This window comes from Talpa occidentalis, unplaced genomic scaffold, assembly GCF_014898055.3.
Source record: "Talpa occidentalis isolate TD23 unplaced genomic scaffold, MPIMG_talOcc4v2.1 talOcc4.12, whole genome shotgun sequence".
Taxonomy (NCBI): Eukaryota; Metazoa; Chordata; class Mammalia; order Eulipotyphla; family Talpidae; genus Talpa; species Talpa occidentalis.
In genome coordinates, this window is record NW_023601212.1 from 7,514,140 (window position 1) to 7,651,172 (window position 137,033).

Consider the following 137,033-nt stretch of genomic DNA (forward strand, 5'->3'; position numbering starts at 1 on the left):
GGTCTCAGCCACGGGCTTCCATCTGCTGAGCACCTAGGCCAGGGTGCCAACCCTGTTTACCACAGGAAACTGAGGTCAGAGGAAGGTCCAGCACCCCACAGCAGATGGGACCTGAACGAAGCTCCCATCTTGGGGTGAAGCCTCTGCCATCCAGGATCTTCCGCCTGGGGTGCTCGTGCCCATTTGTAGTGCCAAATGTCTTAAGTGTTATTAGAAAACAGGCCCGGTCCCGCAGAGGCCGCTGGCAGTCTATACTGCGTCACCGCCTGTTTCACTGATTTAGATTTTAGGGTTTCCACTTTGCTGCTTCTAGTTTGCACAGCACAGGAAGGTGTTAAGTAGAGAACACTGTACTTGGCGAAGAGCAGATGGGAAATATCTGTACTACCTGTGCAACTTACCTGTAAATCTTCCATTCTACAAGGAAAGATACACAATAAAGGTGAAAAAGCAAGTCTACCCTGGAGGTGACATGTCTGGAGTCCTCCCCCGGTGAGCACAGGACCCTGCACCACTCCCCACTCAGCTCCTCCTCTCAGAGCTCCCCGGAAGCAGCGCCATCCTCCCGCGAGGCCACACGAAACTATTAGCTTTTCCTCTAAACGCAGCCACGTAACAAGGTTGCAGCCAACGAGGGCTGCACAGCCAACAGGGCCCCGGCGCGCTCTAGCTTGGTGGCCATCTGCTCTCGGTGTCTGCACAAAGACAAGATCACCCAACTTTACATTCTGGGAACGTGCCCATGCGGTGACGCGGGACTACAGGCAGACACGGCTCCTCACCACCGTGACAACGTTGCGTGAGCACACGCAGGACGCGTTACCCAGATGTAGCAGCTTTCTCGCCATGCCGATCTGGATGTGCCCAAAGCCACGTGCTGTGACACCGTGCAGGCAGCGGAACCCCTGCTGGGGAGCAGCTGCAGACCTACAGCACGGAGGCCCCCACCCTGCGGGGCGTGTGCCGCCAGCCCAGCCTGCTGCCCAGCGCCCACCTGGTACCTGTTGCAGAAGTAGACGGCGTTGGCTGGGTTCAGCTCAATGGCTTTCCCGTAGAAGTGGACGGCGGCTTCAAAGTTCTCTACTTTCATCTGCTCGTTTCCTGCAGAGAAAGGAAAAGGAGTTCATGGCTCTTCACAGGGGACCCGAGGGCCTGAGACGTCACGCTCAGCTCTCCGGGGCTTCTCGGAAGGGAAAGCAGCTTCCAGGGGTCACGACAGGCAGCTGCAGGGGGGACAGGAGTGTGAGCAGGGGGTAGTCTGTGTGCAGTGCCTCTCAGGCCCAGCCTGAGCCAGCACCTGGGGGGCAGCCACTGCTGCTCTGGCTGTGCTGCATGGGGACAGAAGTCTCAAATGCTGTCACTTGTGCCTCCTCACAAGAGTCTAAGAACACTTGTGACATATCTTCTAATTTTGTAGGCAATGTGGTTTTTCTCCAAGGCAAGGGCTCACAACTGACAGGAGGGTGCGGACTGGCTACAGTCTCAGGATCGAATAAGGGTTTTGAGATCAAGACCTGGGGCTTACCACCTCCACCCAAGATTTATTCAGTGGGTGGTGGTGGTGGTGGTGGTGGTGGTTAGGTACCTGTGTGTGTGTTTCAAATAATATGAAAGAATTATAATTCACATACTATTAAAATGCACCCTTTCAAAGTGTACATAAATCAGTGGTTTTTAGTGTATTCAAAGTTGATTCACCACAACCTAATTCCAGAACATCCCCTATGTGCCCAAAAGAAGTCCCATTTCCATTACTGCCACCAGGGTACCCCAGCCCCTGGTACCACGAACCCACTTTCTTTCTGAGAATTGCCTATCCAGGTATGTCACATCAGTGCTTACTGGACTTCATGTGTTCAAGATCTACCAACATGGTAAAGCATGTCAGAATTTCCCTCCGTCTCATGGCCCCCGTTCTGTGCACGGGGGGACAAGATGTGCGTGTATCGGTCCACCCACTGACAGACACTTGGGTTGTATCCACTGTGGCGTGTGGGCTGGGCACCATGAGCATGTACAGACGAGGATCTGAGGGCGTGGACCTTTAGTTCTTGGCACTCACAGTGTGTGGTTACTCTGCATTTAGCCATCTAGGAAGACTCACACACGGCGGCTGCACCCTTAACATTCCCACCCGCTCGAGCAAGGGTACAAATTCTCCACGACCCTACACCTGGGGTCTTAAAAGCCCCCAGTCCCATCTCCAAAGCACATCTGCTGTCTGCTACTCAGGGGTACCCTTTCCCTGGGCCCCAGAACCCACGCTCCCTGAAGCCACCAGGGGCCAGGGGGCCACGGGCCCAGCGGTGACCACGAAAGTCTTCTCCTACCTTCGGTCTTGAGGCGTTCTGCCTCGGCGGAGTCCTCCTCTGAAGGTGGGGTTTGCTCGGGGCTCCTCAGGTCCTGCGGCATCTCCTGACCCCAAAGCAGACATGAGCACTTCAAGGAGCAGCCCCGCCGTCCCCCTCTTCCAATCCTGTCACCTTTAGCCTCCCTCTCCCTCGGGGACGGCTAAGCGAGGGCAGTTAAGCTCTGAGGGAAGGTGACATGGCCTGGAGATGAGACCAGAGTCTGGTGAGCCCCGCACCTAGGAGTGGAAGAGGCGCGTATAAGGGCTCTGGAGTGCCGGCTGTCCCGCTGCTCCTGTTATACCAACTGGTGGCTGGGGGAAATCCAGAGGCTCACCTTGCCCGTGGCGGCTGCTTCAAATATTTCTGGAAGAGTCTGGGGAAGCGCAAGGTCACGGTCTTCCACTGTCACCCCAAAAGCAGTCTCCAGGCACTGGATGGCAACTGCAAAGCAGAACAAAGGGTGTTTCCTTCTGAACACAACCCCAAGTTCACAGTTTGGGGATCCGGGGGCAGAGTTTAGGTTTATTTCTCTTTGGGTGTGGCGGCAAAGACTCTAGAAAGCATGACATGCCTCTTATGCGCCACAGACCCCTGCCTTTGAGGCCTCCTGTCCTGTCAGCTAAGTCTCAGAAAGCTCAGGATGCCCACATGGACAATGCTCCCCAAACCCCAGGAGCAGGGATGGAAGAATGAGCACCCTATGACCGCCCCCCGGCCCACTGGTGGGGTTGAGATGTAAAGTCAGGGCTCTCTGCCAGGGCTGGGGCCCCTGGCTGAGTTTAGTCTGGTCTGGAGTTGTGTAGGGGGGCAGTGCTAGGGGTTAGGTACCCAGCGCTATTCTGTCAGGCCACTGTGAGAAGACAGCCAGAGCCTGGAGCCTGGGGTCAGACTCTGCCCTAAGTTTATATGAATGGGTTCATTTCAGGGGTGCAGAAACAGTCCAGAGCTTTGAGGCCACCTGACTGGATTACCAGCTGACTCTGTAGCCCACAGACACCATGGGGGGGCTCCCTGTGCAGAGGCTGCCCTGCCAGGGCATAGTGCCTGCCTCCGACGTGGTTTCTGACCCCAAGGTCAGAAACAATTGCTACCCAACTTTAAGCCAAGCCCCAACCTGTATCTGCGTTCTTGTCCACAGATTGTCCATGCCGAGGACATGTAGGTGAGCAGGGCAGGAGCCTCCCCTCTGGCAGGGACAGCTTATAGAGTCCCAGGATGAGGGCGTGGAGGACCTGGGCTCCCAGGGCCTTCCTGTTCCTCCCTAGATAAACCCAAGTCCAGCTCTGATGCATGGTAAGTGCTGAATCTCGACCTTCCGCTGCGGAGCTGTGGACCATGAGCTGGGAGCAGGGTCTAGTGGGGTGGCTACCAATCAAGTGCTGGGTCTGCCCCTGGTTCACAATCCCCGGCCTCGGAAGGCTGCTGGGCGCACAGCCACCCCCTCCTCACTGATGAGAGCCTTTCCATCCATCTCCATTGGCATGGAGCATAGACCAGCACAAGACCCTGGTCCTGATCCTTGTCTGACAGGTAAGGAAGTGGAGCTCCATGCAGGTGCAGGCTCCAAGCTCCCACCTCCTAGCACTAAGCAGCCCCCAACCACAGGGCTGCCCCTTGGAAAGGCATGACCAGCTGCCTTGAGCCGGGGACTTGTGCTACTGGGAGAGTCCACGGGTACCTTCCAGACTCTCCTGGGCGTCGGAGGAGAGCCCCCCATGCCGCAGCTGGTCGTGCAGGAAGCGGATAATGGCATACGCCAGGCGTTTTTTATTATCCATGTTGAGAAGGGAAGACACCTCGCCCCGGGGGTTTTCCAGATCTGGAAAGCAGAGTCACAGTGTGAGCAAGACAGGCACCTTCCCTGCACATGCCCCAGCCCCAAGCCAGTCCTGCATGCCAGACCCAGGCCCTGCCGCCAGCGCTGGTGAAGTCGCCTTAAGCTGTCAATTGTCTGCAGTGAGGCAGAAATGCTAATCACCCCCACTTCACAAATAAGACATGGGGCTATTGGTCCAGAAGCCCTGCTTGCCAGCAAGCAGAGACCCATGGGGGCTGGAGCTCATCAAGGCAAGAGCAGGGCTGGCACCAGGGACCTCTGAGGACTTGGAGAGCTGCCCTGCATGGCTGGGGCCCTGCCTTTCTAGGGATCCTGCTTTTAGCAAAGCGTGAGGCCAATCACAGCCTGCCCGCTGCTTTTTTGCTCAGGATGAGGAAATGATCCAGTAGCTCCATGGCTCCGAGTCTGAGCAACACAGGGGATCAGGTGAGTGACACTGAGCAGCTGAGTTGTCTGGAAGCCCGAGGGCACCAATTCCTACAGGATGGCCAGGGTCTTCCCTGGTTACTCTACAGTGAGCTGAACTCCTAAGGCAGGGGTTATCCTGCCCCCAGGGGACACTACACAATGTTAAGGGACATCTATGGTTATCACGATTGGGGTGAGGTGAGGGATGCTGTCCAGGACCCCCTTCCCGACCCCAAGATCCAGCCTTGAACTCAGCGGAACTGAGGGGGCAGAGCCCTGGAGTAAAGTAACCAGTGCGCCAAGGGCCTCTGACACGCTGGGCGCTTCACACAATCCCATTCCCATTCCTTGGTAGGATGTCGTCCCATAGAGAAGGAACAGGTTTGGGATAGGGGCTTGACCAGCTTGCCCAAGGCCTGGCATCTGCCTGTGAAGTGTCTGTGTGCCCATAAAACTCCTCAAGTGGGGTGACCAGCCGGTGTGCTCCACCTTAGCTGAGGGTGTAAAAAATGAATTAACAAAAAACAGAGAATACCTTAAAAGAGATGTCTGCATAGCTGGGCAGGGAGTTAGAGCTCTTTGAGGGTGGTGGAACATGAAGCATTGCTGGACACTTAACATGCAAGTGCCTTTGGCCTGTGCGTCTCCCTGGAATGGGCAGTCTGGGATCAGGACAGGTTGAGGCCGGCAGACAAGCGCCAGAACCAAAGGTCTTTGGGGTGACACAGAAGGGCCCAGGGAGATCAGCTACCATGACCGGTTTATTTTGGGGAAAATGAAACCCCAAAAGGTAAAGCATTCTCCCCAATAAGTGGTTCAGAGAGAAAACCAGTCAGTCTGCTGCTCCAAACCCAAGGAACACAGTGGCCAAAATGTCAAAATGTTTTTGTTTTACAGGTATTTGTTCTGACAGACAGCAGCCAGAAGTGAAAGTAACCCAGGTGTCATCCACGCTCTGGAGGAGTAATCAGCCTTAAAAAGAAGGACGGGGGAGGGGCTCCCTGGTGGCGCAGCGGTTGAGCGCTGGGTTGCGAAGCTGCCCGCGGCCTCTGCGGCGCCGGTTCATCCCCGGCTGCTCCCCGGCCACCGGAGGAGGGTCCCACATGGCGCGCAGACCTCTCCTGCCGCCTGCTGCTCCCCTCAGCAGTGTACTTCGGTCCTTCTGCCTGCTCTGCTCCCCGCTCTGGCTCTGGTGAATTCTCTGGGCCTCCCCGGTGGCGCAGTGGTTGAGCGCTGGGTTGCGAAGCTGCCTGCAGCCTTTGCAGCACCAGATCAATCCCTGGCCACTGGGTGAGGGTCCCACATGGCGCGCAGACCTCTCCTGCTGCCCGCTGCTCCCCTCAGCAGTGTACTTCGGTCCTTCTGCCTGCTCTGCTCCCTGCTCTGGCTCTGGTGGGTTCTCTCGCCCTCCCGCGCTTCTGACTGTACCCAGTGCATGTATAAACAAAACAAATAAATAAATAAATAAAACAATAAAGGCAATCATTCAATCTACATTTAAAAAAAAAAAAAAAAAAAAAAAGAAGGACGGGGGCCTCCCTGGTGGTGCAAGGGGTTAAGTCTCAGCACTAGGAAGCTGTCCACAGCCACTGCAGCATGAGTTTGGTCCCTGGCCAGGGAGCTGACCCACAAGCACAGCAGACCTCTCCTGTCTCGCCCGCTGCCCCACCTCAGCAGTGTATTTCAGTCGATCCGCCTGTTCTGCTCCCCACTCTGTCTCTGGTGAATCCTTTCAAGCCCCCCCGCCCCGCCCACCCCACACCTCTGGCCTGTACCTCAGCTCTTGTATGCATAAATAAATAGATCTTTAAAAAAAAAAAAAAAAGGACATTCCGGCACACCCCACAATGTAGATGGACCTTGAGAATATGGTGCTCAGTGAAATAAGCAAGAGACAGAAAGACACATACTATGTAATTTCACTCATCGGCTCCCTAAAGGAGCCAGATTTAGAGAGAGAAAGCAGAAGGTGGGCGGCACGGAGCTGGGAAGGGGATGGGGAGCTAGTGTTTAATGGGGACAGAGTTCCAGTTTGGGAAGATGAGAAAGTTCTGGAGAGGGAGGGTGAGGACAGCTGCACCATGTGATTTAAAAGGCATAGCCACTGAGCCATGCATTTAAAAAGTGGCTAACATGGCAACATTTATGCATGTCTTACTGTAATTTAAAATTTTTTTTTTTGTTTTTTTGTCTTCAACCTCTACGGTCCTATCATTAGGAAGCGACCTTTGGGAATGCAGGCCTCTTCTGTTCAAATCAGGTCAAGGGGCACATTTGGTCTGCCACCTGTCTCTCTGAGAATGGCTTTTGCCTTCTTAACTAAGTGATTGCATAACACCCCTGATTTGGCCGTGGGCCCCCAGAGCCCACAGCATTGACCACCTAGGCCTTTGCAAGTGCCCCCTTTCCCCGACCTTCTAAATCACTGTGATAGGAACTGGGGCCACAGGGTCAGAGGCAGCAAGGTTACCTGTGAGCACTTGGGACGCCACTTGAGTGTCCGGGCACCATTTCTAGGCCAGAGTCCTTTGTGGGATTCATGGGAGTCAGGTGACATACGTGTGTGTGTGTGTGTGTGTGTGTGTAGGGGGGGGTGGTATATGCTTTCCCTCCCAGGGCACACAGGTCCTGGTAGTGACAGGTGTTTGTCTAGGGGTAAACTGGGCAATCTGACCTTTACTGCTTCCTTCCCTGCTGGGTGACCTGCAGGGCTAGAGAGAATGGCTACCAAAGGGTCACAGAAGGTTTAAGATCAAAAGATGAAGTCACACTCATTTCTGGGCAAGTTTTTCAGTTCTTCCAACATCTCATGCCCTTCAAACCCAAGGTCCTTTGCACATGCTGCTCCAGCTATTGAAATCCCGACTCTCACTGAACTTATTTTGCAGGAATCCCACCTGTCTCTTCTGGCATAAACTCTCACTGCCTGCTTCCTGGGCGTGTCCCGGCTGCCGGATGTCGTCTTCTCCCAATGCGTCACCCCCAGGGGCACAGTGAGCGTAAGAGATGAGGGTCCTTCCTGTCTGGCTAACACCTACACTACCGCCTGGCACATATCACGTCCTCACTGAGAATGGCATCCCGCAATGCAAACAGGACACTCCGTGACAGCAAAAGATTCTGCTCTAGAGTAACAGACCTGAAACCTCAAGTTCCAGAGGAAGAACAAAAGGACTGGGGGACCCCTACCCCCACTCCACCTTTTCCCCTGGCGGAGGGGACAAATTACTCCCTGCAGCCTGGCTTTGCAACCAGTTTTATCGGCACACACACCGCATCTCTGGCTGCTTCCCTGCTGCAAGAGCAGAGGTGAGCTGTGAGGACAGAGACCAAGATTGTTAAGTCTGAGATACACAGTCCTCACTTAATGTCGTGGCTAGGTTCCTGCCTAGGTTCCCGCAACTTTAAGTGGAACATTTAACAAAACCAACCCATCCATAGGTTCATTGATATAAAGAAGAGTTGAGGGGCCTCCCCGGTGGCGCAACGGTTGAGCGCTGGGTTACGAAGCTGCCCGCAGCCTCTGCAGCACCAGTTCGATCCCCGGCTGCTCCCCGGCCACCGGAGGAGGGTCCCACATGGCGCGCAGACCTCTCCTGCCGCCCGCTGCTCCCCTCAGCAGTGTACTTCGGTCCTTCTGCCTGCTCTGCTCCCTGCTCTGGCTCTGGTGAATTCTCTCACCCTCCCACTGCTTCTGACTATACCCAGTGCTTGTATAAATAAATAAATAAATCTTTAAAAAAATAATAATAAAATAAAAAAAAAAAGCCATATGAGAAATAACATGTTTTAAAAAAAATAAATAAATAAAGAAGAGTTGAGTTCCCACTAGAGATTTCTGGTCACAAAAGCATCATCAAAGTTTTAAGTAAAAACCTAAAACACTTCTAATATTCAACAATCATTTGGATCATTCATTCATTCATTTTCCAATTGGCTGGCTCCAGTTCAAAATCAGGGGCTGTGGGAGGTGGAGCCTCTCCCAGCAGCTCAGGGTCAAGGTCCTCACCTGGGACGGAACACTCGTCCACCACAGGGCACAAGCTCCACAACCCCACAATAACTCAAGGGGAAAGTGGACACACACCAGTGAACTTAAAGTGCACATCTTTGGGATTTGCAACCAAACGAGTCCCTGGAGAAGACCCATGTCCTCTGGGGAGACTGTGCAAAAGCCACATAGTTAGGGCCCTGGGCACTCATCAACAACAGAACAAACGTTATCTGACAGTCTGCCATATTTACTACTCGGCCCTTTACAGACAATGTTTGCTGACCCAATTCTAGAAAAATGCTTTCCCAAGTCCAGACGGCCCAGTTGGTACAGCGCTCACTCCCAACATGGTGGCCAGTCACCATGGTTGACTGGAGGACCTTGTGCCCTGGTGCAGTTAGTTCAACAAATGGGCCCATGATCCAAGCAAAGCTATCTGGAGCCTGGCATATGGATGGCAGGCCAGGGAGATCCAACTTCTCTGGGCAGGACTAGTGTCCAGAGGTCTAAAACCTTAGGTCTGGCTGTTCTGCCCAAGGCCAGCTCCATGTTTTCTTCCCAGCCCTGAGCTAGGGAATGTTTTTTTTTTTTTTTTTTTTTAATAGAGGCATGCTTTATTTATTTATTTATTTGTTTGTTTATGCATACACTGGGTACAGTCAGAAGCGCGGGAGGGTGAGAGAATTCACCAGAGCCAGAGCGGGGAGCAGAACAGGCAGAGGACCAAGGTACACTGCTGAGGGGAGCAGCGGGCGGCAGGAGAGGTCTGCACGCCATGTGGGACCCTCCTCCAGTGGCCGGGGAGCAGCCAGGGATCGAACCGGCGCCGCAGAGGCTGCGGGCAGCTTCGCAACCCAGCGCTCAACCGCTGAGCCACTGGGGAGGCCCCAAGCTAGGGAATGTTTTGTGTCATACCTGACAATCCCAGCTGGAGCCCTCTCTTTTCCTTTTCTGTAAACTGGGGTGGCAGGTGCATCCTAGCAGGCTGCAGTCATAATTCGTGACCTATGGAGTGTTTCTCCACCTTGGCACTATGGACATTCAGGGCTGGGTCATTTGTGTGGGGGGCCCTGTCTGGTGCATTGTAGGGTGTTCAGCAGCATTCCTGGTCTCTGTCCAATGTCTCCTGGATTACGGGGTGTTCCAGCATCATCTAACCTCCTGGGATGCACAATTTAAATACATACATTGGGGAGGGGGGAGAAAAGGAGGTGACTCAAAGACATTGCGGGGTTACCCTGGTTTATATTATCTGACCCACTGACATTCTATTTTGCTGTCTAGTGTGAGCAGGGATCAACTCATATTCTTTCTAAATAATTAATCATCCCCCTTGGTCCTGTTGACATTAGGCCAGGTCATTCTCTGTGGGGAGCTGTCCTGGGTACTGCAGGGGATTGAGTTAGTATTCCCCAGCCCCACCCACTGGATACCAGAAGTACCCCATTGTGTGACAGTCAAAATGTCCCTAGATATCACCAAACTACTCCCAGTTGAAAATCACGGATAGACATTGGGGGAGGGAGCGGGGATAAAGTGTTTAGGTACAAGTCTGATTTTTCTGGCTCAATGACCTTGCTGCAAATTTTCTGAAAATCTTCTATTTGCAGACAATTTTGATTTCAGATCTGGGGAAAGAGGATTGTGGGTCTGGGCTGAGGTCCACTTCTAAGTGGAGAACCTGTGCATGATGGGACACAGGTGGTCTGTGAAAACCAGGGCTTTGAGAAGCAGTTTTGTGACTCTCACTTCAACACATAGCTTTTGAGATGAACCAACTTTCTGCTCTCCAGAAAGCTAGGCCCAGTTAACCCGGGGACAGAGCTTCTCCCAGGTCACTGCTAGGCACTGGTGTCTTCAGAACAATCACAACTTGTTGGGCTTTGGCTGCTAGACAAAATTCTCAAAGAAGGCCCACCCTCCCTAAACAGAGAGGGCTTTATGCGCGCGGGGAAGCACCCGAGGCACTGCTCTAACTGCACAGGGTGCAGACATGAGCTACCAAGCGTGCATAAATGGCAGCCCCAAGGGTGGCAGAATCCCCTGCCAGTTCCTCTTTGATGGTCTTCAGAATCGCTTCCAGCTCTGTCACCTTTGCATTTTATCATTAAAAGGAAAAACTATTCCCTTTATTTTCCCACTGAGGATTACTCAAAGGGAAGAAATGGCTAGAATGCGGGACCTGGTCCCCATGTCTCAGGAGAGGTAAGCACCCCATTTTGCCCAGCCCCCCTGGATTGCTCTGCCTGCCTCCCTCCTGAACCCAAAGTCTTCTCTAATACCAGTGTGCCAGCTGGTGCTCTGCCCTGCCTCCCCAAAGCCAGGACAGCTCAGGTACCCAAGAAAGGACTGTCCCCTGAGCTACAAATCATCAAGTTACAGCTGGGTCCCCAGCACATAACCCACACAGCAGCCCTGTTTTCTTCTAAACGTGGTCAGGAGTGTGCCCCAGACCAGACCCAATCACACACAGTGTACACTCCAACCAACTGCCTGCCTCCACCCTGACCCTGTCAGGGGCACTGTTGTTCTCCCTTCAACACCAAGTGGCAAGGTTAATTATTCAGACAGCCGGACACCTTGTGTCCCAACTGAACCTCTGGCCCAGCATTTCCTACAAGGCTTAACAATTTTCAACTTTTTCCTGGCCTGTCTCCCGCACTGGGCTGTGACCTGCAGGATAGATCAGCCACCCTCGGCAGTGCACGCCCAGCAGCACTTGATCTGTACAGACTCAGGAAACCTTACAGCCTTGACAAGTTGAAAGCCATGTGACCACGTCCTGGGGAAGGTGATTTCCAGCCCCTATGATTTCCCCATGACCCGCGGACCATGACACAGGGGACCCATGAGTTGGGTCTTGGCAAATAAAAAATATGTAGGACTGCATCAGACTACAGCACTCAAGGCTCCCCCAATCTGGGGCAGAGCTGAACCTCATATGGAGGCCCTTCCAAGAAGACTGGATGCTTTTGTGGGGGGGGGGGTGTTTCAGACCACAAGTTAAGTGCTATATGTGCAGTGGCTTATTTCAGGGGTTAGCAAATATTTTCTGAAATGGGATAGAATAGGTACCTTCCGCTTTGAGACAATGGGTCTCTGCACAACCACTCAACTGCTGCCGTAGGGCAAAAACAGCCATAGTTATGAGTCTGCGCTCAGGTATAGTAGCAGTGTTCCCACAAAACAAGCTATGGCTCGACTTGGCCCCCCAGTCTCCTAAGACCTTGAGCTGTCTCACCTAATCCCCTTTCAACAGAAGAAAAAACTGAGGTTTAGAAAGAGAGTGGGTCACCAGATTAAGAACAAGCATATCAACCATTCTGAACCAGGCAGCCTGACTCTATAGTCTAAACAATAAAGTACCCTTCTCTCTCCACACAAAACTTCACACATGATTCCTCATGTTCACATACCTCCCCCTGCTGACCTTGTGCAGGTGAAGAATCATTGCTCTATAGTAGGGTTTAAAGCTGTGTGGACATCTAGGGCTGGAAGGCTTTCCGGGAGATGTGGGGGTTTCCTGAAGCCTGTGGGGTGCTAAAGAGCATCCCAGGCCCTGCCCACTTGATACCAGGAGCACTCTCAAGGGAAAGCAAAAACAGAATATTCAAACAGGAAAAAAAAAAAAAAAAAGAGTGAAATGTCCAGCCGAAGGGATACAGAGTGCTTGCATACTTTCTGGCACCTAATAACAAAGCCAGCGATTAGTAAACTTACTTCTTAAGTAAGTTAGTAAGCAGAAGAGCCAGATCCAAGAACGTTCTATGTAAACTGAACTTCACAATGACCTAACAGACAATCACTTCGCCCCTCCTTGTTTTAGAAGAAAAGGATGCTCAGAGAGGAGAAGCGACTTTCCCAAGCTCACACAGGAGAGGTGGTGGCGCTAGTCCGACCCCGAATTTCTCCACCCCCAGCACAACATGCAGAAGACCCCAAGTGAGAAATAAGGATAACGACTGCTCATCTCCGTGAGTAATCACTTTCAGGTGTGGACGTCTGCAGCTTTAATCCACCGAAGGAACCCCTTCCCCCCGAGACAGGGACATAACGATGCCTGTTTTGTAGACGGGGAAACTGAAGGTCCGTGAAGCCAAAGGCCACCGAGGTCACCCAGGTGGACACCGGCGGCGCTGCGCCGGCAGCCCCGAGGACCCGAGCCCCACTAACGGGGTTCTCCGTTAAAGAGACAGTGTTTCGGGGCATCGCGGTCCCCCAACGAGCACTCACTCCACACCGGGCTCTTGAACCTCCCTCTTCCCTTCCGAGGGCCTGCGAATCCGCAGTTCCCCGAGCCTGGGGGCCGGGGAGGCCCGGGGCCCCGGAGGATGTGTCCGACGCCACTTGCCTCAATTTCCCCTCCGCGCCGCCCACTCGCCGGACCCTGCGGGTCGTCGTGACCCCGGCCTGGACCGATTTTCTCTTACGTGCCCGGGAGCCCCGGGAGCTCTGCGCGGGGACTCCCCGCCCGCCCCGCTCAGCGCCAAGCCCACCACTCACCTCTCAGGCGACCGAACCCCGACCCACCGACGGCTGCGCCTGCGCACGGCGGCGCCGCACGGCCCGCCCCCCGGCCGCGGCGCCTGCGCGGAGGGAGCCGGTGCCCGTTTACTTTCCTTCTGCGCAGGCGCATCAATCACCGAGGGGGGCGTAGGGGGAAGTGATGCAATTTAGAGGCCGGGACGACCTGGTCGTTAGGGCAACTGACCTCTGCGACCGAATAGGGGCCGGAAATCAGGACTTACGCGACCTCTAGAGCGGGAATGGAGCGGTGCATCGTGGGACAGTGGAGGACTCCTGCTGATCCGGGCTGCCGGCCACGTGGTTAAGCGGCATTTGGGTCTCTGGCTCCCAGAACGTCCCTGGCGCTCTTGTGACTAGAAGTGATTGTTACCCACGCTCCATTTTTATTCATTTACTCACCCACTAATGCATTCAGCCCACAAGGTGTGAAGGAATATAGGGTTAATTGCTTACAGCAGATACCTAATGTTCTTATAACAACTATTGCAAACCAGCTATAAAGACCAGCAAATTATTCGCTCTCATAATCTTGTTTTGGGGCGCACGGATGATAAACTAGTAAATTAGTACATAAGTTAACAAATTTCATTTAGTGCTATGAAGGAAAGTGGTGTATTGTGATTGGCTAGGTAAAGTGCCTGGACCAGATAGGGAAAGCCCCGCTTTTATCAATGGATTTGGAAGCTGGGAAGAAAGCGCTCCGGGAACAGGTAACACTGAAAACGAAGACTAACGTGACGTTTAAGCTAAGTGTGCTTAAAAGAGGGTCGCGTGATGAGAAGTTCCCTAGGATGACTCAGAACTGATCATCATTTGTGTTAAATTTGTCATGTGTTCTCCCAGGTAAATTTTATCTTATATTTAAACTGCATGCACGCTTAACGCGCTGCATTATTTTAATCTTTTGCAGAAATAAAGAAGGTGGAGGGCCTCCCCAGTGGCGCAGCTGGTTGAGCGCAGCGCTGTGCAGCTGTCCGCAGCCTCTGCAGTGCCTGTTCAATTCCTAGCCGGCCAGGGAGATACCCACACGGTGCGGCAGACCTCTCCTGTCTCTCCCCCCCCCCCCGCTGCTTCCCTCAGCAGTGTATTTCACTCAATCTGCCTGTTCTGTTCCTCGCTCTGTCTTTGGTGAAGCCTCTCACCCTCCTGCGCCTCTGGCCTGTACCCCAGTTCTTGTATAAAAAAAAAATAGGGGCTCCCCTGGTGGCGCAGCTGTTGAGCTCTGGGCTGCATAGCTGCCCGCGGCCTCTGCAGCACCGGTTAGATCCCTGGCTCCTGGCGAGGGTCCCACATGGCGCACAGACCTCTCCTGCCGCCCGCTGCTCCCCTCAGCAGTGTATTTCGTCAGTCTGCCTGTTCTGTTCCCCGCTCTGGCTCTGGTGAATTCTCTCACCCTCCCGCGCTTCTGACTGTACCCAGGGCTTGTATAAATAAATAAATAAATTTTTAAAAAATCTTAAAAAAATAATAAAGAAGACGGAGTCTTTTGCCCGTTCAATTCTAGTAAAATTTTCTGTGTGCCTTAGATGGTTGGAGATGTGAGTGTTTTAACCTACATCATTGGATATAGGTCAGGTAGTGTTCCAAAAACACATTGGTTTAAGTTTGTCACTCATTTACTGAAACTTTTTGGATTACACTTAATTGCTTACTTTTTTTTTTTTTAAGAGGCACGTATTTTTATTTATTTATTTGTTTGTTTGTTTGTTTTGTTTTGTTTATACATGCACTGGGTACAGTCAGAAGGGTGAGAGAATTCACCAGAGCCAGAGCGGGGAGCAGAGCAGGCAGAAGGACCGAAGTACACTGCTGAGGGGAGCAGTGGGTGGCAGGAGAGGTCTGCGCGCCATGCGGGACCCTCCTCCGGTGGCCGGGGAGCAGCCGGGGATCGAACCGGCACCGCAGAGGCCGTGGGGAGCTTCGCAACCCAGCGCTCAACCGCTGCGCCACCGGGGAGGCCCTAATTGCTTACTTTTTTAAAAAAAAAAATGACACTTGGGAATAGTGTATTATTCAACCTTTCATTCATCACATTATAAAAGAGTACCTTTGCAAGCAGTGTTAACCCTCTCAAAAAAAAAAAACGACCTTTTTTTTTTTTCAAAGTGTGTTTAATTGAATTGACTAATAGGATTCAGCTCACTGTGGAGCATCATTAGACGCTGGAAGTTGGGACAGGACATTGGGAATGGGATAATCAACAAAGCGACCACTAACATGAAGCCTTTAAGAAGAAGAAAACTTACAAAACTAGGCAAATACACAATAGGTAGAAAAGAGGCAACTAATATGGGGACCCGAACTCTGGCAGAAAGACTGGAGGTGAGTCGCGAGTGCAGAGGCTCGCGGGCGCCAGCTGTGCGTGTGAGTTTCCATGGAAACATCCCCAAGGCTCCGCCCCCTCTCCCCTGAAAGCCAATGAAGAGCAGGGAGGGTTGCGGCGCGTGCGCAGAGTGCGTGTGCTCGCCGGCCCGCGGCTGGGGGTGTGGGCGGGGCGCGGACGCGCATGCGTTCTGCTCCCCGGCACACGCGCCTCCCAGCATGCTTTATGCGCGCTCGCGGGCGGGTTCCTCAGTCGCTCAAGCCGAGGCCAGTGAGTGGACAGAGCTGCAGCCTGCGGCGAGTCGGGCAGCGCGAAGAGGACCAGGTGGAGAGAGGGCCCGCCAGTGCACCGCGCTCGCCATGAAGCCCCCCGCAGGTACCGGCCGCCCCTGTTGCGGTCGCATTCGCGAACCCGGGCGCCTTTTGCGCCTTCGTGCCTCCCGGGGTCGCCACTTGGGCCTAAGAGTGGACACTCGAGTCCCTGGACCCGGGTTGGGGGCGGGGCTGCTCGGGCGAGCCCGGGACCTGCTCCCTCTGTAGCCGAATGAATGAACCAGCTTTCCCAGCGCTTCACTCATTCAGCAAACTCCAAGTCGCTTCTGCTATAGATGGGTTGGGCCCTAGAGTGGACTTTGGGGGACCCCGAGAGGGCTAGATGAACTTCAAGAGTCGGACACTCGGCAGAGAAGTAACCCAGGGTTTTAAGAGGGGGCGGCATCAGGGCTGATAGTGCCTCTTTGGAAAGGGCTGTCCTGAGGGCTGCTCTGTGGAGCTGGCATTTGCACCAGGATGGAGAGAAGTCACTGTCCTGTCACAACCTGGGAAAGGAGCGTCCCAGGTGGCAGGAGCCGCGCGGCAAGGCAGGGAGACAGGTCCTCTGTAGTAGGTTTGGAGAGTAACAAGTCCTTTTGGCCAGAACACAACTGGGAGTCCCTTGGACTTTTTTTGTTTGTTTGCTTATTTTTAAGGGGAGCCATTATCACCTGTTCACTGTGTTTTAGAAAGTAAAACAGGTGGTTGGGTCCTGGAATTTTTTCTTGCTCTCCCAGCCTCCTCCAGTTCTTTCTTCAGCTCATTGCTGTAATGATAATGATAATTGTGTTAGTTATAATAGGCATAGTTGAGGTGATTTAGGCCTCAGGTAGGAAGGAATGTTGTCTACTTTGTTTGCTGTGGGGTCCTTAGCTCCAGGACTCTCCTGTGGAATCAATAAAGAATTACATAATGAATGTGTCTGCTCAGATCCCCCCCCCACCCCCCGCCCCAATTCCAGCTCAGCAGGAGGTTATTGTGAGAATTCCAGCTCACACTGATTTATCTTTCCTGAGCTTCTGAAGCCCTTCTTTTCCCCAAGGCTTAAATCAGACCCACAGCCCCTTTTTCTAGAGGCCTGAAAACCAAATTCCCTGCAAGTAGATTTTTCCTTTAGTTCAAAGTGAAGTCTTTCTGCTAGAAAATCTGACATCTTACTTAAGAGCCTTTCTTTTCCTCATTCTGTTTCTGTCGGTGGGCCTCAGTGGGGTTCTCATGCTGTGGGACTGTGGGTGATATGGGGGAAGGGACATTTGTGGTTGTCAAGACTGGAAATACTCCTTGGTATCAAGTGGGTGGGGGTCAGGAATGCTGCTCAGCACCCCTCAGTGCCCAGGTTGATTTCCCATGGGGGATGATCTCACCCTCTTGTCCAGTGACATTTGGTCTATATTTGCATTTCACTGAGGGTTGTTTGACTATAGGGTGCTCCCCTTGGCCTCCTTGTATGTTATGTAATATGTAACATTTGTTCTTTATTGTCTTAAAACCGGGATTCATGAGACTTAAAGACTTATAATCATCGAAACCCTATAGTCATCAAAACCTGTAGCCTGTTTTGTGAAACCTGATGAGCAAGGTTTTGATAAGAGGTTGTGGACTGCAAAACCAGTTGTCACTTGAAAACCTCATGTGGTGTTCAGGGTGCCCAGTGTTTAGCTCTCATTCCCTCATTGAATTCTCGGCCAGTGTGTACTCTGCATTCTGTAGTCACCATTTTCCACATGGGAATCCTGAGACTTAGAGCATTAGTCTTGCTGGTGATCCCACAGCCAGCAGCTGCCAGAGATGGGCCTTCAGACGTCCAAGAATCTGACTTCAGCACCTGCATACGCCTTGGGCTGGTGGTTGTGATCACCCTACCTTTGTAAAGTACACATCTGCTTGTCAGGCCTACCTGTCCCCTTTGCAGGCCTCCACTCTGCACTCAGAATTAATCAGTGTGTGCATCAGGGATTGTAAAACTTGACCTTGTTTTTTACATCCCACAAACCACAAGATTTGCTCATGGGGCTGGACAGTGTGTGGCCTGCCAAACTTGCCCTATACAAACAAGTTTGCTGACCCCTGTTCCATATTCAGACTGCTGGGTCTGTGCTGGGGCTATACAGCTTGGTTTTGCTGACTTCTGTGTCCAAACACACCAGCTTTCTTCCAGAAATCTCCCTTCTGGCTCCCCCCACCACGCATCCTTGTCCTTTACACAGCCCTTTCTCAGAGAGCCCTGGGGTAGGGGAGCTGAGGCTCCAGTGCGGTCCCCAGGGCACTTGTCCATCTTGAACAGTGGAAATCATCTGTGTTAGGAACAGAGGCTCTTCCCCGGTGGGTGGGGGGGGGGTCAGGGGGGATGTGAACAAGTAGAAGAGTCTGCTCCAGCAATCACCTGTGCCTCGTTTTCACCCTGACATGGCTGGGGTTGGATAGTCACTGTTGGCCTGGACGTCCCTCTTCGTGGACACCTGGAGGCTTTGAGGGCGCTGCTGGCTCAGACTTGTGTTTGGTACCTTTAGGGAAGGTTTTTTTTTTTTAATTGTTTATTGAGGTGACATTGATTTACAACATTGATCATATTTTAGGTTCACAACTCTACAAATGTATGCTGTCACGCCAGCGCCCACCATCTGAGCACCAGCAACCCTCTACCATAACCTGGTAGAGGATTGATGAACCTCCTCCCCTTCTGATGCTCCCACCCTCCCCTTCCAATAGTCCTTTTCCAAATGGCAAGAGTCATCTTTTTTTTTTAATCGCTGAATAATATATACACCACATCTTCCTTATCCACGACCTGTTGTTGGCCACTTAGGTTGTTCCCATAACTTTGCCTGTTGTAAATCACGTTGCAATGATTTGCATATATCCCTTTGAGTTAGTGTCTTTGTATTCTGGTTGATAACCTAGGAGAGGGATTACTGGATCATATGGTAGATCTATTTTTAATGTTTTCCAGAGAGGCAAGACTCATCTCTGTCCCCCCCCATTGGGAATGGGAATTCCTTTTACTCTACACCTCCCCAACATTTGTTGCTTCTGATCTTTTTGATTTGGGCCATCCTCCCAGGGGTGAGGTGAGGTATTTTTTCATGGCTTTGTTTTGCATTTCCCTGATTAGTGATAATGAGCATTTTTTCAAGTGCCTTTGGCCATCCATGTGTTTTCTTTCAAGAAGTGTCCATTCCTCTGTAGGGCAGGGGGTTTTGGTTTGTTTGTTTTTACAGTATTATCAACATTTTTGGGGGGGCTGTCCTGCGTACTGTGGGGGTGCTAGGTACACTGACCCCCTCACACTCAACGCCAGGACCACCTCTCCTGATAATCATTGATGTTGTCAGACATTATCTGGGGTCCCCAAGGTCCGAACTTGGGGCAGGATTACCTTCTGCTCTGGAGGGCTAATCTGTGTGTCCTCACAAAGCCCTTGGCCTTGCTTATGTGCATGGGGAAACGGGTTCTCTTCTTCTGCCCTCCCCCTGACCCCAGTTCCGGACTTGAGGTAGACACCGTGGGGTTTTGTCTTTGTCCAGTGTGTGCAGGAGACAACCCTGATGTGGCGACCCCGTGCTCTGTGGTGAACCACCTGAGATGGGACCTGAACGCGCAGCAGATAGGGGAGCTTACCACTCAGCTCATCGAGCAAACCAAGCGTGTGTACGACCAGGTGGGCACCCAGAAGTTTGAGGACGTGTCCTATGAGAGTACACTGAAGGCGCTGGCTGATGTGGAGGTGTCCTACACAGGTAAATCCGGGTCAGGCCCCTGGCAGAGAGGTCCTGGACAGTGACCAAGGGTAGGTGATGCCACCTACCCTCCAGATGGCTCTGAAGGAGCCAAAGGCATCAGGCAGGTTGCGGTCAGCAAGATGCATCCCAGGAGCCCCAGATTGCCCATGTGCTCTGCTCCACATCTCACCTGGCAGGTTACAGCACCTGGGAACCCAGATGGGCCAGTGTGTCAGTAGCACAGCTTGGAGAGCTGGCTGTGGTGCTGGCCTGGAAACTGCAGACCTTCTCAGCTCTGCCCTGCCCCAGGGATATTTTCTTATCTTGGCCCCTTTGCCTTCTCAGCTCCCTCCCCCATACTTGGGTAACCTCATACCCTCAGGGCCTCCTCCCCAAGCTGGGTCCTCTCCTTGGGGTTTGACTGCTCCCTTGAGAGGAGTGAGATGCTGGTGGAGTCGATAAAAGGCCTCCTGGAACCCCTTTTATAGAGAGTGGGGATGAGCAACTGAGAGGTCTTGCCCATGATGACTCTGAGCCAAGGAGACTTAAATGAGGATGCCCCCTGCCCCCAAATCTCTGGAAGAGTCATTTTTCTGGGAATCATGGAGTCATTGTTGAGGGGTGGATGCACAGTGAGGACTGTCACTTGGGAAGAGGCTTTGCACCCCGTCTCTGCCTCCCACCTATCTTGCTTCAGAGTATGGGCCCAGTTCCCAGTCTCTTGTCTCAGGAGGCTCAAGGGTAGAATAATTCTACTTCCTGCTCACTGGGTATAATCAGCCAGACGTTATTTGGTCCCCATCCTCACTTCCACCCCCACGACTTCAGATTTCCTTCTCCATTAAGTCTCCTGAGTCATTTCAAAGGAAACTGAAATCGAATTCTGGCCCTCCCTATTCAGCCCCTTCAGGCAGAAGGCCAGGATCCTCCCCAGGCTGTTGTCCTGTGTTCTGCCTTCAGCCAGCACTACACTGGCCCAGATCCCTGCTGTGTTTGATACAAGTCAGCCCATTGGGCCACTCCTTGTCACCTTCCTCACAGAGAGCGCTCTTGCAGCTGTCAATAAACGACCCAGACCTGGGGTTCCAACTGCAATTTGAATTCAGGTCTCCCTGATGCAAAGTATGTGCTTGTTTTTTAACAACTGCATACCATGTAATCCACCCATTTAAAAGATATAATATTTCAGTGCTTTTTTTCATAAATTCGCAGTATTGTCCCAACTATCATCACAATCTAATTTTAGAACATTTCCATCACCTCAAAAAGAGACCCTGTCCCCATTAGCAGTCACCCCCAGTCCCTCCTCCACCCTCTGGCACCACAACCTCTGTGGCTTTGTCTGTTTGGAAGTTTCTTATCAGGGGACTCACACCCTGTGCGGCCTTGTGTATCTGGCTTCTCTCCCTGAGTGTGGTGTTCAAGGTCCCTCCCTGTGGGTGTTAGTGTCAGAGCTGCCCCCCATTTCGTGGCCCAGTGATGTTCCTGTGTGTGGATGGAGACTGTGTGTGTCTGTTTATCAGTTGATGGATGTGCCAGGTTCCCACAATATGGCTGTTACAGTTTGTGCTGCTGTGTACGTGTGTGTACAGGGTTCTGTGTGGCTGTGTGTTTTCATGTCTTCTGGGTGTGCACCCAGGAATTGCCAGGTCATGTGGTGACAGTTAAACTTGCACTCTTCCAGTCTCACAGTCTCTCACACACCCTCTGTTTAGCAAAGTGAATATGCTTTGTAGATTATGAGGTCATTTGGGAATTTAAAATAGAGCAGCAGTGACTCTCTTTCTAGAATTGAGTCCCTTTTACCTCCCTTGGTTTTGTTGTGCTTCTCTGTCCTTCTTGACCTGGCGGATTGTGAGTTAGATCTGTTCCCTTTTGGTCTGTGAGATCCCCAAGGTCCTGATGGCCTCATTTCTGCGCCCCTGTGCCCAGGGCATGGCCTGGCACGGACAGTGTTCTCTGGGTGAGTCATGGCCTGTGGTGTGGCCAGTTTCCACCTGTTGCCCATTTTCACACCTGACCCGTTGTCTCCGGTTTCAGTCCAGAGGAACATCCTTGACTTCCCCCAGCACATTTCTCCATCCAAGGACATCCGGACGGCCAGCACAGAGGCAGACAAGAAGCTGTCTGAGTTTGACGTGGAGATGAGCATGCGCCAGGACGTGTACCAGAGGATCGTCTGGCTGCAGGTAAGGAGCGGCGCGAGTGCCCGGCCTGAGGGCTCCTCTGGGCATGGTACTGGGCACCCTGGAATAGATCTGGGGGCACAACAGCCTGTGTGGCACCAATGGGTGGCGCCTCCCCACATAGTCATCCTGCTGCTGGACTTGGGAGGGAAGAAGGTGCAGAGTTCTGAGGCAGGTGGTGGGAGACCGCCTCTCAGAGGGACGGGCATGCACCGCCGAGCCGTGCACTTCCAAAAGATTAAAGTGGCTGATTTCATGTTGTGCCTGTTTCATCACAATTTAAAATGACAGTGACAAAGAACAACAACAAAAGCATAAAGTGCCCAGGACTTGTTAGGCTGCCCATGTGCACCATGCCATTTCACTCCCGGCCTCGCCTCATCCTCCTCACCTTATAGGTGAGCCCTGTCCTCGTGCGAGCGGCCGAGGGTCATGCGAGACCACCGCGGCCTGTCCATCCAGGGTGCAGATGCTTCCCATGCTGTTAGTTCGCTCTCTCAGCTGGGGTCGAGAACCTGTGGCCATGTCTCCTCCGGTGCCCGGAGGGCCCTGCCCAGCGCTCACCTGCTGAAGGCCTGTGGGCTGGTTTTGGTTTGGGGCTCTCCCCTGTGAAGTGGCATTGGGGTACAGGTTTGGAGGGGGGGTCGCATCTTCATTTCTCTGGGATAAGTCCCAGGAGTGTCGCTGCTGACTCGTGGTCGTTGTTGGTTTTGCCTTATAGGGAACTGCCCAGCCGCTTCTGGGAGCTCTGTACCCTTTCTGGCTCCCTAAAGCGACGTCTGCGAGGCCTAGTTCTTATGCTCTTCCAGCATCTGTTATAGTCACAGCTTTTCATGTAAACAGAACTTGGGTTTTTCACGTTCTAGGAAAAAGTTCCAAAGGATTCCCTGAGGCCAGAGGCGACGCGGTACTTGGAGCGACTGATCAAGCTTGGCCGGCGGAATGGACTCCACCTGCCTGAGGAAACCCAAGAGGTGAGTGCCCAGCTTTTGGGGGTAGGAGTAGGAGAGCCCTCAACTATTTTGTTATAAAGATTTATTTCATTTACTTATGTATACATGAGCTGGGGTGTAGGCCAGAGGTGTGAGGTGAGAGGATTCACCAGAGACAGAGTGGGGAGCAGAACAGGCAGATCTACTGAAATACACTACTGAGGGGAGCAGCGGGGAGACAGGAGTGGTCTGCTGCACCATGTGGGCAGCTCCCTGGCCGGGGATGGAACTTGTGCTGCAGTGGCTGCTAATAGCTTGATAGCACTGAGACTTAACCCCTGTGCCACCAAGGAGGGACCCCCCAATTTCTTGTGCCCTGTCTGAGGGCCCCCACCTCTGCCTGATTCCATCTCTGACATCTGGACTCCAGAAGTGAGTTCTGTCCAAGTGGCTCTCTCTGCACCTTTTCTGTCCTTGATTCTTCAGAATCGTGAGCATGACTCTTGTGGGCTCCTGAGAGCACAGGGATGTTGGTTCCTCCCATGTTCTGTCCCGTCCCACCTCTGAGCCTTGGCACTCAGACACCAGATGCGGGGTTTCCAGCAGCTCTGCCACGCCAGCAGGGTGGAAGCCCAGGCCTGCTGCTGGCCGGCCTCGTGCCCACAGTGCTCATGGCCCCTTCGCACAGGGCCAGCCGCCTGGGACTGGGGCAGGGCCGGGAGCTGTTCCTTCTGCTCAGCCCCCACATCACCCCCTCACCGTGACAGGGGTGCATTTTTAACTGTTTCTAAAAACCATATTCACCTTGAAAGGATGAAAATTTAGCCATTAACATGTCTAAAAGCTTAGCCTATAGACTGAAGGTAATTCTTGAAGAGGAGGAGTGGGGAGCTCCATGCTGGGGACACCTAGCCAGACCCCTGGCCACACTGAGGCTGACTGGGAGGCGGTGCCGGCATTGCATTCGCGCTGAGCGGCCTGTCTGGGACTCCTGTCCAGTCTCGCGTCCGCTTCCTTGTCTTTCAACTCCCTCTGCTCTTCAGCCACATCTGCCTCTCCTGCCGACTGGGGGGGAACACTCTTATTTTCATGGTGCTCCCCTCTTCCGTGACCCTCCTTCCCCTCCATCCGTTATGTCTTTTTCCTTAGAAAATCAAGAGCATCAAGAAGAAGCTGAGTCTCCTGTGCATCGACTTCAACAAGAACCTGAACGAGGACACTACTTTCCTGCCCTTCACTCGGGAGGAGCTGGGTACGGGCGGGTGGGCACCCCTTCCTCCTCCCATGACGTGGGCAGGCGCACTTTTACGCATCCTCCCAGGGCAAGAGAGAACCTCACTGGGAGCGCTCAGCCATCTCCAGCCTGAGACCCTGCAGCCTTCTGGGGAGTGACTTTCTGCCCAGGAGTCTGCCCCTGACAGGAATACAGCACTGGGCTCGGGTGTGGGCATCATGGGCACCGCTCTCGGCCCAGATTTTCCCTCCAAGCCCTCTTTATTATATTTATTAACATGATCTTAAAAACGAGGAGATAGACTGAATCAGCTTTACCCAAGCCTGGCTGCCCTGGGAATTTCGAAGGGCTGGGCCTAGGCGTCCTTTCTCACCAATCCCCCTTTCCTGACCTCCTGCTCAGTTCCTTCCTGGCATAGGCATCGAGTCCCACTGCATGGTCCTTGACAGTGAAGGCAGAGGCTGTGTTTCCCAGACATGCATGCCCACCCATGCTGCCCCCTGAAATGACCTTCCCTGCCTATTTGCCCAGCCAAGGGGCCTCGCTGCTCAGCCTGGCCTCCAGGTGGGCAGGTGGATCACCAGCATGGAACTGACGGGGGTGAGCCCGCGGGGCCTGCATTTGCAGTGGGCACAGGGGCAGAGGCAGGTCGTGTGGTGCCAGATGAGGTTTGGTTATTTCCTCCTGCTTGTGAGGGGGATGCTTGGGGTCCTTCTGCAACAATGTGGAGAGCGTCAGGAAGTGTGGATAAGCAGGGGTATGACTCGCACCCTCCATCTCGGAGGCCATCTCGTTAAAGTTTAAGCACACTTTCTGACAGTGTTTTTTTCATGTTTGAAGCATCCCACACCTGTGATCGGGGGCCCATTTCTCCTTTGGTATTATTGAGTAACCGCTACTCTTAGCGAAGCTCTTCCTAGATGGTCTTCCGGGTTGGGGAACATCTTAGTTAGCAACACGCACACCAGGGCTTGACCTCGTCTTCTGTTATAGGCCGTTTGGGTGGTTTTCAGGGTTTTAACTTTCAAAAGTAACTTCAGTGAACAAAACATCTTAATTAAGGATAAATTGTCCCAATTTTTCAACTGTTTCCTTTTGTCCAACTTAATTTTAAAAAGTCTTATATTGACCAAATTCTTGTTTCAGGATTACCCTGAATGTGATGGAGAGGGGCTTCCATCCACCAAGACAGATGATATATTTAAGTTTTTTATTTTAACATAAACTTAAGGAAAGATGGCAAGAGTAGCACAGAGAACTAATATGCCTTTACCTTTCACCAGGTAGTTTGCATTTTGCCCTATTTTATTTCTGTCTTGTGCCTTAGTGTGCTTGTGCACATGCGTGGTCTCTGTCTTGCTCTGTGTGTGTATGTGTGTATGTTTGTGTGTCTCCTTGTGTTTTTTCAGTATAATTTTATTTTTGTATAGAAGAACTGGGGTGTAGCCCAGAGGTGTGGGGTGTGAGAGCACTCACCAGAGACAGAGTGGGGAGCAGAACAGGTGGATCCACTGAAATACACCACTGAGGGGAGCAGAGGGGAGACAGGAGAGGTCTGCTGCGCCATCTGGGTCAGCTCCCTGACCGGGGATCGAACCCAGGCCTCAGTGGTGATAGCACTGAGACTTAACCCTTAGGCCACCAGGGAAGCCCTGATACCTCCATTTGCTTTCCTGAATCTCAAGACTTGGTTACGGGGACGCCTTGTCGGGCTGCTCCTGTGGCCTGGCCATATCCCCTCTGTGAGTGAGGATTTCTTGAGAGAAGTCCTGAGACCGAGGTTTATCACATCTGACTTGCTGCCTCCGAGGATGTCTTGGCAATGCTGTCAAATGCGATGTATTTCTTAGTTGGTTTTCTCTCGTGGCTAGGGATTTTCTCTTTTTCCTGAGTTTTTTTTCTTTTTCTTTTTTTCTTTTAAAGATTTATTTATTTATGCGTACAAGAACTGGGGTGCAGGCCGGAGATGCGGGGTGGGGGTGAGAGGACCCACCAGAGACAGTGGGGTGCAGAACAGGCGGATCTACTGAAATACACTGCTGAGGGGAGCAGCAGGGAGACAGGAGAGGTCTGCTGTGCCATGTGGGTAGCTCCCTGGCCGGGGATGGAACACGTGCTGCAGAGGCTGCGGACAGCTTCACAGGTTGCGTCTTAACCCCTTGCGCCACCAGGGAGGCCCATTCCCTGGGTTTGTTTTTTTTTTTTTTCCCTTGATTTATTTAAGAAAAAGCCATTTTCATTCAGTGGCTTTAGCCCATCTCGTTGTTTCCTTTGAAGTGCAGGTTGTCCCCATCCGACCATGAGGAGCCCCGCTGCCCACCTGTCCCTATCATGACCTGGGTGTCTCTCTGCCCGGGATGCTGCTGCGGCTTCTCTTGGTGTTGCCTGCCCAGCTCTGGCTTGATATTTAGAAATAAGATCTGGGCTCTGGCTGTGCTGATTGCATTGGGAGCTGTTGTTTCTGGGCCCTTTCAGCAAACAGAATTAGAAAGTAGGTGTTCGGGTGCACATCCCTGAGTGCACACCTGCCCCAGTCAGCCAGTGTCGGCCTCCCCTTGCCTTCCTGCCTTCTGGACCAGGGGAAACCTGCTGTCTGACAACACGTTCGGGCTAGTTTCGGCATCTGCCGTTTAGGAGGGAGGGTGTCCTGCGTGCCCAGGGTGAGGGTGGGTCTCTTCATGGACTGTTGGATGCTGCCTGGGCCCACAGGCATGAGCCCAGATGCAGTGACTGAGCTCTGCTTGACTGACCATGGAGCACACGCTTGTCAGGGCTGGAACATGGACTTGAGGGACAGAATTTGCTCCTTACGTGGCCCAAGCCTTGCAGAAATCCTACCCCCCCCCTTCATCTCCCACATCTGAGAGTTGAACCCGAATGCTGGGACCTCCCAAATTGTGCCCCATCTGCCACTCCTCACCCTAGTCTAGCTCCCCTCTTCCCTCCATGCAGTGGTGAGTGTCCCAGGCGATTGGCCTCTGCAGGAGCCGTATACCTGGGAACTTGAGGTACAGTGGTCTTTGCCTCGTCTGAGCTGTGAGGCAGAAGCCTCTGGAGATTTTCTGTGGAAGGGCGAAGCCATAGGTAGGCAGCTCAAGAGCAGGGAGACAGTGGGTTGGGCTGCCAGGGTAGGGCAGGGCACACTGCCTGACAGGGGAGCAAGTAGGGCCCAGTGCTGGTGCCATCAACTGAAATAAGATGCAGGGTTTAGGAGGAGACTATCGTTCCTTGGAAGCTCATGCTGGCGAAGGGCCAGGCAGAATTGAGCGTTCCCTTCCTGAGGGTGTCCTGATGATAATGATGCAGATAATGATGATCCCTCCCTCAGAACATGGCTAAGATTTCCAAGATGGAGAGTCTGCTGGGGGTATGGGAGGCCATCCTTGCTGTCTCCTTTCTTAGGGCTGAGAGGCAGGGAGTGGGCAGAGGTCACACCGAGGTGGGGGCAGGGCTGGTGCTATTGCTCCTCGCTGCCTGCTGCATCCCAGTCCCCCTGACCGATCTCAGTTGCGCTCTGGCCCCTGGGCTTACTGTTCCTTTAAAGTCTGATTTCATTCCCACAGGGGGCCTCCCTGAGGACTTTCTGAACTCACTAGAAAAGACCGAGGATGAGAAGCTGAAGGTCACCCTCAAGTACCCTCATTACTTTCCCCTCCTGAAGAAATGCCACGTGCCCGAGACCAGAAGGAAGGTGGAGGAGGCCTTCAACTGTCGTTGCAAGGAGGTGAGATGGCGCTGGGGTCTGTCCCCAGGAATCGTCTTGTCCAGCACTTAGTGGTTGTTGGCTGGCCCGGCAGGCCCTGTGATTGTACGATTGGTCCTACAGTGTGGGGTTCTCTTCTGAATGGGCTTCCGTTTCTCCTTATCGAGGAGTTGGATGGTCTCATTATGTCACTCCTGTGAGCGTGGGTGGCTGGGGTGATCCCTCACAGGTGCCAAGAGCCAGTGCCCTGGAGCCTGGGCTGGGCCCTCCTGAGAGCCCTGGCCTACACTGCTTCCCGCTTGTGGCCTTGGGAACTTCATAGTTTCTTGACCCCAAAAGAAACTCAAGTTTCTAGAGAAGCACCTGTCATGACAGGATAAAATAGGTAGAAATCGGAGCCAGGAGGAGGGAAGAAAGCCAGAGGTGAGAACGTTGCCAACCTGAAGGCCCAGCAGCCTCTGAAACCGCCTGGTGCGGTGGCGGGGCAGGGGCAGCAGCACATGGCTGTTTGTGTTTCCAGGAGAACTGTGCGATCCTCAGGGAGCTTGTGACCCTGCGGGCCCAGAAGTCTAGCCTGCTGGGATTCCACACGCACGCCGACTACGTCTTGGAGATGAACATGGCTAAGACCAGCCAGGTGGTGGCCACTTTCCTAGGTAACCCCTTGCCTTTGGCAGCGTCCCACTCTCGGGGTCCAGGAGTGGGTCTTGGGGTGGCCCCAGGGGTGTCAGACATGGGACTCCTTTCATCTTGGCAGGATGTTGCCTGTGAGAGCCCTGCTCTGTCCACTCTTTTTTTTTTTTAATTTTTTTTTAAATATTTATTTATTTATTTATGCAAGCACTGGGTACAGTCAGAAGTGCGGGAGGGTGAGAGAATTCACCAGAGCCAGAGCGGGGAGCAGAGCAGGCAGAAGGACCGAAGTACACTGCTGAGGGGAGCAGCGGGCGGGGAGCAGCGGGCGGCAGGAGAGGTCTGCGCGCCATGTGGGACCCTCCTCTGGTGGCCGGGGAGCAGCCAGGGATCGAACCGGTGCTGCAGAGGCTGCGGGCAGCTTTGCAACCCAGCGCTCAACCGCTGCGCCACCGGGGAGGCCCTCTGTCTACTCTTGAGGTGCACTGTTGACGTCCCCTATTGCTTGATTCAGCCTTGAGGTCCCTAATAGAATGATTCGGTGTTGGGCTCAGGAGGAGGCCTGGCTCTGCCCACTCCTGGTGTGTGACTCTGGACAAGCGTCTCCTCATCCAGTCATCCTTTTCTCCTTGGGAAAAGTGACACCTGGGGCTGTCCCAGGCCATGTGGCCCTGCCCCATGCTGTTAACTTCTCCCTTCCTTCCCCAGCAAGGCACCAGACCAGGGAAGCCAAGGGCAGCTCATCGGGGCTTAGCCAGAGTGGGGAGGCCATGGGGGCCCAGAGGAGGCTGCTATGGGGAGGTAGCCTTACCTGTCCCCATCCCTCCCTAGATGAGCTGGCCAGGAAACTGAAGCCCCTGGGGGAGCAGGAGCGGGCAGTGATGCTGGAACTGAAGAAGGCCGAGTGTGAGCAGCGGGGCCTGGCATTCGATGGGCAGATCAACGCCTGGGACATGCGTTATTACATGAACCAAGTGGAGGAGACACACTACAATGTGGACCAGAACCTGCTCAAGGAGTACTTCCCCATGGAGGTGGTCACCCGCGGGCTGCTTGGCATCTACCAGGAGCTGCTGGGGCTGACCTTTGACCTGGAGCAGGACGCCACTGTGTGGCATGAAGATGTGCGGCTGTACTCGGTGCGAGATGCAGCCTCAGGGAAGGTCATTGGCAAGTTCTACCTAGACCTCTACCCGAGGTGCGTGAGAACTGCTGCTCTCTGCATGGTATGCATGTCGGCCACTGTGCAGGACCAGGGAGGGTCCGGAGTATGCATGGTGCCTGGGGGGCTGAGACCCTGCTGGGCCCCTACCTCGAATCTGCTCCCCTCCCAGAAAGAAAGTACTTCTTGGGCCTCCCCTGGTGGCTCAGCGGTTGAGCGCTGGGCTGCGAGGCTGCCTGCAGCCTCTGCAGGGCCGATTCGTTCCCTGGCCACCGGCGAGGGTCCCACAAAAAAAAAAAAAAAAAAAAAGAAAGAAAGAAAGGAAGTACTTCTTGAGTGCATGCACCCAGTCACCTCATGGCAGCCAGCTGACCGATTGAAAGAGTCATGGGTGGCAGAACTGGGGATTGTCCTGGGTCATCAGCCCTCCAGGCCAGTCAGTGAGCAGAGCAGAGCAGACCCGAGCCCTGGCCAGCCTGGCCTGACCTGTCTGCCTCCCCAGGGAGGGGAAGTATGGACATGCTGCCTGCTTCGGCTTGCAGCCTGGCTGCCTACGGCAGGACGGGAGCCGCCAGATCGCTGTCGCCGCCATGGTGGCCAACTTCACCAAGCCCACCCCGGACGCCCCCTCCCTGCTGCAGCATGATGAGGTGGAGACCTATTTCCACGAGTTTGGGCATGTGATGCACCAGCTCTGCTCTCAGGTGGGCATGGAGGTGGGGTGGGGTAGGGTGGGGCAGGGCAGGGGAGGGTACTGGTGGGTGTGGAGGAAGTTCCTCCCTGCTTGGTTGTTCATCAGAACTTACACCAACACGGTAACGCCCTGTCAGTTCCCATCACAAAATCCCACGACAGGCCTAAACTACAGAAACCTTTCTTTTGGGGGCCAGAGGTCCCCATCCAGGTGTTGGCTGGGCCACTTCCTCCTGAGGCCTCTTCTCGGCTTGTAGATACCGACATCTCCCCGAGTCCTCGACGGTCTCCTGTGCCTGCCTGTGTCCTACTCTCCATCTCTATGAAGACACTGGCTAGGCTGGCCTGGCACCACCCCAGTGACCTTATTTTATTGCCTCTTGAAATACCCCATTTCCAAATACAGTCACTTGAGTTCCTGGGGGGCTAGGTCCTCACAGGAACTTGAGGGAATCCAGTTCAACCCGTAATAGCCTCTCAGAGAGCCGTTGAGAGCATTAAATGAAAATAATACATGTAACTTGCTCAGCACAGCTTGGTGTGTACAGGCTGCTAACGGACAGTAACACCGCTCCCGTGACCCATTGAGAGCCAGAGATGTAGCCAGAGCCGGGGCCCTGGATCAGCGTGCACAGCAGTCAATGAGGCCCCTGTGCGTGCTCTGGCTCCCCACACAGGCATGCTGTCCTGAGAGCAAGAATGTTCTCAGAGGCTACACATGAACATGGTGACTGGTGCTCAGTGGTGTTAGTCTGTTCACTAAGTGTGCAGCCATCACTAATTCCAGAACATTCCATCAACCCAAAAAGATCCTTCATTCCCATTAGCATTCACTGTTCTGCGCCCCGTATCCCTCAACCCTCAGCACCAGGCACCATGAACCCACTTCCAGTCCTGGACGTTTCTCATCAGTGGACTCATACTGCGTGACCTCGTGTGTCTGCTTCTCTGCCTGAGCATCGTGTGTCCAGGGTCCCTCCCATGGTCACGAGTGTCAGAGATGCCCCCTTTTCATGACTGCTGTGTGGGTAAACCACTTAGAAATATATTCTGATGATGTTTTGTCTGTTAACTTCTTTCCCTCATGACTTGCACTTTCTGTGCCCTGTCCAGGAAATCGTTTACCAGATCAAGGCACTAAGATTTTCTCCTATTTTTTTTCCTTGAGATTTTATCCTTTGTCTGTTGTCCATTGTGAGTTAAATGTTGTCTGTAGTGTGAGTAAGGATTGCCACTCCCTTCCAGTAGCTCCTCAGGCCAAGCCAGCGTCTACACCGTGCCTGGGCCCACAGGCCCTCGCTGCCTCTGAGCACTTGGTGTGTCCTGATCACATCACTTCTCACCACTCACCACCTCTCTGCACAGGCCACCGAGATTATTTCTTGTATCTGGAACATTGTTCTGCCAGCAGCCCTGAAGCTCTCTCATCCCTTCTTTAATATACACTGTTGCTACTCTTCATAGTCTAGGGGAATGGAGACCCACACCAGCATTGTTGTCCACCCACCCAGCGTGCCTAGGAGGGCACCTTGTACCTGTATGCCCAGGTAAGGCCCGGCGGGGCTGGCCCAGCGGGGTCTGAGCATCCCTGCGGCACTCTGCCCTCCCCTGCAGGCAGAGTTTGCCATGTTCAGTGGGACTCACGTGGAGCGGGATTTTGTGGAGGCCCCATCGCAGATGCTGGAGAACTGGGTGTGGGAGAAGGAGCCGCTGCTGCGCATGTCCCAGCACTACAGGACGGGCAGTGCCATCCCCCAGGAGCTGCTGGACAAGCTCATCAAATCCCGGCAGGCCAACACAGGTGCCCGCCAGGCGACCTCCTGCCCATCTTCAGACTGGGGGAGGAGGGGCTTCCTGCTGCTCCCAGCCCCTGGTGCCCACGCCATACCAGGCAGAGGCTTCCTTGTGCCCTTGGCGGTGTGTGGTTCCTGCACCACAGGCTGGAGAGGGCTCAGGTGAGAACAGAGCCAATCTCCTGCTTCCCTCCTCCCTCCAGGTCTCTTTAACCTGCGCCAGATTGTCCTGGCCAAGGTGGACCAGGCCCTGCACACACAGACAGCTGCAGACCCGGCTGAGGAGTATGCCAGCCTCTGCCAGGAGATCCTAGGGGTCCCAGCCACACCAGGTACCTGCTTTTTGCTGGGCCCATCTTTGAAGTCAGGGTCTTGACCAACCCAGGGGCAAAAAAGACCAAATGAGTCATGAAGGAGTCAGACCAGTTACAGGCCTGAGGCCCCAGAGAAACAGGCATCCTCTGGTCTTATTTCTGCCCTGCATGCCTGGGCCTGTCACTCAGCAATAGAGGGGCAGTTTGTCAGTGGGTAAGGGTGGTTCCATGCTTCTTGCCTGCGGCAAACCTCAAAGCCTTGCTTGTGTGTAAGCAGCTTCCAGCCCAGCCCAGCACCTGTACTCCTGCCCTCAGCATTCCCTTTGGCTGAGTGGCCTTCTAGATGTTTTGGGCCTGCTGCCCCTCTTCCAGGTTGGGGGGTGTCTGATGGTGCTGCTCTGAGAGCCCCACTCCTGGGAAGGAGCACTGAGCGGGGCAGCAGCCAGGCCGGGCTGCAGCAGGAGCCTAACCATGTCTGTCACAGGGACCAACATGCCCGCGACCTTTGGCCACCTGGCGGGTGGCTATGATGCCCAGTACTACGGCTACCTGTGGAGCGAGGTATACTCCATGGACATGTTCCATACGCGCTTCAAGCAGGAGGGTGTCCTGAACGGCAAGGTGAGGGCAAGGGAGGGGTGCCCTACCTGGGGGCAAGTGTTTGACTTGGAATTATGCTCAGGACCAGGAATGGCTGGCCTTGACCTTGGACCTAAATGTCCTATAGCTGGCCCAGGTGGTCTATGGAGCCAAAGCCCTTGGTGGTGTCTTTTGGTGTCTTTTGTGGGTGCTAGAACCCCGAGGGGACTGCACTCTAGACCCTCGTGCAGCAGGGTCTTGGCTGGCTTCCTGGCTCTTTGTTCAGTCATAGTAGGGCCTCAGCCACCCCTGTTTCAGGGCTCAGCTGCAGCTTCCACCATGTGTGTATGTGAAGGCCCCCCCAGGAGTTTCTGAAGGAGGCAGGTCTTGTGCGCATGTGCACACACATGCTCACACATGCTCCTTCATGATGCTGACAGGACAGTCCTCTGGGAGCAGGCTGAGGGGGCCCATCTGGGAGGCCACAATTCCTTACCCAGCCCTGTTCCTTTACCCTGGCAGGTTGGCATGGATTACAGAAGCTGCATCCTGAGACCTGGTGGTTCCGAGGATGCCAGTGTCATGTTGAAGCTCTTCCTGGGTCGAGACCCCAAGCAGGATGCCTTTCTCCTCAGCAAAGGGCTGCAGGTGGAGGGCAGCGAGCCCCAGGCCTGTTGACCGCGCTTGGCCAGGTGTCCTTGTTGGAACAGGCTCAGCCCTGCCGCCCTGGTGCCTTACCCCCTGGCCAGGACTGGGCAGCCTCCAGCAGTGAGGAATGGGTGGGGGGAGGGAAGGGAGAGACTGTTCGTTCTCCCTTTTCATTTCTCATCCAGTCTCTGAACCCCCCCGCTTGGTGGCCAACCTGGGTGGAAATGGTCTTATTTGAGGTATCTGGAGAGTTCTGTTATCCCTTCAGGACCTCGTATTTGTTGCACTAACACAGCCCTTCCTGGAAAGTTTTCCTAGTTAAAAGAAAGTTCTTTGAAATGCAGCCATTAAAAATCAAAAAAGACAGACTGCTGGCCTGGCTCCCTAACCCTTCTGCACAAATTAGTTGAACTTGAGTTGTCACGCTTGGAATGAGCCCTGCTGTTTCCTCTGAACCCTTGACTTACCTGATTGGGATCAGTCCTCAGGCGTGGGGACACCTGGCAGGTGAATGGTGCTCACTGTGCTGGAATGTTCCAGATCATGACTTGTTGGGTCACTGGAAAATGGTTGAGCTGTCAGAGTGAGTGCGGCCAGGGTGTTGGGGGCTCCATCTGACCGTGTCAGGCCCCAGCGGGGATCAGTCACTAATTGGTATCTGTTTCCTGACACCGTCGTGTCTGGAAAAACCCTCCCCACCCCTGTGCAGTCCTGACCGGCTGTGAAACCAGCCACCGTCTTGGGGGAATGAAGTAGCCAAGGCCACTACCTGAGCACACCCAGCCAGGAGCCCTCGCCCACAGGGCCGGCTGCCAGCTCTGGCTTCACTCCTCCTGTGGCCAGTGTTTGGAAATTTGATAAAGGGGAGCTGGTTTATGATTAGCAGCCACAGCTGCTGTATCCTGTCATTGCCTTCCTTGTTCCCTGACCTTGAGGACCTAAGGCAGATGCGCCCAGAGACAGGTCCGGTGCCCATTCTCCAGCTCTGACTCAGTCCTGGATGTGAGAAGTGTGGTGAAGCCTGGACTGCCAGGAGGCAGCCTTCTAGGTCCTCTGGCAGCTTTTCACAAAGGGCATGGTGATGTCTTTTGGTTGCAGTAAAATTAGGAAAAGTCCTTTACCACTTAGGCAGGATGGGTGGTTGTCCGGGGCCTCATATTTTCCCTGTATGAACCCTGCTTCCTGCCCCCGAACCACCCCTTCCACCCTCTGCCCCACCTGCAGGCTGCCAGCCGTGCCCATCTCAGTTCTCACTTCTGGGGCCAGGCTGCCCCCTGTGCCCAGCTGCCTGAAGGCTGGGAGGTCGTGGACTAGGCTGTATATTCTGGTGCAGACCTGGCTTGGGGCTTCCTTGGCTCCTCTCTCAGGCTCTGGGGCAAGGGAGGAGTTTTCGTGACAGCTTGCCCTGCAGAGCCAATGGGCGTGCTCACTGGCCAGAGGGCTGTGCCAAAAGGCAGAGGTGGATGTGGGGTTTAGGCAGCTCTAGGTTCTTAAACTGCCTGGGCCTCAAATGCAGGAAAAGATTGCCCTTCCCCCACCCCCACTCATCCCCAACACAGGTCATACCTGACTCTTGGCAAGTCTTGGGCTATCTCCCTGCACGTAGTGCCTACCTGGCCTTCTCTTGGCTCCTGAGTCCAACCAGGTGTGTCACCAGCACCCATGCAGCAGCTGTGCATGGGCACGGCCTGCAGGTGGGACTGTCTTGAGGGACCTGCCTGGCTCGCTCGCTGACCTTGCCCCAGGCCTGAGGCAAGACCCAGTGGCTCCTTGACCTTGCTGAGTCCCTGCCCTCATGTCTGTTCCTCCCTGTGGCTCCCCTCTCCTGCATTTCTAGTTGCCAGAGGACTTGGTGGGGGTGGGGGGGGCACAGATTCTGGTTGTGAGGGCCCCTTACCACATGGAGACCATCATTTGAGCCCCAGGAGGTGGGGCACTGCAGCCTGAAGAGAGCCCCCCTTCACACACCATGCAGCTTTCTCCAGCCACTTGCTTTTCCTTCCTAGCATATAGATTCCTGATTCACTCCCTCACTTTCTTCATGCCCTTATTTTAAGATGTCTTCTTGGACATCCCTAGCTAAATTCCAACTCTCTCTGTATATCCCATGACTGTCTTTTCAGCACATATCACTACTGAACTTATGGCCTATTTACTTGGATACTTATCTGTTTTCCATGTACACTCTGCCACACCCCATATATGTTCTTACTCTGTTCTGAGTTCCATCTCCTGGTGCTGAGCCCAGTCAGTCTGTCAGAATCAGTATTTGCAAAATGACTGAACCAGGGAGGCAGACTGCAGTACTGGAAATGGCCAGTGGGTGGCAGGACCTCCACATGTTCAAGGCTCCTCTCTAAGAACCAGGGGGCCCTGGGTGGAAGCCATCCTCAGATGTGTGACAGTCTTGATCTCCTAGACTTCCTGTTCAAAAGAAGTACAGTATGGGCCACATGTAATTTTATTATTTTTTTTCAAAGATTTATTTTTTTATTTATACAAGAGCCAGGGTACAGGCCAGATGCACAAGGGGGTGAGAAGATTCACCAGAGACAGCAGGGAACAGAACAGGCAGCTGAGGGGAGCAGCGGGTGAGACAGGAGAGGTTTGCTCTCCATATGGGTTGCTCCGAGGCTGGCGGGGATCGAACTGGCACTGCAGAGGCTGCGGACAGCTTCCCAGCGCTGCACTCCACCTACGCCACCAGGGAGGCCCCACATGTAATTTTAAATCATTTAGTGACCAAGTAAAAATAATATGTCAAATTTAACCCAGCATAACCGAAATATTTTAATGTGTAATCAATATAGAAAGTTATTAATGATCTTTTTTTCTAACAGAGTCTTTGGAATCTGATAGCTGTTTAACGGTATGACATAGCTCAGTTAAAATGGCACATTTCAAGACTCAGCAGGTGCAGCACTGGACCAAAAGATAGCAAATGAAATCTAGGGCTTGAAGGCCATCTCTGCTGAAGCTGGGCCATCTCAGGCCCAGGACTGCCCCATGGCTTGTGTTGAGGTCTCTGCCCTGGTTCCGCCTTCTAATATGGATCTGGTAACACCCATGTCCAACCAAGCGCTGAGGGGGTGCTTTGTAATACAATTTGCATCTGGTGAGCTCCCCATGCTTGACAACCTCTCCCCAAGAAGGGAGATTGACAAAATGAACTTGTCTCATCGGTGACGTCGATGAATGCATGACACAGCCCTCCCTGGGACCACATCTTCACGAGGTTTTGCTAGTGAACTTTCTCCTCCATAGGGATGGTTTGAGTTGGGCATTTTCTTGTCCTTTCAGGCTACATACAATATTTTATTGATCACCTAAAGCAGGTGCCCCAGAATAATGCATCCACAGAGGGTTAGAAGAAAGCAGGCTCCCCAGTTTGATGAAAGTTACCCAGAATCCCATTTATCTGATCAATGAAAGGGAAGTGATGAAAGACAGTTGGTATTTGTTTCCTAGGTGTGGAACATTAAACCTAAGGAATCTGAGCACATCAAAATGGATTAAAATTCAATGTGTCCAGTTAATTTTTTACATTTACCCAAATTTGGAACCATGGGTTTGTTTATCCAGGAGACAATGAGTAAGACAAGTAGAAAGATGAGACATTATATGGCAATCTCCAGTGTCTGAAGATTTGTTCTCTAAGGAGTCAGTTATCTACTTAGCCCTTAACCCAAATAATTAACAATATTTTATAATATGGTCCAAAAATAGTGAGACCACACTTACATAACTTACTACAGTATATTCTTTTTTTTTTTTTGTGGGACCCTAGCCGGCAGCCGGGGAATGAATTGGCACTGCCCGCAGCCTCGCAGCCCAGCACTCAACCGCTGCGCCACCAGGGGAGGCCTGATTACAGTATATTCTTAGAATTGTTCTTTTTTTTTTTTTTTTAAAGATTTATTTATTTATTTATACAAGCACTGGGTACAGTCAGAAGTGCGGGAGGGTGAGAGAAATCACCAGAGCCAGAGTGGGGAACAGAACAGGCAGACTGACAAAGTACACTGCTGAGGAGAGCAGAGGGCACTGCAGGAGAGGTCTGCGCGCTATGTGGGACCCTCGCCAGTGGCCAGGGATCAAACCGGCACAGCAGAGGTCGCAGGCAGCTTCGCAGCCCAGCACTCAACATCTGCGCCAGCAGGGGAGGCCCAGAATTTTTCTTTTTTTTTTTAAAGATTTATTTTTATTTATACAAGAGCTGGGGTACAGGCCAGAGTCATGGGAGGGTGAGAGACAGAGCAGGGAGCAGGACAGGCAGACTGACTGAAGACTGACTGAAATACACTGCTGAGGGGAGCAGCAGGCAAGGCGGGGGAAGTCTGCCTCGCCATGTGGAATTCTCCCTGGCTGGCCAGGAATCGAACCAGCGCTGCAGAGGCTGCGGACAGCTTCACTGTACTGTGCTCAACCCCCTGCACCACCAGGGAGGCCTCAATTCTTAGAATTGTTCTGTTGTTAATCTTGTATTGTGCCCAATTTATAAACTCAACTTTCTCATAGATGTGTACATGTAGGGGAAGACTTAGCACATAGAGGGTCCAGGATTATCCCTGTGGCTTCAGGCCTTCACTGGGTGGTCTGAGGAGTAGTGTATTCATTAGACCCTTATGAGTTAAAACTGTAGAATTGTAAAGGCTCTGTTCTCCTAAGTAGTATGAATCTGCTGTGATCTGAATATTCATGCCCCCCATTTGTGTATTGTAACTCTAGTGCCCAATGTGATGATATAGGAGGTTTCTTTGGGAGGCGATTAGGTAGACGGCTCCCTCTGCTGTGGTGGACACCTGACAGTGTGGCACCATGAGCACAGACTTTCAGCCTCCAGAACTGTGAGAAATTTCTGTTGTTTATAAACCACCCAGTCTGGCCTTTTGTTCGGCAGCCTGAGTAGACTAAGAATCCACCCCTGAATTTGTGTCCATCCTCTTTGAATTCACAGTCCAATGTACCATCACTTCATGGGTTGTCAAATCAATCATGTAGCACCAGGAGGGCAAATTTCAACTTTCAACTTTTTTAAATGGATTTTCCAGGCCTCTCCGGTGGCGCAGCAGTTGAGCGCTGGGTTGCGAAGCTGCCCGCAGCCTCTGCAGCGCCAGTTCGATCCCCGGCCACCAGATGAGGGTCCCACATGGCGCGCAGACCTCTCCTGCCGCCCGCTGCTCCCCTCAGCAGTGTACTTTGTCTGTCTGCCTGCTCTGCTCTCCCCTCCGACTCTGGTGAATTCTCTCACCCTCCCGCACTTCTGACTGTACCCAGTGCTTATATATAAATAAATAAATTTAAAAAAATAATAAAATGGATTTTCCTTAGAAGAAAGTTGAGCTAAAAGAGATGCAATATTGTGAAAAGGGGAGAACATTCAATTTAGAGACAGATGGGTGATTACTTTCAGTTTGTCAGTCAGGTGTTTTGTTTGTTTTTAAAGATTTACTTACACCCTAAGAGCTAGGCCAGAGGGGAAGGGGTGGTGAGAGGATTCACCAGAGACAGAGTGGAGAGCAGAACAGGCAGATTGGCATAAATACACTGCAGCAGCTGAGGGGAGCAGCAGGTGAGGCAAGAGAGGTCTGCTGTGCCATGTGGGTTAGTTCCCTGGCCAGGGATTGAACTCATGCCACAGTGGCTACCGACAGCTTCATAGTGCTGAGACTTAACCCCTGTGCCACCTGGGAGGCCCCTGCAGTCAGGTGTTGTAGTGGCAGGAATGGACACTGGGCAGGTTTTCTATGATCCCATGCAGACGGGGCAAAGGAGGAGAGAGTCCTGGACACCTCGGCGGGTTTTCAGGCTTTTATTGGGATTTGCCAGGTACACAATAGGCAGGGGTGCCGGGGGGCCAGGAGGCTGGCAGTCCTCCCAGCCCCCATCAAGTCCTCACTCTATCTGGGCTCTCTGGCATTCTCTCTGCTTCTCTGCTCTCGGCTTCTCTTTCGGCTTCTACTGGTGTCCCCATGATGCCGCCCTTAAAAGCACAGTCTTAGCCCAGGTGAATCCCATCTACCTGTGCCCACACCCTACTCCAGGTGCCCGCCATCAGGCATACATTCAGGACCACAAGGATCCATCCTCTATCCTGATGGCGGGAGGGCAGAAAAGCCTGACGTTTTTTCCTTACCCTACAGGTGCTTTAACAGCACTGTGTAACAAACAATCCCAGTCTTTGTGGTCTGCAGAACAAGCACTGATTTTCTCAGTTCTGTGAATATGGAGGCCGTCGCTTTATTGAGCTTGGCTGGAATCAGCTGAGCTTTTAGCATCAGGCTTAGGGTTAGTTTCAGATCCCACCTACATGTCTCCAGGTGTTCTCTGACTGACGGCTGCCCAGGGCATGTTTTCATGGAATATGTCAGGAGCCCAATTAGGGAGTGGAAACAGGTAATACACTTAAGATCCCGGGTTAGTATTTCCATCACTTTTATTGGCTAAAGGAAGCCACGTGGCCATACTCAAAATCAGTGCTTTAGAAAGTGCTCCACAGAATCAGTTGGACTGTTCTGGCCAGTTTCCTGGCAAAGTTCTAGTCCCAGCGAGTGAAGACATGCTGACGCCAGCCGGTCGACCACACCTGCCAACTCTTCACTTGTAATATAAATATTAAACCAATAATTTTACTGAGTATATAATAAATTCTATACAATCTGTTCATCAGCAGTTATTGTTTTAATGGCAAATATGTGCCTCATGTGTCCTGCTAAGAAGGGTCTCACATGCTCCAGAGTGGTCACTGGGGGGAGGCTGCGCTTGGAATTTCAGGCCTGTGGGGGGCGCCTCCCAGAGCCTTTTGGGACTTGTAGCTCACAGCCTTGGGGATCCCTGGCACTGCCCCGGGGGTCCTGGGTTTATGTCCCTCCCGGGAGGGAGGCAACGTGAGTTTTCAGGGGGGGGGTGCTGCAGGGGGCGTAGGGGCACAGTGGGGAGTCCACAGGACGCGCCCCAGTGCCGAGCGCCCCGTGGCAGCTGCCGAGCTGGGCTCGCTCGTCCTCGGAGCAGCGCGCGGACCGCCACGCGGGTCCACACCCGCCGGGACACGCACGTGCCCGCTTTGGCCGAGAGTCCTGCCTGGCCCGCGCTACCAGAGCCCAGCCTGGCTCCCAGCGCCAAGAGCCAGTTTGCAAGAAGGCGGTTTGGGGGAAGAAGCACCCAGTGGTATGAATGTCACGAAGCTCCTCGTGGAAGATCGGGGACATGGGCAACTGGAGAAGAACCACGACGCCCCCCAGAAGCTCTTAAGGCGAACAGCATTCACATCCAGGTAAAGGCGTTTGCTCAGGAGAAAGCTGCTGAATGGCATGATTTGGGGGAAGCTTAGTCTGAGCTCAGATGTTTGATCGCAGGGCGGTTCTGTAGGAAAAAACTTCCATGACTGTGACATGGATAGCGAGGGTTTGGTATCAGATTCTTTCTTAAGCCATCATCCGATGGGCTATGCAGACCAGGGACCCTGTGGAAAGAACAAATATGGAAAAGACATCAGCCAACGCAGTCACCTTACTCATTACGAAAGAACTCAGACATCTGCATACCCAGAAGGTAGTAAATCATTTCATCATGTTATGGCTCTTTCTACAAATAACAAAATCAATACCACAGAGAAATCACATGAATGTAACTGCTGTGGAAGAACTTTTATTTATTTTTATTTTATTTTAAAGATTTTTATTTATTTATTTACACAAGAACCGGGATAAAGGCCAGATTCGCGGGAGGGTGAGAGGACTCGCCAGAGACAGAGTGGAGAGCAGAACAGGCAGACTGACTGAAATACACTGCTGAGGGGAGCAGCGGGTGAGACAGGAGAGGTCTGCTGCGCCATGTGGGACCCTCGCTGGCCGGCATGCAACCGGCGCTGCAGTGGCTGAGGACAGCTTCACAGCACTGTGCTCAACCGCCTGCACCGCCAGGAGAGGCCCTGTGGAAGAACTTTTAACCGGAGGTATTCCCTGAGTGAGCATCAGAGAATTCGTACAGGAGAGAAGCCATATGAGTGTCAGGAATGTTGGAGTGCCTTTACACACAGCTCAATACTCACTGGACACTTGAGAACTCATACTGGAGAGTAGCCCTACACGTGCAATGAATGTGGGAAGGCCTTCAACAGGATTTCATTTCTTACCCAATACCCGACGATTCACAAGGGAGAGAAGCCCTATAAATGCAAAGATTTGGAAAATCTTTCTGGAGAATTCCTACCTGATTTTGCACAAGAGAACGCATACTAGTGAGAAGCCCTACGGATGTAATGAATGTGGAAAGGCCTTTAGCTATCATTCCTGTTCATCTCTTAGCCTACACGAGCGAACTCATACTGGTGAGAACCCCTATTAATGTAATCAATGTGGGAGAACCTGCAGCCAGAGGTCTTCCCTTGTTCAGCACGCGAGAACTCACACTGGTAAGAAAGCTTACAGCTGTAATGAACGTGGAAAAGCATTCAGCCAGAGCGCCTCTCTTATCACTCATCAGAAAACACGCTAGTCAGAAAACCTATAAAGTAATTGATTGTGAGAAGTCTTTCTATCAAAACCACTGCCTTATTGGATTTTAGAGATTGCTTGCTACCCTGTAAAGTACTTTTTTTTTTAATTTTTTTTAATAGAGGCATGTTATTTATTTATTTATTTGTTTGTTTGTTTGTTTGTTTTGTTTATACATGCACTGGGTACAGTCAGAAGCGCAGGAGGGTGAGAGAATTCACCAGAGCCAGAGCGGGGAGCAGAGCAGGCAGAAGGACCGAAGTACACTGCTGAGGGGAGCAGCGGGCGGCAGGAGAGGTCTGCGTGCCATGTGGGACCCTCCTCCGGTGGCCGGGGAGCAGCCGGGGATCGAACCGGCGCCGCAGAGGTCGCCGGCAGCTTCGCAACCCAGCGCTCAACCACTGCGCCGCCGGGGAGGCCCCAGCTGTAAAGTACTTTTTTTTTTTAAGTGATGGTTTGTTTTTTTTTAAGATTTATTTATTTTTATACAAGAACCGGGGTACAGGCCAGATGCGTGGGAGGGTGAGAGGATTCACTGGAGACAGAGCGGGGAACAGAACAGGCAGACTGATGAAATACACTGCTGAGGGGAGCAGCGGGCGAGACAGGAGAGGTCTGCTTAGCCATGTGGGATCCTCACCAGTGGCCGGGATCGATCCCATGCTGCAGAGGCTGCGGACAGCCTCACAGTGTGGTGCTCAATTGCCTGCACCACCTGTAAAGTGGAGGCCCCTGTAAAGTACTTTTTAACATTCTACCATAGAAGCATGTTTAGACTTTGCCCTTCTGATGTGCTAATTGAAAAATACTAAGTTTATGCCTTAAAGGAAAGCACTGAGGTCTGGATCTGAGAAGGAACATTTTAACAGGGAAAATTGCCAAAGTGCTATGCCCAGTGAGCTCTGTCCTCTTAGGAATGATGGGTCCAGGTGAACATATTAAGAATTATCATGGGCCTCCCCAGTGGCACAGCGGTTGAGCGCGGGGTTGCGAAGCTGCCAAAGCCTCTGTGGCACCAGTTCAATCCCCGGTTGCTCCCCAGCCACCGGAGGAGGGTCCCACATGGCGCGCAGACCTCTTCTGCCGCCCACTGCTCCCCTCAGCAGTGTACTTCGGTCCTTCTGCCTGTTATATTCCCTGCTCTGGCTCTGGTGAATTCAATCACCCTCCCGTGCTTCTGACTGTACCCAGTGCTTGTATAAATAAATAAATAAATAAATAAATAAATAAATAAATAAATAAATAAATAAATATTAAAAAAAAAGAACTATCACATTAATTTAGCTGTTTAAACCAAATGTTTTCTATTTCAACTTATTTTCAATTATTAATTTTTTTTCAATCACCCATTTTAATATTTTACTTTGCTGGCTCCTAACTATGACACTACCATGGAAATGCAGAGCATTTGCTACTAGACAGTGCTTTGGATGTGAACTAAAAAACAAAGTGCAAAATAGTCTGTGTGGGGGCCTCCCTGGTGGTGGGAGGGGTTAGAGACACAGCCTGCGAGGCTGTCTGCAGCTTCTGTAGCACAAGTTTGATCCCCAGCCAGGGAGCTACCCACATGGTGCAGCAGACCTCCCCTGTCTCCTCGCTGCTCCCCTCAGCAGTGTATTTCAGTCAGTCTGCCTGTTCTACTCCCCATTCTGTCTCTGGTGAATCCTCTCACGCCCCACATCTCTGGCCTATGCCCCAGTTCTTGTATGCATAAATAAATCTTTGAAAAAACAGTCTGTGTAATTCTATCCGATGAAGTCAATTATATACATAAATGGACCAAGGGCAGGCAGAGATGGGAATAATGAACAGCTTCTTTATCATGGCTGTCTGGTTATGTATGATTTTCTGCCTTTCACCATTTCAGTTGGCATTACTATAATCATCTTGACAATAAGTGAAAATCAACCCCAAGGGATTTGTTTCTGTGGTTGGTCAGGGAGAACTGTGGATACCAAGCTGGCAAAGATACAGCGTGGTGTATATATATATATAATATATATTAAATATATATTAAATATATTAAATATATATTTAAATATTTATTTATTAAAGATTGATTTATTTACACAAGAACTGGGGTACAGTCAGTGGCACGGGAGGGTGAGAGAATTCACCAGAGACAGAGTTGGGAGCAGAACAGGCAGACGGACCGATGACACTGCTGAGGGGAGCAGCAGGCAAGGCAGGAGAGGTCTGCCACGCCATGTGGCTTTCTCCCTGGCCGGCCGGGAATTGAACCCACACTGCGGATGCTGTGGACAGCTTCATGCGCTGTGCTCAACCCGCTGCGCCAATGGGGAGGCCCACAGCATGGTATATTGACACGGAAAAGTGGCGTGACCTTGGGTGGTCTGGGAAAAGTCACAACTGTGAGATGTACTTGCCAGAGAAGCGACCAAGAGCACTGTTATACATCATTACCACTCCTATTTGTTGGATGCTCACTATATTTATGGGGCCACTAACGTTTGTATATATTTCCTCATTTAACCTCAACAACCCCATGAGATTGTAGCTTTTCATATTCCCATCTTACAGAACGGGAAACGAAACTTGTTAGAAGGAATCTGGATTTGAACCTGAGCAACTTGTACAAGCCAGCGCCAACCACTGCTCCCGGAGGTCACCAGACCCTCCAATCTTGTGCTGTCCCCTCTGGCTGCCAGTAGCTGGTCTCGACTGGGAGAGCTCCGGGAAGAAACACTCTGGACTTCCCTGCTTAGGAGCAGGATGCAGTAGGGCGGCCCAGCTCTCCGCAAACACCTGTCCTGGAGAGAGGGGTGCCAGCTCCCAGCCGCGTCTCAGGCTGGACTGGGACTGGGGAAAGAGCCTGGCAGAGAAGGACTGAGGCCTAGAACAGCACTTCCGCCCGGATATGCCATGTGACCATCGCGTAGGCGTTGCTGGGAAAACTGCCCAATCAGAGGCGCAGGACTCTACAGCACTCTCCAATCAGTGGCTCGGGGCACTGACCAATCAAGAGCGTTGGGGGGTGGGTCTGGGAGCTCCGTCCAGTCAGGTCCGGGAACGAGCGTCGCTCGCAGTCGCGTGCAGGGCGCGCCGGCCGGGCTCGGCGCTCATTAGCCCCCGCGCTGCGCGGCCCGGGGTGCCCCTCCCGGCGCTCGCACCTGCCGGCCCAGGAGAGCCAGGAGTAAGGCCAGAGACGGTGAGTTCGCTGTCCGGGGACTCGTGGCGGGAGGGGCTGTTTCAAACCAGCTGGAACCCAGACGCGCGCGGCGGCCGGCCGCCCGGGGGCGCCGCACTGTCCGCGCGGGGGGCTCCCGCAGGACAGCTGGGGGGCGGCGCGACGACCTGATGGGGCCCTCGGCTGGGGTCCGTGCTGATAGGGCCTCGGCCTGACCCCGACCCGTTCCCTTCTTGGAGGGGCGTGTCAGGTGATGGACACTGAGGGGAAAGACAGAAGTGACTCCCGGCCCCAGGTTGTCACAACCGAAGAGAGAGAAGAAGCCCAGCGGACAGGAAGGCCCACTAAGCGCACGTAGTGTGGCCACATGCAGCGCAGACTGGGGACTGAGCGGGACAGGTGCCCGTGTCCTTTGTTCAGGAAGCATCCCAGGGAGGGGGGGGGTCCCCAAGGGGCAGGGAGGCCGCGCCTGCCCCTGGAGTCTAGTGTCTATGATCCAGTTCAGCAAACCTGGGTCGCCGGGGTTTGTCGCCTGGAAAAGATGTGGTCACCGACTGGAGCTCCAGTTCTTCAGCAAATGTCAAATAAAACACCTCACATTTCATTTGTTAACCGCCCCCCGCCCCCCACGTAGTTGAAGTTTCTCAGGCGTGTTCCTGTGAGTGAGAACTTCAGTGGAATTCCAGAGCTAAACCTTGAAAGTCCTGCTGAGGATACCCAAGAAATACAGGCACTCTCCCTGTCAGTATGGCTGCAGAAAAATTAATACATTTCCATAAAGTGTGGTAGGTAGATTGATGCAATTTCAACATTCGCCAAAACAGTTATTTTTCCCTGCAAGGAGTGGCCTTGGCAGGGCAGTTGACAGTCCTGTTTCCTGTTTCCTCAGTGCACTTGCTGTAATTTGCAGTTGATTATTGCGACGAAATTGGCGGGAACAGGCATCTTTCCTATGCAATTCCGTTGTCCCTGTCCAATGTGCTGCCTTGTCTTGTCCTTTCTGCTCGACTCTGCAGTTCCGTCTTTTATTAGTCAAGCTCCCCCGCAGACGTAGGCCTGCCTCAGGACGCTGCTTCTGTCCATCTCCTTGTCTGTTTTCCTACTAACTCCAACCTGTCAACATTACTATTGCTTTAAAATCCTTGCTGTATGATGGGCAGCCCCCCTCCCCACCTTGTTCTTCAAAAATTTTGCCTGTTTTTCAACTTTTTTTCCTATTAGGTTTGTCAAGTTATTATTTTCCAAGTCCTTAAAAAAAAATCTGTTTGGGGGATTTAATGGAATTTTATAAAGACCATAGGTCTCTTGGGAAGGTTGATATCTTGGTAATTCTGGGTTATCTTAAGAACATGTGTCATCTCCGCTTATTTCAGTTTGCTTTGTTATTATCCTTCATGTTCAAAATGTTTCCATTTTGTTATTTTTTACAGCCTTCAATATAGAATTATTTAGAATGAGTTAAATTTGGTTTTAATCATAGAATGTGTTGCCTTTTTAAAATTAATTTCTACCTTGCTTTTTTTATTAATTAAAAGATAATGAAATTAATTTTTGTGTTGAATTTTTTTTAAAGATTTATTTATTTATTTATACAAGCACTGGGTATAGTCAGAAGCACAAGAGGGTGAGAGAATTCACCACAGCCAGAGCGGGGAACAGAACAGGCAGGTGGACGAAATACACTGCTGAGGGGAGCAGTGGGCACAGCAGGAGAGGTCTGCGCACCGTGTGGGACCCTTGCCAGTGGCTGGGGACCGAATGGGCACTACAGAGGCAGTGGGCAGCTTCGCAGCCCAGCGCTTAACCGCTGCGCCACCAGGGGAGGCCCTGTGTTGAATTTTTATGCTGGAATCTTGCTTAAAGTCCTGTTCTATGATTGTCTTTTGTTCTGTGGGTGTTCTGTGCATATAGCTGTTAGATCTGTGTATATTGGATCCTTAGATGATGTTGACTAAGTGTGGGGTGTGTGGATAATTGATTTGTATTTAATTGTGTTGGAGAAAACAGTGAATTTCATTTCAAGTATATGGGTTTTGTTTAAAAAAAATTTTTTTTTAAAGTCAGTTTTCCTTTATCAGGTTATCCATGCAGAAGGGCCAAGACAGGCTGCCTCAGGATTGCCTCAGTGACATGCTGGTTATTTTGAACTGAAAGAAATTGAGACAAAAGATCCAAGAATGATTTTTTTGCATAATTATCTGTCTATTTCATAAAAGGACATCTTTTTTTTGTGGTAGTCTGTGAGGAGGGAGGCAGCCATAAAGCCTTGTCATCCCACCCCAGGACCTTCAACATCTGTTTTTGATACATATGTAGACAGACCCTGTAAAATTCCTTTCTCTTTAAATTACAGATTTCTTCCCTCTGATTGTTCTCATCTCACTTTCTTGCCCCCTTTCCAGAGACTGCGGTGACAGGATGACAGCTTCCCGTATTTTATGTAAAGGCCTCTTGTGTGCACATAATTAAAGTTTTTTTTCTCACTAATCTCTCTTGTGTCAGTTTAGTTATTTCCCAGACATGTAGGCCTATTAGGGTAGAAGAAGATTAACTTCCTCCCCAATAGACCTTACCAGCTTTTATACCCCAATGTATGAGTGTTTTTTTCTTTAATGTACAACTGTCAAATATTATAAGATGGGGCCTCCCTGGTGGCGCAAGGGGTTAAGCACCGCACTGTAAAGCAATCTTCAGCCTCTGCGGCACAAGTTCGATTCCCATCCTGCCAGGGAGCAACCCACATGGCGCAGCAGACCTCTCCTGTCTCGCCCGCTGCTCCCCTCAGTAGTGTATTTCAGTTCGTCTGCCTGTTCTGTTCCCCACTCTGTCTCTGGTGAGTCCTCTCACCCACTACACCTCTGGCCTGTACCCCAGCTTTCGTATGCATAAATAAATAAATCTTTAAAAAAAATTATAAGATGGTTTTTGCAAGTATTAAGATGATTACAGGGAAATCCTTTGAATTGACTTTAGGGTTTTTTTCTTGTGCAATGTAACATCAGTGCAGAAAAATGCATAAAATGTGCAATCTACAGAAATATTAATAATCTTTTGTGAAATGAAATTAGCCCTAAATGTAGAATAAGCTTTCATAGCAGGTGCCCCATCAGAAACAAATCTTAATGCCACACCCCCTCACATTCTTCAAATGTAACATACTGATACATTTGTAGTTAAATAATTATGCAAATATATGTATATATTCTAAAGCAATTTAGGAATTAATTTGAAGTGTTGACGCAAGTGATTATTTCATTGTTCTCCATCCTGCCCTGCAACCAGCCATTCATATCTATATAGATAAAGAAATAAATGTGTACATACACAGTAACACACATGTGAATAAACATCTCCTTCCTCACCTCCCTGTTCTACATTTTCCATAGCACCTGTGTTTGATTAGCTTATTTATTGTTTTCCGCCAAAATATTTTATGGTCCATATGGTTCAGAATTTTTCGGTTCACTATAGCCTTCGTGCCTGCTAGCACTATGTAACTAGGAAGCTGTACCTTAGACAATTTTACTAAAGCTCTCTAAGCAAAGCAGTCTTGCATGTGACACAGGGCTTTGATGGAAGCAGAAGCATAGAGATGTGCGGATAGAATGGGATGCTATGGAGCCATTGCAGCCAGCAAAAATCTGGCTTATCTCCTTAACACTTTGGGAAATACCAGTCAGTCTCATCATAAGGTGTGTGTCAAAGAAGTGCAGGGTAATGTTAGCAGTTGATTGCATTTCTGTACTGCTGTGACTTAGATTTAATATTGTCTGCTTTACAGAGTTACAAGATTGTATGCTAAAGTATAGAAAGCCCTTTGACTAGTCTCAGCTAATGGGGTCTCACTCGGTCATATATTTTGAAAATATGATAGAGAGAAGAAGTATGTGATGATTTCAAGCTAGGTCTGTTGGGAATCCCTGCTGTAGTTTTTTCAGCCTGTTGTAACAAAAATACCAGAGACTGGGACTGACAAACAACACAGGTTTATTTCTCAAGGTCAGCAGAGAGGAAAGGTACATGGGAGGAAGTCCTGAGGAAGCTGGGCCTGGAATGCCAAGGGTCCCGCAATGACATCACACAGGATGTTCATAGTTCCCTCAACAGCAAGTTATGACATGTGAAATGACGACTAGGGAAGCTAATAAGACTTGGTCACCAGGCCACTGGGGCCTGGTCATGCAGACCCTCTGCCTAGCACAGTGCAAGATTTCAGACTAGAAGGAAAGCAAGTCTTTGGCATAAGTCATATTATTTGTGTAAGTAGCCAGCCATAGGGAGACACCCATATCTACATAGAGGGAACCTCCCAAGTCCAAGTTCCCATGCACCACCCGAGGGCCAGCCTTGCAAGTGGCGCTCTGTAGGCATAAGGACTCCCAGGCCTGCCAGTTAATACCTTAGTGCACAGTTATTCCACATGGCCCTTGCACAAGGCATGTTTAAATGCCTTTATTTCCAGTGGAACCCTATGCAGTTGAGTGAGACCAACAAGCTGTATGTTAGCAAGTTGCAAGTAAGAATTTCTTAAGTTCAAATTGACCCACTGCTGGGCAGTCATCATTTTCTAAAGGACGTTAGAAATAGGTTTTCAAGGGGCTTCCCTGGTGGAGCAAGGGGTTAAAACGCAACCTATGAAGCTCTCCACAGCCACTGCAGCTCAAGTTGGAGCCCCGGCCAGGGAGCAACCCACATGGCGCAGCAGACCTTTCCTGACTCTCCCGCTGATCCCCTCAGCAGTGTATTTCAGTAGATCTGCCTGTTCTGTTCCCCACTCTGTCTTTGGCGAATCCTCTTACCATCCACACCTCTGGCCTGTACCCTGATTCTTGTATACATAAATAAATAAATCTTTAAAAAAAAATAGGTTTTCAATTAGAGCTCTTTAGCAAACTAAATATGACTGAAAATTCCAAAAATCTGTCTATTCAAAACATCTTCATTTGCTTTCTCTTTTTTGACCCTCCAATAGTGAAAATCAGTGTGGGAAATGTGCAGAGGTTTGTGTTCTCAGGTCTTTCTCTCTTTCCTGAATTCAAACTTCTCAATAGCTTCCATCCTTGTGAAAGCAGAAAGAGTAGAAACAGCTTTTGATAATTACATGGACAAATTAAAATGAATACTTTGAAATTTTTTAATTCAGCTGGTAAGGCCTATCACCTGCAGGTCTTGAAGACAAAATGGCTCGTTGACCTTTGCTGCAAATTGTGTTTCAACAGACTCATTAGCCTTTTATGTTTGGTGAGGGGAATGGAAGGAAAAGATTCTGGCCCTTCAGTGTCTTTTTATTCCTAAATCCTTATCTAGGTTTGACTTCATGCTTTGTGTAGAGTTGAGTGATGGGGTGTGCAACAGGGAAGGAGTTGAAGTAGTTTTTGTCACAAGAGCTTGGTGGATCTTACAAGGCAAATGTTAGGCCCATTTGTATAACATGAATTTCTCCAGTGTGGTCTGAACATATTGATGAGAGGAGAATAAGACTTGAAATGGTCATCGTAAGAAAGAGAACCTCAGTGGTACTATTAAGTCTATGAGGGCATGAGAGTGGACAAAGAGTAAGAGGCCTGAGGCCGAGTCACAGAGGAGTCTTGCCTAGACTGATCATGCATGTAGGCTGCTTGCCCCATGCTGAGTGTCACCCATCTTCCTGCACGTATGTTGGGTGTTTCAGGACTCTGTGGTCTTTGAGGATGTGGCTGTGGACTTCAGTCAGGAGGAGTGGGCTCTCCTGGATTCTGCTCAGAAGGAGCTCTACAGAGATGTGATGCTGGAAAACTTCATAAACCTGGTCACAGCGGGTAAGCGTGACATCATTCCTTTCCTTGCAGAGGACAAGCACTTCTTCTCTATCTGTTCCAATATTGGCATTTGGAAAGAGAATACATTAATTAATAAGACAGACATGGTTACAACATTCTTAGAGCTAGAATCCAATCATTTCTGCTTGAGAATGAGGAATCTGTGTATTGAAATCAGTTTTAATTTCCATAAAGAAATCTCCCTTAGTTGGTGGATATAGGTATCATGAGTCATTAGGGGACCCAGTGAAGTTTATTTTTGTAGCTTTGTGAGAATTTTACTGTTTATTAAAATGCCATCTACCACTAGTTTTTTGACCACTAGTACATCTTACTGATAAAGTTCTGACATAACTGGACTCCTCAGTATCATTTTGACTAACAGATTCTTTCTTATAAGACTGGTTACCTTTTTTGATTTCAGATGACTTGACTAGATTTAAGGCCAGTGAGTCAGTTTCTCAGCAGGATATTTATGGGAATAAAATATCAAAGTTCATCAGAAATGATTCCTGGATCTCAGTTTTAGGAAGAATTTGGGAAGAACTTAACACTGAAGATCAGCATACAAGCCAGGAGAGTCTTATGAGGTGAGTTGCTCTCAAAAGAAAGCTGTCTTCTCAGAGTAAGTTAGAAAAAACCCACACAGTCTAGATCACATTTGTTTATTCACAGATTTTCACAAATAATATTCCCTTAACTGTGATGTAGATGTTGAATGTTAGAAATATAATTAAGTTGAAAACAAGAGGAAATCCTACATTTAAGAAACACCATCTTCAAGATGACTATTGTCAAGTCTCCCCCACCCCATGTCTATTTAGTTCATTTCACTTGAAAACATTTCAGATTTAGCAACCTACACATTCACTGAAATTGGTGAACATGTAATCCTAATATTTACTAATAATACCCAGTACTTATTAATAAATGTTATAATAAATTATTATTAATCAAACCATTAATAACATGTTCCTCTTTTTAACAGAAATCATGTGGTGGAAAAATTCTGTGAAAGTAACAATCAATTCAATTTGGAAGACTTCAGCCAGATTGCAAATCTTAATCTATCCCAGAAGACTCTTACTGGAGAAGAGCAGTGTGAATGCAGTGCATATGGAAAAGTCTTCAAGCATCATCCATCCCTCCAGGGTCACCTTGCCATTCACAACGAACACAAACCGTATCAATGCCAGGACTGTGGGCAGGCCTACAGCTGCCGTTCACACCTAAGAACACACTTGAGAATCCACAAGGGAGAAAGACCCTATGCATGTAAATTATGTGGAAAAACCTTTCCTTGTACTTCTTCCCTCAATCGCCATATAAGGATTCACACTGCGGAGAAATCCTATGAATGTCAGCAGTGCAGGAAAGCCTTCATAGATCTGTCAAGTCTTACTAGTCATGTGAGAACTCACACTGGAGAGAAGCCATATAAATGTAAGGTGTGTGGGAAAGCTTTCAGTTATTCCTCAACTTTCCGAAGACACATGATTACACATACTGGAGAGAGGCCCTACAAATGTAAGGAATGTGGGGACGCTTTCAGTCACTCGTCAACTTTTCAAAGACACATGATCTCACACACTGGGGAGACACCACATAAATGTAAAGAATGTGGGGAAGCCTTCAGTTATTTCTCAGCTTTTCGAAGGCACATGATAACACACACTGGAGAGAATCCCCATCAGTGTAAACAGTGTGGGAAAACCTTCATTTATCTCCAGTCCTTTCGAAGACATGAAAGGATTCACACGGGGGAGAAACCATACGAATGTAAACTGTGTGGGAAAACCTTCATTTATCCCCAGTCATTTCGAAGACATGAAAGGACTCATGGTGGAGAGAAACCCTATGTGTGTAGTCAGTGTGGGAAGACATTCAACCATCCCTCGTCCTTTCAAGGACATGTACGAGTGCACACTGGAAAGAAACCTTACGAATGCAGTCAGTGTGGGAAAACTTTCAACTGGCCCATATCCTTAAAAAAACATATGAGGACACACTCTAGAGAGAAGCCCTATGAATGCAAACAATGTGGGAAAGCCTTCAGTTTGTCTGCTTGCTTTCAAGAACATGTGAGAATGCATCCTGGAGACAAAGCCTATGAATGCAAACTATGTGGGAAAGCTTTCTACTGCCACATATCCTTACAAAAACATATGAGAAGGCACACTGCAGAGAAACTCTATGAATGCAAAGCTTTTAGTTGGCCTGAACTCTTGCAACAGCATGTGAGAACACACACTGAAGAGAAACCCTATGAATGTAAGGAATGTGGTAAAGTCTTCAAATGGCCGTCATCTTTACCAAGACACATGAGAATTCACACTGGGGAGAAACCTTACGAATGTATACAGTGCGGGAAAGCCTTCAGCTGTTCCTCATCCTTAAGAAGACACATGAGGATGTTAGAAGAACATCCTCTGAGCAAGTCCAGGGGGACCTCTGCCGCTCGCCACAGCCGTCCTGGCCTAGGGCTTCCTGCTTTTACTGATAACTGTGCCCCTGGCCAGCTGGGCCACAGAGGTAACACTACTAAGGGATCCAGAGCCCCCAAGCCTCGCTGCCAAGTGCCCACCAGTGCTCATGATCAACTCAGTGGGCAAGGTGGAGCTTTCTGCTCCACCTCCTGACTTTCTGGGAACTAGGGGTGGGGCCACCACAGGGACTTATCCCTCTCTCCATGTCTGGCTCCCACTCCTGTGTCTGCTCAGCACATGGACACGCTTTGACCACATGCAACTCCCAGCTCCCGCTTCTGCTTGGCTCTGGTCTCTGCTTTTCAGACTGATGACCTCTTCTCCAGCTGCAGCTCCTACTTAGTGGACACTGTGAAGTAGGAGAGAATGCATTTGGCCATGTGTTGGCCTAAAAGTTGTCTTCTCTCCCTTCTCTCCCCTTTCTTCCTGTTTAAATAAATCCTTTAATAGTTGTTGCTCTCCGTGTGTCCTGCATTCTTAATCCCACAGATGAGGTCTCAACCAGCCAGGTCATCCCTGGTCCCTCACCCTCCCACCAGCCCCCTCAATTTTGTCCAGTTTCAACAATACACATGACAGAAAAGCACTACATATGTAATAAGGGAAATTTTACAATTGAATTCCTGCAGGGCCTCCCTGGTGGCACAAGGGATTAAGCACTGCACTATGAAGCAATCCACAGCCTCTGCAGCACGAGTTCGATCCCCGGCCGGCCAGGGAGCAACCCACATGGCACAGCAGACCTCTCCTGTCTCACCTGCTGCTCCCCTCAGCAGTGTACTTCCGTTAGTCTGCCTGTTCTGTTCCCCACTCTGTCTCTGATGAATCCTCTCACCCTCCCCCGGATCTCTGACCTGCACCCCAGCTCTTGTGTGCATAAATAATCTAGCAGAATTATAGATGAAACATTTACCCACCCTGGATTTTCCAGATTGACTTTTTTAAATATTTATTTATTTATTTATTTTATTTATACAATAGCTGGGGAACAGGCCAGAGGCGCAGGAGGGTGAAAGGATTCACCAGAGACAGAGCAGAAAGCAGAACAGGCAGACAGACCAAGAACAGTGCTGAGGGAAGCAGAGGGCGAGTCAGGACAGGTCTGCCACGCCATGTGGGTATCTCCCTGGCTGGCTGGGAATTGAACCCGTGCTGCAGAGGCTGTGGATAGCTTCACAGTGCTGTGCTCAACCCGCTATGCCACTGGGGAGGCCCCAGATTGACTTTTCATATGTTCTGCTTTTATGTTTTTTGTTCTTTTTTTTTTTTTTTTTTTTGTGGGACCCTCGCCAGTGGCCGGGGAACAAACCAGCGCTGCAGAGGCTGCAGGCAACCCCACAGCCCAGCGCTCAACCAACTGTGCCACCAGGGGAGGCCCTGTCAGCAGGATTTTGACTCCGATGACCAAAGCTGCTTCAGGGCCGGGGACCCGGCGTCTGCCTGCCGTGCTGCCAGAGACCTCCTCTGGCACTCGGGGGTCAGAGTCGTTTCCCTAGGAACGACCCCTGTGCCAAGCTGGGACAAGACAGGACTGAGGGCTCCAGAGACCTCTGGCTCCAAGGTCAGCTGAAGGGCCAGTCACCATCGATCCTGTCCTTTGTATCGGGACACTCACGTCACCAGGGCCAGTCATGGTCCTGTTGGACAGGTGGCGGTTTATGTGAAGGACGCTAAGTTACTCTCCTCAGCCCAACTAATGAATGGAGCATTATACTCTCACATTGTCACCCAAGGATACACTCACTTTCCCTTCTTGACTACTAGTCATGTCATGTGGGGCTCCTTGTCTCTCCTGATGGTGTATTACTGAGTCATGGCTTCATTTCTGCTTTCCAAACTTGATGCAGCTTCCTCTTCTCATAAACTTTAATGCTGAGCCATAAACACAAGGACTCTGGGATATATAGGTTCCTGTATATAGTAACCATGATGACAACACATTTCAGTAGAACTAGCTGGACACATTTTTTTTTTTTTAAGATTTATTTATTTATGCATACAAGAGCTGAGGTACAGGCCAGAGATGTGGGGGGTGAGAGGACTCACCAGACACAGAGTGGGGAACAGAACAGCAGACTGATTGAAATACACTGCTGAGGGGAGCAGCAGACAAGACAGGAGAGGTCTGCTGCGCCATGTGGGTCAGCTCCCTGGCCAGGGATTGAACTCAGGCCACACCCTTCAATAAAGAAAACTAAAGGGATGGGTAGATAATGAATCAGAAAATTATAGTATATGCAACATCGGATCTGAAATTTCAAATCTTATTTCATGATCACATCAAACTTTGCATTTAAATTATATCTAATTGCACATGGAAAAAAAAAAAAAACACTTATCACCCATAGGTCCAAAAGATACTGTAATGGAAAATCAGACAAGTTTCATATAACTGTGCAATTATTGAAAGTCTGACATAACACAATATATGTAGTATGGGTGAAGGGGATATAGGGGGATATTTATTAAGGGTTAATATTAGCAACATGAACTGAAAATGAAAACAGTAGGAACTCCTATTACAGATGTGGCACTCAGAGACAAAATCATGTAACAAAAGATTTATGTCCTATGAGTTTTCATGTAGAAAATAGTGAAATGCTACTCTTGAAGGCTCCCCCACATTCTTTCCACTCATAACATTTCTCCCCAATGTTTGCTCCCACGTGCAATAAGATTTGAAGGGCGATAGAGGACTTTCCCACAGTCCTGGTACTCAGAGTTTCTCCCAGCCGTGTGTCCTCCTATGTTTTCGCAGGTTTGCTGGATACCTGAAGGCTTTTCCACAGTCCTGACACTCGTAGGGTCTCACCCCCGTGTGTGTTCTTGCATGTACTCGAAGTGAAGAGTCACAGTTGAAAGTTTTCCCACACTGCTTACATTCATAGGGTCTCTCCCCGGTGTGTGTTCTAACATGCACCTGCAGGGATACCGGGTACCTGAAGGCTTTGCCACACTGCTGACATGCATAGGGCTTCTCCTCACTGTGCATTCTCACGTGTTTTTGCAAGGATGACGACCAGCTGAAGGCTTTCCCACAGTGCTGACATTCAAAAGGTTTCTCCCCACTGTGTGTCCTCACGTGTCCTTGAAGAGAGGAGATGGAGCAGAAGGCTTTCCCACAGTGCTGACATTCAAAAGGTCTCTCCCCGGTATGTGATCTCACATGTCTTCGAAGGGATGAGGAAAAACTATAGGCTTTCCCACACTGCTTACACACATACGGTTTCTCTCCAGTGTGCAATCTCGTGTGCCCGCGCAGAGATGTGCCGTACTTGAAGGTTTTGCCACACTGCTGACACTCATAGGGTTTATCTCCGCTGTGCATTCTTGCGTGGTCTCGAAGGTGACAGTGAAACCTGAAAGCTTTCCCACAGTCCTTGCACTCATAAGGTTTATGTCCACCATGCATCTTCACGTGCTCGCGGAAGTATGAGGGGCAACCGAAATACTTCCCACATTCCTTACATTCAAACGGTCTCTCTCCAGAGTGAATCCTCATATGTCGCATGAGAAAAGAGTAATACTTAAAGGTTTTCCCACATACTTCACATGGATGGATGTCCTGTCCATAGTGATGTCTCACATGTCCCTGAAAGTATGAGAGGCGCGTGAAGGTTTTTCCACATTCCTTACACTTAAAAGATGTTTGACTTCTCAGGCTCTTCACAGATCTCTCAGATGCTCTCCCGGCATCCTGACATTCACAGGGTTTCCCCACAATGTCCGTGGCCATCTGAGTGCTTAGGCGTGAGACACAGGCTTGCCCACATTCGTCACAATAAGGTTTCTGTCCAGTGTGACATCTTTGGCAATTTGTAAGGAAAGAATAATCCTTGTAAGGAAAGAATAATAATCCTTTTCCACACTGAGTGCACTCCCGGGGTTTCACTCCACGAGGCTCTCTCTCATGCACAAGAAGATTTTTAATCAGTTGCAAGGATTCTCCACAATCATTATTTTCATTAATTTCACAGACTCTCCCCACCAGGTGACTTCTGATCAACAGAGGAAGCACACTGGCTATGCTGGTGGCACATAGACAAGACAGGAAGCACACGATTAGTGACTATTGATTATCAGTGATTTTTTATTAATGATTTATAGATGACTGTCATGATAATTATCAGGGTATTTTTATTTTCACCAAATAGGTATGTTTTCTGCACGGTCTCCATTGTTATAAAGTGACGCAAGCCAAAAAAAAGTGAAACAAGCTGAACAACCTGTTTGAGGACTCACATGTGTGCCGAAACGCCCAGTGTTCCTGTCATCATTTCCAACTGAATTGTTTCAGGTACTCATATCTATAGCATCTTTATCAAACTATTGTCAAAAAATTCTCGGAATAGGGCCTCCCCGGTGGTGTAGCGGTTGAGCGCTGGGTTACGAAGCAGACCTCTCCTGCCGCCCACTGCTCCCCTCAGCAGTGTACTTTGGTCCTTCTGCCTGCTCTGCTCCCCACTCTGGTGAATTCTCTCACCTTCCCGCCCTTCTGACTGTACCTAGTGCTTGTATAAATAAATAAATAAATCTTTAAAAAAAAAAATTCTCAGAATACATTTTTAGCTAAGTTTCTACTTGTTCATTCACTTCAATTTAGTCTAACACCCCCAAGGTCCTCCCTCCCCCTATGGGAGCACCACTCACCTCTCCTGGCTTTGGTGCTGGTCCTCAAAATTATGAAACATCCACTTTTTGTGAAAAAAAGGCCAGGAATCATTTCTTGTGAATTTTACTTTTTTCTCTCCACAGGATATTTCCTTTTCCAAAATATCACCATGAGGGCTTGATCCACTGGTTTTTACTTGAGTGTGACAATCTGTAACAACTAGTAACAGGAATTAATATCGTGGGAAATGCACAGTAGGATAAAAGAAAGAAAACAAATCACATATATATATCTTTTCCTATAAACATCCAAAAATGTAAACAAATGTTACAGAGAAGAATGGACTTAAGAGCAAAAAACTACTATGCGGACCCCAGTCATCTGGGGCTTTGGCAATCACAGGGAAATAAAATGGAAGCCTGTTCACTAATAAATTCTTAGAAAAAGTGGTGCTAGGTTGACAGAAATATTATCAGAAGAGCAAAGTAGAAAGGAACTGGGAAAAATGGGCATGCCCAGTGCTACCTTTATAAGAGGATAGAGAACATCCTCCCCAGGGGGAGCACATGGATGAAAAATCCAACAGGGAAGCCAGTTAATAAAAGGCAGCGCCCTCCTCACAAACACCAAGGCACGTTTGTAATGAATACATCTGGGTGCCAGTCCCTGCCCCGGGACCTGTGCCTCTCATGGTTGTTCCTCTCCTGGTGTTGGCAAGCAGAGGCCCCAGAGGAACCTTTGTCTCCCGTCCCCGCTACCTCAGGAGAGCGGATGCGTGTGTAGTGCCGCTCTGCTCAGCGTAAGGGGGACTCAAAGAACAACAATCATTCCTTAAGATAACTCAGGGGCCTCCCTGGTGGCACAACGGGTTAAGACGTGACCTATGAAGCAATCTGCAGCCACTGCAGCACTAGTTCGATACCCGGCCAGGGAGCTACCCACATGGCACGGCAGACCTCTCCTCCTGTCTCGCCCGCTGCTCCTCTCAGCAGTGTATTTCAGTAGATCTGCCTGTTCTGTTCCCCACTCTGTCTCTGGTGGATCCTCTCACCCACCCCCACACCTCTGGCCTGTACCCCAGTTCTTGTATGCATAAATAAATACATCTTTAAAAAAAAAAAAAGATAACTCAGTACTTTGGTTTCCAGACCACTGACGATGTCAAAGTGGGGGCTGAACTGCAGCAGGACTCCCAGGTCAGATGAGCATTGACCAGTGCAGCTTTCCAGGGGTAAGAACCGTAAAGCTGCTCTTACTTCCCCAGTGACACCAAAAGATATGCTCAGATTTATAAAATAAGGAAGCCTCAGACTTTTGATCAAAAGCAAACAGCTCTAATACAGAGGTATCTGGCTCTCGGCAGGTTTCATGAAGACTTGGGCTATCATATCTGCCTATTTTCCAATACATTCAATTCCTTGACCTTAGCAGGAACTATCATTACTAATATTTGTTTGTTAAGGACTTAGTGAGGGAGAAGCCATCTTACCCACGGAGGCCAGGTTCCTGCAGGTCTCCAGCATCACCTCTCTGTACAGCTTCCTCTGAGCACTGTCCAGCAGAACCCACTCTTCCAAGGTGAAGTTCACAGCCACATCCTCAAAAACCACGAAGTCCTGAAACATCCCACATACTCTATTTTAGCCAGGCGCCATCTCCCCCATGTGCGTAGGAAGAAAGGGGAGGCAGCAGTGGGAAACTGGGCTCAGATCCTAGGACACGAGGGCTCTACTTTTGTTGGAAATGACAACAAGCAAGCAAATCAAATACAGCGTGTTCAGCGATAGTGAGTGCTACGGAAATTGAGCAACAACAGATACAGCCTTACACACATATGAATTATTTTCTGAGATAGAACAGATTCTGAGGTAAAGAAAACACAAAAATGAAAGCATTCAGGTAACAGAAACTGTTACTTGGCCTGATGAAAGCTTATTATTTCCCTGTCAGCTGTAACAACTGCTAGCAGAAAGTCAAGATGCTGTGAGCGTTTAGATTTCCAGAACTGCTTGTCCTGAATAGCTTTCACCTTGGTAGGCAATAGATGGAGAAGCCTGGTCTGGTCCCCTCATGTCCAATAGAGACCTGACCCCTCCCAGGATGAAGGGGACACCATGGGCATAGATGCAGGCAGTGCTGGGGGGTCTTGTATACCTGTTGGGTAAGAAGCTTACCTGGTTCCTGAAGAATCTGTCAAGGCTTTCAAATAAATAACCAAATGCCTGATTTCAAGGCAAATGGCAGCACTAGGAAGAGTCACTGAAGGGTCGAATGATCATTGTCTAAAGGTGGCTTTAACATGGCCAAAAAAACAGCTAATTAAATCTTCAGAGCAATATGAGATGACAATACACCCATGAAATTAAAAAAATTATGATAAAAAATCAAAGATTGTTTAAAAATAGGGTCTCAAAATCTACAGAAAAAATTCCCACTATACTAGCTACAAAGAAGGCAATGTTACTTCAGCTGTGGTTAGGTACCAGGGAGAGAGTCAATATATACAGTAAAAAGGTAATGGTAGGATCCCAAGAATACTACAATGAGAGGGTTAAAAGCTTTTATAACTTAATAGAGCTGCATGTTACCAAAAACATAACAAGAGAGGAAGACAGAGGATTAAGGCAGCACCATGTAAACAGCCAGGTTTTCTACAGAACAAGGTGGTGGGATTTCCTAATAGACGCGAAAGCCTTTTATTTTATTTTTTAAAGACTTTTTTTTAATTTATACAATAGCTGGTAATCTTTTATTTATACAATTACGTGGTAATCTCCCTGCCAGCTGGGAATCAAACCCGCTGCAGAGGCTGCGGACAGATAGCTTCACAGCGCTGTGCGCTGAGGCACAACCCGCTGAGCCACCTGGGACGCCCCATGAAAGCTTTTTAAACAATAGTGATTAGGGCCTCCCTGGTGGCAGAGGGGTTATCAGTCTCAGCGCTATCACTGACAGAGTTTGATCCCCACCAGGGGCTGCTGACCCACAAGGCGCAGCAGACCTCTCCTGTCTCGCTTGCTGCTCCCCTCAGTAGTGCATTTCAGTGGATCCCCCTGTTCTGTTCCCCACTTTGTCTCTGGTGAATCCTCTCACCCCCCACACCTCTGGCCTGTACCCCAGTCCTTGTATGCATAAATAAATCTTAAAAAAAAAAAGGTGGAAGGAACCCCCATCGCTTTGTGTTGTGAAATATGACAGGCTGCAAGAATCCCCTCCCCATGCTACTTAGACGAGGCTCACAGACGCCCTTTGTCTATCTAGGACCAGGCCAGACACCTCCTTTTCTGTTCTCAGCAATGATTAAAGGAACATCAGCTGTCCCCATGACCACTCAGAACAAGATGCCTAATTTGGATGACTTCTCTCCTCCCTCTAGGTCCCCGCAATTGGCCACCTGGGCCTGAGCCAGCACAGCCCTTCCTAAGGGCAGGTGCTCAGGGCTCTGCACCCCACAGCACGCCCGTCCTCCAGTTTCCTCCTCTCCATAGAAAACTTTTACCCAGCTCTTGGGAGACTCGCAGACCTGATGGTCAGGGCTTCAGCCCAGTACTAGCTGCGTCCCACTACTGCAGGCCCCTCCTCCAGTGCAACAGCCCCACGCCCCACCCTTGTAATAATGGCTTTGAAGAAAATTATCTCCTTACTGAGTTTGAATTTTTCACTTGCCATTGGCCTGACCAGCTATTCACAACTGCCCATTTCTTACCCAAGCTTCACTCAGGCTGCTTCCCTACTGCTCCTGACTTTGTCCCCCACCCCACCTACCAGCACTGGAAACAAGGCCCTGCTGACCTGAGCAGAAATGCTGGGACCATAACCCAGCCTCTTCCTGTCAAACTAGTCTCCTGCCTGCCCTCCTATGCAAAAGAAAGTTCCCTTCGTTTTTTTTTTTTTTTTTTTTTTTTAAAGATTTATTTATTTATTGATACAAGCACTGGGTACAGTCAGAAGAGCGGAAGGGTGAGAGAATTCACCAGAGCCAGAGCGGGGAGCAGAGCAGGCAGAAGGACCAAAGTACACTGCTGAGGGGAGCAGCGGGCGGCAGGAGAGGTCTGTGCGCCATGTGGGACCCTCCTCCGGTGGCCGGGGAGCAGCCGGGGATTGAACAGGCACTGCAGAGGCCGCGGGCAACTTCACAACCCAGCGCTCAACCGCTGCGCCACCAGGGAGGCCCTCCCTTTGGTTTGATCCAGATGTTGATCCATCTCTAAAGCTCAATCTTGTCCCACTGCAGTCTTTGGAATAATTCTCTCCCCTGATCACCACCACCATCCCTGCCCACCACCCACGAACGGGTGGTCGTTTGTTCTCCCTCAGTCACCCCACTCAGCCTTAGGGACCGTATAAAACCAAGGACACCCTGACCCCACCCCACTGGGACCTCACCCCAGGGAAGGAAACAGACTCCAGTGGAGAAACCTGTACAGATAACTCACCTCCACCCAAGCCACAGGGTACCCCTCAAGAGGCAATGGTTGTTAAAAGACACAACAGTCCCAAAATGAGTCACTTGTGCTAAGCCCCATGTCACCCAACTGAGGCAACACTCAACTTATAGTTTCAGCCTCTCCCAGGAATGGAATCTAAAACCAGTAAATCTGGAGTTACTTGGTCAGCACTGTTGAGCTCATCTGCGGGACTGATCCTTTCCTATCCCATAAGTGAAGGTGACCTTGCCACAACCAATCTGATTTTTACTAGTGTCTCTTCCTTGCCTGCTCCCTCCTTTCTGTCTGTAAGTCTTTCATCTGTACAGCTCCTGAGAGCTCTTTTCTCTCTGCTACATGGGATGTTCCCCAATTTGTGAATCAGAGAATAAAGAAAAAAAACTTTAATTTTACTCAGCTGAATTTTGTTTTTAACAGAGGATGAACACTGGTACCCCACCCAGCTTCCCAGGAGTCAGGCTGGGCCCTGGAGTGTAACAAAGTGGCTCCCAGCAAAGGGAAAGGTTCCAGGCTTCCTGCCCCACCCATGGGAGGGTGGAGCTGAGCAGGGAGAAGAGAAGCAGCAGCAGAGGTGCCTGGGGAAGGAAGCAGGATGGAGCCAGGAGGGGACCTGGAGGAGGCACATGGAGCAGAGAGGCATGTGAAGTGTGCTTGCCTTGTGGTTGTGGACTGGGTGACACAGATGTGGGTGAGAGACCCGTGGGGAGGTAACAATGGCGGTTTTTGTCTTGATTTTGCTCTTTTCCTCCCAGACTTGTCTGGTTGTTTCTGATCCTTTTCTGTGGGTCCCCATTGGAAGATGCTTTAGACTTGTGGCGGGATTTGGGGCCTTGCTCTGGGCCAATCCTGCTTGGGTGGACTTTCACCCACAAGGGGATGGGTAACTTTGGGTGCTTGATTTAGAAACGGTATTCTTTGCCTTTCCTGTATTGTTTACTAACTGTATGAAAGCTCCTTTTCATTAAGGTCTTATGTTTTGTGTTGATGTGGTAGATGGCAGAACCTATTTAGGGCAGAGAGGTTTACCAGGTCTGGGGTGCCCCTCTCCCTGCCCTGTAACTCGGAGTGATGAAGGACAAGAATAGAAAAATTGGAAGATACAAGGTCAAGAATCTGACTCACAAGAGGAGGTAGGGGTAGAAGGGATTAGCATAATCCATTAACCCACTTATAGAAACCAAGACCCTCAGGCATCAACGCCCAGATCAGGAGGTGCAACACCCAGAAACTATCAGTCTGCTATAGGGAGTGTCAATGGCACAAACCATCCACCCACAAGAAGTGCGCCCCTCCCAAAGAGAAGACTGTATCAGTGCAGTCTCTGCACACCTGTGACTATGCAGGTGCCTCTTCTCACCAACTGTCTCCTCTACAGGGCAGCAGCCTCCCTGCCTGCCCGTGACCTGCACTATGCCGGGGCTTCTCCTCACTGACCTCCCTCAGTGGAGGCGGCTCTCCTCAAGCCAGTCCGCCTGCAACCACGCAGGCCTCCTCAGTGAACCTGTCCCTTTCCCTAGTAAACCTGCTATTTAAATATAACTAACGTCTCTGTCTTCTGGAGAAACCCGCCTGGGGCACTCGCCGGGTGTCGCAGAAACGGGAGCTCTGGGGACACCTTTCCCAGAGTGAGCCCAAGGCCCGGCAGTAACTCCACGAAACTCCACCAGGAGGCCCACCCCAGGGAGCAGGGCCAGGAGGCGGGAAGCCCCACCTCTAGGGCCAGGGTGAGGACACAGGCGGGGACTCCAAGCACCATCAGGAAGGGAGGGGACAGGACGAGGGGCCCCATCCAGGGGGAAGGCTGCAACTCAGGTCCATGGCGGGGGGGAAGGGGGGAGGGAGGGTAAAATATATAGCTTCAAGCCGGTTCCGACCGGTTGGAACCAGCCGGTCCCAGACTGTCCCAGGACCCCGCGCACTCACCATTCCGTCCCGCTCCGAGCGCTCCGGGGAGTCCATCCCGCGGCCACGCCCGAGACAGGCGCGAGCGAGGCGCGAGAAACCCCGGGTCCCCCGGAGGCAGCAGCGCGGCGGGGGCTCGGAAAGCAAAGTCCACTTGGGCCGAGCGCGTCGCCGGGCCCGGCCCCGATTGGACCGGCCATACCGCGTCCCGCGCGGTGATTGGCTGCTCGCCGGGCCCTGCCCCCGGAGGCCCCCGTTGGACGGCGTTGCCGGAAGCGCCTTCCTCCGGCCGCTGACCGGCCAGTCCCCCGCCCCTCCCCGGCCCCGCCCCCTCCGCCCCCTATTGGACCGTCTCCCCAGGCTCCGCCCCCGCTTCCTGCGGGCCGGCCGGAGAGGGCTGGATGGCGCGGCCGCGCGCCCGGGGTCGGCGCGCCGGCGTCACGCTGCGGCCTGCGGAGCCCGCGTCCCCCTGGACCTGGAAGTCCAGTTTCCCTCACGGAGCACCCCGTATCCTCAGCAGGGACAGGGGTGGGTCGGAGGGGGGGCCCTGCAGCGTCTGTGCTAAGACAAAGACGCCCAATGGTGACGTCACCGCATACAAGAGCTGGGGTACGGGCCAGAGGTGCGGGGGTGGGGGTGAGAGGAGTCACCGGAGACAGAGCGGGGAGCAGAACAGGCGGATCCACGGAAATACACTGCTGAGGGGCGCAGCGGGGAGACAGGAGAGGTCTGCTGCGCCGGGTGGGTCAGCAGTGGCTGCAGATTACATCATAGTGCTGCGCCACCCGGAGGCCCTGCGCAGGGTTTTGACGTGTGACCTTTGACCCCGGGACACACCCCCCCCCCCCCCATTCCTCCCTGCCGCTACTCAAGCGGCTTGAGGTTTAGCAAACGCTGGTGCCTGGAATCCCTGGTATCCGGGGGACCGGGCGCCCGCGCCCCAGCTTACATCCAGGACTCGTCTCCACACAGCCACTAAGGTGAGAGGCTAGAATTCCACGAGTGCATTTTTTCCTACAAGGAAATGCTCTTTAGATATCTCTAGAGAAAAAAAAAATAGATATCTCTAGAGAATTCTGGAATATAAAAAGGCTGTGAAACCCCCATGTCAATGAATTTCTTTCCTTTTTTTTTTTTTAAATTCAAATTCTTCACTTTTTTTTTATATAGAGGCATGTTTTATTTATTTGTTTATACAAGCACTGGGTACAGTCAGAAGCGCGGGAGGGTGAGAGAATTCACCAGAGCCAGAGCGGGGAGCAGAGCAGGCAGAGAGACCGAAGACACTGCTGAGGGGAGCAGCGGGCGGCAGGAGGGGTCTGCGCGCCATGCGGGACCCGGGGAGCAGCCGGGGATCGAACCAGCGCTGTAGTGGCTGCGAGCAGCCTCGCAACCCAGAGCTCAACCGCTGCGCCACCGGGGAGGCCCCTTTTTTTTTTTTTTTTAACAGAACAGGCAGACTTATTAAAATACACTGCTAAGAAAAGCAGCCGTAGACAGGAGAGGTCTGCTGCCTTCAATGAATTTCTATTTTAACTGATTTTTTTAAGCACAATACAACGATTAAATTTGGGTTAGACTTGAAAACACGTAATGCATGATTCAATTAGGCATACTAATGATTACCAGGATGACTTATTTCAGAAAATACCCTCCAGCTTTCCATACAGTAGGTGTATAAGCATCAATATCTCTTATTTTACTTACAAACATAATTATGAAAATTTGTTTTTTATGATTTGCAATAAGGTTTAATTCACTTTCATAAAGATTAGTATTTAGGGGAACAAACTTTAGAATGGTCTCCTATATAGAAAATAACTTACAATTAAAAATAAATTACTTTTTATTTTACTCAATTTCTTTTGTGTGTTCATAATGTATGCCCCATTACAAATTCAGCTTGAGAATTAGCATGTCCTTCAGCACTATTAAATTTGTTTTCAAAAAAATCCAATAATTCTTTTAGAATTCATCTGAGTACATTTAAAAATCTAATTGCCTTTAATTAAATGATATATGAATCAAACAGCATGCCACCTAGAAGAGAGCAGCTCCAGGCCTCCCTGGTGGTGCAAGGGGTTAAGCACCACACTATGAAGCAATCTGCAGCCTTTGCAGCACAAGTTCGATTCCTATCCTGCCAGGGGGCAACCCACATGGTGCGGCAGAACTCTCCTGTCTTGCCCACTGCTCCCCTCAGCAGTGTACTTCAGTCCGTCTGCTGTTCTGCTCCCCACTCTGTCTCTGATGAATTCTCTCACCCTCTTCACATCTGGCCTGTACCCCAGTTCTTGTATAAATAAATCTTTTTAAAAAAGAAAAGAAAGAAAGCAGCTCCAAAGACAGAATAGAAGGTGTTTCTTGTTTTTTTTAGCATATAAATCTAATTTTATTCTTAAAGGTCAAATTAGCTAGCAGGTAGCACTGACAATACACTTTCACTGCACAAAACAGTGTAAGCTGGTTACACATTAATAAAGAATTTAACACACATACTTCTCTAATGAAGGAAGCTAGATACTGCCCTTGCTTTAAAAAGCTGTACATGAACAGAAGTGGACATGTTTAGTATAAGGCCCTGGCAGCTACTAGAGAATGTCAGTTGTGCCCAGTTACATTTGAACACAGAAACAGCAACAATGTGGAAACTTACATTCATGGAATAGTAAAGTGGACATTCAGAAGAGCTACTGCCCTGCCAGCGTGTACCCTATTGGCCACTGTGGACAGTCATCAAACAAAATGGAAGGTTTTCATAAACAGCAGTGGGGGAGATAAGGAAAGAGTAGCTTTGTCTAAGGCTTCCCTTGGGGGAAGAAAGCATGTATTAAGCAGATTTCCTAATTGGAAAATTCCAGACAAACCGCTTTAGATACCATTCTTGGGAGAGGTTGAAACTACAACTAGGTGACCTGAGTCTTAGCACAAGTGACTCCATTAGGGGAATTGTGTCTTTTTTAACAGTCTTCATGCCCCTTACCCCAGGCTCCCCTAGTCGCCAATTTTATTATTTATCTGGTCAGCATACATTTAAAAAAGTAGCAATTTCACCTACATGTTTTGCTTCCTTCCCTTCTTATAAAAAGTAACTTGGTGTACACATTACAATTTGCTTTTTGGGTTCAATTTTAAAAATCCTATAGATCTTTAATTTCAGGTGACTTTCTTCATCTTTAGGAAGGGGTTTTTTGTTGTTTTTTTTTTTAAAGACACAGGGCCGGGCCTCCCCGGTGGTGCAGCGGTTGAGCACTGGGTTGCGAAGCTGCCCGCAGCCTCTGTGGTGCTGGTTCGATCCCCGGCTGCTCCCCGGCCACCGGAGGAGGGTCCCACATGGCGTGCAGACCTCTCCTGCCGCCCGCTGCTCCCCTCAGCAGTGTACTTCGGTCCTTCTGCCTGTTCTGCTCCCAGCTCTGGCTCTGGTGAATTCCCTCACCCTCCCGCGCTTCTGACTGTACCCAGTGCACGTATAAACAAAACAAACAAATAAATAAATAAAACATGCCTCTATTAAAAAAAAAAAAACAAAAAATAAAAAAATAAAAGACACAGGGCCCAGGAGCAATAACTTCTGCTGAGCTCCATGTTAAAAAGCAAAATCCATCTGAGTAAGTTTGAAGATCTAATTGGCTTTATTCAACTATTCTGATTAGAGAAGTATCCCACCTAGCAAGTAGAGAGATTTGAGGAGTTGTACAAAATAGAAGGTTTTCATAGGCAGAAAGAAGTTGGGGCCAGGAGGGTATGAGCAGAAGATTATTTTGGGCAGTTTCCTTCCCTTGGGGGGAAGGCAGGAAAGTCTTACTGGACAGATTGCCTCACTAGCGGTGCTGGCAGGTAATTCCAGATTGATCAGTTTAAAATTCCACTCCTGGGCCTCCCTGGTGGCGCAGCGGTTGAGCACTGGGTTGCGAAGCTGCCCGCAGCCTCTGCAGCACCAGTTCGATCCCCGGCTGCTCCCCGGCCACCAGAGGAGGGTCCCACATGGCGCGCAGATCTCTCCTGCCGCCCGCTGCTCCCCTCAGCAGTGTCCTTCGGTCCTTCTGCCTGCTCTGCTCCCCGCTCTGGCTCTGGTGAATTCTCTCACCCTCCTGCGCTTCGGACTGTACCCAGTGCATGTATAAACAAAACAAACAAATAAATAAATAAATAAATAAAGTTATAGAGCACCAATAATAATTAAAAAAATAAAAAATTAAAAAAAAAATCCACTCCTAACTGGGGTCAAGACTGTAGTGAAGTTGGATATTAAAGTCTTGGTTTGACAGGCTTAGCACAAGTGACTCCATCTTGATCCTGATGTCTCCTTTTTAACATCAAGTTCATCAAACGCAGACTTTGCACTTAATTCCAATTTCAGCATCTCCCAGTAATGGAATTGAAACTAGTTGATCAGGAGTTAATTGGTCAGTACTACAGAGGTCGTCTGCCTGAGACCCGTGCCATCCTCTAAGAGAAGGTGACCTTGCCACAACCAATCTGTCTGTCACTAGTATAACTTCCAGGTCCTGTCCCATCTGTCCATAAGTCATCGGTACAGCCCCTTGGAGCTGCTTTCTCTCCATTGGATGGGATGCTGCCAATTCAGCAATCACTGGATAAAGGCAGTAAGGTGTGAAAATGTATTCAGCTGGATTTTGTTTTGTAACAGGTATAAGTTTATGAACTGGTTCTCTCTATAGACGCTGGGCTTATTTACAATCTTTCACTATTCAACTATTGCTGTGATAAGGAAATGAACCTTCTGTCAATCCTGAAATTGTCTCCCAAAGGTAGAAGAGAAACCGTTTTATTGCTGAATCAACACTTGTGGATCCCCCAGCATCCCTTGTTCTCAGGATGTAGTCTTGGTGCCCAAAGTTTCTGCTGGTCAAGCTAAAATGTAGTCAGGCAGGGAGCCCCTCACCAGGAAGTCTTGGTTTAAGGATATCTGCTCAAAACAGCAGGCAGACATTATGGCCAGACTGGCATAACCAGCTAGACCACCTGTAAACAGGGACTAAAAATAGGATGTTTTGATCAGCAGCAACAATGGAGCCCCCCAGGCAACAGGCCCTATTCACTCTCCTCTAGCTTATGCCATGTTATGCATCCCCAATCCCTATGCCCACCATGCACATTCCTCCATGTACTTGACCATGCACATTCACCTTCCCTGAATCTGACCCCCAAATAAATGTGAGACTTGCCCAGAAATTGGCGCTGCATCTCATAGGTGCAAGCCCCTCCAGGTCACTCTCTCTCACTACTTGGACATTGTTTTTCCTCCGTCCCACACAGCTCCCAACACTCCCTCCACGTGAGGTGACAAACACTAACCCAGAATGTGAAAACAGATGAAAGATTTTCACAGGGGGGACAAGGAAGTTACTAATGAAGACTGGAATGTTTCATGCCAGGTCACCTTCCTGGGGGGTTGAAAGGGGGCAGGAATCTGCATACATAGGCTGCATGTACACGCTTGTGCTAATGTGGCTAATGATGGGTTTTCTTTAAACTAAAACTCTTGCTTTAAACTGAGATTCCTGCCCCAAAGATGCCTGGAAGAGAGCCAGATACTGATGCCATTGAATGTACCAGGGTCAAAACTGAGAGGCTGATAACAGGTTCTAGAGGCTGAACGTGACAAATAACCAGAAACAACTGATGGGCTGTTCTGACCGGGCTGTTTGATTATTGCTGTCTTCGTGTAACTCATTAGAAGGCCAGATAGGGCCTCCCTGGTGGCGCAAGGGGTTAAGATGCAACCTATGAAGCTTTCTGCAGCCACTGCATCATGAGTTTGATCCTGGGCCAGGGAGCTACCCACATGGCCCAGCAGACCTCTCCTGTCTCCCCACTGCTCCTCTCAGCAGTGGATTTCAGTCAGTCTGCCTGTTCTCCACTGTGTCTCTGGTGAATCCTCTCAGCCCCCCACACCTCTGGCCTGCACCCCAGCTCTTGTATGCATAAATAAATCTTAAAAAAAAAAAAAAAAGGCCAGATAGGGCCTCCCTGGTGTCCTGGGGGTTTAAGTCTTAGTGCTATCACGCTGCCTGAATTAGATTCCTGGCCAGGGAACAACCCACATGGAGCAGATCTCTCCTGTCTCGCCACTGCTCCCCTTAGCAGTGTGTTTCAATCTGCCTGTTCTGCTCCCCACTCTGTCTCTGGTGAATCCTCTCATCCCGCACCTCTGGTCTACACCCCAGTGTAGACTAACTACACTTTTTCTTTTTCTCCTACACAAGGAAAAAGAAAAGAAAAATATAAAGAGATGGTGGAACGTTTTCTTAAGGGTGTTATGCCTCCCCCCCATTATCTCATATCAATGGCCAGTGATCTGAAAAAGAAGTGCTTATAGATGCCATTTCTCTCTCTGTTTATTAGCTTTTTGGTAGTAACAGGCAGCAGAACCCAAGCCTATTTTGTTAACAGGATGTTTTGCAACCATCCCAGGCCGGGTAGGTTCATCTTCAGTTCTTACAGATGAAAAGATAATTTTGGAGCACTAGATTTTTATAGATCTTTAATGCTGAAACAGGGATAGACAGGCTTTCTCTCTCAGTATTTCTCTGGCTGTGTCTTCCTTGTGTAGTCGTTGTACCTTATGTAGCCCCTCAACCCTAGGCACAGGTGTCCCTATTTATATACACGAATGCCCCGTGCCCTCTGGGCCCAGGTTAGACTGGTCGCTAACCCCTCTGCACGCGACCCTACTTTGCTCTGAGCCAAAAAAAGCCATTCAAAAAAAGCCTGCACCCATCCTTCCCCCAAATCCTAGAGTCGGTCCGTCCTGGACTCTAATTCCAGGGGACCCTAAATCCCCAACCAAGACCCCTGAGGTTCAGCCCTCTCTCAGACAACCACCGGCTGGATGCCGCCCTTTAAATGAGAGCCTTGCTTTTTGAAACACGGCCTCACCGTCTGACCCACTCCCGGAGCCATTACTCCTCGCCCAGCCCGCGCCACCAAGCCGATGAGGAGCAAGGCGCCGCCGTGGCCCAGCGAACAAACCGGTCGCGGGAGGCCGGTGGCCGCAGCTACGGACTATAGCCGCCACCGGCTCGGCACCCCGCTTCCGCTTCCGGTTCCTGACCGCGGGAACAGGCGAGGGGGAGGGTCCGAAGTTTGGGATTGGTGGAGCCTCAAGGGGACAGGTTCGTTCTCCAATAGCTGAGCAGACAGACCGGGCCCGCCCCTCTAGGGCGTGTTTGAAGGCGGAATGACACAGAAGGCTCCGCCCACTGGGGGGGCGTGGCTAAGCCAGCACGAGGCGGGGCGGGCTGGGGGCGTGGCCTTCCGCACACCCTGATCGCCCAGGTTTCCCTGATAAACAATCCCCTCCCGCAGGAGCAGTAATCCCTATTTACCACAACATCTCCCGCGTGTAGCACGTTCCTGTAAAGGGTGTTCCCGTTGCTGGAATGTTTCTTCTTTGAACATCTTATTTCTTCTAGAAATGAGGTCACAGTGTCTACATTTCTCTACGTGGGATTTTCTTGCTGATAAATCCGTTACTGCATCCTGTCTTGACCACTGGATGGCGACCTAGCTCACGTTTTCACAAAGTGACTGCTTCGGGTTTTGCTTTGGGTGGACCCGGGGAAATGTATGTGGATTCCTTCCTTAAGTACTCATTAAGCGTCTTCTATGCCCCTGTTTTCTTCTTTGGGGAAGACAGCAGCAAAAACACACATATCTTTGCCCTTATTCTTAGATTCCAGTGGGGAAGGACAAAAGAATTAACCCTACTACTAAAAGACATATGTAATAAAACAATATATGTCTCTCTGGGCAGGGGAGCAGCTGTGACTGCGTCTCCCCATGCAGCCGCCCCTAGGCCCTGCACAGCTGTTTGATTTCCCTCACACACAGTATATCCTCTATCCTGCCCTAACTGCCTTCCTTCCCCTTCTGGGAACCCGGGTTCAGCCTTTTGTAAGTTCTAGGTAGGATGTGCCCTGATACTGCAGAAAATGAGAATGATTAAGCCTGGGACAGCCTTGGGGACTCTGAAACAATTCCTGGCTGAGAGCTGGCATCTGGGGCACCCAGAGAGCTCAGGTGTGCAGGGATGGCAGCTGGGATGTTCTGAAACAGCTGGTTGGAAGTGCATTAAATTAACAGCCTCAATTTAGGAAGAAATCAAGAAATTCTTACAGGTCTTCCTTTTAAGGATGTGTCTGTCTATGAAAAATAGAAAACCTCACAATATAATGTACACAAATCAGTTCAGAGCAAGTGATAGACTGAATGTAAGGGCTAGAATTATAAAACATCCTAAAGAATACAGGAGAAAAATCTTTGTGACCTCAGGCAAAGGTTTCTTAGATAGGTCACAAAATGTACAATATACCCAAAGAATTGGTCATTTTGGTCATTACCACTTTTTTTAAAAAACAAGCTCTGGCCAGTTTTGTTTTTTTTTTTTAAGATTTATTTAATGATGCATACAAGAGCTGGGGTACAGGCCAGAGATGCAGGGGGGAGGGGGAAGGATTCACCAGAGACAGAGTGGGGAACAGGACAGGCAGACTGACCGAAATATATTGCTGAGGGGAGCAGCAGACAAGTCAGGAGAGATTTGCCGCGCCATGTGGGTAGCTCCCTGGCCGGCCAGGGATTGAACTTGTGCTGCAGAGGCTGCAGATTGCTTCATAGTGCGGTGCTTAACCCCTTTTGCCACCAGGGAGGCCCCAGTTTGTTTGTTTAAGTTAATTTGAAGTGTGTGTGTGTGTGTGTGTGTGTGTGTGTGTCTAGAACTGGGGTATAGGCCAGAGGTGTGGGAGAGAGGGAGGGTGAGGGGGATTCCCCAGAGATAGATTCCATAGCACACTTATGCTGTGCCATAAGTGAGTTAACTCCCTGGCCAGGGATTGAACTCAGGGTGCAGCGATGATAGCGTTGAGACTTGACCCTTGGGCTACTAGGGAGGCCCAAATGCCATATTTTTAAAAGGAAGAAAAAACAGGTACAATTAATTTTAGTAGTATATTTTATTTAACTCAATTCATCTAAAATTTTATCCTTTCAACATATAATCAGTACAAAAATACATCCATGAGCAGTTTATAATTTTTATATAAAGCCTTCAAAATCCTATGTACATTAGGCACTCAATTCAGATATCCAATTGTCATTATAAATAAAATTTACCATCAAAAAGTTAGTTGTGCATACCCAAACTGTTACAAATGGGAACATTTTCCTATAAATATATGAGGACCAGCTGGTGTCGGTCTTAGCCCTGCACATCATACCAGATCAACGGGGAAGGTTAGTCACCCTAATAGAGAGTCATTTTTTTAATTTAAACTTTAATTAATTTAATTTAAATAAAATTAGACATCTATTTCCTCAGCCCTGTTAGCCACATGTGAATAGCCACATGGATGGCAGAACTCAAGAGAGAACAGAATTTGCAGAATGGAAATAACAGAAATGCCCATTACTGATCTAACTAAATTTAATGATTAAAAGGGCAGGGGATGGTGAGACAAGGTTTGGTGTGATGAAACTCAATCCTCTATCATCACATGGAATGCATCATGTCCACCACTGCAAATCCAAAAATAAGACCGCAGGTGTTAGCATAGAGACCACCATTTCTTTATGATCCTCAGCGGCCTCCCTGGTGGTACAGGGGTTAGATCTCAGGGCTATCACCCTTTCGACCTTTTCAATCCCCGGCCTGGGAGCTGACCCACATGGCACAGCAGACCTTTCCTGTCTTGCCCACTGCTCCCCTCAGCAGTGTATTTCAGTCAGTCTGCCTGTTCTGTTCCCCACTCTGTCTCTGGTGAATCCTCTCACCCCCACACCTCTGGCCTGTACCCCCGTTCTTGTATGCATAAATAAATAATTTTTTTAAAAAAGAAATGCACCTTGAAATCAGGTGTAAAGTTCAACTGTTCGGGACCAGCCAAAGGCAAGCTGACCCTGGTCAGCCAGGAGACCCCTCTGGAGAAGGAAAAATAATACAGGCAATTTTATTTGATTTAATTAATCAATGAATTAAAACAAAAAAGAAAAAAAAAACAAAAAAGAGAAAACGATTTTTGCCCCAACATCTTTGTTAGTACTTGTAAAGAAACAAATACTTTAAATCAACGTTATTAAAATAAGTAAATGCAGTAAGTTTTCATTAACTATCAAGTCATTAAAAAAAGAGAAAGGGAAGGAAGAAATAACTGCCACCATAAATTCCCTAATTTAAGAGTTTTCCCATTGTGAGAATACCGAGCAGCTGCGGCCCGGATACATTGCTGGTGGGAATGGACGACGGTGCAACCACTTTAGAAATCAGCCTGGCAACTGCTGGAAAAGTTAAACAGACACATTGGCAAACCATTCCTACTGATTCAACTCATGGAAATCTACCCCTGAGAAATGAAGGCAAATTTCAACACACAGGCATACACGGATGTTTGCTACAATTTTATTCAAGATCACCCCCAACTGGGAAAAACCAAGTGCCCACCAGTGAGTGAGGAGATAAACAAAATGCAGTCTATGCCTGCATGAGAATACTAGTCAGCAAGAAAAAAGAACGAAGTCTGACACAAATAAAAATATAGAATCTCAAAAAAAAAAGTATGCTCAGTGAGAGAAGCCGGACACAAAGGGCCCTATATTTTATAATTCCATTTATTCACCATTTCTAGAAAAGGTAGACATAAAGAGACACAAAACTAGGGCTGGGAGGGAGGATTTAATTCGAAACAGACAAGAGGGACATTTCTAAGGCAATGGAAATTTTCTAATATTGGATTGTGATGACTGTTGTACAATTGGACAAATCATGGAACAGTGTGCTTAACACCGGTGACTTCACATTACGTAAATTATACTGCAATGAGGTTGTAATTAAACGTCTGACCAGTAGAGGGAGAAAGAGACCACACATTCAGTTCACATCCAGGCTCGGGATCTAGGTCAAACTCGCAGTCTGCCTTCCCTTCCTCCCACCCCACAGAGGGGATGAACTGGAGCCTAAGGAAGGGGCTCGCAGCCTCCCCAGGCCTTAGGGGTCTCTCCGGCATTATGTTTAGGTGACGTCTTGGAGTTAACCATCAGCCACCTGGGAATTTGCTAGGCTGCCCTCCGCAGCTGAAAATGCCTGCTTTAACCAACCAAGGTCACACGTAGTTGTGAATTTACACCAGGTGGCTGAATGGGCGTCTCTTAACCATTTGACGGGAGAATTAATGTTGGGACACCAACTGGGTTAAATTCCTTTCCCAGGTCCCAGAGGAAGGGCGCTGTGGGGTAAAGAAAATGTCAGGCTTTTCTGCCCTCCCGCCATCAGAGGATGGATCCTTGAGGTCCTGAATGCATGCCTGATGGCGGGCACCTGGAATAGGGTGTGGGCAGAGGTAGATGGGATTCACCTGGGCTAAGACTGGGCTTTTAGGGTCGGGCTAAGACTGGGCTTTCACGGGGACGCCAGCAGAAGCCAAAGAGAAGCAAGAGAAGCCAAGAAGCCTAGAAGCAGCAGAAGCCGAGAGAGAAGCAGAGGACGCAGGAGAGCCCAGATAGAGTGAAGACTTGCTGGGGGCTGGGAGGCCTGCTAGCCTCCCAGCCCCCCAGCACCCCTGCCTGCTGTGTACCTAGTAACCCCAATAAAAGACCTGCAAAACCACTGAGGACTCCGATTGCTCCTTTACCCGGTCTGCATGGGATCAGAAAACCTGCACTGTGTCCTGTCCTGTCCTTACAGGCCCTTAGAGGACGAAGTACAAATGGGCATGAGTTTATACTTTGGTTGTTGTTTTTTTTAATTATTACTATGTAGAAAAGCTGGGGTGCAGGTCAGAGGTGCGGAGGGGGACAGGATTCACCAGAGACAGAGTGGAGAGCCCAACAGGGGGATCCACTGAAATACACTGCTGAGGGGACCAGCGGGGAGACAGGAGAGGTCTGCTGCGCCATGGGGGTAGCTCCCTGGCCAGGAATCAAACTCAGGCCTCAGCAGTGATAGTGCTGAGACTAACCCCTAGGCCACCAGGGAGGGCCCCAAATTTATACTTTGGGATGAATGTGACAGGGACGATGGCATCATCAAGTGAGAACCACCAGCACACTGCCCAGTGCCAATGAGGAAGAGTGTCCAGAAGCTCGCAGTGCCTCTGGGGAGCAAGAGGGGGCAGGTGAAGCCACTTTGGGCCCCCCCACCACCACCAACTGAGACATCCAAGGAAAAACAAATACCCAAAAAGGGGGGGCATGTGGACAAACCAAGTGTCACCCATTCAGTTATCCTTTCAGCATAAACACAGAACATAAGACAGACAAGGAGAAATTAAAATCAGCAGTGCAGGATGGTGAGCACAATTAGGAATGAGTAAGAGGAAGTGATAGGCCTCACCAAGAGACTGTTTTTTTGAAGGTTAATTATAATTTGTATTTAATAGTAATCTTTTGCATCAGAAAGACCTGGAGTTGAATTCCAGTCCCACCGCTGGCCAGGTGTGAACAGGTGTCCTCTCTCAGTTTCTTCATCTATGAACTCTCCTCCCATCACTGCCTTGGGGGCTGCATTGGCTCGTGACAATCAGCCAAATTCACGCAGCAAGTCATGGCAAGGGCCAGTTCCAGAACTCCAATTTTTTTCCATCACTTCCTCCCACTGTTTTACTGCCTTGATCCAACATTTAAGAAGAGATTTTTTTTTTTTTTTTTTTTTTTTTTTATAGAGGCATGTTTTATTTATTTATTTGTTTGTTTGTTTTGTTTATACATGCACTGGGTACAGTCAGAAGCGCGGGAGGGTGAGAGAATTCGCCAGAGCCAGAGCGGGGAGCAGAGCAGGCAGAAGGACTGAAGTACACTGCTGAGGGGAGCAGCGGGCGGCAGGAGAGGTCTGCGCGCCATGTGGGACCCTCCTCCGGTGGCCGGGGAGCAGCCGGGGATCGAACCGGCGCCGCAGAGGCCGCGGGCAGCTTCGCAACCTAGCACTCAACCGCTGCGCCACCGGGGAGGCCCAAGAAGAGATTTTTTTAATTGAGCTCTGGATAGCAGAGGTGTTTGCTGGGAAAGAGGAGAAAATGAAAGGCTGAAGCTCATCAGAGACTCGGTGGAGCCACCCAGTCCCAGACCTCCAGACACTGTGAGATGAGCAGTGTTTGTTGTTTCCAGCCATAAGCTTGGGGGCAATTTGTTATGAAGCAGTAGCCATAAAATACATCTGATTTCCTTAGAAGTGAGAGCGCCTGGCCTCCTAGTGGCCTAGGGGTGAAGTTTCAGCACTATCCATGCTGTGGCCTGAGTTCGATCCCCGGCCAGGGAGCTGACCCACATGGCACAGCAGACTTCTCCTGTCTCGTCTGCTGCTCCCCTCAGCAGTGTCTTTGGTCCGTCTGCCTGTTCTGCTCCCCGCTCTGTCTCTGGTGGGTCCCTCTAGCCCCCCCACACCTCTGACCTATACCCCAGTTCTTCTATACAAAATAAATAAAATCTTAAAAAAAAAAAATGAGAAAGCCAGGTCCAAGAGACCCACTTATGGATGGGTGCACCTTCCTCCAAACTTGGGTCCTTGGGCCCTCAGGGTGGGCGAACCAAGTGCCACCCTGTTCCATGGCAGGAAGCTAATTTAAACCTGGCCACTATGGTGTAAGAATTATGAACACTGGGCCTCCCTGGTGGCGCAGCGGTTGAGCGAGTTCCGGGCTGCGAGGCTGCCCGCAGCCTCTGCAGCGCCAGTTCAGTCCCCGGCCACTGGCGAGGGTCCCACATGGCGTGCAGACCTCTCCTGCAGCACCCGCTGCTCCCCTCAGCAGTGTACTTCGTCGGTCTGCCTGTTCTGTTTCCCACTCTGGCTTTGGTGAATTCTCTCACCCTCCCGCCCTTCTGGCTATACCCAGTGCTTGTATACATAAACAAATAAATCTTAAAAAAAAAAAAATTATGAACATTGACCTCAGAGCAAGGCGGCCTGGTATGAACCAACCCCACGTTAGCTGCTTAGTAACTGTGTGACCCTCAGGAAGGACAGTTAACCTGTCTGGGCCTCAGTTTTCTCCTCTGTAAAATGGGGATATCAGTAGGCCAAGAGGATTAAATGGGTTGCGTAGTTAATTTCTCTTTTGAGTCCCATGGCAGGACTGTGTCCTTCAAAAAGGCACACTCAAGTCCGAGTCCTGGTCCATGGGAACGGGATCTTATTTGGCAATAGGGTCATTGCAGAGGTAACTAAGTGAGAGTGTTAGGGGGAAAAGGATGTCCTAAGAACGGGGCTGTCCTATAACAAGAGGAGTTCATACTGTGCAGTAGGGTGGCCCTGAAGCCAGTGACTGGTGTCCTTATAGGAGGAGACACAGGAGACAGACGCCCAAAGACAAAGTTAGAGACCACAGTGTTGTGTCCCCAAACCAAAGGACACCCAGGATTGCTGGAGGGCCCGGAAGCCAGAAGAGGCAGCAGGAATTCTCCCGTGGGCCTCCAGAGAGAGCATGGCCCTGTCCACACCTTGACATTGGACTTCTGGCCTCCAGAGCTGGGCGAGAATAGCCTCCTGTTCTTTGAAGCCTCCAGGTTTGTGGCCATTTATCCCAGCCGTCCGGGGAAACCAAGCACCAGCCTTTCTCCACCAGATGGCAGAAGGCAAACCTCAGTCGATTCTGATTCTGGGTAATTCAATAAATTGACTTTTCCTGGATATAGGCCTCAGTTCAAGGAGGTTCTGCGGCATGGAGGTTCTGTAGCATGGGGGTGGCTGGGGGGCATCTGCCCTTGAGCACCTCCAGCCAGCAGCTGCGGAAGGTCCCTTCCTGCCTCTCTGTCACTTGGTGGTGGGCACCAGGGCACTCCTGTGCAAGGTGTTCTGCAGCTTCTTGGTCACTTCTGTCCTATTGTCTCTTGCCCACGTGGGCCGCTTGGCAGCCCTAGGGATGGGGGAAGAGAACTGAGAGGGGGACTGAAATCTGTCACTACCTCCTTGCTGTCACCTCCTGCACCCCAGCCCCCTTTGCACCTGGGCTTTCTCAGGAGCCCTCTGCAGGGTCCACCCTCCACCCAGGTCACCTTGGCATCTGTGACTGCAGATGGGGCTGAGGTCTTCCAGGCAGGCCCAGGGAATTTCCAAGCCTTTGGAATGCAAACCTCTTTTTCTTTCAAAGTTGCACCCAGACTTTGGGCTTTCCCAGTAAACTACCCCACTCAGAAGCCAGGAAGGAAGTGTGGCTTCCTCCCTCCCTGTCTGCAGCTCATCCACCCACCTCTTCAGGGTGTAAGGAAGGCGGTGTCCCTCCTGGCCAGGCTGGAGCCAGCAGGAGACAATAAATGCCTCTTGGTCATCCATCTACAGACAGGACACCAGGATCCAGGCCCAGGGGGTCATCCATCTACAGACAGGACACCAGGACCCCAGCCATCATGCCAACTTGTACCCCACCTCCACACGTGGGGGGTTCCAACAACTGGAAGTGGAATCGCCGCTCTAAATGTTTCTGATTTCTACATGAACTGAGGACTTTTACTTTTGGAAGAAACTCAGATCTGTGTTGACCAGTGAGGATTCCGACCCCAACCACGTGTGGCTACTGAGCACTTGACATGTGGCCGTTGCTCCTGAGGAACTGGCTTTTTCATATTCCTTAGTTTTGATTCATTTTCATATGATTCGCCACAGGTACCCGGTAGATGTGAGACAAGACAGCCTTGGAGAAACTGGTGCACCAAGTTGAAAGTTTACAACCACACAGGGGAGGAGAGCCAAGTGCACAGAGGGAGGCAATTAGCAGGCTGGCCCATAAATAAAATACACTTCAATTAAGGGTCAGTTGAGGGATCATGGGCGGAAACCTTTTCTGCGGCTCATACCCAGTAGCCTCACATCCGCCTCTGTAGACCAACCACAAAACCCAAGTTATGTGTTTACATCAGATCCTCTGGGGGTCCACGCAGACCAACAGCTAAACCCTCATTTCCCCCTATATGAATTACAAACACAGCAGGGCTTAGAGCCACTGGGATTACAAGATTAGCTCCAATTCAAACCACATTGGGAGAAAAGTAAGCGAAGAAAGGGAGATGAGGAAGAGAGGTGTTGGGAACAGAGCTGAAGGTTGAAGGAACCAGCTAGTGACTGTCAGGGGGGAGGCTGGCTGTCCATGCCAGGAGGGAATCGCCAGTGCAAAGGTCCTGGGGCAGGCAGAAACTCTGCCTCTCAAAACCCCAGGCTGACCACTTCACTTCTTGAGTAGATATTTCAAAGCTCAAAAAGAGAGCTCGATTCCCTACACCCGCTGCCACCGCTCCACCGTTTATCCTCCTGACTTCAGCCCAGACCTGCAATACCCACCGCTCCTTCCCACCCTGGCCTTGAACCTGGAAAAACTTTACCAGCTTCAAGGGCTTCGCAGTTCCCGCTTGGGACGCTCAGATCCTCAGTTGCTGGGCTAGGAGGCAGTTGGGGATTTCATTGATAAAATGCGTAGCCTGAGGCTTGACTCTTAGAAGAGCCGGATAAAAGGGAGCAGTTCGGTTTTCCCCCAAAAAGGCGGCTCAAAGCTTCCTTTGCATTAGCACTGAGGAAAAGTTATTGGCCCAGCTCTAAAGATGGGCGAGCGCTGTGGACCTCCCTCCCCTTGGCAGCCCCACCTGCACCGCTTGGCCCCTGCAGGCAAGGCTAAGCATTCCGGAGTTTCTCACCAAACAAAACACCACCACACGGCCCAGCCCCTCTTCCAAGCTGCACCCTCAGAATATCAGCCTCCAGCCCTTCTGAATATCCTCGCCTTGCCCCCTCGCCTGCCCGCTGCTCTGCAGCCCGCCTTCCCCGCAGCGGGACCGCAAGGGTTAAGCAGTTGTGTCTCGCGCACTGATTGACAGCCGGGCCACAGGCCTGGAAAAAACAGCCAATCAGCGACGAGATCCGCTGCCCACGTGGGCAGACGGCCTCGCGATTGGACAGCGCCCCCGCCGGCCGCCGGCTGAGCCCGAGCCCACGTGCAGCTGCCGCTTGTTCATTGATCGGCTTCGCGGTGCCGGCCGCGGCGGGGCGGGGGGAGCGGCGGGGCGGGGCGGGGCCAGAGAGGTCAAATGTCCCCCCGCCCCGCCTGGGCGTGAGGGGTGGTGTCTCTTGACCTGAACTTGGCTGACCCTGCGCCGCTTCCCCTCGCTCCTCGGGGCCGCCCTCCTCGGGAGGTGGGTGGGCGCACGGCGGGCTGCCGGGTGGGGGGCGCGGGGGCTGCAGGGGCGCGGGGCTGGGGCCGCGGCTGGAGAGGCGGCGAGAGCAGAGGCGCTGGAGAAGGGGCTTGCAGCTGCAGCCGCGGTGAGCGTGGAAAGAGAACTCTTTTTTTCTTCCTGTCTGATAAATGCCTCCCGATTCACCTGGCCAGCTCTTACTTATCCTTCAAAACCCTTTCCAGCCATGCTCTCCTGCGTTTTAGGGAACCGTCTCAAAGCTCAGGTTGCGCTCAGGCATCCCCGTCCAGCCCTCGCTGCTCCTGACCCGCCGTGGTACCTGTCCGGCACCTTGTCCCATAGGCCGAGGTCCCTGGAGCCCCCGCCATTCATGCAGCTGGAGGCACCAGCGTGTTTCATGAATGAATGAAGGATGCACGAAGTGCAGTGGGACGCCGGAGCTCAGAGGGGGCTGGGGGCCCAGGACTGGGTCCTGGAGGGGAGACCAAGTTGAGTGGGTGGAGGCGGGTCCTGTCCCTGCCGCCTCCTGGCCTTCTGCCTCAGGACCTGCCCTCTCCTCGTTACTTTTAGAGTCTGGCTAAAACCCTGTGACCACTGCCTGAAGATGACCTCCAGGGGCCGTCTCAGTCCCCAGGAGCAGCCTCAAGGGATGGCAAAGCCCCCAGGAGCTTTGGTGAGGAGGGCATGGTGTGGCATTCGTTCCTGGGGCAAAGGTGGAGAGAGAGCCTGGGGTTGGGCTCAAATCCAGCTCTCCTGCTCCTTCTGGAGGGACACAGGGTGAGTGTGTTGGCCAAGCCTTTTGGCTGGGGCACTTAACCCATCGTGCCTCCTGACAGGTGCCAAGGTACTTTCTTTAATTAAACGCCTTATCACCCAGGTGAAGAAACACATGACTACATCATCTACTCAGTTAATGTTCCAAGCGACCCCACCCCCAGATCTTCTCAGAAGGGACTGTTTCTAACAGTTTTTGTTAGGCGTGTGCACAGTTTTTCTGTAAAGGGTCAGAGTGAATATTTTAGACTTTAGTCTAAGATGCAAAATGGAGGATATTCTAGGTGCTTAAGTAATGAGAAAGCAAGCAAACCTTCAGGTTTTAGGAGAGCCAACCCAACCCCTTTGGGGCTCATCGGAGCTCTCAGAAGGGAGGTGTTGCCAAGTTTGGGGGTTATCTCCCTCCTTCCCCTCTTTGGCTTTTCCAGGCTCACAATGGGGCCAGCCCTCCAGCTCTGAACTCTCAAGGCTTTCTGGATCAACTCAAGAAGCAATTCCCCAGGTGAGGGTGATTCCTCAGGGCGGCTGGAGGTTCCAGACTCCATTGAGGGAAAAGATCCCATCTGGTCTCCCAGTGGCCCTGAAGCCTTTGGTGCAAAGGCAGGGTGCATATCAGGGAGAACCATCCTGGAGGCTAAAGCCAAGGGGAAAGTGGTCCTGGCCTTTATTTAAATGTTTCAGTTATTCAGCATGACTCTGTTTGCATTAAATTATATATTTAAAAATGACTGCATTAAAATCCAATTCCTTTTGATATCACCGTAAATGTAAATGGAATGCTTCATTTGCTGATCCCTTGTCCAGGCTGGGGGTGGGGCTCCCACCAGGGGTATCCAAACCTCTCCAGCTGGTCTCCCTCCCCTCCCCCCCACTCAGGCTTCCAGAACATTTGCAAGCACAGTTGGAGAACATGGACCACTTGGTGAGCCCCACCAGCAGCCTCTCTGGGCAGCCCCTCCCCATCCTGTTCTGGTTTTGGTCACAGGAACCTGGTTTGGGGACACCTCTCCTCTACTTACTTTTACTTACTTTAGGGGAATTAGTTAACCCGTTGAACCCTACCTTCTTCATGTGAATTTTTCTTCATACTAATCTTCTGCAAAAACCATAAATTCCATACATAAAGATGTTTCTTTGGTCCTGGGTTCGTCCTTCAGGGATATTTTGCATGCCTGGAGTGCCTGCCCTGGAGGAGTGTATTTCCTAGTGTGGTATGACCTTCTAGAATTTTCTGAAATACTGGGAATGTTCTGTATCAACATTGTCCAATACACTTGTAAGGAAGTGAATTTTAACTTGATTTAATTTAAATAGCCACGTCGGACTGGTGTGACTACATTACTGGATAGGACAGTTCGGGGTGGGGGAAGGTAACAAAATACAGAGAAACAAGATTTACAAAATGTAAGCACTACGAAGAAAATAGAAGTTGGGGTGAAAGCAGTAAAGATTTTGAGATAAGGTAGTCAGGAAGCTTCTCAGAGGATGTGATGTTCACCAGTGAAACATGGAAGATAAGGAGCTCTTACAACCCCTGGAGAGAACAGGGAAGAGGATTCTAGGCAGTAGGAATAGCATGTGCCAAGACCCTGGGGCAGGCCCGTCTCTGGCATGTTTGTGAAGAGCAGCGAGGAGACCTATGTGGTTAGAGCAGAGTGATGGGGGAAGGTCATGCAGGGCTATGTTGGCTGCAGAGAAGCCTCTGACCTTCACTTGGAGAATGAAATCCAAGGGTGCCCTCCCTACATGGTATGTGCATCCCATTTGATGAGAGGAGGCACCAGAGAGGTAGAGCTGCTTGCCCTGGAAACATAGCTAGGGAGAAGTACACACAGCTTTCCATCCCAGACCTTTCCCCGCTGCCATCGACTACTCCAGTGTGATCCTGTTGTTCCTTTGCAGCTCCAGAAGATTCTGCAGGATCTCCAGGAATATCATAAACAGGTGAGTGAGCAGAAGTTGGGATATGGGAGAAGCTGAAGGCAGGGAGGAGACCGGGAAGAGCCTGCTGGGTATGGGGAGTACTTGGGCTTCAACCCCAGTAAGGCGGGGGCTCTGAAGAGCTGTGGGTTGGGAGGGGCTGGCTCCAGGACTGGCTCCAGAATGTCAGTGGGTCCCCTACACCTGGGCGTGATCTCTCCTGAGTCTCCTCCTTCCGGGGCAGCTTCAGTGCCCTTGCATGGCTGGGATGAGGCCAGGGCCTGCTTCAGCACTTTGCAGGTTAATTACTTCAGCTCATAAGCACCTGTTCTGTGCTCCCCACGCCAGACTATTGCAAGTTCTCAAGGGCACAGACCACACTCCGGCAGGGGGCAGGTCTGTTCTGAGGCCCAGGCTACGGCCTCCTGGCCCCAGCGCCTTGCCCAAGCTGAAGCACGTCTTCCATCCCTGCCTGTCCTCCTGCCACCTGGCCCTTTCTCCTGGGTGCTGGCAGGACTTTCTGCCAGTGCCAGCTGTGACTGGCAGGGTGCCAGGGCCATGTCTGCAACTTAACAGGGCCTGGAGTGAGCAGCTCAGGGAACAGGGAGAAGACAGATCCAGAGTGAGGGGGGCCCGGGAAACCACCAGAACATGGTTATTCATTCAACAGATACTTATCCATCGCCTGCTTGCCAAGTGTTGTTCAAGGAAATAGCCCCTATCCATGGGGAGAGTGGAGCTTAGGAAACAGGTGTTGGTGGCGAGGGCTGTGTAAGGTGGGGCTGCATGAGAGCAGCCCCAAGGGAAGGGTGGGAGTCAGAGTGGGAGTGGGTTGCAAGGCAGGGTGGTCAGTGAACACCCACTGAGAAGCTGACATTCGCGCAAACTCTTGAAGTACATCAGAGGGAGTGTAGCTGCCTGGGATGAGGAGTGGACCAGGCAGCAGGCACAGCACATGCAAAGGCCCTGGGGCAGGACCGTGCCTGATGTGTTGGAGGACCAGCTGGGAGGCCTGTGTGGGTGCCGCAGAGTGAGGAAGGGTAGGGTGGGAGGAAGTGAGGGGCAGGGTCTGATGCGATGGGGAGGACTTGGGCTCTTTACCCCAGTGAGGTGGGGGCCCTGGAAGGCTGTGGGCAGCCCCATGAGTCAGGTGCTCGATGGTGCCCTCTGGTGGTGGTTGTGGGGAGGGTGGTGCTGGGGGAACCAGTTGGGAATTTCAGGTCTGGTACACTGGTCACTTAGAGCAGTTCGGTGGGAGGAAATGAACAATGGTGTATGTGTTTTGGAGAATAACCTAACCGTACTCGCTGAGTATCAAGCAACCGGGGGCAAGGCCCCCAGATGAGCCACTTCTGTTGCTGTTCAATCTAGGAGGGCCCCTCCACCCCAGCCCAGAAGGCCTCAGGCTTTGCTCCTTAGCTGTCTTGCACAGACTACCTCCACCTCTCCTGTCTCACCCTCCTTGTTTTCCCAGACTCCTCGCTGTGAACTTAAAATCCCAAGCAGCAGCAGCCCCCCTGCTCCCCACCTCCTTCTGAACAGCTCTCCCCAGGGAGGGCCAGCTAGCAGGCAGGAGGGAGCAGCGCTTTTCATGCTGAGTGCATTAAAGTGCCAGTAAATTGCGCATTAACGAGCCAGGGCGAATTGGGGAAGGCTCCCCAGGGGCCTTGCTGCTGGGAGGCCCAGCTGGGGAATCCGTCACTGGCTGCCCCAGGAGGCAGCAGCCTGGAACAGCAGGACCCTGAGGGGGGCTTTGAGGCTCGGGTCTCCTACTCACCTATTTGCCCAACAAGCAGGGGAGTGTCAGGGCCAGGGTGGAAGCAGGTCAGTGACACCTGGACCTGTTCTTCCTGCCTTTGGGAAACTGGTTTCTCTGGGCCTTGATTTTCTCCTCTGCAAAATGGGAACACCAGCCTCCCTGTCAGACAGAACTCCCATCCTCAACGTTTACATTGTTTTCCTTTATTAATGATCATCCTCCCTGAATCAGGACATTTCTCCAGGATTTTAGAGTTTGCTCTGGGCCAGACACCTCTGGGGAGCTTCTTGGCATTCATCACGAGGACAGTGAATCCGTCAGCAAGGCCCACGGGCACTGCCTCTGCTAGCCAGAGGCCAAACCCACGCTCTCCTGTGGCAGCGTGGCACACAGGTGATGCTAAGCAGGCAGCTCTAGCCACAGTTCACGTGAGGAAGAGCCCACGAAGCTCGCAGCTTCCTGTGACGGGCAGGTCTAAAACATTCCCAGCATCACTATATTTAGCCTGGCACTGGACTAGCTGGAGCGGTGCACAGCCACATTCCCATAAAGCTCCTTATGGTGCCAAGGAGGTGGGCCTGTGACTGTGTATTCTTGGGAACACTGGCCAGGAGGTTCCCATTTTACTTGGTCTGTGTCCCCAGCCTGATGCCAGGCACATGCCAGGAACCCCTGCTCTTCCCAGAGCTTGTACCCATCTGCTTTGGCAGCCACTAGTCCCACCTGGCACTTGAAATGTGGCTGGTGGGGCTGTAGGAATTACACTTTGAATTGTACTTTCTATTTAAATAGCCATCTGTGGCTGGTATGGACTGTGCAGGGCAGCTCGGCCGGGTGGAGGGAGAGGTTAAGAAGGAGTGGGCACTTGTGCTGGAAAGTGCTATGGGGAGAGCTGTTGCTGCCACAGAGAGGCTGTCCTAAGGCAAGAAGGCACCTGTGGGTAGGAAGGAAAAGGAAACTTAGAGATACTTTCTTTGTATCCTGCCAGCACTTAGGCAAATGTGAAAGTCAGTTCCACCCGTGGAGACATGTGCGGGCTGTTTTGTTTCTTGAAGCCAATCTAAGCAGAGTAGTGTTCAGGTTTCACTTTCCCCAGAAACATCTGGGCCGCAAACCCAGATCTGACTCCACTTTCTGCCGATGTTCATGGAGACTGGCCACTAGGACCACGCTCGGCACCCCCGCGGGTTCTGTGTGTGAGGACTTTGCTCAGCAGCGTACAGAGAGCTCTGGGTTCCCTCACCCGCCCAGAGCATCCCGACAGGTGGGGCAGCCCCGCTGACACACAGGGAGCTGGCCTGTGAGAGGGGTTCACACCGGGCTGTGCGATGACAGGGCGACCTCGCCCTGTGACTGCTCGCTGCCCCCGTCTAGGCAGAAAATTTCCTCTGGATCTTGGACACCTGCAGCCAACCCCCAGGTTTCCAGCCCAAGAAGGTGGGTTTCTGGGTCCTCTCGGAGGGAGGGGATGAGCTCAGAGCAACGGCAGGTGTCTCTGTCTCTCGGAACCCAGAGGCTGCCAACCCAGGTAAGCCGTTTATTCCCTGGTGACTAGACCAACCAGGACTCCTGCGGGCCGGCCAGCCCCGAGGCTTCCTGGCACCCCAGGATCAGGACCCTGCAGCCCTCCGGCCTCCGGGAACCACACCGCTGCGATGTCATTGCCACGAGGTCGTCCGAATGGCTCCAGCAGCTCTCCCGAGCAAACGAGGCTGCAACTAACCAGCTGAACACGAAACCCCCCCAGGACTCCGAACCCCAGTTTTGGCAGGATGTTCTGACTGAGCAGCTCTGGCGGGTTTTTGTCGGGCTCCCTGATAAAGCAGATGGGCCAGGACCCAGGAGTGAGTGTTCCCAGGGCGGGAGGAATGGGGTGGCCTCGGCCACGTGGAGGGGCAGCCGGTCAGCCCTTGCCAGCCCTGTTTCCCTCTCTCCCGCCCCCCTCGTCACAGTGACAGAACAGGCGCCAGGCCTGGTAAGTGACCAGCGAGGGTGGGCTTCCGGGCTGGGTGGTACCCCTGTGGGGCCTCAGCCCAGGTTTTAGCTTCTTCCCCTCAGAATAACTCTCCCTGCCCACCCCCAACCCCAAAACCAGGCCAGCCCCCTGAGAGTCAGCCCAGAAAGCCTGGGTCCTAAGGGTTTCTGCTTCGGAGACTCACCCAAGCTCTGGTCTGACCAGATGGTTCCATTTCCCGAGGGCAGGAAAGCCAAGAGCCGGGACCACACCAGCGGAGGGCAGAGCCTCCTACAGAAGACACCCCGGGTAATCCCAGTGGGGGGGGGGCAGCCTGCCCCTGAAAAAGGGGGTGCCTGCTGCTTACCCGCTTTTGTCTCCACCCAGTGCTCAACCTGCCTTCGCCCTCCCCCAGCACCCCTGAGGGTTCCGGAAACACCGGGAGCACAGGTTCTGGCGGGACATCAGGGGGGATGCTCTTCCACACGGCCCAGGTGAGGCCGGGGCCTGAGCAACACCCACATAAAGGCTGGGGGTTCAGGGCAGAAGGCGCCAATGGGGCTCAGCTGTGATTCCCTTCCCCCCGCAGGAGTCTGCTAGGAGGCCCTGTCAATTTCTAAAGCCCATGTAAGTGTCCATGCAGCCCCTCCCCCTGTCCAAGGGTAGCCGGGATCAGAGGTGTAGGGGTGTCGGCCCTCCTTCCCCGTCACCATGGTTCTGTTCTCAGTAATGGGGACCGAGGGATCTGGGTCGAGAGGGGCAACTCGGCCAGCATCACTGCCTCGCCCCATATAACCAGAGCCAGGTTCAAGGGCTTTGGGGAAGGAACGTCCATGGCAGGGAGCGGTGCAGAGCTGTGCCAGAGCTGGTTGCAGCTGTGTGATCTGAAGTTGAAGGATCCCAAATGTGGAGGAGAAGTCTTCCTGGAGGAAGGAACATCTGGTGAAGGCCTGGAAGGATGAATAGGAGTTTTCTAGGATAGGGCAAAGCATCCCGGCAAAGGGGAGCAGTGTTTGGTTGTGGGACAAGGGTATACGGGGAGGACACAGGATAGGACCTTGAGGAAAGAAGGCCTGAGAGAGAACCCCAACATCTGAAAAATAGAGCCCCTCTGAGACTTGAGGGGCACTCCCTCAGGCAGAGGGGCTCACAGGCAGGCGGGGGTCCTGAGACCTTTCCTTCTAGATGCTGGGACCCCGAAGACTTTGAAGACACATGGACAAGGCCGGATGTCTTGCCCTGGCAATCCAGGAAGCTGGCCGTCCCCCACAGAATGGAGAAGATGCGGGTGCTAAAACCCGGGGAGCCCTTGCTTGTCACCACCATCAGCAGCTTCACCAGGCACGCATTCACTTGCGGCAGGAGCGGCATCAAGGTGTGGAGCCTGGTGGGCCAGGTGATGGAGGACAGGTTTCCGGAGAGCCACCTGAGCATACAGGTGCGGGCGTGGCCCCGGGGTGTGGGCTTAGGGGAGCAGGAAGGGCTGTCCCTGGGGAGGACACTCACCTGTGACTCTACCCTCCAGACCCCCGGTGCCTACCTGCGTACCTGCCTGCTGTCCCCAAACAGCATGACCCTGCTCGTGGGCGGCAACAGCCTGGCTGGCGTGACCGTGTGGGACCTGAAGGCCCCTTCCCTGCATGTGAGAGAGAAGCTGCCCTGCGCGGGGCTCGCCTGCCAGGCCCTGGCCTCTAACTTTAAGGACAACCTCGCCTTTGCCGGCTTCGGCAACGGCACCGTCAGGATCTGGGACCTTCGGGACCAGAATGTGGTCAGGTGCGGCCCAGGGGCGGGCCCTTTCCCGGCTCGCTGGCCAGCAGGGCCCGGCGTCCGAGAGCCGAAGCGCCTTGTCTATTTGAACTTGTGTTTTTCTCTGCCTCGGCTCCCCAACTTCCTTTTTTTTTCTTCAAGATTTATTTATGCATACAAGAGCTGGGGTGTAGACCAGAGGTGCGGGGAGGGGGGTGGCGGGCAGGGGGAGGATTCACCATGAGAGCGTGCGGAGCAGAACAGGCGGATCCACTGACATACACTGCCCAGGGGAGCAGCAGGGAGTCAGGAGAGGTCTGTGGGTTGCTCCCTGGCTGGGGATGGAGCTCGTGCTGCAGTGGCTGCCAATGGCTTGATAGCGCCGTCTTTAACACCTGCGCCAGCAGGGAGGCCCTCCCCCATCTTCCCAGGGGTGTGTCTGAGCAAGTGGCATTTGTGGGGCCCAGAGCTCAGTCTCAGCCCCGTTTTCCCCAATGTCTCCCCTGGCCAGGGATCTGCCGGGCCTTCAGGATGGAGCTAAGAACCTGGTTGTCAAAGAGCAGCAAGTCTGGACAGGGGGTCTGGATGCCTGCCTGCGCTGCTGGGACCTGAGGTCCCCCAGGGAGCCCCAGGAATACCAGTTTGATTTTCAGGTGTGCAGGCCGGTATGGGGCCTACTGGCCGGGTAGCAGCTGATTCCTGGCCCTCAGAGTGGAGGAGGGTAGACGTTGGGGAAGAACGAGGGGTAGTGGTACCCCAAGTCTCGGTGATGCCGGGAGGAATGGGGTGACTAGAAATATTCTGTTCCACTGACAAAACAACTCTGGACATTTCCATACTCAGACTTGCTTGGTCTCCGTGATGGCCATTCCAGGTACAGAGGACAAAGCCCAGTTGACACACGAGCAGGCAGAGGGTGGCCGTGGCGTGAAGTTGCTTGCTGGGGGCCTCGCAGCCAGGGAGCGGGTGGTCACCCCCGGGGTGGAAACCTGACCAGATCCCTCTCTCTTTGCCCCCCAGATAATGAGCCTATCCCCCCACCCCTGGGAGGACTTCATCCTCGTGGGCACAGCCAGCGGCCAGCAGTGGCTGCAGCCCACCCACGGGGGCCAGAAGTACACAGTGGGCTGCAAGGACAGCACCATCCTGGGTCTCCAGTTCTCCCCACTTGGTGAGCGGCTGAGTGGGGATAAGCCCCCCCAGGACCCCATCCTGTTCAACTCCGTCCACTCCTGACCCCTCCTGATGTCCTTCCCTTGCCCCCAGCCCAGAGCCCTCGTCACAGGATCAGTCAGCAACTAAAGCTCTTGCAGGATCATGGGGGCCCCCCACACCCTGTTCCCTGATCCCCAAGGGTCTGACCCTCAGCTGCCAGCTGCCAATTTATTTCCCACATAAACTGGTGCCCTTTACCTCCTGCAGGGCGGTGGTGGGTGAGTGTCGGGATGGACAACCTGATCAGCGTCTACAGCATGCCCACGGGGACCAAGGTGTTCCAGGTAGGAGGGTGTGCGGGGCGTGTGCAGGTGTCTCCGGTGCTGGGGACTGAGCCTGCTGGGGAGTCCCAGGCTTGAACAGAGGCAGAGCAGAAGGGGCGAAGGTGGGTGTGCCCCCGCTGGCTCACCCCGCCCCCACCCAGGTCCCCGAGACCTCCAGCATCGTCTGCTGTGATGTGTCCCCAAACAACCGCCTGATCATCACGGGGTCCCAGAAGGAGGCCGCGGTGTACCAGCTCACGTACTGAGGGACCCCGTGGGCAGGGCTTCCTTTGGTGCCAGCCCATTGGGCGGGTTGATCTTCATCACTATAATAAAGCAACTGAAAAAAGTAGGGTGATGTGGTTCTGCGCCCTGCTCTGCCTTGTGCACCTCAAGACCTGGAAGGACTCCCTTCAGCCAGGGCCCGGGAGCCCTTCTTGTCCACTTCTCTGAGGATGTGCTGAAAATCAGTGAAGCCGCCCCCGGAGGGAGGGACGTACCCCCGCCCCCAGGAGGAGAAGACCTGGAGCACTGCCTCTCCACTGCCTCCCGCACCTCTGCGCTGCCATCGCAGATCCCCAGGGGCCCCGGCCGAGTGCCCTGTCTTGATGGGTGCGATTCAGCCAGCGGGCATCATGCCCCTCCCCCAACAGTGGACAATGCCTGGGGCCATCTGGATTTCAGAACTGGGGGTGCCCTCGCCTCAGGTGGGTGGGGGCCAGGGGTGATGCCCCATACCCTTTGGTGCCCTAGAGGGGGCACCGCCCTACTGTGAGTGCCGGGGGAATGAGCCAGCTCACAACAGCAGCGTGACTGGCTCCCCTCCTCCCTCTGCTCATGGCTCTGAAATTGCCATTTGCTCCCCACCCTTCCAGGTTCACAAGGGCCCCTGATGGTGCCGGCAGGTCTAGTTTCCCTAACCTGGAGGATTCTCTTTCCATAAAGAGCCTCAGGAACTCACCTGGCGTGTTTCCAGCAGGGACCCTGTCATCTCCATCCAGGTCTCCAGCCACCCTGGCATCACTTTCTAAGTCAGGGTCCTTGTGGCAGCCCACATGAGCTTCTGGAAGCCAGATCTGACTATTATGTCACCTCCCCGGCAGCCCCTCCCAACTCGGGTTGCTATTCCCACAGGCTTTCTCTGCTGAAACCTCACCTGGAGACCCTGAGCAGACTCCACTCCCCTCCTGGTCTGCACCAGGTCAGGCTCCTCCCCGCAGAGGCTTTGTATGTGTTCTCTGAGGGCTCAGTGTCACCTCCTCCGGGGCCGTGACATTTGCTTAGGACCTTACAGTGGGCCAGGCATCATGCCCGGCTCTTTGGAATTTTCTCTGCCTCTCAAAGAAACAGCTACACCCCAATAGCTACCCACTCCCCGACATCCCCCAACCCTTGTACATGTCTTGCCCTGGAGCCACGTGTCAAGGAGGCCAGGCCCGAGCGTGCTGGTCGGGTCCTGGCGCGCTGTGGGCATGGGTGGGGACGTCAAGTGTTGCTCCATGATGTTTTGGTCAACCACGGGCCAGAAATACAAGGGGAGTCCTGCTAGACTGCACCTCACAGCCCAGATGTGTGGCAGACTGCGCCATCTGGCCTGGGTAATTACACTCCGTGATGTCGGGACAAAGACAAAATCGCCTAACTCTGCATTTCTCAGAAAGTGTCCCTGTGGCTAAGGGACGTGAGACCGTATTGTGTTCAACTGCCATTTGTCACACGGCATAACTCAAGCCAGCACACTTGTTTCTTGTGGCGGACACCCCAGTGTTTCACCCAGAGTAAGTGATGCGACCGTCCCGAGAAGGGAAAAGCAGCCCCGCGTCACGGCCAGAAGTGGCGTCCATCGGGGGAGTGCCCAGCAAAAGTTAACCGCAGTGGAACCCAGCCCCATCCAAGACAGAGAGGCAGCTGTGATAAATACATGTATTTCCCCAAAGGCCCCTCCCCACCCAGCCCCACACCCAGCAGGGGAAGACGAGAGGGGTCCTCTGGGGAGTAGATTAATCACTCACAGGTACGCCTGGGGCAGGGGGTGTGGGTGCAGTGTCCCGGATGTCCCTCCCTCAGGAGTGGGCCGGGGACTCAGGACGAGGGGTCTCAGTAGACCACCTCATACACGGTGGCCTTCTTGTCCCCCGAGCCCGTCACGATGTACTTGTTGTTCCCGGAGATGTCACAGCTCAGCACAGAGGACGACTCCTTGGACTGTCGGCATGGGCAGGGGAGAGACAGGGTGTGAGCTGAGCACCGTGATCTTGACCACCCGCACGATGTTCAGAGGGAAGAGGGGAGGCAAGCGGGGCCAGCATCTGCGCCCAGCTCAAGGTAGGGGGGCCCAGAGCAGGGAACCAGGAGTCTCCTAGTGGCGGGAAGGAGGGTACCATGGAGCCTCCAGAGAGGCGACAATGCTCCGGGGAAGGGCAGGACTGCTGCTCTCTTGCTGCCAAGAAAGATGGAACTGAGCCTCCTCTTAACCGGGAGGCTCAGCGAGGGTGTGCCCAGGCGGGAGGCAACACAGCCATCCAAACGAAAGAGCAGGGCAGAGGGTGAAAGCTTCCAGCACCATGACCCATGCCAGGGCTTCAGGAAGCCTTTTCTGTAAAGGGTCCAATCGTACATTATTTTTAGGCTTGGCCTAAAGTCCAGATGAGTCCAGAGCCACGTAAGCCTTTGTCACATGGTCGGCTTTTGTTTTTTTTACAACCCTTTAAAAATGTAAAAACCACTCCACGCCCACTACAATGACTGCAGTAAACGAGGTCATAAGAGTTGGTGAAGATGGGGGAATGTGGAACCCTACGGCTCGTGGGAATGAAAGCTTGGAAAACAGTCTGGCAGTTCCTCCAAAGTTACCAGCAATTCCATCTCGAACTAGCTGCCCAGGAGAAATAACAGCACGCAGACAAACCGCGTGGCTGTTACAGCAGCGTGGACCACACCGCCACAAAGTGGAAACAACTCAAATGCCCCTCGACGGGTGGACAGATGCTCTGTGGTCCAGCCACACACACTGGGATGTCATTCATCCTCGGTAAGGACAGACAACCTGACACAGCTACAGTGTGGACGGGCCTGGAGGGCCTGATGCTGCAGGCAACAGGCAGACAGAAAAGGACATGCTGTGTGACCACTCCCAGGAGGACCCCGGAGGAGCCACAGGGACAGGAGAGGGTCCCTGCCAGGGCTGGGGGAGGAGAGCTGGTGTCTAATGAGGATAGTGCCAGTGGGAAGAGTTCTGGAGATGGAGTGGGGATGGGCACACGACTACGTGAATATGCTTAACTCCATTGAGCTGTGCGCTTAAAAGTGGCTCACGTGGTACATTTACACTCCACGTATTTTACCACCATTAAAAAAGTACAACAATCGGGGCCTCCCTAGAGGCGTAAGGGGTTAAGCGTCAGCACTATGAAGCTGTCGCAACTACTGCAGCACGAGTTCGATCCCCGGCCAGGGAGCTACCCACATGGCACAGCAGACCTCTCCTGTCTCGCCCGCTGCTTCCCTCAGCAGTGGATTTCATTAGTCTGCCTGTTCTATTCCCCACTCTGGTGAATCCTCTCACCATCCTGCACCTCTGGCCTGTACCCCAGTTCTTGTATGCATAAATAAATATTTTTAAAAATTTTTAAAAGTACAATAGGCTGCGTGCAGATGTGGTCTGAGGGCGCAGGTTTGCCGACGACTGCTTTAGCAGCTAGTGGGATGGTGAGGAGGGGTCAAGGGCCCCAGGCTCCCCTGTTTAACTATCAGCACAGGCACCCTGGGGCCCCTGGGCATGGACTGTCCCGACAGGTGGGGACTCCAGACCCCAGGTACCTGGAAAATGCTGGCTCCATACGGTGTCCTCCAGGCGTTCAGCAGGTTGTCCTTTCCGGTGCTCACGAACCACCGCCCTGAGGGAGGGAGGGCAAGAGTTCAGTAGGGGTGGGGGGGTTTGAGGGGGAGGCAAGCTCAGGGCTGGGGGCCATAGGCCCCTGGGCCAGGCTGAGTCTGGCCTCTCCCTTTCCACACCTCCACCCTCCTTTGGGGGACATGGGTTTTTTAGAACGCCGAGGCCCCATGCTTTGCCCCGTTTTCCAGATGGGGCAGTCAAAGCCCATGGGGCTCCATCTGGCCTCCCAGAAGAGGATGGTCACATAGATTACAGGATACCCTGTCACATCGGCACTTCAGATAAACCACAAATCCTTTTGATAGGAGTGCCCCAAGTTGCTCTTCTGGCCTGTTGTTGGTACATGTGCGTCCTGTCCTGTGCAGGACTTGGGGTATACAGTCAGGCATCACTTAACGACATTTCAGAGAATGAGGGACTGCAGATTCGTTGGGGTGGGGTCCTGATCAGGACCCTCCAGTCCAGTGTGAGTGGGCGAGCCGTCTAGCTTTGCACCATTAAACTCTATGATGTTTGCACAAAGGCAAAATCACTTCATGATGCTTTTCTCAGAATGTATCCCATCACTAAGCAACGTACGACTGTATTTTAACTAAAAAAGCCATCTTTAGTGTCAGTATGTCCCATGCAAAATGCAGGATGTGTTTGGCCTAACAAATTAGAGGCCCTCAAATAATGTCCTTTTGTTTGATCTCATTTCATTATACTGTTGATAAGAACAAACCACCCAGGCCAAATGGTGAATAAAACTGTTATTCTAGGATCTGTTTTCATTCTAAGTCATTTTGCTTAAAACTGCGCTTTCCTGAAACCTCATGAAAATGTTGAGAACTTGCTGTAGCTGCTTTTCTGTGTCAGTCTATCCCGTGCATTATTCGGGATATACTTAGACTAGCAAATGATTTGTTGTTTACGCTTCCAAAGGAACCAGGCACTCTGTCTTGCGTGTTTTGGCAGCCCCGCCCCACGCCCCAGCTCCAGGCAGACACACCGCAGGAGGCAAACTTGAGGGACAGCACGCAGCTCTCGTGAAGGTGCAGCTGGTATTTCTCCGGCTTGCGGACATGTAAGATCTCCACGTTGCTACTCTCCATGCCAACAGCCAGCCAGTCCTGGTTGGGGCAGTGGCCCAGGGAAAAAATCTGGGTTTGAAGAGGCGAGAGCTGGCGTCAGAAACCTCGTGGGGCGGTAGGGGGTGCCCAGATCTAGGGGTACAGGCGAGGGGAGGAGGCCAGAGCTTGCCCACTGCAGTGCTCACTGGAGAGGCAGCTGGCCCAGGGCCTGGAACACAGCAGGCAACTGCATGTCGAATCATTAATATTAATCAGAATTACATGGAACCCCGGGGCCTCACATCCATTATCCGCTCAACAGCACAACAGCTCTGGGAGGGCGGGCGGGAAAGGGTGAAGCCGGGTGAGGACAGTGGCTCCCCTTGAGCAGATGGCAGGAGGGAAGCTGAGGCCACCACTAGCTCAAGGTCACAAACAAGTCTGGAAGACCAGGCCTTCCGGCTCCCTGCCTGGAACTCCCCCACTTGCCAACACCTCTCACTTTGACTGGAAAGGACCTGTGGACTTGTCGTCTGCGCCCACCGCGGTGAAGGCACAGAGAGGACTAAGGTCCTGTTCCACCCTAACCCTTACCAATTCTTTATGAAAAATGAGACGTGTGGAAAGAATCACAAATTTACAACAGAGAGAAGACTAGAAGGTTTCCAAAATTCTTCCTGGCTATACACAAGTATGTAAAGATCAGGGCCTGGTGGGGTGGGGGATACTCACCCTGGGAATCCCCAGATATGTATACACCCCACCAAAGTCTCAGGGGTGGGGGATAAACAACTGTTTCCACCTGCACACCTGAACTCCCTATCCAGCTAACGGGAAGAGAAGGTAGAACAGAATGTTCGGAGATAGCTGCCTACAGGCTTCAAGAAAAGGGCCAAATCGCACAGGTGCTGGAGATGGGTAACAGGTTACCAACTGGAGGGAAGAAGGGAAAGACAAATTGGCCAGAAGGGACAATAACAAGTAGGGGGGTCTGGAGGTGTCACAGGCATGCCTCGTGTGAGCCCGGAGCACGGAGGACCTGGTGGACCCGAGGCAGCGGGGACGGTACCTGAAGACCTGCCCCTGGTCTCGCTCTGAGTCGGATTCTGCCCAGCCCCTCCTCCCCGTGCTCAGCCTGGACCCCCGCAGTACCCTATCTCGGCCCAGCTCCTGTATCAACCTTCTTGTCCCCCCCCCAGGCCAGCGGCTCTCCCTTCATGAGTTGGGGGTCCAGGAGTTCTCAGTAAGGTCAAGAGGTTAAAGCCAGGGAGGAAAATCCAGCTATATAGGAAGACAAAGAAAAGGGGGGATGGCTTGGCAAGCGCCTACAAGAGGAAGATCAGAGGGGTCTCAGCACCCCACAGCTTAATAATCATCTGCTCCTTTGTCTCCACGTCTGTCTTCGGAAAATTAAAGGAGAAGGCCTGTGGCTTTGTCTGAGGGACAGGAAAGACTGACATGGACAGCAGGCATTTAGCTCTGCCCTATCTCTGGAAGTGGGGGCCTCTGGGGAGAGGAGGGGAGGACTCCCGCCCCCCTCCCTCCCGCCTGACGGCACCTGGGAGCTGAAGTCGTGCTGCTGCAGCTGGCGGCCCTCCCGCAGGTCCCAGCAGCGCACCGTGTTGTCCAGGCCCCCCGTCCAGAGGCGGGTGCCATAATCGGAGATATCGATGCAGCTGGCCCCATCTGTGTGGCCCTGGAACTGCCTGCAGGGAGAAGGGCCCAGGCGTCCCTCCTGGAGTGGGTTCTGCTCCAGCATCCTGCCAGGCCACTCCACCAGCCCCCCTGCGCACAGGGCGGGCAGAGACACCTGCCCCAGGTCACAGGGCACCCGCCACCCACCTGACCATGGTCTGGTTCTGCAGGTCCCAGACCACGATATTGCCATCACTGCAGCAGGAAAAGCAGACCTTGGCGTCCGGGCTGACCGCCAGGGCATAGCAGGCAGGGGCCGAGGAGGTCAGCTCGGCCTTGATGCGGGGGGTGGGGGCCGCCAAGTCCCAAATGGACAAGGTGCTGGCCTCCCCACCCACGATCAGACTGCGGCCATCTGGCAGCAGTTTGCAGGAACGGATGTAGTTGTCCCGGTTCTGGGGCGGGGAGGGAAGAAAAGAGTGAGGTTGGACATCCCGGCCTTGCGTCCAGGAGCCCTGTCCCTCTGGTCCCGGGAGTACACCTCTGGCCTCCGGAGTTCAAGGCAGCCCCGCGCGGGTGCCCACCAGCCCCACCAGCGCGGGACGGCAAGCCCCGCCCCTGTTTGGCCAACAAGCCCCGCCCCGCTGGGCCGCAGCCGCCCCTCACCAGGCAGTCCAGCTGGGCCACGGGGGTCTTGGCGCCGGGCTGGCCCACGTCCCACACCTTCACGCAGCCCTTGCCGCCCGTGTACACGTGCTGCGTGGAGCCGCTGATGGTGACGGCGCAGACCACCTCTCCGTGCGCCAGCGTGTGCAGCTGCCGCGCGTGCCGGGGGATGCCCGCGCCCACCAGCGCGTCCGACGGGAAGGGCACCGGCTGCATCTGCCCGTCCGCAGACACGTGGAAGGAGTAGGCCCTGGGCAGGAGATGCGGCATGACCTGACGCTCCAGAGGGAACGCCCTGGAGGGGGGAGCCGGGCCCCCCTTAAGGTAACCACCGGACACCAACACAGGGCGGTTAGGTGCCTTCCCCGCCCTCGGGCCCCCAGTGCTGTTAGGACACGCGCCCCTGTGCTCAAAGGTGACAGTATCAGATAGAAAGGAAGCGGGGTATCAGTGAGCCTCAACACAAGTCTACTGCAGGATTCAGGAAAACGCCCCGAGTTCCGGAGACACTACGAAACCAGTACCCGGCGGCCAGGTGTGGCCACTTAAATAAACGTGAAGGTTCAGTTGCGGCTGCGCTGCCCACATGCAGGTGCTCACGAGGCACGCGAGGCTGGTGGCAATCAAATTGGGTAGCGCCGGGTCTTGAACATTCCTATCGTGGCAGAAAGTTCTAGGGAGACTTGGGGCCAGGTGTTGTCTGGGATGGAGCCACCCCAGAGGGTGTGGAGCAGCGTCCCTGACGCAAGCCCGTACTCACGGCTTTCCCCCAGGGATGGAGGGCAGGGAGGAGGCCATGGATGATCCGCGGAGGTGTGGGTGGGACTCAAATGCCATCTGCCAAAATGCCGAAGGGTGAGCCCAAGATGGGTGACTCAGAGCCACATCTGCCCCTCCTACACCCTCCAGCCACATCCTTCTGTTCATAAGAGCCCCTCCTCCCAATCTGTTCATCAGCTCTGCCCCCAGGAAAGCAAAGCTGCCTCCTCTTCTGCCCATATTAGAGATGGAAGAAGGGAGGGAACTTGAGGGAATTCTGGAACCCCAGAGTTGGAAGGGTCCTGAAGTCTTCCATACAGTGCACAGCGCAGGGGCTGGTGAACTATGGGCCCCCCTGCTTGTTTTGTATAAAGTTTTATTGGCACACGGGCACATTCGTTGATTTACATGGTGCTTCTGAGCTAAAAAAGGCAGGGGTGAGTGGTTGTGACAGAGACTGGTGGGTCTGCAAAGCCAACAGTATTTACAGTCTGGCCCTTTACAGAAAACATTTGCTGACTCTTTTCTACAGCATCCCTCAAAAGTGCCCACCCAGCCCCAGGTCTGAGAGACTACAATGGCGACATTTCATTCCCTCCGGAAGCATCTTGATGAATTCGGGATGGCTCAGTCCGTCAACCATTTGTACTGTCCTCTCCCTCCACCCCAGCTCAGGAATCTCACTCCTCATTCCTTCAACTCCTCGCGGGGTTTCACTTCGGTCCTCTCTCCATTCCTAATGCCATGGGCTGGCCCTCTCTCTGCAATCTACCGAAACTGTCATAGTCCCTTCAGAACAAGGGTCAGCAACCAGGCCCCATCCGCCAGGAAGCGGCATGGGACGCAGCTCCTACGGCCGCGGCTCTCTGCTCCTTTGAGCGCAGCATAATCACAGCTCCTTTCTCCAGTCGGGGGCTCCTCTGTATTCGGCTTGTGGGCTACTGAGACCCTCAGATCCTCCTCCTACACACACTTGCCGAGTCCAGGACTCCCGTTCCTTCCCCCATTCCCTTGTCTCCTTGTGCGCCTGGTTTCTTTCCCTGCCCCCCAGCCCCTAGGCCCTGGGGATATCCCGTTGCCCCCCACCCTGAGGACTCACCATGGGAGAGCGTCCGTACACCACAGAGCCGCCGACCTGCGGGGACAGGTGGAGGCTAACATAGGAGCTGGGCACAGAGAGGTCCCCATTAAGGGTGCTGCTGTGGGACCCAAGGCTGAAAGATGTGGTGAAGGGACTGGACAGGGTCAGGGGGCTCCTCAGGGCTGAGGGAGAAGAGATAAAGACAGGTCTTCAGACACCTTGGACCCAGACCCTGCCTCCCTCTGGGTGTCATCCAGGCCAAGGTCCCGACGCCCTGGCCCAGCACCACCCCTCCCTGTCATTTCTCTAGACATTCTCAAATGTCCCTCGCGCTGTCCTGCCTGACCTGGCATCTGTCAGTTCTTTACTTCTTCAGCTGCTGAACTCCTGCTCATTCTTCAAAACCTCGACCAATGTCCGACAACATCTCAGGACCATCCTTGAGCCTCCCCTGGGCGCCAACCTTGCCTATCTTGGGTCTCTCTCTCTACCCAAGCTCAGATCGCAAAGGAGTGCAAATGGGCGGATGTGGTTTTTCTTCCCCACTATGTGGGAGTTCCTCAGGGCAAGTTTCAGGGGCTGGTTTCTTTGTGCGGACCCAGAACCAACAGAGGGCCCAGCCCTAAGGGAGAAAAGAAGAGCACTGTGCTCCCCACATAACTGATGGGGAAAGTGAGGCTCAGAGAGGTTGGGTCACTTGCCCAAGGTCACACAGCTGCAAGTGTCCAAGGCTGGCCTCAAACCCAAGCCTGTCTAACGCCAAAGCTTACCCATCTAACGCGCTAGGCTGAAGCCCCTAGTGAGTCACTTCCCCTCCCTGGGCCTCAGTCCCCCACCCCCAGGCCAAGACAACAGGGACGCTGAGAGCACAGTGAGGCAGCATCTAGCTCAGAATCATGAAAAGGGCAACGCCAGGGCTGGAGTCCAAACCAGCTCCTCCCACACCCCCATGCCATTTTCTAGAATCCCTAGAGACACATTTGCCTTGCAGGCACCAGTGGGTGCTCACCGATACTGTCGGTGGAAGGTGCTGGTTTGGCAGTAAGCTGGCGGAGATGGCTGGTCGAGCTGGGCCCGGGGGTGGACGCGTCCTGGGGTGGGGAGGAGTCACAGGACTTGGAGGCAGGAGTGCTGGCGGGAATATCGTTCTGCAGAGAAAGGGCGGGGCTGAGCGTAGCAAGACCCCTGGCACCTTGTGGCCCAAGGATTCAGTCAGAAACAGAAAGGGAGGGGCCTCCCAGGTGGCACATGGTGTTAAGTCTCAGGGCTATGAAGCTATAGCCAACCACTGCAGCATGAGTTCGATCCCCAGCCGGCCAGGGAGCTACCCACATGGCGCAGCAGACCTCTCCTGTCTCCCCGCTGCTCCCCTCAGCAGTGGATTTCAGTGGATCCGCCTGTTCTGCTCCCCACTCTGTCTCTGGTTAATCCTCTCACCCCACCCCCACACCTCTGACCTGCACCCCAGCTCTTGTATGCATAAATAAAAATAAAAATAAATCTTAAAAAAGAAACAGAATGGGAGCCCACACGGGGGAGGTAGCTGGGGCGCACGGGAGGTGCGTGGCAGTAGCACACCCCTGCAGTTTCAGGTGTGCACCAGAGGGATGGGCCCCACAGCTGACCCCTCGGGCCTGGGGCACACGTGAGTGTCCTGAGCAGGAATGGGCATGCAGCCGCTGCACAGCGCCTGCCAAAGTGAACCACACATGTCGTTTCCAAGAACTCTGCACACACATGAAAAGGCATGCTGTGCAGACATAGCTGGAGACCTGGGGTGGAGGGTGTTGCCAGGCAGGCACACAGGCCAGGGCACACCCTGTGCAGGGGGGCTCCCAAAAGGAGGTGACGGAGACAGTCAGGGCCTGTCAGATCCTTCAGGGCAAGCAATGAGAAGCTCTGGGATGGACTCGTGAAGCAGGAGTCCACCCGGTGCTCCCAGATGAAGGAACAGCACTAGGACTGGCAGACTCCACCTTGTTCCCCTGGGAAGGGGATACCCCCTGGGGGGGCAGTGGAGGACAACAGAAGGCACCTCCATGTCAGGGCACACTCTGCTGTCTCAGCTCTCTGCCATAACTACCTTGACTTTCCAGAGGCTTCACATCCTCATCTTGTGTGGGTGGCACCCCTGCTTTCCGCCACTGTCACTCGTGTTATGACAGCACACTGGCACCCCAAGACAGTATGGGGGCAGGGAGGTCTTATGGGGGCTTCTTCATTAGAACAGTGCTGCCCTACGCCCCACCCGGGCTATAGTGTGAGCCCCAACCTCAGGCAGTTGCCATAGCAACCTGCAGGGAGGGGAGACCTAGAAACAGCCATACCACAGCCTAGTCCCCCCAGATGAGTGCAGGGCAGGAGGCTGGGGAGACTCTGAAAAGGGGATGGAGGTGCCCCTGGGGGTGGGGGTGGGGGGCTCCTCTTGGGTGGTCCCTACGCCTGGCTCAACATCTGGAGATGCAGGGAAGTTGCTCTGATTTCAGTCCCCTTCCCTTTCAGGAGCAAAGTCTTCGGGCAGGAATGGCCTTAACCCTTCCAGAGCCGGAGTCCAGCGGTGAGTTGTCAGTTCTATAGTTTCGCTCGTTAATTTCCATGAGTGTCCCTATTTATCACAGGAGATGGTTTCCATATAAGGTGGTAAGTTGCCTTTTAATATGTATTTCCAAAGTTAATTTACCAGCCTGCCTTTTAATAGTTATTCAAGTGCAAAAGAATGAGTCAGCTTGGGAAAAATTACCTGAATAAGGTAAAGGTGATTTTTAGGAAGGTGGCAAAAAAAATTAGGAAGGCATTGAATCTGCAACATTATCTATTACACCAGCTTAGCCAATGTATCTTCACTCCACATCTAACGGGTAATATCTGTGTCCAGGCCCCCAGGGTAAAAAGAGTGAGTTTCAAGGCTGCCCCTATTCTTACCAGGACGAGCTCCTTGGTTCTGGGGAGTGGTGAGCCCAGGCTGGAGGCCAAGGAGGCCGGACTATCCACAAGGTCCCGACGGGTGGGGATGCAGATGGGTGCCTTTCCACATGGGGTGGTGGCTGGACTTGGGGGCTCTGAGGGTTGGTCCTAGGTTTGAGGTGGTGAGGTTGAGGAGTGAAGAGGGAGAGGAAGGAGAACCCCTGTCTATCCCCCTCCCAAGCCCTACTCCAACTTCCAGATTAAGCACCTACAACCACTGTGGGAGGATTATGAAACTTCCTGTGCCTCAGCTTACTCGTCTGTAAAATGGGTTCATAAAAGGCCATATTCCATAAGCACACATGAGGGACTGGTTCTCCCACCATTAAACATGGGGAAAGATGAGGCCAGGGAAGGGGTGTCACAGTGTGCCAGGGCTTGAAGCCACTTCTGCTGCCCATCTCTAGTGTTCTTTAGGCCTCAGTTTCCCCAACTGTGCTACAGAGAGGCAGTGGGCCTGAGGAGTCCAGGATCCCTGCTCCCCTTGGCCCTGCACCATCCCCATCCCAGGGACCCAGACACTCCACCCTAGACTCTCACTCCAGAAAAGTTGCCACTTGTCCTTGGTCCTCCTAGTTCCCAGGCAGAGTCCCCGGGGCCAGAGCCAGGAAGATGGAGACCCCGACTCACCTCGTCTACCACCAGGTTGTAATCACTCTTGTCTTCATCGCTTTCCTGGGGAGAGATGGGGCGCGGTCACCCTAGCCATCCCCCCTACATCTCTTCGGGAACATTCACCCGTAGGTCTTGGGGTTTGATTGGGATTCTGGGGTGACGGCAGCCTATGTGCTCAGGGCTCAGGGGGTGGCGGGTGGAGGCGAGTGGAGGAGCTCGGGGCCCAAGTCTGCTGTGTGGCCCTGGCCCAGCCCTCCAGCCCACCTCTGCTCGTCCCTCTTACTCACCCACCCGTCCACCCGCAGCCCCCCAACTTACATACGGTCCAGACAGTTCCTTATCCTCAGCTCTCTGCTTCCCACTGCCCCCAGGGCCGCTCAGCCGCTCCTCTTCCACCACACTCTCGGGGGGCGAAGGGGACGCGCTCTGCAGAGACAGGGGCCAGGTGAGAGAAACGGTCAGGGCCGGGGCCCCCAGCCTGTCCTGGCCTAGCCAAGACAGTCCCCGCAGATGTTATTAGGATCTGTGCCTCAAGCTTCCACCTGGAAAACGGGGCCTTCCAAAGGGCTGACTAGATGCTAAATTCTTGACTCACCGCCAACTTCTCAGGAGCTATGGTTACTCGCACCGTACCGGTGGGGAACCTGGGGGTATGGGAAGGCAGGGCTGTGCTGAGGCGGGAGCCAAGGTGGGAACTGACTAGTGGGAACTCAGAGCACCAGATGCCAATGGCATTGCCCTGGACAGCAGGCAACAGGGACCCCCAGGCAAGGCCGGGCAGAGGCTGGGTGAGCTGGCACCGAGACACCCCTAGCGCCAGCTGCCCACGGAAGCCTCAGTGTCCCGGCCACACACGGGAGCTGCCCACACAGTGACGTCTGAGCATTATGATTGTGAGACTTCTCTTCAGTTGATATCCTTTCTGGCAGCCCAATTTAGCAGCCGGATAGGAGATCTAGCCTGGAGAGTAGCTGGTAGAGATGCAGATACACACAGGAGGATTCAATGCCACAACCAGCACGGTGGTAGCAGTGGGAATTAAAGTATGCACAGCCACAGAATGGAAAGCCATGTGGCCATTTAAAAAGAGACGACACAGAAAATGTCCCGATCTATCACCGAAGGGAAAAACACGAGCAGCAAAACCCAGCTTGGCTTCTCATTGACTGTGTGAATGAGAAGTCACTTGACCTCTCTGTGCCTCACTGTCTTCATCTGCAACATGGGTACCTGCCTCCTGAGGTTGCTGGGAAGGGACAAGGTAATAGCCATGGAAAGCTTAGCTTGAAACTGCCTGGAACACAGTGAGTGCTACGGTTAGCCCCCCTTAGCAATAGCCCACTAAATATATATACACCAGATCTCTCCCCTCAGCACTGCTATCGTTGGGACCAGCATTCTCTGGGGAGCTGGGCACTGTAGGGTGTCAGCAGCATTCCTGGCAGAGAGCACCTCCAGTTCTAACAACCACAGGTGTCCCCAGACATTGCCATGTGGGGGCAGAATCATCCAGGTGAAATGGATCTTTCCAACACATGCTAAATGAGCGCAGCGCAGGACACGGCACCACCACCTGCACTTGCAGGTACCCAAGACGTGGCCGTACTAGGACCCGTGTCACTGCCCCTCTGCTCATGCGCAAGACACACATAGCTACACTGCAGAGGCACCAAAGCTTTGCAAAAGGATGCCCAGAAACCACCATGTTTGCACTGGATGAGGCTCTGGGGTCACAGAAGAGACTTTTTTCCTTTGTTCAGTACCTTTTGTACTGTTTGATTCTGTTTGTCTCACTGTCTAGTTACTTGCTGGTTTGTTTTCCAGCACAGACTAGTGAAGATCTAGCCAAAGGTACCCACTGGCCACCTGAGCCTGTTGAGCCCTTGAAATGGACCCAACGAGACATGGCTAAGCATGTCACCAGGCTGCAGAGAACCACGGGACACACACACACACGAGTGGGAGGGAACTGTGAAGTCTGAGTGAGCTCGAAGCTGCACCCATGTCTGCTGCCTGGGCCTGACACTGCATTTCAGTGACACAACATGTTACCATGGAGGGCGAGCGAGGGCTGCCCTGGGAGCCTCCATATACATTTCTTTGCCACCTCTACAATAATTTTAATCACTTTTAAAAATGACATAGCGGGCTCACACGTATCTCTACGGGGCCGAGTGCTCGCAGACAGTAGAGACAGCAAGCGCAGGGTGTCTGGATGAAGGGACGGAACGGCGGACAGGAGAACACACGTCCATTCATTTATTAGTTGCCAAAATAGCGCAAAATTGAAAATTAAATACATGAAGTTCTAGCCTACGGTCATCGCCTGCACAAAAAGGCTCGAGGTGACAGTGGGAAAGCGGGGTGTGGGGCTCTTCCTGGGGCTCCTATCAGCTCAGAATAAACAGCTTCAGCCGCAGTTGAACACAAAGCAAATAGCAGGCACATCAGAGGGCAAGTCCCCAGACACCCCGCAACTTACCCTGCTCTGGGCCCTCTCCACTGGCGGTCGGGAGTGAGGAAGAGCGAGCAGGAGGAAGAACGAGGGATGCGTTGTCACGGTGTGGGGGGCACAGCCTTCCATGGCCCACAAGCCCGCTCCCAGCTCTGCACCGCCCTCTTTCAGCACCCTTGCCCGGCCCCTTCCGGTGACTGCCCAAGTTGGCACTAGCCGGGAGGAAAGCTGCCACCCCTATGCCCACCCCCTCCACCAGACCCCTCTCAGGCCCACTCACCTCTGGCCCCCTCGGCCTCCACACCAGCCCGGTCCTCCTTGGTGGCGGCGGCCAGCTGAGCATGAGCGGCCAGCGCTCCGGACAGGGCCAGCAGCCCCGTGGCGCTGCCACCCACCAGCCCGGCGGGGCGAGGGGTGAGGGGCACAGTGGGGGCATGGTGGGACAGGGGCTGGAGCTGCTGCTGCTGGAGAGGAGGAGAGTTGGGCCAGAGCAGGGGTGGGGTGGGGCGGTGGAGGTGGAGGTGGGGAGGGGGTGGGCACCCAGCAAGAGGAGGGGCAGGGTTCAGACAAAAGGGAATGCCTGGGGGGGGCCCAGAGTCTAGGTCAGCTGCCCACCCAGAACCCAGCCATAGCACCCGCTGCGCGCCAGGGATTGCAGGGAGAGACCAGACCCCCCACCGAGAGGTAGAGGCTGGGGGGACTCACCCCGATAAGGCTGTTCAGCTCCCCTACGGTCACCTGCTTGGCTCGTTCTACGGCCTGCAGCACCTGCTGCTGATGCTGGGGAGCGGAGGGGTACAGAGAAGGGGGCTCTCAGGGAAGCTCCCCCCGGCCCCCGTCTGCCCAGACACTGCCTTCTGCTTTTCCTCTCCCACCCTCCTCCTCACCCTGGCTCTTGCTATTTCTCTTTTCTTTCTCTCCCTCTCCCTTCTTAGATCATGAAACAAGCACATAGAAAAAGAAACAGCATATAAGTACAGTTAAAACTAGTCATCTTGGGCCTCCCTGGCGGCACAAGGGGTTAAGTCTCAGCACTACGAAGCTGTCCGCAGCCACTGTGGCATGAGTTCCATCCCCGGCCAGGGAGCTACCCACATGGTGCGGCAGACCCCTCCTGTCTCCCCGCTGCTCCCCTCAGCAGTGGATTTCAGTCCGTCTGCCTGTTCTGCTCCCCGCTCTGTCTCCAGTGAGTCCTCTCACCCCCTGAGCCTTTGGTCAACACCCCGTTCTTGTATGCATAAATAAATCTTTAAAAAAAAACAAACCCTAATCATTAGAAATCAGAGCCCCCCCCCTCCCTGGCACTGCTGACATTGAGGCCAAGTCACTTTCTGTGGGGGCCCCATGGGCACTGGGGAGAGGGTGGTGAGCAGCATCCTTGGCCCCCACCAGTAGGAAACCACAGATATCCCCAGACATGGCCAGATGTCTACTGGCCAGGATCACCCCCAGTAAAGAACCGCTAACCAGTAGTAAGCCAGCACCCAGGTACCAACCACTCAGGCCAGAAATTAGAAACTGGCAGCTCCTAGAAGCCCCCAGCACTTAGCGAAAGGTAACACCCTCCTTCCCGCCCCCCTCACACAGTCATTCCTTTGTTTTTCTCCACTTTACTGCCTAAGGCTGCCTTCATAAACCTGCCTGAATCTGCCATTTGAACTACAGTTGACCCTTAAACAACACAGGGGCGCGAACCCCGAAGGAGTTGAAAATCCACACGGAGGTTTTCACTCCCCCAGAACTTAACCAGTGGTTCCTTGGGGATTGGCTTCAGGGACCCTCCTCCGATACCAAAATCCATGCATACTTCAGTCCCTCAAAGCAGCCCCCTGCTCCCACTTCCACAAGTTCCGCACCTACAGATTCAACAAGCCGACCCACTGGCTGCATCTGTGAGGGCAGAACCATGGGTGGAGGGTTGGCTGCATTTACTGAAAAAAATCCATGTCTAAGTGGACCTGCCCGATTCAAACCCTGTTGTTTAAGGTCAAGTGCATTTTATGGGTTCATCCCGTCTGTCCACTTGCACCTGGCTCCCTCCCCATCTTAAGCCTCACCTACGATGAGTGGCTGTGGTGTGCTCGGTGCTCAGGGCTGTAGAACTGTCTCTAATAAAATTTTCTCTGTACTGTTGAATAAAGAAGCCACGCGTGGCTTCTGGGCTCTTGCAGCGGGAGTGCCACTCCCGCCACGCTACTCTGTGGTGCCAGGGGTCTGACTATTCCAGGTTCCTCTATAAGTGGAGCCACACAGTGTCCGTTTGTGTCTGGCTTATTTCACTGAGCATCCTGTAAAGGTGAACTTTTATTGGGTGCTTAGTAAGCACCCAGCATCCTTCTCAGCATATTTAAGTATAAACTAGTTTAAACTTCATGACAAAGGCACAGAGAGGGCAAGCAACTTGCCCAAGGCCACACAGCCAGGATTGGGATCCCAGCAGTCTCCCTGGAGGGCCTGAAGCCTCCACTCCTAACCCTCAACACACCCCACTCTCCATCCCTGAAGCCCCTACCCCAGTCTATGCCCAGGCCCCCAGCTACCCACAAAAACCAGTGCCTGAGACATCCAACCATACCCACCTCCTTCAGTTTCCCTCTGACTCCCCTCCCACGCCGCTCCGGTCCACTCACCTCCTGTGTCAGGAAGGGGATGATTTGGGCGCAGATCCCGCTGAGGCGCTTCACAATCTCGGCCTACCAGGAGGCACAGGGAGAAGGCGCTCAAGCCAGGCCCCCCGAGGCCTGGCTCTCCCGGGCATAGCTAAACTTTGCAAAAGTGTAGGCTGGGGAGCTGTCACCCACAGGTGCAAGGAGGGAAATGAAGCCCCTAAGGCACAGGCTTAGGGACAGAGTGAGACACGCCAGCCCTGGCCGGCCCCAGGCAGGCGACCTCCAGCAGCTTCCCAGGAAGCAGCTGCACAATGACCCACTCAAACTGGGATACTCTGACACTGAACCAGGGGGCCTCAGCGGGAGCTCCGGCTTCCAGCCCTGGCTAGGCCACGTCTCCACAGAGACAGCCCCTGTTGGGGTCTGTTGCCGGGTACAGATCCAAAAATAAAAATATTTTGTCTTTGCCTAAAATTCCTGGCATAGAACCCCTAAAACCCCTAGGACTTCTGAGCAGTGGGGAGGAGAGTCTTGCTTATTCATAGTAAGCCCCTTATAGCAAACCTGAGCTTATAGAAGGATAGAACTTTCCACCCCTTTCCCAGACCTCCACCTCCAGGGAGAGGTGAGGGCTGCAGGCTGAGGGGCGAATGACCAAATCAACCTGCCACTTGAGGAGCCCTCCATAGAGCCCCCTAACTGCAGGGTCAGGAGCGCTTCCCGCTGGGCAAATATGTGGAACTGCTGGGAGGTGCACCCCAGGGACCCCCATCCCACACCTTGGCCCCTGTGTCTTTGGTCTCTGCCTCTGGATGTCCCCAAGTTACATGCTGCATGATAAACAGACCCCAGCAAGGGAAGTGTTTCCCTGGGTTTTGTGAGCTGTTTTAGCAAATTATTGAACTTGAAGAGGGGTTGCTAGGAACCCAAATCTATAATGGGTGACCAGGATTTCAGAGTGGAGACTGGGGTGAGCCCTGAACCCGTGGAATGCAGGCTCACCCCGGGCAGGCAGGTCCCACAGAACTGAGCGGCAGGCCGCAGCCTTGGCAAAGCTGAGCACCAACCTGTGCAGGGGGCGTCAGCAGTGGAGTACGAAGTGTGGCTCTGCGGGGCTCTGGGTCAGGGTCTGGATCAGGGGGGGGTCTCTCAGAGGCTGAACAGAGGGGAAGCCGTGGGGTGGGGCAAGGACTGGGGGTGGCTTGGCTGTAAGTGCGCTGTGCTGAATTACGGGCGTGCTGTGTGCTACTTCCCGCGCGGTTTGTGTTTCAACCAGAAGGGCAGACCCGGCTCGGGCACCCCGAATCCTACTCCGTGCCTCCCACCCCGTGAGCAGGTGTATCTTGTGCACCCATGGGACACACCATACTCCAGGCAGACAAGCCTCCTTCTGCCCATACCAGAACCAGCACAGCCCACATCAAACCAGAAAGACACACCACGGCAAAGGGTCCCCATGCTCCCAGGCTACCCTCCTCTTCTCTCCACCCACCAGGAACCCCCCCCCCCAATGAGGCTCCACCGCTGACTATTCTTCCGATAAAGAAAATGTAAGATTCCCTTAACCTCAGAATCTTAGGGTTCCACTTATCCCCTTAGGAAACCATCTGAGAACCCTGAAATCAGCCTCAGGATTAATCTTGGACAACTGGGGTCCATTCCAGAACCTCTGGGCCTATCTTAGTCCCTGGGGATCACTTCCAGAAACTTAGGAGTCTCCAACCCTGGGAACGTCAGTCAATCTGAAGGTTCCTCAGAACCTTCAGAGCAGCAACAGACCCTGGGGTCCACCTCAGACCCTCAAACGTCAGACTCCGGACTGAAAGGGACCTCCAAAGCTACCCTCACCCAGGTCACCTCCACAACCACCTTGACCTGTTTGGGGAAGCCTGGCCCCCGCCCACCACTCGCATCCTGTTGGAAAAAGTCCGATTTCAGAACTGTTTTCCTTTCATGAGGCTAAAACCCACCTTCCTGGCCCCAGAGATTCGAGATAAGACACCTGTTCCCTGCTTTGCCCCAGATGGCCTACACTACCCCACCCCACCCTGCGCCTCCAGACCCCAGCCCGCCCTACCCAGCACCCCTACTCCCAGCACAAGTCACCTGCTTATGCATCTCAATGTTGAGTCCGTAGGACATCTCATAGTACTGCAAAGGAAAAGGCGCCAGGGAGGTCTGCATGCCGAGTGCCCAGTGCCCAGCCTGCACTGGGTGCGGCTGGGTCTTCCTGGAGTCCCGGGGGGCAGGGGGGTGGGAGGGGGGAGATCACAGCAGAACCCAGAGCCCTCCACCCCCGGAGAGGGAGCCCAAAGGAGAAAGCAGGGCCCCCTCTATTCTCTCCAAAGAGGTGGGGCAGTTAGGTGGCACCCGAAGCCCCTGGCCCCTCGGGGATGTCCATGGGGACAGGGTCAGCCTGCGTCATTGTTCTGAAGAGGAGAGACCACCTGGGGCTCCCTCCAGGCCAGTTCACAGAGAGGGAAAAGGAAGCCCAGAGGGGGGCAGGGACTTACCCCTGAGGGTCACTGGTGAGTCCTCAGTCACCGGGTTGTTTTCACTCCCCCCAGGCCCTCCCTCCCGCCCGCCCGCAGCCCTCCTCACCATGACATAATGTCGCTGCATTTCGGTCTTCTCGCTGGCCAACTTCTCACATTCCAGCTTGAGGCTGGGAAGGACACAGGTAGGGGATTCCACCTGTCCTAACCCCCCAGCGGGAGATCCACGGACCCCCCATTGGGGCCGTTCCCAAAGTGAGGGTTTGGCTTCCCAGTCCCAGCCCCTCCCCATCCCTTCCCAGGCTCCAAACGTCCCGGCGCAGACACCTCAACAGTGATTCCAGGGTTTGGGGGTGCAGGGGTCCTCCGTGGTTCCTCCTCCCGCACCCCGGAGGCCACGCCCCCGCCGACCCCCAACCCTGGCCCCCCGCGGGCCCCGCCCCCCTCCCGGGGCTCGCAGGTGAACTCCCGGGTCCTCCTGGGGGAGGGGCGCCCCAGCCCCCCCTCACCTGTGGTACTGAGCCTGAAGAAACTGGAATTCCTCTTTGATGCGGTCGCAGATCTCCAAGATCGAGAACTTGAAGGGCTGGCCGGACTGGAGCGGGGTCTGGCGGGCATGTCAGGGTCTGAGCGCCCGGGCGCCCGGGGACCCTCCCCAGCAGCCGGGACCCCACTCACCGGGTGCCTTCCCTGGGGGTACATTCTGCCAATCCGGGGAGACCCCTCGCCAAGGAAGCTTGACAATATGGGGGGAGCCGAGGCTGCGGTGGGGGGGCGAGGCGGCGGCGGGGTGTGTTGGGGGGCGAGATTGGCGAGAAGGGGGCTACCCAAAGAAAGATTGGGGCGTGGGGTGGGGGCCCCGGGAGTCCCCGCCCCCCCAGTGCGCGCGCGCGCCGGGTGGCGGGGACCGGGCCGGGGCACCGGGGTCCCCTCCTCCGAGCCGGGGCGCGGGCGGGGGGCGCGGCGCGGAAGGTCGCGCGAGCAGCGGCCGGGGCTCGGCGGCGCGGGCGGGCGGCGGGCCCCGCGCGGAGCCGCCTCCCTCCGGCGGGGCTCGGCCGGGAGCCGCGGGCAGAGCGGCCTTAAGGTGGCGCCGCCGCCCCCCCACGGCCCGCCCACCCCCACGTGCGCCCCTCCCCGCGGCCCGCGACGTCGGGGGCTGGGGCCGCGGGGCCCGCGCCCTCCCTGCGCCCGCGCCCGCCGGGACCCGGGGCGCGCGTGCAGCCCCCAACGTCGCCCCCACCCCCCCTCCCGGGGAAGGGACGCGAGAAGCCGGGAAACAAATAAATACCTCGCTGCCCGCCGCGGGGAGTCGCTTGGCGGGGAGTCGGGCACTTGGGGGTCAGAAATAGCTTTAGCCAAGCCCAGAGGAGCTGGAGGACGCGGCCTCCTCGAGCTGGCCGGGAAGCCTGTGCGCCAGGGGAAAGGGAAGAGGGGGTACAGCACCCACCTGAGACCACCACCCGGAGAGAAGGGGGAGCTGGGAGGGCAGAGCCAGCCCCCAGCCCCTCTGTGCCTCCGTTTTCTCATGTAAAAATGGCAAAGGCAATTTTTAAATGTGAAGGTACAGGTATGCAAACAGCACCCACCCGGCCTGGCACAGAGTAAACTTCCGGAGATGGGGATGGCGGCCCCACTGCCATCACCAGCAGACTGGGCTGTCCCCTCTCCTAGACTATTGGCTCAGAGAAGACAGAAGTCCCTCCACTGAGCATGGGAAGGGAATGCAGCCCCCAGGCTGAGGTCTCGGTGAGGGCAGGACCCCATCCCCATGGGTCCTGGGTGTGGGTGAGCATTCTTCACACTCACCTGGGAGGTGGAACCTTTTTATTTCCTATTGCATATGAGAAACCTCAAGATTGTTAAGTCAATCAACAAACTGGCACTGAGAGCCCACTGTGGAACAGCCACTGTCTAGGCATCAGCGCCCAGCAGGGGACAAAACAAAAAAGGCTTTGCCCTGTGTTAATGTCTGTGTGCCTGTGTCAGCAGGTGAGTGATGGAAAGGGTGCAAAAGTCTCATCAAGCTTAAGGCATTATTTTTCAGAACAGGTACTGACTGAGCATCTACTCTATGGCAGGAATGCTTCCAGAACCAGGAATACAAGGGCAGATGGAGGAGAAGAGACCCCTGCCTCCTCTGCCTTTGGAAGGGGGGGGTTGTGGGAGGGTACAAGGTAAGACCACAACTTAGCGGTCATGGAATTATTTGTGTGTAAAGTAAGAGTTTAGGGAGCATTATTAGAGATTAACAAGAGGAAACCTATTTATCTGGGATGTCTGAGAGAGGTTTATGTTAACACTGGAGAAGAAATCTGAAGGATTAAGGTAGGGAGCCACAGGAAGATGGAGGAAAGAGATCCTGAGGGAGGGAGGTTGAAGGGGGTGATCCATGGTTCCCTATTGCCATCAAAATACAACCCAAGTTCTCCCTCTTGCCAAAAGCCTTGTACACATCCCACCCACCCTCCCTTCCGGATCCCAACCTCCCCTCACTTACCCTGACTCTCTCAGCTCCAGCCAAACCAGCCTCCTGCCGTTCCTCCAACACCCCATCCAGTCACAGGGCCTTTGCACGTGCTGGCCGGCTCTTCCCTGGCTTCTCATCATTCAGGCCTCAGCTCCCTTCCTCAGGAAGACCCCTCAGGTCACCTGTTTAAAGGACACAACTTGTCCCCCACCCCTCCCCCAGTTATTGGCAAACACCATATCCTATTCTTTCTCCTTCCCGCTCCTATCACTGTTTGTGTGTCTGTAGGTTATTCTGTTTTCTTATTTGTGTCCCTCACCAGCCTGCGTAAGGGTAGTCTGCCTTGGTCCCTGCAGAGCCTGGCACACAGTAAGTGCTCAATAAATGAATATACAGCGGGTGAGAAGAAACAGCAGATGCAGTTAGAGCCAGAAGCCACACTCCTACTGCAAAGTCCTAAGCAACAAGGAGTTCCACAATTCCACAATGCCAAGATTCTAGTTTCTTGGGGGTCTTGTCTTTTTTTTTTTTTGTGGGACCCTTGCAGGAGGCCAGGGAACTAACCGGCACTGCAGAGGCTGCGGGCAGGCTCGCAGTGCAGCGCTCAACTGCTGCGCCACCAGGGGAGGCCCATTGGGGGTCTTTTCTAAGAGGTGTCCTTCTCCCCTAGGAAGACAACATCTCCCCTGCCTAGAACCCAAGTCCAAATGGTGACACCCCCCTCCCCTACTCCTTCCCAAGCTGTAACTTCTCTTGGGACTTCTCTTGCCAAAAGCCCTCAACCTCCTCAAGTGTGAGGGCCCTATTTGACCCTCATCTCTCCGTTCTGTCCACAGTGGCCTTTCCTGCCCCTTGTCCCCAGGCGCCCTTGAGGTGGCCTGCTTCCTCTCTGAGAACTGCTCTCTTCACTTTGCCTTATCACCTAAATGTCACCTTGGCCTGCATCTCTGACTCCCCGAGCTCAGAGTCACCACCTCTTCTTGAGGCTTCATGAGGGTGGCTCCAAGCTGGCTTCACCCCATCCCTACCCTAAAACCCAGTCCTGTGAGTGTGGCCACCAACTGGGCATCACCCCTGAAGTCCCTCAGGCCACTAGACTCAGGATCTTCCCCCAAACCTGTTCATCACCTTGTCAGGCTCCACAATCCACCCTGATCCCCAAGACAGAGAGCATCAGCCTCTTCCCTCCCTTTCACCTGCGAAGCACCCTGTTTCCCACCCTCTACCCCCTTCCACTAGCCCTTCATCCTCTCCCATTTGGATCTCGAGCCACCTCCCTCCTCTAAGCAGCCTTCACTCTTTTGACCTTTCATTTGAATCGGACTCTCCTTCACTTAAAACCCTCCTGAGGCTCCCTATTACCCTCGGGACAAATTCCCAATTCTGTAGCAGCCACAAAGCCACATTACCTAATCTGAATTCTTTCCCACCTCTGAGTCTTTGCCTCCCGATGTTATCTCTTCCTGGGATTCCCTCCCATTCCTTTTTGCCTGGAGAAAGCCCAGGCCCAGCCCCAGCCCCAAAAGCACAGTCTCCAGGCATCTCCACCAAATGGCCAAATGGCATCTCCCCCAGCCTTCCCCTTCACACACACAAGGAACCCAGGCTGCCTAATGTTGGTGTAGAAGTGGATATTTATTCTAGAACCACCTCCTCATACTGGAAGATGCTAGGGCCCTAGAGAGCACCCAAGTCTTTCAGGGGGGACAGACGAGGCAGGGTGGGTTCCCAGGACGTGAGGGGGAAAGACAGGGACAGTGCACAGACTCCCTGGCCTACCCACAAATACTAGGACAGAGGGAGTGCCCAGGGCTGAAGGGTCCCAGCTTCGGCACTGGGGTTAAGCCTGGTGCACGCAGAGGAGGCTTCCTGGAGGAGGGAACTTTACCCACCAGAGTTTTGATCCCTCAGTCAGGCACATTCCACAGGGGAGGGTAAATACAGGTTGTGGATTGCCTGAGAAGCCACAAGGCCACACACACCACAGGCCCTCTCTCCCCGTGTGTGATCTGCCAGGAAGGAGGTATTTTGCCCTGAACTGCAGCGACCCTGGGTTGGGGAGCAGCTTTTGGGATTTGGGGCGGCTCAACTGAGGGCAGACGGTGAGGTGGGGGGTTCCTAGACAGTTTATTACTCCGCAACTCGCTGAAATGCCACATCCGGCCAGAGCAGGAGGCAGAGAAAGTCAGCCAGGGCGGTCTCCCCAAACTTCGCGCGGCGAGGAGGAGGGGGGGGTCGCCCCGCGACGTCTGCTGTGGGACGCCCCGCCTCGAGGCTCGGTCTCAGTTTCCCCATCTGCAAAAGTCATGATAGAAGCTGCAGAGCGAGGGAAGGGGCGAGCTTTCGCGCCCTCCTCTCCTGCTCTTCAGAAGGTTCCAGCTTTTATGATGTGGATGTGGGTTTTGTTTTTGTTGTTGTTTTTAAGCTGAGAAGCAGCGCTGGGACCCCGGATTGCTCAGACCACCTTAAATCAGCCCCGCCGCCCCAGCTACTGTGGAAATTCCTTTCTCCGCGGTGGTTGGTCGGCCTCGCCAGCCAATCGGTCCGCGGCGCTCCCACATGGGTCCGTGACGCCACAGCAGGCCCTGCCCAATGGGGAGCGAGGGCTCGGCAGCCAATGGCAGCGGGCACCAGGATGGGGCTGGCCAATCGGAAGGCGGCGGGGCGCTCCCGGCGGGGTGCGGCGCGTGTGCTCCCGCTTCCCGAGCGGAGCTGCGCCCCTCGTGGATGCCTGGTCCCGGCCAGGCTTAGGGGGGCGGGGTACGATCAGCCCAGAACCGGGAGAAGCGAGCGAGCTCCCCCCTAGGCGTGGCGGGTCTCCCCTTGAAATCATGCCCAGCGCACGCCCCTGCCCGGCCAGCCGGGGGGCGGCCTACGTGCCCGCCGCCCTGTTTCGCTGACGGGGAAACCGAGCGTCGCCGTGCCGGGCTTCCCGGGGAGGAGCGAGGCTCCGAGAACCGCGCAGTGTGGCTTCCAGTCCGTGGGGCGAGGGGTGGGCCTGGGCACGGTCGAGGGGTGGGGTGGCCAGTCCCAGTACTTCGCTTTCCCGGAGCGCAAGCCCGGGCGGCGAGGCGGGCGGCTTTCTCGGAAAGACTACGATTCCCAGAAGCGCCCGCGCGGCGCCTCCCGGGCTGTCAATCAAAGTAACGTGGGTCCTCTGCGACCCGCGCTCCCCCGCCCGCCGCCCGGCTCCTGCCAGCTCCCGCTCCCTTCCCGCCGGCTCCGGGCCCGGCGCGGTATAATTACAGCCCATTGATCCGACCCGGGCCGGGAAAGCGGCTCCCTCGGGGAGGCCAAGCCTTTGGCTTCCGACATCGCCAACCTCTGCTACCCCCCCCACCCCCCGCCCCAGCAGAACTGCTGGGCCACCGGCCAGGCCTGTCCCTTCTGGTCGGCTGGCTGGGGCTTGCGGGTGACCTCTGAGCCTCGGTTCCCCGCCAGGTTGACGGGGAGCCCTCCCTGTAGAAAAATTACACACGCCTTTCTTTCCACCCAGGAACATGGGGAGCCCTCCATCCATATTCCAGCACAGCCTCCCATCTCCCCGCATGACCTTGAGACTTGAGCCCTCTTTCGGCCTCAGTTTACTCACCTGTATAGCGAGATAGTTGGACAAGCCTTCTTTATGAAACCTGTGCTCTTTGTTGTCCCGCTGGTAAGTAGCCAGAACTTGGCCCTGCTGAGGACTCACGAAGGGGTTCTCGTGTCCCCACCTGGGGTAAGGTGGGGGTACCGGAAACAAGCAGAACTCTCAGCCCCTTGTGGTCAAGGCCAGCGGCAGAGGGAAGGATCAGCGCTGGGCATGGTGCCAGGGCCAGCAGTGAGGGCTCTGCTTGGTCAGTTGGGGCAGCTTCCTTGATGTCAGCGGGAGTATTTAAGCTAGGGTTCTGCAGAATGAGGAAGAGTGCCTCATCTGAGCAGTGCATTGTTATCATCCTAACCCAAAGTGAACAGGAAGAAGGGGACAGAGGAAAGCGACCCCCTGGGCTTCAGGAGCAGAGCTCTGACCCCTAGTTTTGTTGAGGGAATCTCTGAATATTCCCAGGCTGTGAAATGGGGAGAGGTGGACACACCAGTGGACTGTAAAGCGCCTCTGGCTACTTTCAGGTGAGTCTATGAAGTCCGGTTGAAATAGGTTCTGGCCAACCTGGTCAGGGATCCAGGAGCTGAGGGCAGGAGGCACTAGGATTGGCTGAGGGCTCAGAACTGTATCCTTCTCAGACCCCACCACCCCTGGGCCAGGGCAGGAAAGAATTCATAGTAAATGCTCAACAAGGAGTAATCATTTGCCCTCCCACTAGGCCCCAAAGGGTCCTTCTTTCCCCACCAGAGCTGACATCACAACTGGTTTCGCGCAGAACTTTATTCCCCCTGTACATCTTTGCTCACCTATTAAATGTGAATCAGGTCCTGCCTTATCTCTGCTCAAGAACCTTTCATAGCTCCTCATGGTCAGAATAAATCCAAACTCCCCATTTCTGCCTACATGATCTGACCCGCCCCCCTCCCTTCCACACCTCCTCTCTGTGACCCTCCCTCACCTTTCTCCAACCACTTGGGTCTCCATGTGCCAGATACAGGACCTTTGCAAGGGCTCTTTCTTTTCCTGGACCATGGCTCGCTCTTCTCTTCCTTCTAGTCTTGGGTCAAACATCAGACCCTGGCTAGGCCCTATCCGGCCAGCCTGATTATAGTTGCCTCCTACCTCCCTCCATGCATGGCTGGCCTCTCCATTTCATCTTCTCCAGAAACCTCATCACTCAAAGAACTGTTTATTTGCTTATGTGTTTATGGCCAGGCCAGGGAACACAATGTTGGGAGACTAAAGGGGGGCCTGAAAGAGGGCAGAGCCTTGCCTAGGGCTCCTGACAACCTGCCCAGGACTAACCCAGCCTCCAGAGTCAGCTCCATCCTGAAGTCACGCTACCCTTGTAGGCCTGGGTTCAAATCCCACCTCGGCAGTTATGTCAGGGTGATTCTGTCAAATGGGAGCAATGATGGAAATTTCTTCATTCCATTGTCAAAGGAGGAAATAGTTCGGTAGATGATCTGTCCTTAGCAATATATTACTATTACAAGTGTGCAGGGTCAGCTGGTGCATGGGGTATAGAGAGCAGGGTTGGAGTTGGCGCTAAATAAGTACCTTTACTTCCAATCCCTGGGATATCTTGACCATTATGACTTTTTTCCTAGCTCCCCACACTATCCAAGCCTCCTCTATTCCAAGTACCGGGCTCAACCAAGTATCATCCTGCCTCCTAGCATCCCTGGAAACACTGCCTCCATCTCTCGCCTGGGGGGCTCCTTGCAGGACCTCAGACTCACCCAGCCCTCAATAAGCACTGCAAGAAGCCACCTTGACACCCAACCTGAATCTTACTCTTCCAACTTCCCGGTTTGCTATGAGAACTTTTATCCTGTGTAGGCCTTAGTTTGCTCATCTGGAAAATGGGCTAGCCCTAGATAGTGGTGCCGCTTGCCATTCTTCCTAGACTGGCTGGTTTATTCAGTTTGCCTTGAATTTGATGCTCAGTGGGCTCAACAAAGTAGGGACTGGGAATCTGCGATAGTGGAATAGGCAGTCCTGCCTTCACGCTTTTGCCCTGGAGGATTCCTCTGCCTGGAATACCCTCCCTTGCCCCCCACCACATCTCTGTGTGGCTGGTTCCGTCTGTCATCAGAGTCTCAGCGCAACTGTCAACTCTTCAAAGGGGCCTCCCTTTTCCTTGATAAGTAGCTCCCTGTCACTCCCCATCTCCTGCCCCAGCTGGATTTTTCTTCCCAGCACTTGACTGTTCTCGGAAATTATCCTATTTGCTGGTTTATTTGTTGTCCATCTTCCCCAGGATGCTGTGGGCACCAGGAGAGCAGAGAGAAACCCTGTCTGCTTCCCTAGTGCCCACTCCCCAGGTTGGCACACAACAGGCTCCGGTAAAGACTGCCCTTAAGAATGAAAGTTCTGCTGCTCCGCCAACCTTGTTTTTCCTTCCCTCAGTCTGGTTGTGTTTTGGGAATGGGGTGAAAAGGGGGAGTGGCCAGGCCCAGAGATGTCTAGGGACCAACGTCAAGGTCACACAGGGCCCTGCTGGGGGTGGGCACCGTGTGAGGGCTGCTGGTGGGCTAGGGGTGGGGGCTTGGGGGGGTGACTAAGCCCTCTGGGCCTGCCCTGGCACAGAGCCAGGTGCCGCCCCCTCCTCTGTTGGGCAGCTTGGGAACCCACCATTAAGCACGCAGGCCCGGCCCTGTGCGTTCCCCAACAGGTCTGGTCAGGCCCAGCAGGGACGGGAGCGCGGGCACCGCCCCTCCCGGGCCAGGATCCGGGAGGCTGAGGGGAAGGGAAGGAGGAAACGGAGGGACAAAGGGGTAGGAGGTGGAGAGGGGGATGGGGCGGAGGAGGAAGGGGCGGAAGGGGAGGGGGACCGGAGGGTCAAGGGCGGGGAGGAGAGGCAGGCTTCCAGGCCTGGCTGGCGCCCAGCTACCGAGGGTGCGGAGGCGTGCGGGGTGGGGGTGATGGGGGTGGGGACAGAGGCTTTTGAAGGGAGGGGGAGGCAGGGAGGGAGACACAGCGGGATGCAGATGGGAGAGATCTAGAGTGAGCCGAGATCATCTAGAAAGACCTATAAGAATGGGGAGAAACAGAAGAGACAGGAGGGGCAGAATGGAAAGAGAGAACCAGGGGCAGGGACAGAGACACAACTGGAGGTAGAGGGTCTGGAGACAGAGAAGGGCAGAGGCGGGGGGAGACCCTCAGGGGGCATCCTGGGCCCTCAGGGCAAAGGGTTGGGGGGTGGATGCAGCACCCTCCCTCCTACAGCTCCTAATAACAGAGTCTAAACAAGATGCCAGCCCCCCAGCCCCTCCCTCCCTCTCCCCTCCTGCTGCATCTTGCTCCTGGTGTCCTGTGTCCCCTGCCCTGCTCAAGTACCTCCTGGCTCTCAGTGGCTCAGACCCCTCCTCTGCCACATCTCCCCTTCTCCCGATCATCACTGAACACCCACTGCGTACCAGACACAGCCCTAAGCCCTAGGGATCTCCAAGTGACCAAAAGGACCAAATCCCCGGTCACCAGGGCACAGGGGGGAGGAGGGCAGAGAACAAAGGGGGTGTTTGTAGACTTAAGTTGTGTGTACAATCAAGGCTGTGAAGATAAAGCCAGCAGAAGGGGGACTGGGGATGACGACTACAGGGACAGTGTGTCCAAGCAGAGAGAAAGTCCCTGTGATGCCAGGTACTTGGTCACCCTCCAAGTGCCTCCCAGGGCATCTGAAAGAGGCCAGGAGTGGTTGGGATGAAGGCCTGGAGCAAGGTGAGTGCTGCAGGGCTGTAGGAACAGTCTCCCCTCAGCCCATGCTCCGGCTGCACCCTGACCCCACCTGGCACCCTCCAGGTCCTCCTGCCACTCTGCACCCCTCCCCCAGCTTCTCTGGAATGGCTAAGGGCCTGGACCCTATGTTAAGTGCCAGAATCTGGTTCTGGGGTCTCTGGTGCCCTTTGAGGAAACACTGAGTCTCAGGCCTCAGTTTCCTCATCTGTAAAGTGGTTGCCCCTCACAGGCATTTTCAGGAGTGAATTGAGAGATGAGGTTAAATCCCTGAGCTAAGACCTGGCCTAAATGTCCAGTGAATGGCAGCTGCTCGGTTCCTGCATCTTTGTGATTTGCTGGTCTTTCCTGATTCTGGTCGCTCCTAGTGGGGCAGAGTTCCCCCCACACCCCACCTACGACCTGGATAATGTCCAGCCCTTCCCCGCCTCCCCCCCAGTTCTCCTGTCTGCACCCTGACAAGCAAGTGAGACCATTTTGAGAAGCTGGGTCAGCTTTTTGTTTCCCCTCCAAGACCACAGTTAGGCCAAACTCAGTGACCCCTGAGGAAGGAGGAAGACAGGTAAGTGCGTCAGGCAGCAGGGCAGCCAGCCGGCCTGCGCGGGTCCAGCGCGCGCAGCTACTCCTCAGGGCGTCCAGGAGGGCGTTCCTCTCCCTGCCGGGAGCCGTGGAGCCTGCTCCCGCTGGATCCTAGAGGCCAAACAGGAGGAGGATGTGGGCTCTGGGGACACTGGGTGCTCTCAGACCCAGAGGTTCTGCTCTTCGGGGGGTGGGGGGGTGGGGATAGGCAAGGGTCAGTCTTGAGTCACTCGAGCCCGGAGCCCATCAGAATCCGGGTGGGAAGGGGAAGGGGAAACGGGCTCGGAGAGCACCAGGCCGCGCCTCACCCGCGGTTCCAGCCTGGAAGGACCCTTAGGGAGGGGGGAGGGGAGGGGGACGGGGCGGGGCCTTCCAGAAGTCGCCGGGAGGGACGGAGTCTGAGAGGGGGCGGGGTGCACAGCAGGGATGAGCTCACCCCATTCCCAGGGCTCCCCGCCAATCCTGGGCCCCGGGAGCCGGGAGCCTCCCTCGCCCTCCCCTTCGCCTGCTCCTCCCTCAGCCCCTTCCTGCGGCGCCTCTGCCCCTCCCCCGCCCCGCCCCCTCCCGCGGGTCTCCGCCCTCCCCCACCCTCCCCCCTCCCCCCGCTGTCTCCCCTCCCCGTCCATCTTTTCCTCCTTTCTTCCTCCTCCCTTTCTCTTCCCCGACCCTCCCCCTCCCCTCAGTTCTCCTCCCTCTCGCGCCCTCCCCCTCCCCTGCGCAGCCCCTCCCCCACGCCGTCCTCGCCCTCCCCGCCCCTCCCCCTCGCCCTCCGCCCCCGCCCCCCGCCCCCCGCCTCCTTCCGCGTCTCCCCCTCCCTCCTCCCGCCTCATTAGGCGCGGCCGCGGCGCGGGGCCCATTAGCGGATCAATTAGCCGAGGTCGCCGGCGGCGCGGTCGTTAAGCGCGGGGCGGCCGCGGCAGGGGGGAGGGCGGGGGCTCCGGGCCCGCAGCGCCCGCCCCGCGCGGCTCCCTCGCCCGCGCCGCCCCGGTCTCCCGCCCCGCCCCAAGCCCTGGGGGGACGCGCCCCGCCGGCAGGAGGGGGGCACCGGAGCCCAGGGGGAGGCCCCAGGTCCCGACCTGTCTGTGCTCGGGGGAGACACCCCTCCTGCGTAGGAGCCCCCCGGTAGGGAGTGACACCCCTCAACACACGCACACACCCCCCCACATGCGCGCAGGGTCTGCCAGCAGCCTCCGTGGTGCTGACACTTCACCATGGCCACTGCGCTCCTCCGGCCCTTCTGCTGATTCTCACCACAATTTCCCCCAAACTAAAATGAGACTGGGGACTTCAGCCTCCTCGGATCACCCCTTAGGGTCAGGGGAGTGGTCTGCCCGGTCTGCCCCATCACATTCATCTTTGAGGTCCTTCTGTGCACACATTTCAGAATGCAGCCAGCGCTCCCCATGGCGTCTCTGCCCGGCGCTCCTGGCGCAGCTGCTGACACATTTCATAGGCTCCTTATTTATCCATTACCCCGGCCAGAAAACAGGGATTTATGTCAGTTTTGTTCCCTGCTGTGTCTCTGGAGCTCATAGCAGTATCTCAATGAATGAATGAATGACTGCAGAGCCAGGTTCTCCAAAAACACTTTCCACTTCTGTAATTATACCCATTTTACAGAAAGGGAAGTCAAAACGGCGGTGGTGGAGCCTCTTCTCTAGATCCCTGGCTGCTGAGGGAGTGTGCTGGTATTTACACTCAACCTGGAGACCCCATGCCTGGGATCATGGTGGGGCGCATTGATAACCCTTGCGCATTGATAACCGAGGCCTTGGCCCAAGCACCAGTTAGTGCAGGACAGGGTGGGGGATAAGGGATGTCATAGGACCCTGCTTTCCGGACAGGATCAGGGAGGCCTTCAGAAAAGTGACTTTTAGGAATGTGAGAGGATTAGACTGTTGAGAGGGAGGAACAGAGGACACTGCTCCAGGCAGAGGGAACAGCATTGCAAAGGGCTCAAGGCAAGAAACAGCAAGACATTGCAACCTGCGGAGGAGGAGGGACTATTAGAGGGGAGGCTGGCAGGACCTGCCCTGCCGGGACTCCTGGCCAGGGTGAGGTATGAAGAATTTATTTCAAGGGCCAAGGGGGCCAAAGAGAAGCCATTCTTTCATCACTGTTCTAATTGTGAAATACAGCCCAGGAGAGCACATCCAGTGTAGACGAATGGTTCTATGAATAATTCCAAAGTGAACTCAGCCACTCACTCAGCCCTCAGTTGCGAGACAAAACAGTCCAATGGGAAGACCCTTAGCCCTTCCCCCCAAGGGTGAACTCAGGTCAGTTGGCCCTGTTTTAGTTCTTTATATACATGGAATCAGTGAGTATTCACTCTGTTTCACAGTCTTGGGTCCCACAACCACAAGAGGGTTAGCTGGTTTCTTCACTTGTGCGGCTGTCAGAGTGCAATGACACAAACTCAGACGGCACAGCCACACTCAGGCTACCTGGTGTATGTGGCTGTCTCTGCGGCCTGTCGTTGACCAGAATGTCACAAAGCAACACGTGTGTGCGCAGAAGGCACGGCGGTGAGCGTGGCAGTTCGTCCTTTTTCAGTTCTGCATTGTATTCCGTAACCAGCAGGTCAGGCTTGTCTGTTCTTTCCTTGACAGCCAGTAGTTCCACCTTAGGGCGGTGGTGACTAAGTGCTCTGGCTCTGAACATGAACACAAACTCTTGTTGGAGACTTTTTGGCACACTGAAGTGGCATGTCGGTTGGGGTACAGAGCCAGGTACCAAATAGTCTTCCCAAGTAGATGAACAACTTACACCCCCAAGTGGCAAAGGCGAGTCTGGATTTTTTTTTTTTTTAATAGAGGCATGTTTTACTTATTTGTTTGTTTTGTTTATACATGCACTGGGTACAGTCATAAGTGCGGGAGGGTGAGAGAATTCACCAGAGCCAGAGCGGGGAGCAGAGCAGGCAGAAGGACCGAAGTACACTGCTGAGGAGAGCAGTGGGCGGCAGGAGAGGTCTGCGCGCCATGCGGGACCCTCCTCCGGTGGCCGGGGAGCAGCCGGGGATCGAACCGGCGCTGCAGAGGCTGCGGGCAGCTTCGCAACCCAGCGCTCAACTGCTGTGCCACCGGGGAGGCCCGAGTCTGGATTTTTGACACAGAATAAATGCTGAGCAGGGCCTGGCCCCACCACACAGGCCTTTCAGAAGTGCTCTGGTTCCAGTGCAGGGGAGGGGGGAGGGCATCAGGAGCCTGGGCTGATCCTCTAATGCAGCCTCCACCTCCTTTTTCTTCCCTGAGGGACCTGTTCCCTGCCCCCCAGGTCAGCTGTCTGTCGCACCCCTTCCCTGCCTGCGTCCTTGCCTTCCATGGGAACCCCAAACTGGGAAGCCAGGTGAGTTTCTCTTGCTTCAGAAGTTCCGTGGGTGGTCCTAGCTTCCCAGGGGTGTAAGTCCTCTGCCAGGCAGCCCTTGTAAAGCCTGGATGCCACCCCTTTAGCTGGATGGGCAGCCTGAGGCCTTGACCCAAGCACCAGAATCCACTGGACCTCTTTGCCTTTTGGCTCTCTGCAGGGCGGTCCACTTGGGTGCCGGGAGGGCTTCGAGCTGTCCCCTGGAGTCGAGATTCAGAGGCAGGTCTGTGCACTGACCTGAGGAAAGGGTCTATGTGTGGGTACCCTCGGGGCTGGACTCTGCGGTCTCAGCATCCTGGAAGGGACTAGACTGTCAGCTAGGAGACCCCTGACCTGGCTTCAGAAGCCAGCTCTGCCCTCAGCAGTGAGCGCCGTGGCCCACCTGTTGACACGGGCCAGCTGGCTCTCCAGCCCGCCAGCCGCCTACATGACCTGCAGCCTCTGGTCGACCTCTCAGGGCTCTGCTCTGCGGCAGGTTTGGGGGGGAAAAACATTTACCAGCTGGACTCACCTAGCACTCCAGTGCCCTGCCCATAACAGAGGAGGGGGGCTCAGACATGAAGGAAACCCCCTCCTTTCCTGGGAAGGGGGGCACCGCGGGCAGCCCGCAACACAAAGGCAGGAACACAGCAACCAACCTTCTCACATCTTTATTTGAAAGGCACAGCTAAGCCCACCCTCGATACAGCATTTTTCACTTCTCTCTGCAGAGATCAAACGACTGAACACAACAAAAGCTGACAGTCTAAAAGGCTATATACAGACACAGGTGTGGGTGTTGCTTTTTTTTTTTTAAACATTTTTCTGTCTCTTTTTAATATCCCCTTTCTTAAAAGACAAGCTAGTATACTGGAAAAAGGAAAAAAACAAAAACCAAGACAACTTGAGTACCCTCATCTTTATTTGGGAAGGGGATAAAGGGGGTGTTGGGTTACCCGCCCCCACCCTGCTCACCCCAGCTAAGCTAGCTTCCCTTGGCCCCCTCTGTCGAGAGGATTGGGTGGGTGTCTGGAGCTTGCAGAGGTGAGTAGGTGGCGGGGCAGGGGGAGGCTTAGGGTGCCCAGGGCGGGGAGGGGCAGCTAGCATTGTGTTTGCATGCAGTGCCAGGGCGGGAGGCTGGGGCGTGTGCCCGGAAGGGGCCCGGCCAGCAGACTGTCAGTTACATGTGTGCGAACAGGGAAGTGCAGGGGAGTTAGATTTCTTGAGGTTTTGCTCCCTTCTGTCTTGGCCTCCCATGTGTGCCTCCAGGCCTCATCTTGCCTCACCTGTGGTACAAGCAGGTGTTCACCCATTCAGGCTGCAGGGGAAGGGGAGGGGGAGGGGGAGTGAGGCCAGGAGTTGAGGGGGCAGGAGTAAAGCTAGGGGGTGGCACACAAGCAGGGCCCCAGCAGGCGGCTACCATAAATACTACCGGAGTTAGCCAATCTGAGCTATACTGTGTGTGGCGCTGAACGTTCCTCTCTCCTGTCTCTGTCTCCCCGTGGTCCCCCCACCCGCCCCATCCCAACTGCCGGCTAATCCGACTTCTCGCCGTCATCCTCCTGGTGGGTGTCACCGTCGTGCCCATTCTTGTCTTCCTTGGAGAGGTGGGCCTGGGAGCCCAGCGCAGACAGCGAGAGGAGGCCGGTGCCTGCACTGACCGCAGGCAGCGAAGGCGGCTGCAGCCCCACAGGTAGTGGGGTCAAGGGCAAGGCCAGAGCCTGCAGCTGGGACAGCTGGTGGGCTTGGAGCTGCTGCTGCAGGGCAGAAGGGTAGCATGACAGGCCTCGGGCCTGCCTGCCCACCCACCCACCAACCCTCCCCAGGGAACCCCAGCCCCTTCACCCCAGACATACTCGGATGATGGAGTTCAGCTCAGGAGCAGTGACCTGTTTAGCCCTCTCGATGGCTCCCAAGACCTGCTGCTGGTGCTGGAAGAGGGTGGGTGGAGACCAGGGTTAGTGAGTACTCTGATTTGGGTAGGGGGAGGGTGGCGCAGAGCCAGGGAGAATCCCCCTACCTATCTAATCTCCCATGGCTTCCCCCCCTCTCCAGATGACTCCTTTCACCAAGCCTCAGACTCTGCATCTGGAGAGTGGGGACAAGGCTTCGGAAAAGGCCTTTTGGGTGACTCAGCGACGTCCTAGGTCGTGTCTGATCTGATGCTATGTGCAAAGAAAAGGGCAGCGCACAAGAGGCTGATGGGAAGTCCTGATCCTAAGAGCTCGATGCACTGTGTGTTGAAGCGTCTCTCCTTCCACAATCCGGGGAGGCCCAGTGAATTCCGGCTGGGCTGGGGGTTGAGTACCCCCAGGTTTGGGGCAATTTACACCCACACACATACACACACTCCTCTCGCTGCATGTCTGTCTCTCCTGCCATCAGACTATAGAATCTGCCTATCTCCCTTTTTGCCTTGGCTACCAGGTAGCCATTGTCATAAAAGGAAAGCACGAGTCTAGGTCTGCAGGGCCCCAGGAGTCCTCCTTCTCTGGAGCTTTCACAGGCTCCTTCTGGAATTGTCTCTGGGCATGAGTGTCACCCAAAGGAACCGGAGACATGGGTTCAAGAGGAAATGAAGAATTAGCAGAGAGCAGGGCCTGGGATCAGCCAGGGTGAGGTGTGCGGAGAGTATCACGCCATAAGTCTTAGGATCCAAGGAAGAACTGGGTGCCTGGTTCCCCTGAGGGTGTGCCTGCATCTGGCCATGTGTGCCTGTGTCTCTGCTTGTGTTATCTGTATGCCAATGTCCACACTTCTATCTGTGTAGTGTGTCTTTGTGTGTTTGTACGTTCATGCCTCTGTGGGCCTGACCATGTGCACGTGTGTGCTGTATGTGTGCATATGTGTACTTCACTTAACACACCCCTTCTCCCCAGCCCCAAGCGGCCCACAGATGAATTTCAGGAGGGTGAAAGATGAAAAACTCTTGGCGCAGTCATCAGCACATCTGGCATTGTTTTACCAGTGAAAGGCCTTCCCTGGGCTGAGATTCCACAGCAGGTGAGGTCCCTCCCTCCATGGCCCTACTCTACTGGGGTTTTTCTAACCTTCTCAGGGTTCTTTGGCACAGGCCCACTGGGTCTGGGAGTGTCAGACGGGGGAGGCATATATCCTGGGGTGCCAGGTGGCTACAGTGGGGAGACCCTAGGGTAAGTTCATGACTTCTACCCCCACTCCCCACGGCCCCAGGGGTGCTGCTCACCTCTTGGGAAAGGTACGGTAGGACCTGGGCACAAATCCCATTCAGCCTCTTGACGATTTCAGCCTGGAACACAGACAATGGCGTTCTGGTCCCCGGCAGGCTGCAGGGGCAGGTGCAGCCCACACCAGGAGGCCCAGGGGTTCTGTCTAAGCGGGCTCTGCGGCTGGCACTTGACCCTTTAGCCAGCAGCACAGAGGAAGGATGACATCCTAGCCCAGTCGCTCGGGGGCTGGGAGCCTGGGGAAGTTGATGCTGGGCCTGCCTAGGGAGTAGGTCTCCACGGGAGGAGGCCAGGAGGGTCAGTTGACATCCCTGATCAGGCTCCTTCAGGCAGAGGACAGAGCAAGGCCAGATGCAATTGGGGGGACTGCAAGGGTGTGGGCACATGTCACTGTCCCCAAATGTCACAAAGGAGACACACAGGCTAAGGTGGCAGGTCCCAGGAAGGTCTCTGCCCTCTTCCTCAGGGAGAAAAATCTCCAAGGGAGGCCTGCGAAAGAACAGAGGGAGGGGTGCCCGGGAGGTAACAGGATAACAGGGCAGCCTTGGTGCTCAGCCAAGGGGTGGCTCCCACCTGTCTGGGGGTGCAGGAGGAGAAGAGTGGGAGGGGGCCCTACCTGCTTGTGCATCTCAATGTTCAAGCCGTAGGACATCTCGTAGTACTGCGTGGGGAGGAGACAGAGAGAAAGAAGTGGGGGTGGGAAACATGGGGAGGGCTCAAGAGACAAAGATGGGAGTGACAGAAAGATAGGAGGAAGGCGAGAGAGGAGAGATGGAAAGAGGCAAGAGGGAGGGAGATAAAGGGGGAGGGGGGCTTGAGAGAAACGCCCTCACCAGGAGCAGGGGTAGTTTTAGGGCCCCAGGCGTGGCCTGGCTCCCTGGTTTCTAGAATTATTATTGAGCCCCCTCCCCCGACATGCACACATTCCAAAACTCCTAATCTTTTATCTTTATGTGTCTTGTCTGCGGGTGGCCCCAGACTCCAGGGAAGTTTGCCTTCCTGGGTATAAATAATCCAAGATAAACAAAGCCTGCAGGGTCTGGCTCTGGGGCCAGCAACCCCCCTCCCCATGTCCTGCATCTGACCCTGCCCCCTCCCCTACTCCAAATCCTTCCAGGTTCTCCATCACCCCCAGGAGAAAAGCCAATTTATTTTCCTTTGGGCGCCTGGTTTCCCCTTCTTTTCCCAGCAAACTCCTACCCCTCCTTCAAAACCCCAACTGTAATTTCACATTTAAGGCAGTCTTCTTCAGGAGGTCTCGCCCCTCTGGGCTCCCCCAGCCCCGTCACTTCCCCTGCCCCATTCCCCTGGACTGGGAGGGTCAGGGCCTGGTTCAGTTCCCCACAGCCTGAGCGAGCTGTGGCAGGGGTTTTAGATGCAGAAGTCACCAGGTGGTAGGTATGAAATAGGGCAGGTGATGCTGGCAGCACCGACCAGCAGCGTATCAAATGGCAACCTCCCGCCCCGGCAACCTCAAGGAGGTCAGCCTCCCCTGTGCCCTCGGGGTCATGCTGCCAAGGCTCGGGCATGGAGGGGTTAAGTGTTGGGATGCCTAGATAGTGGGGGTGGGGGTGGATCCGGCTAGTCCCCCACAGCCCACACGTCAGTTCCTGGCTCTGGCTTTCACAGCCGCTGCCTCCTCAGCTGCCAAGGACAGCCAGGGGACCTGGCGAGCCCAGGCTGCAGCCCGGTGGTTTGGCACCTCAGCCACTGCCTGGGCCGGCAGCCAGGCCAGCGCGGCAGACTCAGCCGAGCCCCTGGGACCAGCTGGACGCAGAGTGGACCCTGCATCCTCACACATCCCCGAGGAGGTAGCTGGGGGTCGGTGGCAGCTGCCTGTGGTGGAGGAGGGTCTGGGGCGCCCCCACCCGGGCCAACCCCACCAGACTGGCTCACCATCACGTAATGACGCTGCATTTCTGACTTCTCGCTGGCCAGTTTGTCACATTCCAGCTTCAGACTGTGGAAGAATAAGGGGACAGGATGTGGGGGCTGAGCCTTGCTCCCCATTTTGCATGGGACCCCCTAACTAGATGGGGGACAAACATCCTTGTTTGTGAAGAGGAGGTTCCTCAGGTATAAAATGGGGACGATGAAACCAGCCTCACAGATCTGATGGAAGACAAGGCCACACATAAAAAAAGAATTGGAGCAAACTCCCCCTTTCCTTGTCAGACAGGGATTCGAAGGACCTTTTACCAATCCCCGCAATGAGGTCAGTACTATTAGCGTCACTCTCATGTCACAGATGATGCAACGGATGCCCAGAGAGGTTGAGAAACTGGCTCAAGGTCACACAGTCAGGAAGCTGGCTTCTGAGGCCATGCTCTCAGCGCCTGCGGAAACCATCCAACAGGAAGGAAGGAAGGAAGAAATAGAAATTGCAAAGGACCGAGGGAGAGTGACGGGGGGCTGGCTGGCCGGGCTCTGGGCTGATTCACGGAAGCCTCTCCAAGAGCGCCCACTCCTCTTGTTGGCCTTGACTTCACTAGGGGATAAAATTTCCCCTGTTGGGCAATGGAGATGGTGAGCCCCTTGCCTCTCTCAGGCTCCCCCAAGCAAGAACGGCAAGCATTTCCCAAAGCCCCTCCATGAGGGCATGGGGGAGAGGCAGAACATGACAAAGCATTCACTGGGGAGCAAGTGGGCTGAAAGCGCAGCCTGCTGTTGCAATGCTGTGTGACCCTGGGCAAACACCTTTACCTCTCTGGGCCTAGATTTCTGCATCTGTTTAGTGCCAACCTCCCAGGGCACGGTGGAGTAAGAATGAAATGAATTAAGAAATGTTCTTAGAACTCTTGGCATACAGTAAGTGCCCCATAAATGGTTGTTGATCTTATAATCACTCTAAGCATCTGAGGTCTCATTGCTGGGCCATCCATGACTTGGATTCCCCCAGTTCAGAGGAGAGTCACGGGGGTGGGGGGGGGTGGGTGTGGGTCACCCCAAGTTTGTTTTCTTCCATTCTCTTTCAAATGCACATTTGTTGTCATTAAAAATAATCAGGCCAAAAAAAAAAAATAATAAAGCATTTCAGGCAATTTTATTTTCCAAACCCTGGATTTTGGGACCTTCTTGAGGGCCTGGTAGATTGCATGTGTGCCCTCAACACAAAAGGACCCCTCCATGTATAACAGGAAATCCAGGTCCAAGGGGCTGGGAACCTCGAAGTTTTGAGAGGGGTCACACAGCACAGTGGCAGCCAAGCAGGCCCTAGGTCTCTGGGCTTACAGCCTCAGGTTCTCTGTAAGGTGGGCACAGGCCAGACTAGGAAGGAAGGAACTCCCCCACCCCCAAAGGCCAGGCCTGCAGGCAAATGGCCAAATCCTCCAATCACGGGCCACAACAAAGTTTCTGGGGCTTTGCCCATCAGCTGTCTGTGCCTCAGTTTCTTCACCTTTAATAGCAGACATAATTACAGGATAGCAAGAGAATGTATGTTCAGAATTTAGCACATGGGATGTAACCCTAAAAGGCTGGATGTTTGGGGAGAAAAAAAAAAAAAACCTATCTACCTATTTATTACTTCCCCATTCTTTTCGGAGCCAACCCAGGATCCTTCCAAGAACACATCTCTGTGCGGGTAAACTGAATCCAGAGAGAGCCCAAGTTGCCCGCGGGGGGGTGTGGACACAGACCCCTCCTCCGATTCCCAGCAAAGCCCTTTCTAGAGCAGTCACCGAGAATTCCTATTTCCAAGCCAAATACGACTGGGTGCAAACCTCAGTTTTGCCACTTCCTTGCTGTGTGTCCCTTGAGAAACCCCTAACCTCTCTGGGCTTAAGTCTCCACGCACGTGTAAGAAGACAGTGCTAGTAGTGCCTTTCTCTTGGATCCCTGCGCAAGACCAAGCCGGCCCTCTGAAGTGTTTGAAAGTTAAATTCTGAAGGGACAACCACCCTTGAGAATCTTCTGGATACCAGGAGCCCTTTCCCCAAAACTAGGCCGAAAAATATGCACAAGGCTGCAGAATTTTCCTTGGGGCGGAGTGGGGGGTTTGGGGAGGTGGCAGGCCCACACACCGACTCTAGCTGTGAGGAGCTGTTCTATCCCGAGGGGGTGGGCTGGGAGAGGAGTTCTGGAGGCCACAGCCTGCTCTAGGCAAACTGCTTCACTGTTGTGCCTCTGTCTGCCCATCTGTGCACTGTGGCTTTCTGGAGCCCATGAGGACAGGGCTGGCGGAGCGCAGAAGGGCGCCAGGCAAGCAGGAGGACACTAACTGGATTTTTTCAAGCAGGTTTCCAGTAGGGGCCATAATGCCAGCCTTGCCGCCTGTGCAGGGTCTCCGCCTTCTCCCCGTGCGGGGACCCAGACCCAGCTCACCTGTGGTACTGAGCCTGCAACAGCTGAAACTCGTCTTTGATGCGGTCACAGGAATCCGAGGTGGTGAATTTGAGTTGCTGGGGTAAGTGCGATGAGCCCTACGGGGAGGCGGCGGCCCAAGTCAGGACCAGGCGGGTCGGCGGCCCCCCCCCTTTTCCCCCACCCCGCCCGGCCCGCCTCAGGCAGCCGCCGGCGCAGCTGCAGCGCCCCCCCTCCTGCCCCACTTCCTGGGCCCGTGTTTACAGCCCCTGGCGTGGTCCCCACCCTCGCTTCCTGCCCCCGCCTCTCTCGGGGACCCGAGGGGGTGGGGGCGCCCTAAGGCTCCCCGTCCCCCGCCACCCCCGCTGTGGGGGTGCGTTTTAAGGCCCGCCATTGATGGGGGCAGGGTGCGCCCTCTACCGCCCCTCCAAACACCAGGAGGGGGTGCACATCCCAGGGCCCCAAGTGCCTGGAGGGAGAAGGCTTCCTAGAATACCCCTCCCTAAGTGGGGGGGGGGAGGCCTCCCAGCAAAGTTCCTCTGGGGGAGGGGCCTCTCGGCACCTGAAATCCGGGGGGCCCCCACCCCAGGTTCTCTGAACCCTTCCTCCAGACCGCGCTCTTCCGGGAGGGTTGCGCCTCGGGTTTCTCTCTACTCCCAGGCCTCAAAGGCTGCCAGGAGTTAGAGGTGCCTAGTGGGGCTCTCTGGGCGCCCCAGGCCCGAGGCCAAGGCCGCTCGAGGCCCTGCCTGACTCGGTGGCTGGGGCTGTGCAGGGCGCTGGGGGGACCTGGACTGGGAGCTGCTTGGGGTTGGGGGGGGCTCCGAATCCGGAAGCCGGGAGGGGGACCTGGAGCTACTTACTGGGGGTGTGGGGGAGCCCGGGAAGGTGGGGGGAAGTAGCGCTGGGCCCCGAGCTGGAGGGGACCGGGCCAGGAGTTGGGGGGAGGCGCCTAGAAAGGGGCTGGGTGGGGGGCACGCAGGGCCCGGACTGGGGGGGGCGGAGGCGGGCTGGGAGCTGGCGAGGGGGTGCCGGGCGCAGACCGCAGGGAGGGGTGGCGCAGGGCCCCGAGCTGCGGGGTACGGTCCGGCCGGGAACTGGGGTGGGGGGGCGCCAGGCCCGGACTTGAGGGGTGCCGCTCGCGGACCCGGGGGCGCAGGGCCCGGAACTGGGGTGGGGGGCGCACGTAGACCTTGAGGGGGAGCACAGGGCCCCGACGGGGGGGCGCGGGGGCCGGATGGGGGGGCCGGGCCGGGGGGGGGGAGGCCGCTGGCAGGCCCCGCTTACCGAATGCCTGCTTTGTGGAAACATCATGTCAGTCGCGGCGGGGGGCGCGGGTTGCGCCCCGGCTGTGCGCCCCGGCTCGGGCTGCTCCGGGCGCCGGGCGGCCGCGCCTTTGTCCCGGCGCCGATCGGCAGCTCCCGGGGACGCCGCCGCCGCCTCCCGCGCCCGGCCTCGCCCGCTTCCTGCGCCCCCTCCCCGCGCGCCCGGCCCGGCGCGCCCCGGGCCCCGCTTCCTGCGCGCCCGGCGCCCCTCCCCGCCCCTCCCGCCGCCCGCCTCCCGCACGCCCGGCCGCCGCTCCTATTGTCTAATGGCGGCGGCGCCGGCAGTGGCCGCGGCCTGGGCTGCTGCGGAGGCTCCGGCTCCACCTGCTGCTGCCGCCGCCGCCGCCGCTCAGGCCCCGTGCGCGCCGCCGAGGGGGGGGGCGCGCGCGCCCGGGGAGGCCGGCGGATCCCCACCCCGCCCGCCTCCCCCGGGCGGCCGGCGCGGTGACCTTGGGCCCGGCGCGCCCCCGCCCCGGCCGGCCCCGCCCCCGCCCCGCGCGCCGCCCCTGGAGGCCGGGGGCCCCGTCGCGGCCGGCCCTCGGTTTCCCCGTCTGTCAGGGAAGGGCCCGGCTGTGCCATCCCAGCCGCCGGCTCTGTCATGGCGCGACCTGGACGCGTGCCAGAGACATGCTCGGTAACCTTGGCTCGGAGGCTGCTGTCTCCGAGGCCCGGTTTCCTCTTCCGTGGACAGGCAGCGGGGACGCCGCCGACCTCGCAGCAGCCATGCCCGCCACAGACATTTACTGAGCGCCTACTGTGTGCCCGGCCCGGCCCCAGGATGGGAGGGAGGGAGCGGGATGGGGGTACCGAGTGCCTGCCCTGGAGGAGCGACAAGAGGCGGACAAGACACTGATACCCCAGCCAAATCCCTGGCGGGTCAGAGGGTTGGACCAGCTATGGAGAAAAATAGTGTTTGGGGGGCGGGGAGCGCAGGGGGAGGCCCAGGAAGGTGCAATTTTAAAGGGCGGAGAGGGAGTAATAGGGTAGGCGAGCAGGTAGGGGGCTTATTCAAAGGAGGCAGGAACAGCCAGTGCAAAGGCCCTGAGGCAACATCATGCCTGGCACTGCAGAGCAGAAATGAGGGCACAGACCAGGGCCAGCAGCTTCTTGCAGTCACACAGATGCCCTGCTCCCAGAAGGGCCCGGGCTTGGGTTAATCATCTGCTATTGTGCTCTGGAAATTTTTGCTGATTTTTGAACAAGAAACCTTACAGTTTTGTTTTGCATTCGGGCCTACTGGCAATGGGGCAGACCACATAGGGCCTGTGGCTTTTACCCCAAGGGAGGTGGGAGCCCTGGAGGGCTGGGGAGAGAGGAGGGGCAGGTTCTGACTCTGATTTTGATAGGATCCCTCCTGCAGACCCCAAATGTGGTCAAGTCGGCACATGCGCGTTGACCTCAGCAAGTGTTAAATACTATCACCCCTAAATACTATCACCATCAATTTGGTAGCTTGCCTCCCCCTCTGGGGCCCCTACCCACCTGACATCCTAGGAGCCATTCCTGCTCCTGTGAGCATTTATTGAACACCTACTCTGTGCCTGGCTCTGTTCCAGGATGGTGGTATGAAGTACCTTCCCAGTTTCTGTTCATTGGCAGATGAGGGGCCTGGACTGGAGAGTTAGATGAATAAACAAAATACCTCCCTTTCCATCCATTAAAAAAAATCAGTGATCAAAACTTCCATAATTTATATATTTATTTTAAAAGATTTATTTATTGGGCCTCCCCGGTGGCGCAGCGGTTGAGCGCTGGGTTGCAAAGCTGCCGGCGACCTCTGAAGCGCTGGTTCGATCCCCGGCTGCTCCCCGGCCACCGGAGGAGGGTCCCACATGGCGCGCAGACCTCTCCTGCCGCCCGCTGCTCCCCTCAGCAGTGTACTTCGGTCCTTCTGCCTGCTCTGCTCCCCGCTCTGGCTCTGGTGAATTCTCTCACCCTCCCGCGCTTCTGACTGTACCCAGTGCATGTATAAACAAAACGAACGAACAAACAAACAAATAAATAAATAAAAACATGCCTCTAAAAAAAAAAAATAAAAAAAAGAAGTATCATTAAAAAAAAAAAAGATTTATTTATTTATGCATACAAGAACTGGGGTACAGGCCAGAAGTGTGGGGGTGAGAGGGTTCAGAGACAGAGTGGGGAGCAAAACAGGCAGACTGACTGAAATACACTGCTGAGGGGAGCAGCGGGCAACATAGGAGAGGTCTGCTGCGCCATCTGGGTTGCTCCCTGGCTGGCCGGGGATCGAACTCGTGCTGCAGAGGCTGCAGATGCTTCGCGGTGCGATGCTTAAGCCCTTGCGCCACCAGGGAGGCCCCTGTTTGTAAAACTTTCCTAATTTAAATAAAAATTAAAACCCCGTCCATGATGACCAAAATGTTCACATGTTAAGGACAATATTCGATGGGACTGCAGATGAGTTGCAAACGTGCAGTCTCCCTAGTCCCAACTCTGAGAGAGAAAACAAACCTTTAGAAAGTTCTTCAGTATGGGCCTCCCTGGTGGTGCAAGGGGTTAAGCACCGCACTATGAAGCAATCCGCAGCCTCTGCAGCACGAGTTCGATCCCTGGCCGGCCAGGGAGCTACCCACATGGCGCAGCAGACCTCTCCTGTCTTGCCCGCCCACTGCTCACCCCCCTGCATCTCTGGCCTGTACCCCAGCTCTTGTATGCATACACAAATCTTTTTATAAAAAAAGAAAGTTTTTCAGTATTCATGTGGGTTTTTGCAACGGAGAGACCCCTCAAATCATGTTGAAGCCCCCAATCGGGACAGGCTACAGAATTTGTGGGGCCAGAGCATGATGGAATGGATTAGGAGCTTCATGATGGTGACAGCAGACAAGTGCAGGGTCTTTGACCTGCACCAGTGGCCTGACCCGGGAAACCAACCTTGCCCAAGCCTTGCTGTTCCCTGACCCCCACCGTGGAGACCAGACGCCCTTTCTCCCCGGAGACCACCTGTATGGCCCTTCTCTCAGCAGGCACCTCCCAGTATTAGAGACTCTTTCAGACTAGCAGAGGGGGTACAGAATTCGATACAGACAGCCCCAACACAGTAAGAGCAAGGCTGGAGTACAGGAAGGGACCCAGAGCTTTGCATTTCAAGGAGAATAATCATGAAAAAGTTATTTGCAGAAAGAAGGGTCTTTGCAGCATGGAGAGAAGCCCCAAAGTGTGACCCAAACTATGAAAAATTAATAAACCAACCGATAGTGTACTTTTTTACTATGTGCCAGGCTCTGCCTTACGCATTTTAATC

The 137,033-nt window shown here is 53.6% G+C and overlaps 7 protein-coding genes across 11 annotated transcripts in view; 3 read left to right on the forward strand and 4 right to left on the reverse strand.

Annotated features, from left to right (window-relative positions):
* Positions 1-13,141, reverse strand: part of SGTA (small glutamine rich tetratricopeptide repeat co-chaperone alpha) — an 18,855-nt gene extending 5,714 nt beyond the window's left edge. Inside the window, exons 1-5 of the mRNA XM_037505022.2 lie at positions 13,094-13,141; positions 4,030-4,170; positions 2,686-2,792; positions 2,331-2,415; positions 1,002-1,101 (exon numbers count right to left, since the gene is read on the reverse strand). Coding sequence (XP_037360919.1) covers positions 1,002-1,101; positions 2,331-2,415; positions 2,686-2,792; positions 4,030-4,129 — 392 coding nt within the window. The 5' untranslated portion in view covers positions 4,130-4,170; positions 13,094-13,141. The remainder of the gene's footprint in view (positions 1-1,001; positions 1,102-2,330; positions 2,416-2,685; positions 2,793-4,029; positions 4,171-13,093) is intronic.
* A 2,510-nt stretch (positions 13,142-15,651) lies between these two features.
* Positions 15,652-34,331, forward strand: THOP1 (thimet oligopeptidase 1). Its single transcript, XM_037505023.2, has 13 exons — positions 15,652-15,815; positions 19,276-19,488; positions 21,511-21,659; positions 22,523-22,630; positions 23,738-23,840; positions 27,386-27,546; positions 28,046-28,181; positions 28,990-29,356; positions 29,823-30,024; positions 31,628-31,814; positions 32,010-32,138; positions 32,605-32,741; positions 33,222-34,331. The coding sequence occupies exons 1-13, from the start codon at positions 15,659-15,661 to the stop codon at positions 33,375-33,377; spliced, it is 2,205 nt and encodes a 734-aa protein (XP_037360920.1). The 5' UTR covers positions 15,652-15,658; the 3' UTR covers positions 33,378-34,331.
* A 10,389-nt stretch (positions 34,332-44,720) lies between these two features.
* Positions 44,721-53,776, forward strand: LOC119240363 (zinc finger protein 555-like). Its single transcript, XM_037504710.2, has 4 exons — positions 44,721-45,011; positions 50,662-50,788; positions 51,213-51,378; positions 51,777-53,776. The coding sequence occupies exons 1-4, from the start codon at positions 44,721-44,723 to the stop codon at positions 53,425-53,427; spliced, it is 2,235 nt and encodes a 744-aa protein (XP_037360607.1). The 3' UTR covers positions 53,428-53,776.
* Positions 53,438-64,363, reverse strand: ZNF554 (zinc finger protein 554). Its single transcript, XM_037505024.1, has 4 exons — positions 64,258-64,363; positions 59,376-59,502; positions 57,925-58,105; positions 53,438-53,623 (listed from the first exon to the last, which is right to left on the reverse strand). Exons 1-4 carry the CDS (start codon positions 64,291-64,293, stop codon positions 53,614-53,616), a joined length of 354 nt encoding a protein of 117 aa, XP_037360921.1. The 5' UTR covers positions 64,294-64,363; the 3' UTR covers positions 53,438-53,613.
* Positions 64,364-81,281: 16,918 nt separating this feature from the next.
* Positions 81,282-91,490, forward strand: TLE6 (TLE family member 6, subcortical maternal complex member). Of its 3 annotated transcripts, none has more exons than XM_037505026.2 (17): positions 81,282-81,363; positions 81,934-82,036; positions 82,566-82,639; positions 83,014-83,059; positions 84,040-84,081; positions 87,191-87,253; positions 87,372-87,660; positions 87,769-87,791; positions 88,019-88,079; positions 88,158-88,264; positions 88,360-88,397; positions 88,956-89,208; positions 89,296-89,546; positions 90,031-90,172; positions 90,540-90,690; positions 90,942-91,018; positions 91,159-91,490. In XM_037505026.2, exons 2-17 carry the CDS (start codon positions 81,968-81,970, stop codon positions 91,261-91,263), a joined length of 1,791 nt encoding a protein of 596 aa, XP_037360923.1. In that variant the 5' UTR covers positions 81,282-81,363; positions 81,934-81,967; the 3' UTR covers positions 91,264-91,490. The 3 variants fall into 3 exon arrangements, with proteins under 3 accessions (XP_037360923.1, XP_054549020.1, XP_037360924.1); XM_037505027.1 differs by lacking the exon at positions 81,282-81,363 and adding an exon at positions 81,465-81,490; XM_054693045.1 differs by lacking the exon at positions 87,191-87,253.
* Positions 91,491-91,979: 489 nt separating this feature from the next.
* TLE2 (TLE family member 2, transcriptional corepressor) lies at positions 91,980-112,048 on the reverse strand. 2 transcript variants are annotated; one of them, XM_037505029.2, is made up of 20 exons: positions 111,902-112,048; positions 111,733-111,830; positions 111,330-111,393; positions 110,835-110,879; positions 108,750-108,812; positions 106,825-106,899; positions 106,400-106,580; positions 106,147-106,166; positions 103,983-104,090; positions 103,680-103,724; positions 103,008-103,157; positions 101,095-101,233; positions 100,104-100,267; positions 99,006-99,082; positions 98,246-98,495; positions 97,787-98,034; positions 97,503-97,650; positions 95,884-96,034; positions 94,817-94,893; positions 91,980-93,202 (listed from the first exon to the last, which is right to left on the reverse strand). In XM_037505029.2, exons 1-20 carry the CDS (start codon positions 111,923-111,925, stop codon positions 93,095-93,097), a joined length of 2,235 nt encoding a protein of 744 aa, XP_037360926.1. In that variant the 5' UTR covers positions 111,926-112,048; the 3' UTR covers positions 91,980-93,094. The 2 variants fall into 2 exon arrangements, with proteins under 2 accessions (XP_037360926.1, XP_037360925.1); XM_037505028.2 differs by having other exon boundaries at positions 106,400-106,583.
* A 13,528-nt stretch (positions 112,049-125,576) lies between these two features.
* TLE5 (TLE family member 5, transcriptional modulator) lies at positions 125,577-133,829 on the reverse strand. 2 transcript variants are annotated; one of them, XM_037505031.2, is made up of 7 exons: positions 133,731-133,829; positions 132,468-132,565; positions 130,041-130,104; positions 128,761-128,805; positions 128,144-128,206; positions 126,795-126,869; positions 125,577-126,695 (listed from the first exon to the last, which is right to left on the reverse strand). In XM_037505031.2, the coding sequence occupies exons 1-7, from the start codon at positions 133,755-133,757 to the stop codon at positions 126,474-126,476; spliced, it is 594 nt and encodes a 197-aa protein (XP_037360928.1). In that variant the 5' UTR covers positions 133,758-133,829; the 3' UTR covers positions 125,577-126,473. The 2 variants fall into 2 exon arrangements, with proteins under 2 accessions (XP_037360928.1, XP_037360929.1); XM_037505032.2 differs by having other exon boundaries at positions 125,577-126,692; positions 133,731-133,820.
* Between the last annotated feature and the right edge of the window lie 3,204 nt (positions 133,830-137,033).

What these genes read in the sequence shown, in the direction of transcription:
- TLE6 (XM_037505026.2), top strand. Translation starts at nt 81,968, where the DNA reads ATGACCTCCAGGGGCCGTCTCAGTCCCCAGGAGCAGCCTCAAGGGATG. An exon ending in CAGGTTTCCAGCCCAAGAAG is followed by an intron (nt 87,254 to 87,371) that starts GTGGGTTTCTGG and finishes CCTGGTGACTAG; the next exon opens with ACCAACCAGGACTCCTGCGG. An exon ending in AGAGCCACCTGAGCATACAG is followed by an intron (nt 89,209 to 89,295) that starts GTGCGGGCGTGG and finishes TCTACCCTCCAG; the next exon opens with ACCCCCGGTGCCTACCTGCG.
- TLE2 (XM_037505028.2), bottom strand. Translation starts at nt 111,925, where the DNA reads ATGTACCCCCAGGGAAGGCACCCG. An exon ending in ACAACCTGGTGGTAGACGAG is followed by an intron (nt 103,158 to 103,679) that starts GTGAGTCGGGGT and finishes CCTCAAACCTAG; the next exon opens with GACCAACCCTCAGAGCCCCC. An exon ending in ATGGAGCCAGCATTTTCCAG is followed by an intron (nt 93,203 to 94,816) that starts GTACCTGGGGTC and finishes CCATGCCGACAG; the next exon opens with TCCAAGGAGTCGTCCTCTGT.
- TLE5 (XM_037505031.2), bottom strand. Translation starts at nt 133,757, where the DNA reads ATGATGTTTCCACAAAGCAGGCATTCG. An exon ending in TTCCACAAAGCAGGCATTCG is followed by an intron (nt 132,566 to 133,730) that starts GTAAGCGGGGCC and finishes GCCTCCCCGTAG; the next exon opens with GGCTCATCGCACTTACCCCA. An exon ending in TTGCAGGCTCAGTACCACAG is followed by an intron (nt 130,105 to 132,467) that starts GTGAGCTGGGTC and finishes ATTCTTCCACAG; the next exon opens with TCTGAAGCTGGAATGTGACA.
- ZNF554 (XM_037505024.1), bottom strand. Translation starts at nt 64,293, where the DNA reads ATGGACTCCCCGGAGCGCTCGGAGCGGGACGGAATG. An exon ending in GCTCGGAGCGGGACGGAATG is followed by an intron (nt 59,503 to 64,257) that starts GTGAGTGCGCGG and finishes GGGATGTTTCAG; the next exon opens with GACTTCGTGGTTTTTGAGGA. An exon ending in CAGGAACCTGGCCTCCGTGG is followed by an intron (nt 58,106 to 59,375) that starts GTAAGATGGCTT and finishes TCCTGTTACTAG; the next exon opens with TTGTTACAGATTGTCACACT.
- LOC119240363 (XM_037504710.2), top strand. Translation starts at nt 44,721, where the DNA reads ATGCCATGTGACCATCGCGTAGGCGTTGCTGGGAAAACTGCCCAATCA. An exon ending in CAGGAGTAAGGCCAGAGACG is followed by an intron (nt 45,012 to 50,661) that starts GTGAGTTCGCTG and finishes TGGGTGTTTCAG; the next exon opens with GACTCTGTGGTCTTTGAGGA. An exon ending in AGCCAGGAGAGTCTTATGAG is followed by an intron (nt 51,379 to 51,776) that starts GTGAGTTGCTCT and finishes TCTTTTTAACAG; the next exon opens with AAATCATGTGGTGGAAAAAT.
- THOP1 (XM_037505023.2), top strand. Translation starts at nt 15,659, where the DNA reads ATGCTTTATGCGCGCTCGCGGGCGGGTTCCTCAGTCGCTCAAGCCGAG. An exon ending in TGCACCAGCTCTGCTCTCAG is followed by an intron (nt 30,025 to 31,627) that starts GTGGGCATGGAG and finishes CCTCCCCTGCAG; the next exon opens with GCAGAGTTTGCCATGTTCAG. An exon ending in AGGGGTCCCAGCCACACCAG is followed by an intron (nt 32,139 to 32,604) that starts GTACCTGCTTTT and finishes TGTCTGTCACAG; the next exon opens with GGACCAACATGCCCGCGACC.